The sequence below is a fragment of the Meriones unguiculatus genome, chromosome 4, assembly GCF_030254825.1.
Source record: "Meriones unguiculatus strain TT.TT164.6M chromosome 4, Bangor_MerUng_6.1, whole genome shotgun sequence".
Taxonomy (NCBI): Eukaryota; Metazoa; Chordata; class Mammalia; order Rodentia; family Muridae; genus Meriones; species Meriones unguiculatus.
The window spans coordinates 45,569,040-45,713,218 of NC_083352.1; the positions used below are offsets into that span (position 1 = coordinate 45,569,040).

General features: G+C 37.3%; 1 protein-coding gene across 1 annotated transcript; it reads left to right on the forward strand.

The window, feature by feature from the left end:
• The first annotated feature begins 15,533 nt into the window (after positions 1-15,533).
• On the forward strand, positions 15,534-119,452 carry Vegfc (vascular endothelial growth factor C). Its single transcript, XM_060381784.1, has 7 exons — positions 15,534-15,680; positions 87,652-87,853; positions 89,973-90,163; positions 100,668-100,819; positions 113,168-113,274; positions 113,552-113,885; positions 118,958-119,452. The coding sequence occupies exons 1-7, from the start codon at positions 15,534-15,536 to the stop codon at positions 119,070-119,072; spliced, it is 1,248 nt and encodes a 415-aa protein (XP_060237767.1). The 3' UTR covers positions 119,073-119,452.
• The last annotated feature ends 24,727 nt before the right edge of the window (positions 119,453-144,179 follow it).

Consider the following 144,179-nt stretch of genomic DNA (forward strand, 5'->3'; position numbering starts at 1 on the left):
TTTATCTCATTTATCTACTTTTAAAGCCTGTTTTTGTCATTGCCTAACATGCCTGTATTTTGAATCATATTATGATAAAATCCAACCTTCCAGGTATATTACTTCTCTCATCATTGACTCCACGACACCTTATAAGAAGCAACTTGAAGAAAGTCAGGCCATTTTCAGCACACCGTGAGAGGTACCGTGAGGTAGGTGGGGGAGGTCACATTGCCCCTGATGTCAGGGAGCAGGGAAAGATGATGTTGCTGGCCCGCTTGCTACCCCTTTTGTTTTTATCTAGTCTGGTAGTCCAGTCTACTAAAAGATGTCCCCACACTCTCCATATTTACTTTTGTTCTTCTCATCTCAATTAAGCCAAGATAGAAGTTTTCTACATTTGTCTTGTGGGTGATTCTATATCTTTTCAAGTGACAATGTTAGGCACCGCACAGACAGCCTTTAACTTGTCCCTTTGATGTGAAATCTAAATTGACTCTCAATCTGAAGTGTCTCTTCAATTTTAGCTGTCTTTTAACATCACACTTTTACTCTAAAATGCCATCTTAATAGTCCCCGACTTACATGTCTGTATTTTTACCCAGATCCAGCATATTTAATTTCTTTCTTCTTGTGTCTTTTCCTACAACCTTCACTTCAAGATGTTTCCCTAGAATGTATAAGATGCTCTTTCCCCACCTCTTGCTTTATAATTTTTCTCCCGCCACTTCAAAGTTAACTTCATTGGTCTCTTTAATTTTCTTCTCAATTACCTCTTACCTAGATTAATTCCTCCAAAATCACTAGTTTTTAGTAAGTCATTTAGTTATTTTTATACAGGTTAATAGTAATGAGCTTTTTTATATGATAACAATTTTACATACATTATTTTCTCGAGAGTTATTAATACATAATATGTACTATTTGTAAGAGAATAGTCTGAGATATGAGTAGTGCAAAAATGTCACCCTCAACTCTTATTTCCAAGAAATAAACTTCTAAAAATTTTGTTTTATTTATATAGTAAGTAAGTTGTGCAATTTAGGTGTATGGATTCATTGTGTGTCACTTGAATGCCAGAAGAAAGCTGCTTAATAAAGTGCTTGTTTCAAATGCCTTGCTCATCTTTAATGGTGTATCTGTGTGTGTGTGTGATATACGTATATGTGTACAAGTAGGTATTTATGTACATGAGTTCACACACCCCCCACACACACAGGTATCTTCCTCTATTGGAAACAGTATCTCACACTGTAACTCCAGCTTATCGTGTCAGCATGGTAGGGTGGCTAGAGACCTCTCAGGATTCCCCTGGCTCTGCCCCCTCACACAGGCATAATAACACATGCATTGCAGTATCTTTCATTTGTGTGAGTGCTGGGGATTCAAACTCAAATCCTCATGCTTGAGCAACAAGCACTTTAGCCCTTAAGCCATCTCCCCAGTCTCTTCTCTAACTAAATTTAACATATTGCTCTGCTGGACACTATGAGGATAATATTAATGAGTGACATCCAATCGCTGTACATCAGCTGTTTAGTGTTAAACATAAAGATTAAGAGGATTGACATTTTCATCAGATTTTTACTTGTGGAGGAAAAGGAGAGAACCATAAACTCTCTAGCCTAACATTTGCTAAGTGCTATGGTTTGGCTATGACTTCAAGGCTTCTTGCATTGAAAATCCATTCCTAGTGTGAGTTTTAAGAGTGGAAATTTAATCTATGATGTTCATTGAAAAGACCATTGAGAGGTAATTAAGCCTGGACAAGGGATTTAAGGTGGAGCCTCTGTGATTAATAAATTCTTGGCCTAAAGCCTTTATAAACAAATAATAAAAGACACAGATTCACATATAAAAATAAACATTTCTATTTCTTATCTCTTGCTGTACCCTGTATAATATGAGGTTCGGATTCTGTCAGCATCTGGGCCTCACCAGTTGTGCTTCTCAACCTTCAATCTCCAGAGTCAGGAGTCAAAAATAATTTCTTTTTTAAAAAACTAACCCAGTATGTGATTTCTGTATCCTTAACAACCACCCCAAATGAGCTAAAAATATCCTTAAGAACACATATTAATAAATAATTGTTAATAAATAATAATAAATAATAAATAAAAATATATATTAATAAATAAATTATTATGATAAATAAATAATAAAATAATAATTAACACTCAGCAAAAAGTTAATTGGGAGACTATTAAACCTTAAGCATTATTTGAGATGTTTTCCAGGATTAACTCATATATTTTTTTCATGAATCCCATGTGGCAAAGGTCACCAAAGTTCACATAGGAGAGCTCTGGTAGACAGTCAGTTACCTACATAGTAAGTCTCCTTTGTAAGGTTTGTAAACGTGAGGCAGGTCTCAAATTCAAACCATCTGTTTCTTGTTCCATTTCTGAGTCTTACTTCCATGAAAGTTTGTTTACAGATGTTATCTCTGACACAAGGGTCCATGAGCTGCTTTCATTGGGGGCAGAAACTTTCTTTCTGGAGAGTTTTGATTTTGGTTACCTGTCTTGTTATATTTTTTTTTTTTTTTTTTTTTTTGCTGGGGATGGAGGCAGTGAGAGAGGAAAGAGAGGAAGAGAGGGAAGGAGCAAGGGAGAGAGTGTGTCATTTAATGATTTAAAACAATTGTGAGGAAAACTGAGTATTTTATTATAGGGTCTGTTGGCTAGCACATGCAGGAAAATGTGTACAAATCAGACCTTGGACATTTGTGATGGTTAGAACCTCAGCGTTTGAGTCAGGCAATGACTGAAGATACAGAAGGCAATGCTGAAGATAGAGACTTAGAACTTGGGCTCACTAATAAAGCAAATTCACTGAGTAGCTATCCAGAGCCTTTGAGTCCACAGTGATAATATGTTTTAAGGGAGAAAGAAGGATGTAGGGGGAGGAAAGTTGACAGAGTAGAAGAATGAGCGTTGTGTGGAAGGCTCCCTGTCCTGCGGTGTCCCTCTAGAAACAGCATTGCCATTTCGGTAGAGGCTCTCTCCCTCTGCAGAGTGTCTGTTTCTGGAGAATTTTCAAGAACTCTAAACTTTAAATACCCCATCAACAATCCTGTTTCCAGTAGGTCAAATCTTGTGTCTTTAAAGCTGGGAAATCTTAGTCCCAGTGTTTATAGCCTTGAGTTTTACTACCGTTCTAGTCAAAATTTCCTTCTCTTTCTTTCCAGTGTGCTCAGCTTTGTTCCAGGGGCTTTTTCTACAGTCTTTGCTCAAGGACAAAAACTTTTTAATAAACATTTGTGGAGGCAACTTGAAAGAATACAGAGAAAATGCAACTCATAACTGTTGATGATAAGATGAAGCATTCATGAGTGTCTCGTGGTGCTCTGTCATATTTATACAAAGGAAGAAAGAACCCTCCATTATAATATTAATGGGTTTATAAGAGAAGAGAGAAGGAGAAACATGGGTCAGCCAGCTTGCTCAATCTAACATGTGTTGTTCTCTTCTGTTATGATCTTGAAGAAGTACCTTAAAAAATGGGTGTGCAATGCTCCTGGACTTCCCAGACTTCAAAACCATAACATAAACAAATCTATTTTCTTTATAAATTACCCAGTCTGTGGTCTTTAGACAAAGCAATAGAAAATAGACTAAGACGGACTTAGATTTCAAAATTTGAGCAGACATGAATATTCAATTTCAAAGTAACCACTGTTTGGTCTTGTGGTTAAAGTAAGGGAGTGACAACCTGAAGATTTTGTTGTTTTGTGTTTGTGTATGAATGTGTGTAGGGGGCAAAGTTGATACTGAGTCTTTTCCTCTATTATTCACTACTTTAATTTATTGTGGTAGAGTTTCTCATTGAACCTAAAGCTTACCAATTGCAGAGAGTCCATATAGACAGTATACACAGCAATCATTTGACTCTCTTTACCAACCAGTTGGGGTGGGGGTTACATGTGAGCATCACATCTATCAGGCATTTCTATGAGTCCTTTGGCTCCCAATTCTCTGGTCCTTATACTTGTAAAGCAAGTGCTTTAGCCATTGAGGCATCTCTTCAACCCCTGATTTTACTTTTAACATAATAATTGCTCTACTTTTACAGAGGATTGAAGGTGGCAGAAATAACATATTGCGGTTGCTAAGGTCTCTACTTGCTGAGCTAATGCTGGGGATACAGGCTTGAATCCTCCATGGCAAGGGTTCAAAATGAGGGAAGTTTTAACTTTTTATTAGTAAGAACTACAATATTCGAACAAACAAAAAATTCCATTCTACTTTGGAAAGTAGCAAATGTGGTCTATGTATTCAAATGTTATTTCAAAGAATGACTAAGTTAAGTGAAACCCATGTTAAGTGTGCAAAGTCCCCTGATATGCGGGCTTCCATTCATGGTACACCTATGCAGTTTACCAGAAGCTTGCTAATGCATATGAGGCTTGCCACGGCATACATTCTCATAGACCATTGAGTCTCAACCTTCCCAATGCAGCTTTAATACAGCCCTTATGTTGTGGTGACCTCCAACTGTAAAATTATTTTGGACGCTATTGCCATAACTGTAATTTTGCTACTGTTATGAATTGTAATGTAAAAATCTGTGTCTTCTGATGGTCTTAACAGTCATTCAACCCTCTCAAAGGGTTTGTAACCCACAGATGAGAACCATCACCAGACCTTTTTAAAAATTCACCATCTAAGTTTGGTAAAGTAGAGTGATTATTTTGTTCTCTTTTGGTGGATAGTGTCACATGAATGGTTTTGGGAGGTTCCAGCTGAGGGGTTCTGGTGGTAGAAAACAGCCCTTCTGAGTTCAGCACAGATGATCTACATCATTTTTGTTGTTACAATTATTACTTCATACGGGAAAATTGGTACAGTGCCACCAAAATTAGTCCCTACTGATGGTCTGAAGAGGGCAAGTCCTGAGTCAAACAAAGTGATAGTGTATGGATTACTATGAAAAGATTTGTTCTTTCGGAGGAGGAACAGTGGTGGGGCTTCTAGGTGAATTATAGCACCCAAATTGACAAAAATGTATAATGCCACCTTTTAATATTTCAAGACTCTCTGTGAAAGTTCAAGGGGAAATTACTTCAATTCACTCAAAGCAGGGACACTGATCTTTTCACTTAGCTCTTTTTCTGTTAGTTTCATTCACTGAGACTTTTCAGAGGTCTGGCATTATTAAACTTCTCCATTATAGTTTTTTTTTTTAATGTTTTATTTTATTTTATTTTTTTTCAATGCAGTTTATTCAGGAACATTGAACAATCCTCGGACCCCGGGGAAAGCCAGCCCACAGCTTAAATAGCCTCTGGGTAGCCAACCCAGGCGTGCCACGGGGGCAATGCAGATAGGTCCACATACATGGAAGCAAGCCAGATCCTCGGTCTTAGCCAAATGTGGAGTTGTTTGTGACAGAGAGCACTCACCATCGGGAAGATGGAAGGCGGAAACCAGCTCCATCTTTAAGGGATAGCATTCCGCAGCTCTCTACAGTTCCCCCTTTTTGTTTTAGATGCATCAGGCAAGAGTAGAGGTCTGATCTCTGATATTAGAAATAAATTGGGACTTTGTACAGATGTTCATTTAGGTGTCATCCACCCAAAGAGCATCAGACCCGTCCAATACCTTTTTCTCAGAGGCGGGACCTGGGGCATCAACCCGCATGCAATCAGACATGCTCTTCTCTGGGTCCAAAGCGGCTGACCCTGAGTGCAGTGCTTAGCCTCGCATCCTGAGCGTATCATTTTAGCTTTTTATGGTAGCCAACCATGCTTGGGGAGAATGTCCTGCTTCAATGGCTGTAAAGGCCTGAATGATCATGGCTGCATCACACTGTTGTGAGACTCTAATCTTGCATATATACCACAGGCAAACCAAGGAGACCAACACCAGAAGGCCTGCTAACGCTCCCATGCCTGCCCATTCCTTCAGATGATTCATGGCTGCAGCAATCCATGTTGATAATCCTGTGGCTAGTCCTGCGTCCACTCCGGTAGAATTTACTGTGACAATGGCCACTCTCAGCTGCTCCATTATAGTTTTTAATTGAATGTTTTTGATTGACTAATTTTGTTCTTTAAACAGGTGTATGTATTCTTATTTTCTCTTTCTTACCCATTACTCTCCTTGTCTCTTTTTCTTGTCATTCGGACCTCATATCTTGGCCAATGGATTCTAGTTTTCCTTGTATTTTAAACCTGCTATTTCTCTGATGCAAAGGCTCTTTAGGTAACATAGGGTGAGAGTCAAATGATTTTCTAATTCCACAGCTAAATGTTTCTAAAGGTGTGAGAGATACTCTCTTAAAAGTCTTCACTATAGCAATTATTAAGGTTCATGAATTCCAAAATTTTTATCTTAAATTTTATTGAATTTTTAATTCTTCTAGTTTTGCTCTGAAACTTAGGGGTCTCTTTTGTTGTTACTTTTTAAAAGTTATAATCATTGTTGACATTAAAAGCATTGCCTTTTCATATAATTTTATTACAATGATTAGTCAAAGAAAATTTTCTGGAGAACCGCATGCACTGGCTCTCCAGCAAATGGCTACAGAATCTGGGGGCATAACCAGTGAATCCAAAACTCTGAAAAGGGGCAAAAGTCTGGTGAGAAATCTTCAAAAATAAGTATCTCATAGGCAAAACAATTCTTCTAAAGTCTTGTAAACTTTTGATAAAGCCTTTGACAAAGTCTGACCAATAAATGTCAGTTTAAGACAATGTCTACTTGTCTGACCCTCAGGGCTGTCTCAAGGAATTGATTTAACAAGGTTTACACTTAATCTCTTTCTCATGAGCTTCCTGTTATTGACTCCCAAAGGAAAATAACAAAGAGAGCAGTGACAAAAGACAATGTTGTTAAAAATGCAACAGATTTCTACAAGGGATAAGTGTGATAAGTACAATCAAATAATCAAAGCATCCCTGAAAGGGACTCTTAGGAGATAAAAGTCACCACCATGTACTTGGCAGCTTGATAAAAAAGTAATTGTGAGTGAAATCTAGTGGGAGCTAGAAAAATCTCCAAGCAAGAATACTCAAGGCCACCAAGGGCTTGATTTATTTCTGAATTTAGGGTTTTTAGTTTGAGCAATGAAAGGTATTCTGATCTTTGTGGGACCTCCTGACTGCTGAGTTCGCCAAATAACAGTAGGCACTCTCTAGTAAAAAGTTGATCTTCTTCATGGTTTATTGCCAGCATGGAGAACAGCTTTAACAAATCTTATCAGTATCTTAGCTTCTCAGAGGTAAGAATACTGAAGAGGTTCAGAGTCAGTACTCAAGTAGTTTTAAGATAGATTTTTTTAAATTTAATTTTATTTTATTAATTACACTTTATTCTCTTTGTATTCTCCCATAAGCCTCTCCCTCCTAGTCTTACCCTCCCTCCCCCTTCTTCACCCATGCCCCTCCCCAGGTCCACTGATAAGGGAGGTCTTCCTTGCCTTCCTTCTTAGTCTATAAGATCACATCAGGAGTGGCTGCATTTTCATCTTCTGTGGTCTGGTAAGGCTGCTCCCCCCTCAGGGGGAGATGATCAAAGAGCAGGCCAATTAGATTATGTCAGAGGCAGTCACTCTTCCCATTATTGTGGAACTCACTTGGACACTAAACTGCCATGGGCTACATCTGTGCAGGGGTTCTAGGTTATTGTCCATTCCTGGTAGTTGGTTGGAGTATGAGTTTCTGGGAAGACCCTTGTGGTCAAATTTTCAGGTTCTGTTGCTCTCCTTGTGGAGTTCCTATCCTCTCCAGATCTTACTATTTCCCACTTCTTAAGTAAGATTCCATGAACTCTGCCCAACAGTTGGCCATAAGTCTCAGCATCTGCTTTGATAGTCTGCAGGGCAATCAATAAATGGGACCTCATCAAACTGAAAAGCTTCTGTAAAGCAAAAAATACCATTATCAAAACAAAACGACTGCCTACAGATTGGGAAAGAATCTTCACCAACCCTTTCTTTATCTGACAGAGAGCTAATATCCAGTATATATAAAGAACTAAAGAAGCTGAAAAATAGCAAACCAAGTAATCCAATTAAAAAATGGGGAACAGAGCTAAATATCGAATGGCAGAGAAACAAAGAAATGCTCAATGTCATTAGCCATTAGGGAATTGCAAATCAAAACGACCCTGAGATTTCACCTTACACCTATCAGGATGGCCAAGATGAAAAACTCAAGTGACAACACATGCTGGAGAGGTTGTGGAGAAAGGGGAACCTTCCTCCACTGCTGGTGGGAATATAAACTTGTACAACCACTGTGGAAATCAATCTGGCACTTTCTCAGACAACTAGGAATAGCGCTTCCCCAAGATCCAGCCATACCACTCCTAGGCATATATCCAAAAGAGGCTCAAGTACACAATAAGGACATTAACTCAACCATGTTTGTAGCAGTTTTATTTGTAATAGCCAGAAGCTGGAAAGAGCCCAGATGCCCCTCAACTGAAGAATGGATGCAAAAATTGTGGTACATCTACACAATGGAGTATTACTCTGCAATGAAAAATCGGGAAATCAGGAAATTTGCAGGTAAATGGTGGGGCTTGGAAAGAATCATCCTGAGTGAGTTGTCCCAGAAGCAGAAAGACACACACAGTATATCCTCACTCATATAGACATATAACATAGGATAAACCTACTAAAATCTGTACATCTAAAGAAACTAATCAAGAGAGAGGACCCTGAATAAATGCTCAATCCCCATCCCAAAAGGCAAAGAGGATGGACATCAGAAGAAGAAGAAAACAGGAAACAACTAGAAACCTGCCACAGAGGGCCTCTGAAAGATAGATCTTTTGAAGGGAAGAATTGTGTAAGATTGGGCAGACAGCTCATGATATAGCTCTTTACAATTGGCTGATAAAAATAAGGCTTTTGAACTATCAACTATTATTGATATATAGTCTGTCTGTCAGAGTGAGAATATTATTTTTTAATACAGTTATTTGTGGGCATTTCCTGAAGTTGACTGTAAACCTAAATTGTTTGCTTGAAGTCCTATCTTTTACAAACTAAAGATTTTTATGAGATAAATAAATCATGTGGACATGGTTACAATTTCATCACTTCAAATTCATACCTGTTGCCAATTCTCAGAGGCTATGATTTTAATGAGGAAAAAAAAGGTATTTCAAACTGGAAAATATATAATAGTAAAGAAAATTAGTAAAAACTACAGTCTGAAATAGAAATAAAGACCAGTATTATTGGAGTTTTAATATTTGTCCTTATGTATAATTTTAACAACACTGAAAAATCTCAAAAGTCACTCCTATCAAATACTACACACAAATAATTAGTTGTACCATTTGAATACTAAGAAAATACTCCTGTACTTCTAAAATGTACATCATTTATATAGCATAACTGCATATGCCAGAATTATAAAATATTAAAAATTATATTTGCAAACTGTAAAACAAATAATTTTTTAGTTAAAGACAAATATGTTTTAAAAAAGACTACTGTGGTGGATAATTTTGGTTGTCAACTTGACTGCATCTAGAATCAACTAAAACAGAAGGAGCTAGGCACTCCTGTGAGAGATTTTCTTGATCAGACCCACCTTAAATGTGGGCAGCACCTCCTGGTGGAAGCCCAGATAAAAAGACATGATGGAGGAATAAAACTGCTTTTTGCCTGCTTGCCTTTACTATCCCTGGCAAGTTCATCTCTCCTGTTGCTAGGATTCTTGTGACATTCATAGATGTTACAATGAAGTTCTTAAAGATTCCAGTGTAGCCTGAAAACCAGCAACTCTCCAGAACTCTTCCTTCTCCAGTGTCAGACAACCATTGTTGGACTCTTCAGACCACATATTGTAAGCCAATCTAATAAATCTATTAGTTCTGGACCTTTATAGAAGCCTTACTAAGGAAGGATATAGTACCAAGAGTGACATAACTACTGTCCTGGACCTGACCCTGTTACTCTTTTCAGGAGGATTGTGGAATAAATTTTGAGCTTTAGGCTACAGAAGGGTTATGAATGGTCAGAGATTAATGAACTGTTATAGGAACTTGGAAGATAGGAACATTAAGAGATGTGTCAATAATGGCGGCCTGGATTGCAAAGTTTCAGAAAGAAATAAAGAGCCATTTGTGTGATATTTTCGATTTAGGACCTGTGGAAGTAAAACCTTTGCTTTACTGAAGAATTAATGCAAGTTACTGGAGCTGAAGCAATAGCTATGATTAATAAAAGACCAGCACATTGTGGTGAAATCTTTTGGGGAATATTTCCTCAGGGCCACCTCAGAGCAACTGAGGCCCAAAGGGAGTCAGCACTTCATCTCAAGCTGGAAGTAGAAGTTGGTACTGTTATGTACATGGTGTTGACTTGAAAAGTATGAAGGATGTAAGAGTGAATGAGTTAAGAATTCTTCATCTTTAGTTTCAGAGGGCCACAGAGGCCAACCAACATGTGACAAGAGAGCCTATGTATGAAGGAGACTCTGAAAGGTCATTAGGTGAGGCTGTGAAAGTGAATCCTGGGTTTCAGTCCCAAAGATGTTGGAGATTCCAGAGCCTTGAGACATCTGCATACAGGAGTGGAACCAAACCAAGAAAGATGTATAATGCAAGTCTCAAACCTGGATGGGGCAGAGCCATCTAACCCTTGTTGACACTGGAGTGGAAGGTTTGGAGTCTGCCCTGCTAGTGTTTGTTCTTGCTTTGATTCAGGTTTTCCTCACTATTCCTCCATTCTTCCCTACGGCATGGTAACATTTCTCCTGTACCCCTTGTATGATGGAAGGATGTAATTTACAGGGTGCTACAGTTAAGAGACTGCTGGAGTCTCAGAAGACACATTGGACTTCTAAACAGTGTTGCAATTGTTAAAGACCATGGGTAGGGTTCTGAGGTAGGGTTAAATGCATTTTTGAAGTATTAAATGGTCATGAGCCAATGGGGCCAGGATTGGAATGAAGTAGTCTGAATAAGATTGCCTTCCATAGGCTCAGGTATTGAGCACTTGAATCCCAGTCAGTGGTGCAGACTGAGCAGCCTTCCTAGAAGAAGGGGAGAATCAGGGGTGGAGCAGCCTTGCAGCCAGAAGTACGTCATCATGGTAAGAGCTGGGTTTAAAGGTTCATTGCCTTTTCCTACTTCCGGTTTCCTTTTTCCACTTCATACTTCTGTTAAACATGTGACCTCTCAGCTTCCTGCTGCTGCAGCCATGATGAACTCTCATTGCTCTGGAACCGTAAACCAAAATAAATTCTTCCTTCTGGACACAGCCTTGGTCATGGGATTTTATCACAGCAAAAGAGTAACTAATACAAAGGTATTTAAAACTTCTTGATAAAAATAAAATAGGTCAAAATTGACAAATATAGGTTAAGCAGAATTCAGATCAAAACTTGTATTTTTAAGTTGTGTTCCTTAGAAAATAGAACTATGAAAAGAAAGTGATTTGACCATTCACTGAGAAAAGTCTGAATTGCAATCACTAAACAAAACCAAGGAAGCCAAAAAGCAACGGAAATCAGGTAGATTAAACTAAAGGAGAAGGACAGAATCTAACAGATGTTAGAGCATGCCCAGTGTATCTGAGGAAAATAAAGGTGGAATTTGCTGAAAGCACTGTTTTGCTTGGGACTGAAGCCACCCCTTGTGCTTGGATCATATTTTTGCTAAACTACTATGTAAAATGTTAACAACCTCTCACGAGGTGCCTGTATATAAACTGGCTACAAATGAGATTACTCTTAAATTTATCTTACTTCTTATCCATTTTCAAAAATAAAGGTACCAATAGTTTCAAGACCTCCCAAACAATTAAATCTTACAGGCCAGGCTGCTCAGTGATGGGAATAAACATTGACCCCACATGGGAACCATTGCCCCACGGAGGGGGCAACCTTATCTCCTCAACCTTAAATATGTGCAATCATCCCTGGACCAGACCCAATGCAAACGGAAGTGAATTCTCAAGCAGTACTGGTTTCTGCTTTGCCAACAAAGCTTGCAAGCCGAAACAAACTGAATAATAAAATGCACAGACCAGCCTGATTAACACTGCATGATTATACTTCCTGTCCCAGGTTTTCTTCTTCTTCTGTATTAGCTTAAAGCTCTTGTCAGTTCCCCAGTAAGGAGTCCATTATCTTCCCAGTAGAAAATTTCTTTCTTGAACCACTACTACTTGTTTCCAATTGACTTTCAAGGTGGTGAGTGATGGAATTTGGCCCAAGGGAGACTCACAACTCTGATAAAAAAGTGGACATAGACACATAGTTATTTGCCATCAAACACTATTTTCACAAAGATCAGAAACCCAATAGCTACAACAAACTGGTACTAATATCCAACTGTTACCCAATTCTCTCATCTCCGTTTCTCCTAACAAAGTAATATGTTCTGGAAAACAAAACAAAGCAAAACAAACAAACAAAAAGTAAAATGCTCCCCTCCACCCTACTTTAGAAACACTTTAAAAATAAGAGTAGCAGTGGATCTAAAAAGATCTTGCAGGAAGTCATTGACAGAAAAAAAAATACACAAAAAAAGATCTTTTTAAACTTCAAAATAAACTGTAACTAATATAAAAATAAAAATTTAATAAAAATAAGCTTCAAAATCTATTAATAATTTAATTTTTTTAGGTGTTAAGCAGGAGAAAATTCTCTAGCAATTCTTATGCCTTACCTTCTAAACCTTTTTATTCTTTAAAATGTATGCTTTTAATTAATGTTTTACTGTTATTATTATTAATTATTAGTTCTTTTTAACCCTAGGCTTCATGCATGGTTGATAAGCGTTCTAACACTGAGCTGTACTGCCAGCCCTGTTTTATTGTTTTTAAAAAATACTGATATTTCTTTACTTAAACACCTCTTGTCAGAAATTTTTTTTTTACACAAGACAATATCAGTAAGCAGATAACTATATTTAAGTGGAAAAAGTATATACTCATGAATTTTTCTGAAAATATCTTATCACTAATATATTTTTATATGTGTCAAATTTGTTGATTTTGTGATATTCATACTATGATACACACTTGAGGCTGTTGGAATTGTGTGACTTCCCAAAGTTTGTTGTCTGTATGAGGCATTCTGACATCCAAGCCTTTTCCCAGAATGCCTTGAATCCTGGTGGTGTGCCCAAGCATGTTTTTACAACACCTCTTTGTGACTCCAAGTCCAATAAAAGTTGAGAATCATTGCCCTGGGACAAGATTACAAAGACACTCCATTTCTACTGGAGTCAAAATCCAGCCCACACATAGTTTTTCTCTTCCTATAACTTTACTAATATATGAAGGTAAATGTGACAAGTTATTTAAATACATGTACAATAGGAACACAGAAAGAGGGGATCATGTTCGCAATGTCAAGATCCCAAATTACCTCAACACATTGTTATGGGCTGACAGCCGGCCAAGGCAAGGTGGAACTTACTCATGATAAGCAACTAAGCACAAATTAGGGTCAAGAAGGCAACTCCTGGCACAAACGCAGAGTAATGCAGAAATGGAGACATGACGAAACAGCAGTACACATGGAGATTTCTTGAGAAATCTGGTCAGCTTTAAAAGTTCTTTGCATCAACAGTATGATTTGGCTGCCAGAAAATAAACTTAGTCCAAGGTTAAGTCAACAAACGCTTATTCTCCGGACAAGGAAGACCTTTTTTTGCATGCTACATCGCAGTATTTTAAGCATGGAGTCATGTTCTGAATGGTGTACTTTATGACCATAAACTTAGCATGATGGATACGGATAATGGGAGCTGTCAGATTCAAATAAAAAGGAATCTTTCACTGGAAGGAAAATTTAGCTCTGGGAGAACGTGACAGATCTTTCCAAAATATCTGAGGGGACTACATGAGGAACTTAGATTAGATGAAGTGTGCAAAATGCCGAAGTCAAAAGTAATTTATTGAAGACCTTCGTCTTCCATAAAGGGAAGGCACAGCCACACTATGGAGCATTCCCTGTTTGCAAAGATACTGAAGCGTTTATGTAAATGCTGGACAAGCAGACCTCCAGAGGGTAAAGAAAAGCCTTTCCTCCATCCACAATTTTATAAATTTTTAACGTTAGTGCATTTAATACACTGAATAGACAAGAGCCTCCGTGCTTTACGTGCTGTTGAAACTGCTTACGCGGAAAGCCTGCAATCTGCTCACCTGCCCCAAAGGGAAAGCAGTTGGTATCACCACGAAGTCCCTAGGTGTTTTCCCAAAGATCAAACCCATCACAACCATTTGCTTTCAGCACAGAAATTGTCCCATTCACATCATCCTCTCCCTCTTGTAAACTGAAGGTGTATCTTGCAGAAACTTTTTTGGGCGTGTCTCTCTCAGTGCTCTTCAAGAGTCTGGCCCATTTCTCCCTCTGCTGGAAGTTTAGGTCTTCCTGAAGATCACTAACAGGGCATCTACCTCAACAGACTGTGTTATATCTTGAGATGTCCTGCATTCTTGCTTCATTTTACCCAGAAAACAGTGTTGGTAGTGGTGCTGGGAAGGACAATACTTAATTCTGTGGCCCCAGAATTCTCTGCCATAATGGTGACTTTCTTTTGGAAGTGTTTTAGGACTCTCAGGCTAGTCCCAAACTTCTCCGGACTCTAAGGACAAAGAAGGCATGGAGTAATACTTAACCCCAAGGGCTGCAAGGGCTGAAGCTTGCATTTCCTCCAACCCCACTATTCCTGCTTCCACCCCAACAGCCCTCCTGCCGACCCCTTTCTAGAAGCTGAGCTCGGTCATGTGGTCTCCAAAACTGGTCCTGCAGGGTGATCCAGTCCCCAGACTTAACTTGAGCCTCTGGTCGCCCCCTCCCAGCAGAGCCCTGGGCAAAGGGCAGAGAAAGGGAAAGCATGGGGAGGATGGAGGTGGGGCTGGAGGAAAAGCATGGGGCTGGAGGGAGCGAGCTTCCGAGGGAAAGAGGAGGGGAGGGCAGCCGGGGTTCTGGCACGCTCCCTCCCTCGGCCCCTTTCTCTCACATAAGCGCAGGCAGAGGGCGCATCAGTCATGCCCTGCCCCTGCGCCCGCTGCCGCCGCAACCGCTTGGTCCCGCGCGCACTGGAGGCTCGAGCGCCCGGGAGATCGCGGGCCTCGCCGCCGCCGGGCCCCGCCGCCCTCCTCCGGTCCCCCGCTCCGCAGCCACCACCACCGCCTCTCCCGCGGCTCGCGTGGCCCCGGCTCCTTCCACTTAGGGCGAGGGGAGGGAGGAGGGGGACGAGGGACCCGTGGGATCCGCGGGACGAGTGGAACATCGCGGAGTGACCGGGCTTAACCTCCCTTCTTTGCAAAACGCCAAAAACAAAACCGCGATCGGCCCCCCGGCGCCCTCGCTTCACCTCGCCGGCCGCCACCGAGGGCAGCTCGGATGTCCGGTTTCCTGTGAGGCTCGTACCTGACACCCGGAGCCTCTCCCCCCGAGCGGGCTGCCGTAGCGGAGGGCAAAAGTTGGGAGCTGCTGAACTCCGGGATCGGCTCGCCCAGGGGGGTCCCCGGGAGGAAACCACGGGACTGGGACGAGGACGGGACCTCAGCCTCGCGCCCCCGCCTGAGCCTGCTAGCGGACCGGCCTCCTCGCTCCCGGTCCTTCCACCATGCACTTGCTGGGCTTCTTGTCTCTGGCGTGTTCCCTGCTCGCCGCTGCGCTGATCCCGGGTCCGCGCGAGGCGCCCGCCACAGCCGCCGCCTTCGAGTCCGGACTGGGCTTCTCGGAATCAGAGCCCGACGGGGGCGAGGTTAAGGTAGGTGTGCAGACCCCGCCGCCGGGCTGAGTGGAGGATCCAAGGCGCCCAGCCCTGGACTGTGGGCTTGGCGTTCCTGGGTGTACAGAGAACCTGCCCTGGAGAGTGTGTGCATAATTATTTATTTAACCTTTGGATCCAAAGTTAGAGATTGGTGCATGCTTTCTTAGAGCAAAGTTTCTCTCTTTTTTTTCCCCCCTCCAGTGGAAAGCTGTTAGAAAGGAAAGCAGCTTACAGGAGGGAAGGGCCCAAGGAGGTGTTCAGTCACACAGATGGAGCATTCTCCTTCAGAGTGGTCTCCTGGTGCCAACAGGGGAACGTGTACCCTGTCCCGGTGGCGTGGCTCCAGAAAGATTTCATTGCTGTAGGAAATGCTCTTTTCTTCCCCTGGCTGGTTCCTTGGACTCCAAAGAGCTTCTGGGGTGTGTGACCAGACAACCAAGGTTTATGCTCCTGGAGTTTTTATAGCAGGAGCCTGGGGCTCTGTGAGCTAGTTTGGAAAAAAAAAAAAGTGTAAGTAAATCTAGTAACTGGATGCGAAGGTTTTAGATTTCAGAATTAACTTGAACTTGATCAAATCTACGATGTTACAGAGATTGGAATTTTTTGAATCATAATCAAGTGATACCTTCCCCCCCCCCCCCAATTATCAACTCCGTTCCTAAACCGTGGCTACGAGATACTGAGATACTGAAAATCGAAGCGTCAATTTGTTTGTTTATTTTGGTTTTAAGTAAAAAAAAAAAAAAAAAAAAAATCTTTTTTCTAAACACGTTAAGGTGCTTTTGAAGACATTCTGATTCTCCGAAGTTGTCATATCTTGTACTGGGGTAGTTCTCACTGGAGCCTTCTAAAGAATGCATTTGTATCATCTTAAAGTTTATACTTGACATAACAGTTGAGCTCTTGAACTCCTAAAAAAGTTTTGCATTTACAGCACTGTGAAGCCCCTCCTGGCTGGAAACAGATTGAAATGGCTTATTGTAGCTCACTGCAGAGTCAAAAAGGCAAAGGGGCGTGTTACTCCCAACTTTCAGGTGACTTTATTGGTGAGCGAACACTGAATGTACAGATCAAGTCACCTTCCCTGAGTTTTGTCTGAGATAAACTTTAATATGGATTAAGACTAATAATACTTTCTCAAATACCAAACTGCCTTTGTGTTCACATTTGGGGATAATACAGATAGCAGAATTTGCCCTCCGTTGTGAGAATTTATAACTTGCAGCACAAACATATTACTATAACTATAACAACGAGATATCATTGTCCCTAAATGCCGTAAAAGTGAAGCGCTGGACCCATTAGTACTTCCTGTAACTCGAGCCCTTGAAGTTTGCCAGACCTGTTCACTTTCTGCCTCTGCAAATTCAAACCCAATGCCGCATCCTCTCAATTGCCTCTGATAACTGAGCTTCGATTTACAGTAGGAAAGTGGGAAGCCTTGAGTAAAATGAGAAGCATTTCCTGATAAGCCAGTGGCTTTATACCAGAGTCAGTAACTACTGGATCAGTCCTGAATAAATGTGCCAGAGCTTGAATGTGTATAAGTGTGTCTAAGAGCTCAGGTTTGTTTTACGGGAAGGCAGAATGTTGGTTGTAATATTAACAAAAAAAAAAAAAAAAAAAAAAAAAAAATTCCTTCGTTTTTAATTTTTAAGGGTCCTGTCATTAGTTAATCATTAAATTTATCCTTTTTCTTTGGAATCAGTGCATTTTGTTTGCACAATGTCTCTTTTCCTATTAAATTCTGTATGTTGAACAAGATATTTGGTGTGTGATATGATTTTTTTAATCTTTCGGAGGAAACATTTTGTACCTTTGAATTTCATGAGGAGTGTACTTTTGCCAAGTGGGTAAGTAGGACCTTGACAACTACTTTTACAGATGCTTTCAGTGCATCTATGTCTTTGCTATGAAACTTGCATACAGTGACCCAAACACTGGTGTAAAGGCTCCATGTCTCTCCCTAGTGGTCTTTAAAAGTACCTCAATTAGTTGTAAGCACTGAGAACTGGAGGGAAAACAGTTGTTAATTTCCTATGGATGACATATACCCCAGGAAGTTATTTCACAAGATAAATAAAAGATGCCAATTATATATAATTAATTCATACAAAGTTTTGTTAATTAATACATACGTGTGAAGCTTTTTTAAAATTCACACGTGTGAAAAGCCAATAAGCTATGAAGCAAAGGTCATTATCCAGTCTTCTTTGTGGTACCCAAGGCCATCCAGATAATTGGAAGAGGATTTAGTAGATGGCCCTTTCTATTTTTTTTTTCATGGTTGTGTGAGTTAATGAATAGTCTAAAGTATTTCTGAAGGGTGTTAATGCTCACAGGTCAGTGTCAGAAAACTAAGGCTACTAGATACAGTAGGCATAGAAACAATTATTTGAAATGTGCTAGCAAACTACTGAAAACTTCTGAGCTGAGGAAAAGCACCTGATTGCTATCCCTAATGATTTGCAGTCCGAGTTTGGGTAGAGCATTGTCTGCATAGTTGGAGTTCAAGAATTTAATTTTAAGAAAGAGCCTGGTTTATGACAAAAAGTAAATCAGAAAGAAGGATGACATACTTCATACAAAATGTAACTATCAAACTTTTTTCTTTCATTGAAAATATTGTTTTCTCCTGTAATATATCCTAATTCCAGTTCCTCCACCCTCTACTTCTCCCAGCTCCTCTCATTTCCACTTTCGGTCTCTTGTTAGAAAACACAAGGCTTCTCTTGGATAATAATAAAATGAAATATAATAAAACAAAAACTAATACATTGGAATTGGAAAAAATACTGAAGGGAAAGAGCCCAAGAGAAAGCACAAGAAATAGATTAAAAAAAAAAAAAAAAAAAAAAACAAGGCCTGACAGGGCGTTGTGAGACAAGGAACCTCCTCACATGCCCCTGAGTTCATTTTCTGTCCCGATGGGCATTCAGCCTGCTCTTAAGAGTAGTTTGTTTCTTCTGGGTTAGGGATAGGTTCATCTGTCCATTTCTCCTTTCATCACGAGAACCTCATCCTGCATGGACCCATTCGGACCCTGTGCATGCTGCTTCAGTCTCTGTGAGTTCATATGTGTTTTGATTATGTTGAGTTAGAGGTCTTGTTTCCTTGGTGTCCTTCAGCTGACTCTCACACTCTTTCTACTTCCTCTGCAGGGTTCCCTGAACCCGAGGGGAGGGATTTGCTAGAGGTGTCCCTTTTAATGGCTGAGTGTTTCAAGGTCTCTTACTCTCCACTTAATGTCTGACTGTCAGTGTCTGTATTTGTTCTAGTCTGCTGCAGGAGAAGGCTTCTCTGGTGGTAGCTGAGCAAGGAAGGCACTGATCATCTTTGTCTTTCTGAGTAGCTATCAAGCTTTTGAAATACAGTATTTCTTCCTTTGAGAATTTTGTTCATGTATACAATGTATTTTTCACATATCCACTCTCCACTTGGCCTTTCCAGCACTTTCCAGAATCCCCCCTCCCCCGCCAATTTTATGTTTTCTTAATTTGTTTTAAAAAAAAAAAGTGTGTTGTCTTGGGTGTGTAAATACCTGGGTCTTTACGCATTTTGGTTTACAATAGGCCAGGTTTTCTTCATCTTTTCACAAGTCTCTGTGTGTTTTAGTTTGTTATTTATGGTGTCAGCTAAATCAGTGACAGTGTTCTTCAAAGCACTGTATGTGTGCGTGCATCAGGACATCCTGGGTAACCAGATACCAAGTAAATATCTGGGCTCTGGGTAAATTACACTTGAACTAATAGTCGTTTCCTTTCACAATAAAAGTTCTACATGGTGCATGTGAATGACTAAGCTCATCAGTTTTTAACGTGATCTTCCTGTAGTTGTTCAGTCTGTGAAATAATGTCAGGCAGAGGTCATCTTGAAAGGCATGCCATTTCTCTGCTTACCCTGAAGTGAAATAGTCAAGACAAATTATTATCTATTAATATGAAATTGACTTTAAACCATTTCGCGTGTTCTGAAATTTGGGAGAGACTCATCAGTGTGGCTGTTTGATCTGGGAGCTTTGATGTGAAGGAGGAGCTTGAGTAGTCATTGGTTGTGCATTTCTAATAGATGAATTCATCAAAACCAGAGCTAGACTTGCTCTCTAGGATAGGGTGGGGACATGAGAAGGCAAATAGGGCAGTTGGGACCTGAGGATGGCTATACAGACAACAGTGAATTCTCCTAAATTCAATATGTTTACATTGCTAGAGTTTGCTGGTTGTCTCACCAGCCAGCTTACAGGGTTTCAACTTAACACTGTGAGTCATAGAAGAAGGTTTATTTATGATCCGAAAAAACAACAACCAGACTCTTGAAATTAGTCGTAACATTGGATAGACATCATAAAGACTTTTACTTGGGGGGGAGGGGTGGTCTGATTAAGAATTATATTAGGTGGAGAGTCAGGCCTAGCCCCAGCAGGACAGAGACAGAAGGAAAAAATGAAGGAGCTGTCCCAGAGGATGGACCCATCTGTCTGGTGATTGATTACTGTGAAAGTCAGAGTAGGAGAAATTAACCCTGGCCTTGATGGCTTTGTCATGGGACAATATTGTTTATATTTGTAGAATCATGCTATTTCACAGAAGAGGATGGGTAGCAGTGTTACTTCATCGATCACGTACGCTGCTACCAGGAATAAGGCATATTTAGAAAAACAAAACAAACCTTCAAAGTAAGCCCTTAAAACAATAGTTCTCAACCTTCCTGATGCTGTGACTCTTTAATACAGTTCCTCGTGTTGTGGGGGTCCCAAATCATAAAGTTATTTCATTAATAATTCATAACTGAAATTTTGCTCCTGTTATGAATCATAATGTAAATATCTGATATACAGGATCTCTGGGAAGTAACCCCCAAGGAGGTCGTGACCCACATGTTGAGAACTTAAAGCGACATAATTGTCCAGTGTCAGTAGGGCTGAAGAGATATAATAAACTTCTGACGGTTGTTACTATACTTTCTATGAAGTATTCAACATACAAAAATGTAATTTTATTCAAGTAAAAGAGACTTGTGTATATAGCTGTAATGTGTCATCATTTAGTCGGCTGTGTATACAGCTGTAATGTGTCATCATTTAGTTGTAGCCATGTCTGGGTTTCTGTGTTCTACTATCTATGCTTCTTGATTGGAATCTCTCCCTCCACAATACCAGAATTCTAAGATTAGGGATAAGAGACTTTTAAAATCTCCTTACTTCATCCCAAATCAATTTCTGTTAGGAGCTTAGAGTTTGATTTCTAGGAGTCTACTCTTAGGAGGGCAGAGATTTGCCTAAGAGAAAGGTAGGATCCTTGTCACCCTCTCTCAGTTATCTGATAGCTAAGGCACACACTGTGAAGGCTTCCTTTTCCTCAAAGTATATTTAAGTGTTTTTCCCAATCTTCTCTCAGGTTTTGCCATTAGTCTGTATGATGCTGTGTTTTCATTTCTAAAGACGGTGGAACCTGGGAGAATGGAGCTAATAAGTGAGGTGGACTAAAGTCTCATGCAACGGCCAACTTTATTCAGAGCATCAGATAATTTATTCTCTGAGGATTAAGGGGGGGTTCACATGTGTAAAGTGTATACTGACAAGGGCAAGCCACATGTGGTAGACAAGCTGCACATGGCAAAAACATGTTTTTCCAGAGAGGCATATGAACAAATAACAATAGACAATTGTTAAGAATATCTGCTACACCTGGGAGGAGCACAAAAGACAAATCCCAAGAACAATTCCGTGGTTTTGAAGAAACCGACGTCAGTAGGACACTTGTGCGCTTTTCTACGAGCACTCAGAAACCTCCTCACAAGACTCTGTTCATGGACCATGTTCTGAAAATGCTGGATACATATGGATTCGAACACATAAAGCCATCTTTCATTGCCTTTCACCTCTTTCTATTTCTTCTCAGTTGTGATTTGCTGTTTGATAACTCTCTTTTTATCTCATACCATCAAATAAAATTCTTTTATTTATTTTTGTTTTTTATAAATTATTTACTTTATAAACTGATTGTAGCCCCCTCCCATGTCTCCTCCCTGTCCAACCTTCCATTCCTATTCCTCTCCCCCCTCCCTTAGTTCACAGAAAGGGGGAGGCTCCTCCCCTACCACCTAGCCTAATAAGTCTCATCAGGACTGCTAGGATTCTCTTCCACTGTGGCCTGGCAAGGCTGAGTCGCCAGGGGGAAGTGATCAAAGAGTGGACAACAAAGTCCATGTCAGAGACAGCCCCTGTTCCCTTTACTAGGAACTCACATAGAAACTGAGTTGCCTATAGGCTACATTTGAGCAGAAGGCCTAGGTTCTTTCCATGCATGGACCTTGGTTGGTGCATCAGTCTCTGAAGGACCCCCTTAGGCTCAATTTGTTGCCTCTATTGATCTCCTTGTGGAGCTCCTGTCCCCTCTGTGTTCTTTTGTCCCTGACTTTTCTATATGACTCCCTGCACTCTGCCCAAAGTTTGGCTATGAGTATCAGCATCTGCTTCAATACTCTGCTGGGTGAAGACTTTCAGAGGAAATCTATGTTAGGCTCCAGTCCTGTTTCCTCTCTTCAACCTCTTCTGGTGTCTATTCTATTTGCCTTCCTCAGTAAGAATTAAGTGCCCTCCCTAAGGTCCTTCTCATTATTTAACTTTTTATGTCTGTGAATGGTAGTGTGATTAACCTGTACTATACGGCTAATATCCACTTATAAGGAAGTATATACCACGTTGTGTCTTTCTGGCTCTGGGTTACCTCGTTCGGGATGCTCTTTTCTAGTTCTGTCTATTTGCTTACAAATTTCATGATTTCCTTATTTTTAATAGTAGTATTCCTTAGTGTTTTAAAAAGCAGTTAATTACTGATTTCAGTGTTTCTCCTTTAGGTCTACAGTCTTTATTCCTGTCCCACCCCGATTTGACTTCTCAAATCGACCATTTAGAATGGTCTGTTTCGGGGATTTAGCTTTTGAGAAGGAGATAAAGTCATTTTGTTTGCATGCGACCTGCCTGGTTGACTCAGTTTTAACTGGATGTTACAGGACATGGTTCCCGCGTGTGAGCATGCGAGCTTCTCGCACTGTCAGCTCGGGGCTTGCCTTAGCTGTTCCACATTACACCATCCTCCATATATGAACTCCTTAAATACTGAGAGGAAGAGTGAATAATACTGCTTTTCAGCATTTTGAGAACCTTGGTGGACCCGTTGTGCATTGTTCTGATCTCATAATTTGATGTCACTGTGTATTTCACTTCATCTCCACAGATAGCTGTCATATTACATTAAGGATGATAAACTTAAGGGCACAAATTACTTAACCAGGAGTGACAGCCATACTTTAACGTTGAAAAGAGGGTGGTGGTATTTTTTGTTTGTATGTTTGTTTTGTGTGTGTGTATGGGAGCTAAGATGTGTTTTTATCATGTTAATTTAGTGGTCTTTGTTTGGTTGGTGTCCTCCCACCCCTCAGGCTCTGACTCTCTTTTTACATCCTGTTTCCCAGGGTTCTATGAGCCCAGAGGGGAGGGATTTGATGGAGACATCCCATTTATGGATGAGTGTTCTCTCACTCTCTGCATACTGTATGGCTGTGGGGCTCTGTATTTGTTCCCATCTGTTGCAGAAGGAAGCTTCTCTGATGATGGCTGAGCATGCCTCTGATGATGATATGTGTCTTTCTGGGTTGCTATTAAACTTTTTAAATACAGTATCTGTCTTTTTTTTTCTTTAAGATTTTTATTCATGTATACAATGTATTCTGCTGATATTTTGATTTGTGCCTGTGTGCTTGCCGAACTGTGCCCATAGCAGGGGAGGCCAGATGTCTACCTTAGTGACTTCTTGACTCAATTATTTTGAAACAGTATTTCTTACTGAATTTGGAGCTCATCGATTTGAGTAGGGTATTTGTCTCAGAGTTCAGACCAGCTTTCCTGGATTTCAAGTTTACTTTGCTGTGCCTGGCTCTTTAAATGGGTATTCTGGTTCAAAATCAAATCCTTATGCCTGTACAGCAGACACTTTATTGTCAGCCACCTCCACATTTGTGAAATGAGTGTGGGCTCACGCTCTTATCTCCTTTCAGAATCTCAACTAACTCCTCTGTTCATTGCAGCATTGTGTAGAAGACAAAGAAAAACATACTACAGGCATTAGGGCCAAGAAGCTACATTTACTCACGAAGGAGCATGAAGTTTCTTCCAGTTGTCACCATTTGTTCTACCTTTGACTAAAAATAGATCATAGATGGCCAATGTCTGTTTATCTGTTTGCCTGCCTGCTTGCCAGCTGGCCAGCTTGTCTGTCTGCCTATCTGTCTGTCTGAGTCAAGGTTTCACCTAGCCTAGGTTATCCTGGAATTCTATGCATTCTGGGATGACCATGAACCCTCTTTCTTTTACCTCTTTTGTTATGGGATTGCAGGCTTTTGCCATAATGCCTGTTATATAATTTTCCTAGTCTACAGAAATATTGGAAGAACAACTGCTTAGCAAGGGCCCTTGAGAAAATTTCTAATAGATTTCAAAATGACATTTCTTCTTTCATGTAAAGTATATGGTCCTAAGTGGTGAAGGCTTCCTTTCTCCTATGAACGCAGAACTTCTGTACTTTGCTTCCAACTTCCAAGGTCAGTGTGCAGAAGTCATCATCATTGTTTGTAACTTGTTGCCATCATGTAACAGCCAACAGCAGAAAGGCCTGGACAGAGACTTAAGCAATGGAGATGAGTGTGGGCTCTGTTACTCTTCTGAATCTTTATCCTGGCTGCCGCATTCACTCCCTGTCAGTGCCTCATACTCCCAGTAGAACAGCCCAGGTTAGCTTCTTTACAAGTAAAGTGAAGATAATAACAAAGAGTCACACTATATCATTGGGGCTTAAAGAGTAGATAGATAAGTGAATGAAAGATGGATGGATTAGCATTATGCCTGGCATAAGGTTAACTTTCTAAGATGTAATGGTTTGGCTTCATAATTAGAGGGAAAAGCATAGATTATGTCATGAGCATTTTAAGAAATACTGATTGTCTAAAACACTAAAAACAAATTTATTGCTTATAATGTATTTTAAATGATCCTATTTTCTAAGAGGTTAAGTATGTAGAGAGTTAACTGTTTGTTTATAGCACATTTTCACCTGTGTTGGGTGCCTGGGTTTTTGTGTGTCCTTGGAAATGACAGCCCAGGCTATTAGAACACAAGACCAGGAAACCCAGAATGATAGGGTAAGTCTCACCTGAAGTGATTCTTATTTGGATCTTTTGGATAAAAATACATTGGTCCACACAAAAATTATATTATGCTACATAATTTCATATGAACTCATCTTGAATACAGTCAAAGCTTAAAAAACATAGAACTTGAATACACTTAGTAATAAAATCTGTATACTCAGGAGGGAAGGTGGGAAGAGGCCAAATGTGAGGCAAGTGTGAGATACAGTGTAGCCTTGTCTTAAGAACAAAACAAATAAAAAACACTCCCTAAGGAATTATGCTAATTCTGAATATGCTAATATGGTACTTCAATGTGTAATCATCTAAAATCCCAACAAAATTCTTATGAATGCTGATAAATGTGTAAACCTAAAGTTAAATCACTGTGCGTTGCCTGATTAAGGTGCATTTTCACCACAGGAAAAGTATGAAAAAAACTCAGTGGATATTACATGCAAAACTTCTATGGACTTGCTAAGAAAAGTGAGTTTTCATTGTTGCTTTGAGACTGTCTTCCTGAATGACAACTGGCACAGACTGTAGCTTCCTTGTTGAACTTTAGATGAATCATGGAATTGGAGTTTTTAGAGGAAGTCTGGTTTACCTGAAGGCTCTAAATGTACTCAAAATACCATACTTGGTTTTAGCTGATCATTTTATCAGGGAATCAGTCACCACTATGAATTCTCATGTGTCCAATGCTGTGTGCTGCTGGGCATTAAGGCATGTGAATGGACAGAAAAACGGATTAAAAAGAAAAGGTATCAGTTAGCTATCCGATGCCAAATGTTTGACCATAAAAGCATATACATACAAGTAACATTTTCCAGACTAAGCCGGTTATATTTATGTATTTAGGACTGTATATGTATACATACACACATATGTATGTAACAACAATCAAGAGAAAAAGAGGCCATAAAAAGTAAGGGTAATGTGTAGTTCTAAGCTCTAAATATGATCTGGAACCTAGTCATTTTATTAGATGCCAGTAAAGATGTTCATTGGAGTATTTTAGGTCTTTTAAATCAGGTATCAATCATACTTCTAAACAGAACTCAGTAGCTCCATGACATAAATGAATACATACACAGACTTTATATTATTTGTGTGTGTGTGACTGCATGTGCACTGGTATCATCTTTTAAAAAATAATTTTTATTTTTTCTAATTTACGTATTTTATTCAATTTACATCCTTCTAGCCCCTTCCCTCCTCCCCTCCCACTTCCACCCTCTTTCTCTCTCTCCCCTCTCCCCCATCCCCTTTTTCTCAGAAAAAAAAAAGGGGGAGCTCCCTTTCCCATCCACCCCAGCTCATCAAGTTGCATCAGGACTGAAGGTGTCCTTTTCCTTTGTAGCCTGCCAAGGCAGTCCTGCCAGAGGCAAGTGGTGTAAAAGCTAACAAGTGAGGCCCTTTCTGATGCAGTCCCTACTTTCCTTACTAGAGTACCCACCTGAAGCTTAAGCTGTCCATCTGTTATATCCTTATAGGGGGCCTAGGTCCAGTTCATGTGTCCATGTGTCCTTAGTTGATGCTTCAGTCTCAGCAAACCCCTCTGGGCTCTGGTTAGTTGGCCCTGTTGGTTTTCTTGTGGAGCTCCTGTCATCCCCATGTTCTTTTCTCTTTCCTCCCACTATTCCCCAAGACTCCATATGTGTTGGCCAATGCTTGGCTGTGAGTCTCAGCATCTGTTTTGAGGCACTGCTGGGTAGAGCCTCTCAGAGTACAACTCTGACAGGCTCCTGTCTGAAAGCTTAGCAGAGTATCATTCACAGTGTCAGGATGGGTGTTTGGTTGGGCCAGGCATTGGTTGGACATTCCTTCAGCCTCTGCTCTAACTGCTCTATCTTTATCCCTACACATCTTGTAGACAGGGTAAATTTGAAGTCAAAGTTTATTTTTAATTTCAAAATTAAAATTTCATCTAAGAATACAAATAAGCACTTATGTGGAAGATTCACAGCATTCAGATTCAGATTTTTATATAAAATATTTTTCATAGTGATTTTTTTATTTACATACTATTTTTACCTAAAATATTACTGATATTTTAATTTAATTTTACTTTTTGTCAAGTCAGGATTAACATTGCTCATTTAATATTCTTTTACTTTCAGAGAAAATATTCAAGACTTTGTTAATATTTTGGAGTCCAGCTTGCCAAAGAACTAGAAAAGGTTGAAAACAAAATGAAGTAAAACAGAAAAAAAATGTATATGTGTATGTAGTATGCAGAGACAAACAGCACATCACGCCTGTGGGATTTAGTAACCATACTGGAAGCTACTAATCTGCTTCTTCAAACAAGTAGTGTGAAATGTTTACAACCTTTTTAGAAATGGCAAACATAATTACCTCACTCAGAAAGATGAGTTGGTCGCAGCCTTATCTGTAACATTTCACCAAGAAAATGGCTCCTTTTCTTCTTGTTTCTCTGTTCACACTGTAGTCAAGTCTGTCTCCACTTCTGTGCCTCCATCCCCCACCAAAATGGAGTAGATACATTTGGCAGATTAAATCAGATTGGAGTATTAAATTAAATGTCTTGATTTTCTTTTAACTTAAGTGGCCACACAGCTGCCCTGTGTCCCGTAATTGAATTCCTATAATCTCTAAAATGCATTGCTATTTCCGCTCACTCAAAAAGTTTCTTGGAAGTAGCCAGTTAATATCAAATTCCAGATGTGGGACTGTTTGTAACCACCACAGTTTACTTTACTACAGTATCATTGCCTAAATTGAATATTTTTAATTCTTTTTTTTTATTTGTGTCTGTTTTATGTATTTAGTTACTTTATTCTTTTTAAAGTCCTCTTCCAAGTTTATGTTTTGAAAAATGGAACACTTACTTAGATTCATGTTTGCTTATGGGTCGTGACATTAATGACATCCCAGGAAAACACACTAATCCTTTTGTCTTGGAGCCAAAGGTTAGTTTTGAGAGGATAGTGATTCATTGTTTGCTCTCTTTGAGTCTCCTGACTTTCTTTTATTTTCTTGGTGTTTATTCATGCCAAACTAAAATTTTAGGCCAAAATTATTCATGAGTCATAACAATCACACTTAAAATGAGGGAATATGAAGTTGCTTTACATACACACGTTAAGCCAGTAATGAAGTAATAGATTTTGACTTAAGATTTTTCCTTCTCTACGTTACTAGTACTAATACCTGACATGTTAGAGACCAACTCTAATTTAGGAAAATACAACTTTGTGATGCACCTGCATGGGTTCATACTATCATTGTGTTATGACAGGCAGTGAAACATGACAATAAATTAGAGACAAGGAATTCAAGGTTAGTATGGACTGAGGAGTTCTAAGCTTATTTGACTGTTCAATTTCTTTTATAATTGTCTTAGGCACTATTCTGTTGTTATGGTTAACTCCATGACAAAAGCAGCTTATATAGGAAAGCATTTAATTTGATTTAAACTTTCAGAAGATTAGAATCCATGATGACAGAGTAAAGGCACATCTGAGAGCTCCTATCTTCATCCACAACCACTAGGCAGAGAGAGACACTGGGAATGGCAGGGCTTGTTGAAACCTCAAAGGTTACCAGAGGATCATGCTAACTCCATCAAGGCCATGCCTCATAATTCTTCCAGAAGAGTTCCACCGACTAGGAACCAATATTCAAATATCTGAGCCTATGGAGGCCATTCTCATTCAAGCCACCATCACAATCATAAAGGTTGAGTTATGTTTTTGTGACTGCCTCATTTTACACGGAAGTGACTCTGTTTTGACTCATCTGCCCTTTTTTCCTTCTTTCCTTCTCTTCCTATATACTTATGAGCTGTTTGCTGTCCTGTAGTGGGAAGTGGTGAAACCTTTCAGACTAGGGGCCTAATAAAAATGAATTAAGCTACTTTTCTGAGAATATTCCCTTGGAGGTGAGTCCCCCTCCCTGGCTTCCTGTTCTCCATGAAGTTAGTGTGCAGTACTACCCACCATTACCTTCTGTTTTACGGCAAGCTAAAATGACAGAGCCAGGTGATCATGCACTGAAACCTGAAAACCATGAGTTCAAATAAGTCTTTTCTATGTAAAATGAGTAGATTGAGTACTCAGTCAGAGTGATAGAAATATGACAAGGACATGCTTCAAAGGGTACTCAGTCCTCCTTTGGCTGACAATGTCTGAAATCCAATTTTGGCTCTCCTGTGCCATTTCTAATATTACTGTAGGCATTCATGATAGAGTTTTTATTAGACCACGGAGAAATGTGTGCACTGTGGTGAGTGTATGTCTAATGTACCTCAGTTAATAGCTATGCTACTGTGGGGTTGGACAGCTTCCTCTTTATAAGATTGTCTCAGAACAATACATATTTAAATTAAACAAAAAATATAATTTAATTTTCAATGCATCTTGAAATAACTTACCAACTAAAATTTTTTATGCAACTTTCATTTTTTTATATTGAATTCAGCTATACATTTTATTGTATCTTTTGCTTCTATTGTAAATAAAAATATATTTTTGCTTAGGTTGAGTTTTAACAGATAACTCAGTAAAATAACAAGTGCCTAGTTGCTATCAATCTGAATTTTAATGAGTTTCACATAATGCGGTATACATGGTTTAAAATCTTTAATTCCTTAATAAGAGGTCATCTATGTTTCTTAAGCATGGATTTGAATATGATGACTACGGATTTCATTCCAAATCAAGGGCTTACCTGAAGATGTATGGTTTTTACCTTAGAACATTGAAATATTGTTTTGCATAAAAGCTGAAGTTCAGTCTTTACAGAAGTGTTTGTCCAAGCCTAAGCTACTATAATTTTAATTGATTTTCCTTTGAGGACTTTGTTACTCTATAGGTCCTGTGTTTTTCTATGGACAGTAGTTTTTTTCTTATCTATCTATCTATCTATCTATCTATCTATCTATCTATCTATCTATCTATCTTCTATTTATTTATTTATTACAATTTGTTCACTTTGAATCTGGGATGTAGCCCTCTCCCTCATCTCCTACCAGTCCTACCCATCCTCCTTCTTCTCCCCCTATGATCCTTCCCTAGTCCACTGATAGGGGAGGACCTCCTCCCCTTCTATCTGCCCCTAACCTATCAGGTCTCATCAGGGATGGCTGCATCATCTTCCTCTATGGCCTGGTAAGGCTGAACACCCCAGGGCAAGGTGATCATAGAGGCAGCCACTGAATTAATATCAGACACAGCCCCTGCTACCCATATTAGGGTACCCACTTGGAAACCTAGCAGAGGACAATACATTTTTTTCTATGTGTAGTAGGAAAAAAATAAGTCCTAACACTAGGGTCATTGTATAAAGATCAAATTGACTTCTAATTTAAAACATATTGTTTGACCATAAACAAAGTATCTCATTGGACATTGTGCCCTGTGATACTCAAAGACATACCTGTTTAAAATCAAAATATCAGACACACAGTAGGAAGTTTTCTTTGTAGCAACTTCCAGTGTTTCTTTTTACATTAAGTATAATTCTGGTATACTAATTTTTGATTAAATATTTTAAGTAGGCTTCAAGTTATTTAAACTGAAGGGGTAGGGAAGATATTGCAGGTGCACATAAACCACTGTGTGTGTGTGGAGGTCACAGGACAAGCTACAGGAGTCAGTTCTTCTTTCACAACTCTGCTGAGGCCATCTATATGCTTGAGTCTACTGTGCAGCATAGTCCAGACTTTCATGCTGGTGAGCTTCAAGTCAGTTCTTCTGCCTTTACTTTCCATCTCACCAACAAGGGAACTCTGAAATTACAAATCCAAGTCAACAAGTCACCCTATCACCCCATCAAGTGGTTTTGTTCATTTTGATTTGTTTTTAGTGTGGCTTCTAGGGATTGAACTCAGTCGTGAGGTATACAGTTTGATGGTTTGAATGAGAATGGCCCTCATCAAATCACATATTTGAATGCAATGCTTACTAGTCTTCTATGTGGAGAACGGTTTGGGAAGGATTAGGAGGCGTGGCTTTGCTGGAGGAGGCGTGTTACTGTTCTTTGAGGTTTCAAAAGCCCGTGCCATTTCTAGTTAGTGCTCCTCCCCTTCCCGGTCTCCTGTGTGGATCAGATGTAAGCTCTCAACTTCCGCTCTAGCACTGTACTTGCCTGCCTACTGTTCCCTCCCATGACGGTTACAGACCCACCCTCCGAACCTGTAAGTGAATACCCTGTAGACAGTCTTCAGTAACTTGCCATGGTCATGGTATCTCTTTATAGCAATAGAAAGGAAGTAACTATAACACATTTTAAGGGCTTTTACCCACAAGCTATTTTCCTATTCCCAAACTGATTCTTCTAATGACAGAATAACTGCATCCATCACTGCCAGAGCATTTTTATTGCTTATACAGCTATCTATCTATCTATCTATCTATCTATCTATCTATCTATCTATCTATCTATATCTTCATAAAATACATGGAAGCATATATTGAAAAATGTTTAAATCAATTTAAGTTTGAACTTAAATTATTTTGGAAGATGGGTTTTTTTGTTGCATTTTCATCTCTGCATCTTATTATTTCATCTCTATGCATCTTATTAGTTTTGCTTGTAGTTGATAATTTACTTTGAGGTTGAATTTGATTTTATTATTAGCTGGTCTTATGACTTGAAATTCTTATTACATGTATAGTAACCATCAGTGAAGGACTATGTTTGAATAAATTATACATAAATGGTGTAAAGAATCATGCATTTTTACCTCTGACCCATTGTAGGGGAGGCAGTCTTTGATAATATGAGGTTTGTTAAAATTTTGTCAGACTAGTTCATTCAATTGTAGCAGTTAAAAATCTGTAAGTTTTAGAAATGTCTGAAATATAGAGAAGTATTTTCAGGAAACTAGGAGAGTTTAGTTCCTGTGCAAGTAGGTCAGATGGTGTCTTGTGTAGATCGGGTGGCATTTTGAATCTGAGCTGACGTTTTTTATGACAGGGGTTTGAAATGTGTTCTAGTATACTTGGGTTATGTTTAACTATTAAAATTGACTTACATTCAGTTATTCTAGCACTTATAAGATGAAGAGAATTGATAGTAGTTCAAATAAATAAGCCTCAGGCTTTAAACAAAACGGCTCTGAACAGAGCAGCCTCATCACTAAGTCAACAAGTTAGATTCAGTGATTCCTCATGCAGTGTTTGATGATGAGAGAGTACCAAATCTGATCTTCTGCCTGGTTGTTGGAAAAATAGTTTATTTAAGGCATATTATGGATCACTTTCCTCTCAAATAGTATTCTTTTTTAGAAGAGGTCCTACTTCTTTATTTGTTCTTTTTCTCAATGTGCTTTTTTAATTTTTTCTTTAGTTTATATGTGTGTATTCTGTCTTTATATATAACTTGTATGTGTTTGCTTCCCACGGAGCACAGAAGAGGGCTCAGTATTCCCTGGAATTGGGGTATCAGATAGTTGAGAGCACTCACGTGGGCCTTCTGGAATAGCAGACAGTGCTCTAACTGCTGAGCAAGCCCTAGAAATGTTTTTTTTTTCTTTACTTTAGGCAAATAACAACAGAAATTATTGCAACACAGTTGAGTCATAGAAGCTTTCAAGCAATGCGACCTGTAAGGAATCTGCATTTGTCTCAGCTAGACCATTCGCATGTCCAGTCACATTGTCCTCTCTTCTGCATATTTTTTCTAATTATATTTGTTTTGATTCAAATACAAAATATTTGTGACTGTAATTGTGAGTAAAATAAGACCTTATTTAAAAGTTGTCAAGTTCTTAAATTTTAGCCCTTTAAAAAACAACAATTCAATGTCAGTTAAAGTAAACACTGGAACGAGATATTTAAGTATACAGCAAGTAGATACTGTCTGTACACCTTTGAATAGCCTTCTGTTTTGTCAGTCACCCTATAACATTTTCAGTGTATTTAGTAAGCAGTTATTGCTCTTTCTGTTACAGTGTTTACATCTTAAATAAAATCTGGAGGAAGCAATAGAGATGATTCAAAAACGTTAAGTATTTTATTTATTAAATACTTTTAAGAGTTGAAACTATTCCCACCTGGACATGTGAAATAATAAGCATCAAAGTAATAGATACTAGAGAACATCTAACTAAGCTGTCTCTAACTTAAACTATTGATAAAGAATATATGCTTTACTAAATATAAATATTAATAAGAGGATTAAATTTTATTCTTGATATAGGTCTGTTATTCATTCTGATATATACAAAACACGGAAAGAAAAGAAACCTAACACTTGTATAATAAATTTTACAATTTTTCAAAAATCCTTGGGCTATAACATCTAGAAAAACGCTTTTGAGTTCAGGTCTAGCCTGGGGGCAGGGCAGGAGCAGGGAGTTTTGAATCTTCTCTGTCCTTCCCGCTTCTTCTTTTTTAATTCAGCTCTCTTATGAGGTTTCTCTGTGGGAAGCATTGATAATGCCTTTAAATATCCCAGGATGTTGGTGTGTTGGGGTTTTGGTTTCTCCTCACAGATTTGATCATATGCTGTATCTTATACCATAGCTCTGTTGGCTCTGATTCAATTTATTTGTGCAATTCAGATAATTGGAACTTTTCATAGCTGAAGCCTTTTTGCGGTCATAGAACTCTGCATAACTTGCAACTAGTACTGCCATTAGTTAGTTGTGGTTGGTAAAATGTATTAGGGGTTTATGGGAGAGCTTTCACTTTTCTGCTAAGGAAACTAATTTTCTCCATGTTCCTTTTTTTCTTACCTGTGAAGCAGAAACTGTTCTACAATTTCAAATTGTAGTTTTTCATGTCAAAAGAAAATATTTACATTCATTTGGACCAAGACTTTCATAAATGCTAACATAAACCCCTATGAAAAAGGAGTTTCTTTTTAGATTCACACTCCAGTGACTTGACTGTACTGACTCTTAAAGTTAGAATAATTTCTATCTTTGTAATTAAACTTCTGTACTTGTCTGGTGGATACTTAAAAATGGGATACTTTTGTTTTATGCATGTGTTAAGATGACTTAGTCAATACTGGCTTTCAAATAAATAAAGGTTGTATGTATTGGGAAAGCTATGCGCTTCGTCCATTCTAATTGTTAAAAGTGTTTGTGAACGAGGTTTCCTTGAAGAGGGATGAGGACTGCACTTATCTGTGGGTATAAGTACATGTTTACAGATTGTCATTAGGGATTATGCTGATGTAGTAAATTAGTGATTGTAGATTCTTCTACAATATTCCATGACTTGACTAGCTCTGAGTAATTGGCTAGGTTTCCAATACCATGCATGTTTTCCCTTTTGTTGAGCTGGTTATAAGTCCACTGGAGAACTGTTGGTAACTAATGAGGTGTACATGCCACTAATGCATACTTAGCATTGTTGTGCCATGCTGGTCATGGATGTGATGATTTACAAGAGTCATTCATTACTAGGTAGTACTGTTGTTCGTCTCCCTCCTTAAGAAGATTGCATGGTCAGGGAATCTTCTCTTTGCAGCAGATGGACACCACTACAGAAAACCACAACCAATCAAAATGCAGAGTTGTGGCTCTCACTCCCAGTGGATACATCTATAAAACATCCCCACATCTAAGACACAAGTAAAATTGTGGAAAAGGGGGATAGAAATATTGAAAGAGCCAGAAGATCAGGAAATTGGCTGTGAGAATGTGTTTTCTAGAAATGCCAGAAGATACAGCCAAAAAGTATCACCAACATGACTGTCCCAAAATGAGGTGAACTAGGCCCATACCAATTGACATGCTAAAGTAGACAAGGAAAATCCCATAGGGCCTCAACCCTACATAAAGAACTACAGGCAACTAAGGAATGCTGAGAGTAGAGAAGTAATCTTCCCCAGGGAAGAGCATACCAATTTGTTACTCATTACCAAATGAACAGTCCAGAAAACATACATAAATAACAGCATACTGACTAAGCAGCTCATATATAGGAATATATCATGCAATAATACACGTATTATTATCATGTATAATACATGCGTATATCATGCAATAATAATTAATGAAGAAAAGACCATGAATTTGAAAGAGAGCAAGGGCAGATATAGGGGAAGGTTTGCAAGGAAGAAATGGAAAGAAGAAATATCGAAATTATAAAATACAAAAGTTATAGAAAAAGAAAGTTGTAGACAAGAAAAAGTGTTTGTATGTAGCCCAAAGATGAATCTCTGCTAGCTCTGATTATTTTGAAAACTGAATCGTATCATGGCAGAAATTCTTTAGATTTTAGAGAGAAAAATTGGATTAGAAGTCTTCAAACTGACAAGGAATGAAGCTTGAAGAAAATATTTTCCTAAGTTTCTGTCAGATCAGTGAATAATTAAAACACCTGAACTATTCAGAACTGATTAATAATAGGACCTGGAAAGCCTGGATTTGTCATCACAGTCATCAAATGGGACATGAGGAAAGAATGCTCACAGAAATTTAAAACAGCTGAGTATACAGTATATAGTTTATAAGCTTACCTCATCCGTCAACAACAGCTTGCAGATGTCACTGGAGCTGTTTTAACCGCAACTCTAAAACTCAAAGGAATGTCTAGAGGTGATAAAAAAGAACGCAATTAGATGACACACAAAGCTCTTTTCTTTTCTTGTATGCTCTGTCCAGCATACAAGCAAATGAGTACAAACTGTTCAATGCTGACAATGTCGCAGGTTAATATTCTTAGAAAAATATTAAACAATAAGTGAAATGCAGTATATAGTAATATAATTTTCCTGGTAGTTACAAACTTATAAACTCTATTTATCTCAATTAAATTTTTTTCCTCATTCATATACTGAGGCTGGAGACTATAGGCCAGGTATCAATATGTCTATTGATGAGCCTTCTTCCTGCAATTAATTTATTTCCCTTTTGGGCCTAAGATTTTGTTCATTTTAACTCCAGAACATGTGTCTAAAATCACTTCTGCTAGATCATTTCCTGATTGTTCGATGTCAGCAGCATTTGTGGAGCATATTTCCTATGCTAAGGCACTTTGACTGTATCGGTTGTTTAACTCAAATCAACTGTCCTGTAGCTTGTCCTGGTCTGACGGAGGAACAATTGGATTTTAGGATATTCTTTCTTGGCTGTCCACAGGATGTGAATCAAGACATGTCAGTTATAGGAAACGCTGTTAATTAAAACATGTATCACTTCTAGACTTAATCTCTATCAACAAATGAAATGTTTACTGAGGTTGTGTAGGGAAATCAATATTTTATTTTCCTCCCTGGAGACATCTTTCTATGTAGCATTGGCTGACCTGGAACTTGATGTGTAGATCATTCTGATTTGCTGGCCTCTGCCTCCTGAGTGCTGGGATTAAAGGCCAGCGTGTACCATCATGCCTGGAGAAATCAAACATTTTAATTGCTAAAAGTGGTCATGTTTTTCTGATTCTTGATTATATTATTTAAATTTTAGTTACCTGTTCATTTTTATACGTTGTCTACATTTTGTTCGCCATGAATATTTGACAAACTTCATGACAGTGAACGGTTGTCCTAACGCTACACAGGCTGACAGGGTGCTTTTTCTCCGTCGGTGCTTAGGCTTCTGCAGTTACTAGCTACATCACACATTCCTTTCTCTCTATTACTTAAAAACTAATGCATAAAATTAATTTTTGAAATTATCTTTGAGTTCCATAAATAAAAACATCGACCAGAACTTTTATATTCAGTTGAAATCATTTGCTGTGATATAAATTAAGAGGTCCTAGAATGTAAATTGCTTATTAGGTACATAATATATGTGGCATAAATCCTCTGTATAATACATATCTTTGATGGTTATGGCTTCTACTTTTAACCCTTATAATTTTACTGAAGACATGTAAATTTCACAAGTGTAGAATATCATTGACTTGTCATTTATTGTTATTTAAAATGAAGTTGTCTTTATATGTCTGGGTTTCTGAAAATTAGCATTTTAAATGAATAATTTTTTATCAGGACTTCATCCTAATGAATCACCCAAAATCAAAGTAAGAATCAGTAATGATTCTCATTGGTCAACTGCTATCATTATTACTCTCCTATACTCCTGTTCTTTGATACTAGAAAGATTAACAGTTATAGCAAAACTGTAAAATACTTATATATCAGAGTCAAATGATTTAACTGAATAGTTTGAGATTAAATTGAGATTTGGGTATATGTAACAAAAAGTTGCACTTCAGTGGTTGAAGAAAACTGAAGTTTATTTTTATTCAATTTATTAAATAACCTCAGTGGATAGGCAAGATAGCACGTGCAGATGTCCTCTCTCACACATTGATGTTTGAACTTCAGTCTTTTTTTCCACTTGCTCATTTTAGCCTAAGTGTGGTTTTCTGTATTGTGTTTCTCCTCTTGCATTGGCTCTCATGCCTCTGTAACATTTTATCTGATTGGAAGGAAGGAAAAATGGAGCATCATAATGGGGAGTAGTACTATACCACAAAGAAACTTCTCAAAACACATGTCTTCACCAACCCTATATCTGACAGAGGGATAATATCCAGTATATATAAAGAACTCAAGAAGTTAAATAGCAACAAATCAAGTAATCCTATTAAAAAATCGGGTACAGAGCTAAACAGAGAATTCTCAATGGAGGAATATCGAATGGCAGAGAAACAAATAAATGTTCAGCGTCCTTAGTCATCAGAGAAATGCAAATCAAAATGACCCTGAGAGTTTACCTTATACCCATCAGAAATGGTTAAGATGAAAAATTCAAGTGACAACACATGCTGGAGAGGCTGTGGAGAAAGGGGAACCCCCTCCTCCATTGCTGGTGGGAATGTAAACTTTTACAACCACTTTGGAAGTCAATCTGGCACTTTCTCAGACAATTAGGAATAGTGCTTCTTCAGGATCCAGCTATACCACTCCTAGGCATATATCCAAAATTTGCTCAAGTATACAGCAAGGACATCTGCTCAGCCATGTTTGTAGCAGCTTAATTTATAATATCTAGAAGCTGGAAACACCACAGATGTCCCTCCGTTGAGGAATGGATACAGAAATTGTGGTACATCTACACAATGGAATATTACTTGGCAATAAAAAACAAGAAAATCATGAAATTTGCAGGTAAATGGTGAGAACTGGAAAAGATCATCCTGAGTGAGCTATCCCAGAAGCAGAAAGACACACAGGGTATATACTCACTCATAAGTGGATATTGGGCATATAATATAGGATAAACTTATTAAAATCTGTACACCGAAGGAAGCTAATTAAGAAGGAGTATCCTGGCTAAGATGCTCAATCCCCATTCAGAAAGGCAAAGAGGATGGACATCGGAGGAAAGAGAAAATGGAACAGGACAGGAGCCTACCACAGAGGGCCTCTGAAAGACTCTACCCTGCAGATTATCAAAGCAGATGCTGAGACTCATTGCCAAACTTTGGGCAGAGTGCAGGGAATCTTATGAAAGAATTGAGAAATAGTAAGACCTGGAGAGGACAGGAGCTCCACAAGGAGAGCAACAGATCCAAAAAGTCTGGGCACAAGGGTATTTTCTGAGACTGATACTCCAGCCAAGGACCACTCATGGAGATTGCCTGGAACCCCTGCACAGAGGTAGCCCATGGCAGTTCAGTGTCCAAGTGGGTTCATGGTAATGGGGATAGGGAGTATCTCTGACAGGAACTGATTGGCCTGCTCTGATCACCTCACCCTTGCTGTGGGAGCAGCCTTACCAGGCCACAGAGGAGGACAATACAGTCACTCTTGATGAGACCTGACAGACTAGAATCAGAGGGAAAGGGAGAGGGACCTGCCTTATCAGAGGACTGGGAGAGGGGCATAGGTGGGGAAGAGGGAGGGAGGGTCTGATTGGGAGGGGAGGTGGGATGGAGCTACAGGAGGGATACAAAGTGAATAAACTGTAATTAATAAAAATAAAAATAACTAAAAAATTAAAAAAAAACAGGCTTTTGCTCTCTTCAGCTTCAAGACAGGCTGAGAAGCATAACATGGTTTCAAAGATATTCAGTTCTTATAAAGAGGAAATGGAGAACAGAATGGAAGTAGAGTACTGGTAGTATTTGTTGCATTTTGTTGTTCTTTTTGTGGCTTGCAACATTGATGCATTCCTTTTAGAGTTACTTACAATGTTAATGTTCTTGAAACCCTGAGTTTTGAGTAAGATTAATATTATTATGCATGTCCAAAAGATTTAAGATCTAATTTGCAGAGAGCATTTTCCATGAAATATTCATAGAAATGAGGATCTGAACCCACTAATTTTAATATGCCAAAAGTAGATGTGCAATAGAGAAAGGAAAATCTAGGGAAGGCTATGGCTCTTAAAAAGTACTAAAATAATGTACTTTTCAGTCCAATAAAATAGAATTGGGTAAATATTACATTGTTTTCTGTAACAGAATGATATTCCATTTGCATTTCTTCTTCTCTGTGTGTGACCTTGAAAGTAGACAATTTTCCAATATTAATTCTCTCAGAGGATTTCCTTCCATTGCTTAATGCATAGACTAGGGACCTAGCTTTCTTACGTGTTCATGTGAAAAGTGGAGACAGCTAGTATTAGATCACAGGCACACACTATGACTATTGCAAAAGAAAGAAAAAAAAAAGAAAAAGTCTAGTTATCAAGATGAGTGTACGATTACATTTTTCACTACCGTAACATCCCAGCTACATGTGTAATGTAGTTTCTTTAGGGAAGGAAGTAATTTTTCCTTTTCTCAAGTGGAGCCCTATGTTGCTGGTTCCATTGTGGAACTCTTCATGTTCAGCAGTATGTGTGTCCCTCTTGAGTTTTATGATTTACTCACTAACAAAGGATAATAGTAAAAACAGAAGCTCAAAAATGTACCTAGAGAATTTCTGATATTAGTGGAAAAATCGATCACATTTCTCCAGTTGTTGTTATCCTTGATACTTTTTCCTATTGCTTTATTAATCTAATTCTTAAAATTTTGATTTATTTATTTTATGCATATGAATTTTTTGTCCACGTTCATGTATGTGTGTATATCACATGTCTGCCTGGTACCCGTGGAGGCCAGAATAAGGCATCAGATTGCTCGTCACCATGCGGGTCCTGAAAACTGAACCCAGAGCCTCTGCAAGAATAGCTCTTAACTATTAAGCCACCATCTCTTCAGCCCTATTCTAATTCCTAATCAAACTCTGTAAAAACCCATTTTCACTAAGTAGACCATGTATCAAACATAATGGTATTTGGGCATAGAAAAGCACTTAAAAGAGAGCTGAAAACATTTATTCCCTTAACATTTGAAATATGTATATTTTCCCCATTTAATTTCCATAGTAGGGTCTGACTAGTTTATCATAATTTTCACCTGCAATTGGATTATGTGCCCTTATTGTTTTGAACTGTTTTTCATGGTATAATTGTCAAATGTGCTGATATTTTCAGTGGAGTCCACATTAGAATTTACGTTGAACTTTAATTCCTATTTTAAATGCTATTTAAATAATCACTGTAAGAGAGGGAACATTTGCAGAATCATCAATCATTTGTGTTTTCACGTAGTACGAAATAAGAGGGTGCTTTGTGAGTCTCGTTAAATGAGAGGAACTTGTAAGTTCCAGGGAGAATGCGCACTCTGAACAAAAATTTGCTCATTACGTGCAAAATGAATCATGACGTGCCTCTGCGCAATGGTTACACTGCAGTTCTGTAATTTTTATTGAACTCTAAGCTCAGTATTTTCAACCACTGCACAATGTTTTGATTTCTAAAATAGTCAAATTATTCCTTTTAGAGGCAGGGCCCCAGAAGTAGATAATTTGAAAGTTGGAATGTGTTATGTGCTATTTTTGTTTTCTGTTCGGGATGTCTACCTTGGGTTTTTACTGTCTCAGGGCAATACCCTTTTGGTCACTGGAAAAACCATGTCACATTGTAAAAGAGACTGCATTACTAGTCAAATAAACCTACTATATATATTTTAAATCATTCTGGTGACTAATATCTTAAACTGTTTCCACAGTAACAGTTTTAGTAATATTAGAATTTACTGTTTTTCATTCTAAATGACTTTTCAGATTTGAAATGAAAGTCTCCAAGTTGCCAAATATAATTGCCAGATACATCTTAAAATACCTTTTTAATAAAAAAGTTTTTTTAGACATAGATTCCTACTTTGAAGCAATATTTACAGAGTCCACTCAGTTGCTTCACAGAGAAGTGGAGCTGGCTTTTGCTGGTATAACTCTTGTAAGTATTTTGAGATCAGTGGAATAAAAGTAAAGGAGCCGGCTAACAATTGAGCGACTGAACATTTACTCTAGTTAAATTTCATAATTGCTGTCCTACGTAATTGCCTGATATTTTATAAATTGCCTGAAGACTTATTTCTAATGAATAAATATTTTGTCCCTAACATTGTAAGAATATGCTTTATTGATTTTTTTTTACTATGGTTACTAGGCAATTAATATTTATTATTGAGTACAGCGACCTAGATTTGACTTCTAGATAATTCAAGTATATTATCTTTAATCATTATATTTTGAGCTATTAGTAGAGCACATAGGGTAGTTAAAATCATATGGACTTTGGAGTCAAACCTAGATTTGAATTGAGCACCTTAGGAAGTAGAGCCTTTTCTGTCCACTAACTCAGGCATCCCTGACTATAAACTGGGGGAAAAAAAAATGTGTCTTTTGTATGCATCTCTCACTGTTGTCAAAAAGAACCTGATGCCAACAATGTAAGGGAGGAAAGACCTATTTTTAGTTCAGGATTCAATACAGTCAGAATCTGATGTCTCCATGTTTCTGGATCGTTGGTGAAGAAGAGCGTCCTGGTAGTGGGAACATGTGGCTGGTACTATTATGCTTACCTCATGCCGAACAGGAAGCAGAGTCAGAGGGGCAGAAAGTCTAGGATCAAAATATCCCAAGGACACGCTCTTAGTGACCAACTACCTTCATATAGGGCCACCTCCTAAAGTTTGTAATACCTTCTAAAATAGTTCTACCAGTCGGAGACGGTGTGGGGGGACATTTTACTTAAACTATTGTTCCTCACAGCCTTGTAAGGGAGTCCATTTAGAACAATGTTTTTTATCTTCCTGTTCAGTTCCAATAAAGCAGAGGTTCATTCTCCAATGCCTCCAAGATTGTTAAGTTCATAAGTAAGGTTTACCCTCCTGTCCTGGCCCACAGGAGAAAATAAGACTCATGCAAGCTCCTATTAATGAATGTTATCTGTGTTTGTTAAGTGCACACTTGAGAGATATAAATAAAAATAACTCTCTTTAAAATACCAATGCCCTTCATGTTGCGGAAGCCATTAAAAGGCATCAATCAGACTATGTTTTTGTTAAGTCACTATCAGTCATAAGGACACCAGAAAGGACACAGAAAAGGAGCCAGACAAACTTGCTGTGCTCACAGGTCTAAGATAGCGTTTCTCAACCTGTGGGTCCTGATCCTTTCCCAGGGTCGCATATCAGATATCCAGCTGATCAGATATTTACATTACAAATCAAAACGATAGCAAAATTACTGTTATGAAATAGCAACAAACACGAGTTCATGGTTTGGGGTCATCACAACCTGAGGAACTATATTGAAAGGTCGCATCATTAGAAAGGTTGAAAGCCACTGGTCTAAGAGATGGAGTGGCTGATTATTCTGTCCATACAAGGTAACAGGGTATCTTATTCTGTTCAAGCTACTGTAACCAAATACCTTAGGACTGAGAGCTGCATACAAAAGGAATTCATTGTTCACAGTTCTAGAGGCTGGGAAGTATGTGATCAAGAACGTCATTCATCCTGCACACCACCTTTTGGCTGTGTCCTCACACAGAAAATGAGGGAGGGCAAGTTGTTGTCGTAAATCAATATGGTGTTGGGCTATAGAGTGCTCACTGCTCTTAGCCCTATAATTATAACAACACTATTACTTAACCCACGTTCACAATTAATAAGACACAGACACCTGTTAAATTTTATAATTGCCTTATTTACCTTGGGCTAAGCAGGTTTTTCAACTACACTGTCTCAATAACCTCCCTATCCACTTCCTAGCCCCCATATAATGCCATCTGCCTTAATCATCCTTATCTGGGCTCGCTTCTTAATTTTAATATTGAATAATTTTTCTCTCTTATTTCCTTGCTTTGAAAAAAATCTGTACCCAATGTCATGAAAACAGTTTTCTAGAGGCCTGATTATTTTTACTATCATATTTATATTCATAGTCCCTCTATAACTGGTCCTTGTCCAGGACAAAGGGAAGGGATTGAGATTAGTTTTTCATTTGCATATCTGATTGCCTCAAGCATCTTCTCTCCCCACTGTTCAGGCTGTCACTGTTGTTTTAAATGATACCACCTTATAGCTTCCATTTGGACTGTGTTTTGCTGTTATACTGATTATATCTTGAGTCAAGATGTGCTGCTTCCTTGAATTCTGTACTTTCATAGTTAATATGTATTTAGCAGATATATCCAGTGATTGTTTAATGGGAACTTGAGAGCATGCTTTTATGGGTTAAGCACTTATAATATGTGAAGTTTATGGTAATTCGTGAATCAAAAAGCCTATTGAGTTTTCTTGTTTTGGAAAATTCTAGACAGTTATTCTTCAAATACCCCTTCTGCGTAATAGTCTCACTTTTCTGCCTAACATCAATTAACCATTTTTATAGTTGCCTCTCTATCTCTCATCAGTTTTTCAAAGTATGGAAATTTGTTATGCTTTCCTTCTCATTTCCTCACCTTGGTTTTTTGTTTTGTTTTGTTTCAACCTACAGTTCACTAATACTCTCTTTAGCTACATGATTAGTAATTTTTTTTCTTTTATTATTATTATTAGTAGTAGTAGTAGTAATTACACTTTATTCATTTTGTATCCCCCAATAAGCCCCTCCCTCCTCCCCTCCTGATCCCACTCTATCTTCATGATTAGTAATTTAATCAGTTAATATCTGCTTTGGTTATTTAGTTGTACAAACCCTAAATTTAAGTGTGTGTGTGTGTGTGTGTATATGTATAATATATATAATATATTATATAACATATATATTATATATTATATATATTACATAAATATATGTTTATACATTCTATATATATGTTCCATTTCTCAACTCAATTTCTTTATCTCATTCTTAGTTTCCCTAAACATACATGTCACTGTGGCTTTCAAGGCTTATTTTTCTGTGGTGTGTGTGCGTGTGTGTGTGTGTGTGTATCTGAAGGTTTCCACGAGCAGTTACTTATACCTTTGTAAATCAGAAGCAAGATGTTGGTACTGGGTTTCTTCCTCAAATTGCTATCCACTTTATTTATTTTTTGATATAATTTTTTTTATTTTTTATTTTAATTACAGTTTGTTTACTTTGTGTCCCAGCTGTAGCCCCTCCCTCATTCCCTCCCAATCCTACCCTCCCTACCTCATCTCCTCCTTGCCCCTCTATAAGTCCACTTATGGGAGAGGTCCTCCTCCCCTTCCATCTGACCCTAGATTATCAGGTATCTCTAGGACTGGCTGCAATGTCCTTCTCTGTGGCCTAGATAGGCTGTTTCTCCCATGGGGTGGGAGGGGAGGGGTGAAGGAGCTAGCCATAGAATTCATGCCAGAGACAGTCCCTTACTAGGAACACCCTTACTAGGGAAGCCACTTGGATGCCGACCTGGACCTGCCTTGAGCTACAACCGAGCAGGGGTTCTAGGTTATATCAGAAAGACACACATGGTATACACTCACAGATAAGTGGATAATAGACCTATAAGATAAGACAGCATAAACATACTAAAATCTGTACACCTAAAGATGCGTTATTTTTTGAGACTGGATCTTTCACTGAACCAGGAGCTCGCTGGCTGGGATAGATTGAGTAGTCAGTAAGTGCCAAGGATCTTCCGTTCTCTGCCTTCTCTCCACTTGGATTACAGGCATGTTACATACCCAGATTTTCTTGCAGGTGCAGGAGAACAGAACTTGCATCCTCTTGATTTTGTACCAAGTGCTGAGCCATCTCCCGAGCACTTTGTTATTACTGGGCTTGTTCAGGATGAGATAAGCTTTGGAGTCTAGAGAAAAGCTGAACAAGTATTAATTGGGGACGGATAGTGGAATAAGCCCGGGTATGTTCTAAGAGTGATCATTTGAAAAGTGTAAAAAAGGCCTTGAGCTTGAGCATTTCAACAGAAAAATGTTTGCCAACACAGATAGCAATGCGGTCTGGTGTTTGAATACTGCACAAGTTAACAAGTAGCCATTATGGAAAGGGCTCAGACTTTACATATGAGATAGAAAGTATAGTCACTAACAACTAGATTTGGAAGAAATGTATTTCCTGGGAACAAGTTATCCAGCCAAGCAAAGTACCAAGTCCAGACTGGTGCTGACTAGGGAAACTACTGACAAATGTACCCCATATTCTTCTTGACACGGAACCAGATTGATAATCACATTTGACTTGGCTTTTGGCAGTATGGAAGTTTTCTAGTGCCAGCTGCCAAGATTGAAAGCGTACATGCCCTGATTCTCAGGACTTTCTGCTGTGATTGATGCTTGGTACTTGTTCAACTAATTACAAGTTTACTGCTGCGCAGTATGTTAAGACTCTAGATGGTCATCTGGTAACCAGCAAGGCAATGTACCAGAATTCAGGATGATTAAGAAAAGAAAAGTTTATTAAGAAAAGCACAGACAATTAACAGATTTGTTCTCGAAAATGGTCTTTCAAATATGTAATAGTGATTTATTAATTTCTATGTGTTAATGACACATTTCTATATATTTTAACTTTATATGAGTGAAAGTAATAAACAAAAATATGTTACTGGATGGATGTTTACAAGAGAAAATTTTGAGATATAGAATACATCATTTTAGATTATGAGACCCTGAAAACGTTAAGTGAAATTGTATATTCACCTATATGGAAAAAAAGAAAAGAAAAGACAGCATTTTACTAAAAGACGTTGACTCTGAAAGCTTTCTAAATGTAAGTTTTACTAACAAAGAGTACTAAAGTGCCAAATCATTAGGTTAATAATAGTTTCAGGTTGTTTAAAGAGGCCAATAAAATTTAGGAATAATTATGTAGTAAGGAAATGTGAAAAGAATTGGACCTCTGAGGAAGACTATGAAGACTATGAAGAAAGGCATCAGAATATATATTCAGTAGAAGGAGAAAATTTTAAAAATTGAACACAAGTTAATGAGAAATAGTAAGAAATGTTAGCAATGAACATGTGCTGTATGCATGTATGTGGATGAAAGCATCTGGGTTTTTCAATCTTCAAATGTATACTTTATTAATTGCCTATGATTGAACCAATAGTATTTTATTGGGAGTGTAAGCATTTCTTCCTATTGTACCTCTTTGTCATAGTTATTAGCAGATCAAACTGTTGGTTTTAATTGAATGCCTTGTGATATAAATACTAATCCAGGAATCTAGGTATTTTAACTTTCATGGTGGTTATTACCTATTTATTTGACTCCTAACATATGTTAGATTGAGGACAAGTATAATTTGTGTGACTTTTTATAGATTTAACATTAACAAACTAGTTAGATGGATCTTGATTATGGATAGTCCTCAGGGAGAAAAACCTTGTTAAGAAATAATTGTTTTGCCGATTAGCTTATTTTCCTACCTATTAACATATGCTCACCTTGTTTCAAAGTTTACTTGTTTGTATTTTAATTCTCCTTCTGTCCATGCTTGGCTACCATTTACTGGGTACTTCTTATGTGCCAGTCATTGAACATGTGCATATAACGAGCATAAATCTGAAAAAAAAAAATCTTTCCCTTTTCATTTAATATTATCGCCTAAACCGTTGACTAATCTATTAGTAAGTTAAGCTCCTGTCTTTCTCTAAAGTATGTCTCAATCTATGTATTCCATACAGTTCATGGTTGCTGTTCCTAGACTGGGTTTGAATTATTCCCTGCTTTCAAGATTGTAGTGAAACCTAATTGGTCCTTTTCTTTTTTCTTTTCCTTTGCATCTTCAAGTCGAATCTGTCTATGGAAGTCAGAAAGGTTTTCTAATTGCAAATTAGCATCATCCCTAGATATATCCTACAATGGAGGATAACACAACCCTTCCTGCTTGGGCCACTAAGAACTTCTGTGATTTTTGTTCCCACCATGTTGCCACATACACCATTTTCAGAAGAATGCAGCTTTTTCCTTCTGTCTGTTTTGTAATCGCATTCTTTTCTGAGAGCTTGGAATGTTCTTCCTTAGATGACCATGGTTGGATCTGCTTTTTGTTGAGGTTCCAGATTCAGTGCCAATTCTTTGAGGGGGGGTATACTTTATTTTTCTATTCCAAAGTAACCACCCGGTTCCTATCATGGTCTTCTGTTTGTTTTCAGAATCATTTTGATTATTTCTTTATTTATGTGAATAAATAAACTTTCTAATTGACTCCCTCAGTATGAAAAACTCCAAAACTTTGAAAGATTTTATTCATAGTTGTGTATAGCTGAATGCTCACAATTAAAAGTGAAATCTATTTTTCTTTCTTCCTTTTCTTTTTTCATTTCATTTCATTTTCTTTCTTTCTTTTTTCTTTTCTTTTCTTTTTTTTTTTTTTTACAAATTGTCTTACAATATAATTGAGCTTGCCTGAAACTTGTTATGTAGCCTATGCCGTTGAATTTGCAATCCCCCAAATCTTCTAAGATTACTAGGACATGCCACACAGTGACTAAAGTGATTTTAAACACTCGGAAATCTCTATCAACATTTAGTAGTTGTCACTCAATAGAAAACTATTATCTTATAAAGACCCTACTATACCATTAGAAGTTTAGTGACATTATAATGATTTAATAGATTTTAAAAGTCAAAAATTTGCCTGAGGTTATATAAAGTGTGTAAAGTCACGGTAAGAATTTGATCTCAGCACTGTTAAACACTGAGGTATGATTAGCTCAAGTGAGCATTGCTTCTGGAAGAGGCTGGTATGATACTCGAAGTTTCCACAAGAAGTGGCTGCACTAGAGCACAGCTAGCCCGTTTCTTTCTCTCTGCCCATTTGAACTGGCTGCCGTGTAGCTGCCATCTTCCACCTTGGGTGGGTTAGCCTGAAACAAGACACCCTTTGATACTGTCCTATCATTGACCTTTAAACTTTCAAAACTCTATGCCAAATAAATATCTATTCTTTATAGATTAGCCATAGTCAAGTTTTTTGTTCGGTAACATCAAAAAATGACTAAAACATGATGAATATCTGTGTGTGCATGGATCAATATGCTGTAATTACCAGACGTCTTCAAGGCTATGATTTCCAGCAGGAAGAGTAGCAGTAACGCTTGTTATCTGCTGGTAAAGACAATGATAGGTGTAGATGCCTGTAATCTCAGTAGTGGGAAGCTGAAAACCAAAAGGTCCTCAGACCAAAACTAGCCTGGTTTAAGTTGTCAGACTGTGTCTCCGAACAGAACAGACAAGCAAAGAAAAACATAAGTAAAGTAGAAAAGATATATGCATGTAATAGTTTAGAAATTGCGTAGCATATCAGATGCAGAGTTATCTATAAATATTTGTGATTGTCCGTCCTAGTTTAATTTTTGCTAGAAGTAAACCTTGAGACATATTTGAAGAGAGGATTTTCCGAGTAGCTTGCAAGAAGATGACAAAGTGGATAAGAATAAGAGATAATCACCACCGCTAAGAAAACCTGAAGCTTAATTCCATGGGGTATCTCTGGGCGCTGGTGTAGAACATGTCCCTCAGTGTAATCCCAACTGAAAGCCATGGGACTAAACTCTATACGTTTATTCACCAGCTCTTGTTAAACAGCCAAGGGCATGGGCTTTAATCCCCCAAATCTCCATCCTGCCTTACGTGGACTTCATGAGTTTTGATGGTAAGAGAGATACTCAAGCAACAACATTTAGATTCTGCGAGATGGAAGTTAAACTAGAATTTGGTGAAATGGGAAGACACAGACTTATTATGAAAGGCAGGTTTTTTAAATTTTTTAAACTACCCATATGTGAGGGTATATATGTGTATTGTGAGTGTTTACACCTGTATGGATTAGAAACTGCAGATGAGACTAGCTAAGTGGAAATTATCAAATATAGCACTTACTGAAATTCAATAGTAGCAGTTGGATATAGCAACAGTACTCTAAGTAAACTGTCTCTTCTGTGAGTGTTTGTATAAACAATAAGGCAGTCTGTATTAGAAATTTTAAATACAGTATAGAAAGTTAAACACACATACACAATGCTCATAGTCATCTGGCTTACTGAGTGGTTTGATGTTTAGGCATGTACCTCACACCTAAATAAAGAAAGCCATAACTGTCCTCTTTAGGATGTATCAGTAACCGAAGAAACTTTTCTCTATTCTGAAAACTGATTCACCCTCATACCACACCGACAGATTTTGTTTGATTGTTTGTCTTGAGACAGGGTCTATCTACATAGTCATGGCTGTCCTGGAATTCACCGTGTAGACCTGGTCTTGAACTCACAGAGATATGTCTGCCTCTGCCTCTACAATGCTGGGATTAGAGGTGTGTGCCACCATACCTGGCTTACTGAGAGATTTCTGATGATGCAAACCTATCTATAGTATACTGCATGATGGCCCTCATGATGAGCATGTCCTGTGACCTGGAAAATGATTAGTTTTCTACATGGAAAAATTTCCCTACATTAACAGAGGTTGTTCAGCAAAGAGTTCTTGAGATGGGAAAACTAATCTGTGTCATACATGAGTAATGGAGTCGAATAAGTATCCTTCGGTATTCCCCAGTTCTTGTGTCCTGGAACAAGAATTTGGATATATGGATAGTGGTGAAGAAAGACAAGTTATTAGGAAAGGAAGAATTCCCAAGGGAGGAAGTGGGTCAGAACTGGGAGAAAGATAAGAGGCTCAGTGGCCCCCAGCAGAGAGAGGTAGTAATATTTTATGGGTCATTTGCTTAGAGCTGGCTTTCCTCTCACAGGCTCTGTTCTATGAATGTTGGCTTAGTCATGGAGGTATCTAGTCTTTCTCCTTGACATTTTTTTTTAATCTGTTTATTTTGACCTTAGTGTCTGTCTTATTCTGCTACATCTGATTGGGCCCAGTGTAATAAGGTGAGTCCTTATAAGTGCAATAAAGAAGTTAGTGAGTCAGATTCTCCTCATGATTGGCCTTAGAAGCAACAAGGAGGCCATGAGGGTAGGGGTGTGGACAGAGTTTTTGATATGTGACCCCACTGTAGATCCTCAGCAGAGGCCCCACTGATATCTTGGCCCCAACAGTGTTACATAAACAACTCTCCTTGTGTAATTTAGTCAAGCAACAGCAGGAAACTATTATTTTTGTCAATCAAACAGAGATATAAACTCTTCTCTCCTTAAGTGAAAACAGTATAAAGAATTATAGTTTTTAAATTATGGCAACACTTAAATTTTCTGTATATATTCATGCAGTGATAAATTCTATAAGACATGAAGGGATTTGGGATGTGAGTAAGCAACATTGGATTGGAATACGTCCTGGTTACTCTCCATTAGATCTTAGACAGTTTTACAGTTCTCTTAGTTTTAACTTCACCATCAGGAATATGATTACAGCAATGCTTCTTTTAGAAGTTAGTTTTATTAATTTGCATAATTCAGATGAAATATGTTGCAGATGACAAGGCAGTGCATGCAAATCCCATTTGTGTCTCAGACAACGATAATTGAAGAAATCATCCGCAAATCAAATATTCAAAAGGTCGAGACTAAGCTATACAATTCTAATTTGAGTATTTGTAAACCAGACTGGCTGCATGTATTTTCAGTGTGCAAGCTTCCATAGTGTATGTGGGAATGAGGCAGTGATCCCAGATCCAGAACACTTTTTACTTTGGAGAGATTGGAAGATTGAATCTTAGCTTTGCTTAAAATGTTGATAAAATCATGGTGTGTGTTTTCTTCTCTTCTTCCTGTCTGTCTTAAAATGAACAAAGACTCCTTTGGGCCACAGAAAAAGAACCAACGGTCTCTGATAAAAGGGTCACCCTAGATTCCAGTGACCAAAAGACTTGCCTGCTGACAACTTTGTAGCAATACTCCAGGCTGCCACCGAGTCATGGCTGAGGAATCCATGCAGCTAATGAATTCCATAAGGTGTTTCTCTCTTCTTAAGCCCAAGGCATGCAGCATTGCTGCTCATTGTTTTATAGCTCAGACTCTAGCTCATTCTTGACACCCGCTGCCATTTCCTGTCCCTCCCCAAAGTAAGCCCCAAACAGAACAACAGTACACAACTTGCTGTTTAATTTCAAACAGAATTACCATCACTCAGCTGGTAGGAATGCCACTGCTGTAAGCCAGAAGTATTTCACTGGGGTCAGGCAAGAAGTACAAGAAACAGGGATGGGTGAGTATATCAGAGCTTCACCTTCTTAACAATTTCAGTTAATTGCTGGCAATTCTAACAAACCTTTTAAGACCTGTTTCGATGTATTTATTTCGATCAGTAAACTATAAGTAAGCACTTACAGAAAAAAAAAAAATGTGCCTTACATCATACTTTTGTCTTTAATATTAGGACAGGGACACTGTTGTAATTTTACATGTGTGGAAAGATTTCTAACAGTGATTTTTGTTTCTTTGTTGGTTTGTTTTGCCTTTTGTTTTTGTTTTGTTTCAAGTTCTAATTCTGTGGGCCAATGATGATTTCTGAGTTAAATGTGAGAAGAACCCTAGCAAGTCAGAGAAAATGTACACATTTATATCTTAAGTTGAGATTTGTATTAGAGGGAGAGCTCATCTTTGCAATACAGTTGATAAGTTTCCTTTTCATGGTGACTAGGGTACTCCTTGCCGCTCATTCTGCCACATCTAAGCAACATCCATGTCCTCTACAACAGTGAAGTGCAAGAGAAGACTCGTGCTGTTGACAGTCACGGGTGCCCTCACAGCAGGTCTTAGCTCTATTACATTCTGATTATGGAAAGAAGGCCAAGATGCTGTGTGGGTGAGTGCAGCCTTAGCTCCTCCACAAGCAGAGGCTTCTGTTTTTCATATGCACTGTGCCCTGTGATTCCTGACATGTCGCAGGGAACTGAGTATTCTTGCTTACATTTTCCTCTTGTTTAGATGTTTAAAATTTATAAACTTCACCAGTAACTATGTAATAGGAGGGTTATTTCTAGTACGAGAATAATGAAGTAACTATCTCAGAGTAACAATAGGTCAAGAATCCAAACACATTTTAATGTAAAATTTTAATCACATTAGTAATATTTTTCGTGATTTTCTATTATATATTATTTTATAAAAACAAATATATGAAGTGTGATATTTAGCCCATAAATTTGTTTTTCTTTTGTGACATATCTCAAATATAGAAGAAGAAGATTTAAAAAATCTTCATGGCCACTGAATTTCCTTATACTGTAATTTCATGTTACCCCCTTATTCCATCTACACACATAAATTCATATTCATGCATACACACATACATGTGTGTATATATGATAACATAAGGTCTAAACATAGATACGTGCACTTATTTTGTATGCCCATACAGGTGAACTTGAAAATATACATGCATACATGTCATACACATGCATGAAAAAAACAATTGTATATTGTATATCACACTCAGACTTGTACAGAAATTCTCATAACAGTTTTGTTCATCTATATTTGTCTCTCTGTCTGTCTATTTTTTAAGAAAAAAAATGACAGATAAAATTGCAGATGCTGATTCTCTTCCTGATTCTGCACCATCTTAAACCAGTATCCTTGTCCAAAGTTTGCACTCTAAAGATGTTCTTATACTCTATCACACATGTGCAGATCCTCCATCGTTCTGTATTTTCTCATATCACACATATACTCTTCAATTTGATGTGGTTGCGTGGTGTGTGTGTGTGTGTGTGTGTGCTGTGGAGGGTAGAGATTTACTTTGGAACCCAAACATTACTGATGCCAAGAACTTTTCTGAATGTATAGAAATCAGTTGTACAATCCATGATTGAATGTTCTCTGGTATAAAGATATTTGGGTTGATTCAGACATTTTGCTTATTCAATGATTTCTCCAGTGAACATTTTTGTTTCCTTATGAAACAGAACAGGAATTCTTTAATCACTTTATATACTTATAATTTGTACTTTATGTGTTGAAATATCTTAAATCTTATATAAATTTTCTTTTAAAAATCATTGACTATAAATATTTTTAAATTTATTTTATGAAAATACTTATAGTTTCATTACTTTATAATTTTCTACTATCCATTTAGATATAGTTACCTGTTTTCAATCCTAAAATTCTTTCTTTATATATTCTAATTCTGAATTAAAACTTTCTACTTTGTGGTTTATTAAACATAATGTTGTTTTGACCTTATATTATATTGTTCTGATTAAATAGCCTTTCTATTTAAATACATTTTCATCATTTTCCTAATTTTCAGGTAAATTTTGATTTGTTTCCTTCTCCTAGCTCTTATTTCCATCTTAAACTTCTTAAAAATTTGGATCACTGACACCTTCATTGTAAAACTATGATTTTATTCCATCTCCTCCTTCTCTCTTTTTTATTTCTATGCAGTTTTTTCTCTTTGACCCATGGCTAATTTTTTAAACATTTATCTTTTTTTTGTTTTGTTTTGTTTTGTAGTAGATTTTACTTAACTATCTCTGCCATAATTGTACCCTGATCAAATGACTTGTTCCACAAATTGCTGAATATTTGAAATAGCTTGATTGAGCTCAGATCCCCAGCATACAGGTATAAAACTGGGCATGGTGGATGGTTCTGTCCTAGCTTTGGGGCAGGCGAAGAAGGACCAGATGGATCTTCAGGCATTGTTGGCCAGCCAGTCTACAAGACTGGTGAGATCCTGTTCTATGAAAAACACACCTGTCTCAGAAAGCAAGGTGGAGAACAGCTGAGGAAGAACCCAGAGTTAACCTCTGGTCTCCACAGACAAATGCACCCATGTGCACGCACTCTCCCTTGCACTTGCATGCATAAAGTCATATCAGCATATGCACACACACACACACACACACACACAAACACACACAAGCACACCCCTAGTATTTTTAAATTTTCTGCCAATTATACATTGTTTTACAGTCTAAAATCTTTTGGAGTTTTGATCCACACACTAAATTTTCCTTTACATATTTTAAATGGCTTTGCTGATCTCACAACAGTGTTTGTGTACTTAAAATTATTAAAATTTTATTTGCTATATTGGTTTCTATTCATATTGCAGTCTTTTAAAATTATTAATCTAAAAGGAGTCCAACAGAGCCGTAACAACTGAACCCTGGGGCCCCTGACGAGAATGATACTCCAACCAAGGACAATGCATGGAGAGGACCTAAATCCCCTGCTCAGAAGAAGCCCATAGACTCAGTCTCCAAGTGGGTTCCCTAGTAAGGGGAGCAGGGAAATTCTCTGGCATGAACTCAGTGGCAAGCTCTCTGATCACCTTCCCCTGGGGAGTGCAGCCTTGCCAGGCTACAGAGGAAGACAATTCTGATGAGACCTGATAGGCTAAGGTCAGATGGAAGGGGAGGAGGATCTCCCTTATTAGTGGACTTGGGGAGGGGCATGGGAGGAGAAGAGGGAGAGAGAGTGGGATTGGGAGGGGACCAGGGGCAGGGGCTACAGCTGAGATACAAGTTGAATAAATTGTAATAAATTATAATAATAATAAAGGAAAAATTAATCTAGAGCTAGAGAGATGGTAAAGCAGTTAAGAGCATTTACTGCTCTCACAGAAGACCTGGGGTCATTTTGCGTGACCATCACTGGGCAGCTCACAACTGCATACAGTACTAGTTCCAGGAGATCTGATGCCCTATTCTTGCCTCTGTAGACACCCTCGCATATGTGGACTGCTAAATCCACCTAGGCATACAAATAAAAATATATTAAAATATTAGTCTAAATTTAAGATTTATCAAAGCAAATAACTATTGCTTGGCCCAAACAGTTTTTCTTCTAAAAGCTTGATTATTGGGTTTGTGTTGTACTTAAGGTATCTAACCATTGCTTCTGACACTGGATTTCATACCACTTTCTTCATATTTTTGAAAGAAGCCTGATTGTGATATTTCTTCAAAAAGAGAGTATCCATTTTCACCTCATTTACTTCTGCCATTATCATACTATTCTTAATTGTTCATGAGAAAAAACACAGACATTAGCACTTAGGTAAAAATAATTCTAATGAATTCATTTTTTTATACAAGGCCCTACTGAAGAAGACCATTTTCAGTTTGTAACTTCAATTTGCATCTGTCTTGATTTGCCTATAAGGGAATCTCATTCCCCTATGCTTCTGTCTTCAGTGCTTATATAAACCACATTGCTAAACCTTATGCATGATGTAACAGGATGCTATCCCATGATATATTTCCATGATGTCAAAGCTTTGAATTATGTAAATGGAAAAACAAAGCAAAAGCCTGCCACTTGTTCAATATGCACTATCATGCCACATGATGTATGGTCAAGTGAGGCTGTTTGTCTCCCTCTCTGCATTTTTGTAAAGTGCATATCTCTGTGGTATCAAAGCACTCGAGCAGTAAGTAAATTTCTGCATCTGGTTAATAAACTCAGCAAACAAGAGTTTATCAACATCTGGCATCTGCTTTCCTTTTGTGAGTTTCCATGAATAACTAATGCATGGTGACCTTTGATAATTTCTGTGATTGCTTAGAATTTCAATGGCAGTTCATGTTATCTCTCCGGTTTTGGGAATTTTAATATGACAATCAACTTTCCTGTGGTTGCTTGAATTATACTTGAATTCATAGGATTAACAACCCAAATCCTAGCCAGATTTTAGTCTTTTCACATATGTCGCAAATAACTGGCACAACTTTCCAAAAGTATAATGAACCCAAACAAGATAATATAAGATTTATGAAGAATAGGGTGACATTTTAAAGGTATTTGGTAAGGATTATTTTTTTTCTCTCATTAAAGTGTTGATACTGTTACAGTACAGACAACCAATGAAAAACATAAACAGTTCTGGAAGGTTTCTGGTGCCAAGACCTCAGCACAGAACCTCGCTTCTCTCTCTTTTCTCTGTCACTTTGTCCTTCTTCATCGTCCTATTTCTCCTCTTCCCTCTTTCCCTCCTTTTGCTTCTGGCATCCTGGCATTAATGAATCTTCTATTCTTCTTAGTTAATATAGGCTTTCCCAAGAGGTAGACATTAGCCTGCCATGGACTAATTTTCCCTCCTCCTAGAAAGAGAATAGGCAGAGAACTGACAACACAGGTGAACCTAGAAGATATTACTGTGTGCTCAGCGTGTCACGTTGATAGAAATTCACCTGCCAGATGCCTTTCTTAACACCCCACATGTTATGTAACTTCCATGTTATGTTTGCTCTCACCCTCCTCTGTTACATTCTTACAGACTCCTAGATTAGACAGTACTGCATCTCAGAAAAACATTTCTTACAGCAAACCAAAATTTTGCCTTTGTATGTTGTCTCTGATTGTATAAACTTAGCTAAAAACATCTTCTGCAGGACAACAAAATAAATACATGCAAAATGACGTTGACATATTAGGCAGCCCAACTGGTGGCTGTTGTCCACTTGTCTTTAAATACAGCAACTGTAATTGCAGTTGGACACCATATTGTTTGTCAAGTGCCTAGGACATACCCAGGTTAGCCATGACACAGCTTTAACAGGACCTCATACGTATAGCTTGTGATAAATCTGAAGTCTCTTCACTCTATTTCCCATGATTCCTTGATAAGCAGGGGTACTTAGGCTCTGTGCACATTTTTTTTTTTTTTTTTTTTTTTTAGAATATAGTTAACATAATTGGCCCTGGAATGAAATCTAAGATTTCCAAAGGCTAGCAGCAGAGGCCACAGATAACCCCATGGCTTTTGACAGATTTGCGTAAAGTGCAGTAAGTTGAGCTTGCTGCAGAGACTCATATCACATGGAATGCTTGCCCACCAGATCATAAAGGACTCATTAGCCAGAGTTACAGGAGATGGATGTGAATTTATTTATTTTAAACAACATGTGTCTGTGTGTGTTCATCTTCAACAAAGATTTTAGTGTCACTGTTACAGTGAAGGTGGTAGCAGCGATTATGCAGTCAAGTAAGTTGGCAACTGGGTGACTCATAACACATATTGATAAGATACCAGGATTCAAGGAGACGGTGGTATTCAGACATCAATAAGGATAAGTGACTGGCGTCTGACTCAGAGCCTCCTATCACGTCTTCGTCTGTACTTTGCTTCATCATGTGGGTGGTGGAATCTGATCATCAGAAACTGTCCACTCAGACAGAAGTTATCCAGAGGCACACTACAACCAGAGATTATAAGTTTATAAAAGGGCATTTCAGAATTGTACTCGTAGTGCAATAGTGTAGGCTCTAGAGGAAAAACATCATGGGGGAAACTTGTGTTTTTCTCTACAACTTAGTGACTCGTAACTCAACGTCTCTCCAATCTTCGGGTTCATCTTATATATTCTGATATTCTCTAGTCTGAAATAACATCTCTAAAGGTGAAAATCAAGTTTCTAATGTTAGGGTTACGGCTGATGATAGCTCAGCTGCTAAACACTGTATCATGTCCTGTGGCCACAAGGGCCCAAGGGGAGCACTGCTACTGAACTTTGCATGTAATCTATTATAAAGTCTCACATTTGGACCTAGAATTCCCCAAAAAATGGAGTCTTTTTTTTTTTTAAGAAAAGAACATTTTTATGTCATAAGAAAACTTAAGTCATGAGCATTGCAGGGTTTATAAGAAAATAATGTGTTTTCCTTCTAAGAATGTGTGCACGCTTCCTGGGTTTCTCCAGATGTTCTGAGCAATCTGTACATGCTGATACAAACTTCATTTTTCTGAAGTCACATTCGAAATAAATTATGTTTGTGAAGTGGAGGCTTATAAGCACAACAAAAAAACAACTGACTTTGTTATTTCTGCTTTGTCTTTTGGTACTGCCATTGAACCCAGAACACTGCACATGCTAATTAGCCACAATTGTCTTTATAAAAATAATGTGATGGCCAGTGACTTCATAGTCAATCAGTGGATTTCCAGGAATGGGTGTGAAAGATTAACCCCTGACAAATGTTGTCAACACAAAGAGATATTTTATTCTCAGAATGAAATTTTTCAATACATTTCAATGCATTTAAACATGAAAACTTTGAGTTTCATGTTAGTGAACTTGAGAATATGTGACTATTGCCTTTGAAGCACAGTAACAGACTGGAGTTATAGTTTAGACTTAGAATGTTTTTAGTATGAAACAAAGCCATGAGTTTGGTAGCTGGATAAAGAACTAAAGAAGTTAAAAAGCAACAAATCAAATAATCCAATTTAAAAAATGGGGTATGGAGCTAAACAGAGAATTCTCTGTAGAGGAATATAGAATGGCAGAGAAACACTTAAAGAAATGCTCAACATTCTTAGCTATCAGAGAGATGCAAATCAAAACAACCCTGAGATTTCATCTTACACCCATCAGAATGACTAAGACCAAAAAACTCAAGTGACAACACATGCTGGAGAGGACGTAGAGAAAGGGGAACCCTACTACATTGCTGGTGGGAATGTAAACTTGTACAACCACACTGGAAATCAAGCTGGTGCTTTCTCAGACAATTAAGAATATTGCTTCCTCAAGATCCAGCTTTACCACTCCTAAGCATATATCCAAAATATTCTCAAGTACACAACAAGGACATTTGTTCAACCATGTTTGTAGCAGCTTTATTTGTAATAGCTAGAACCTGAAAACAACCCAGATGTCCATCAACAGAGGAATGGACACAGAAATTGTGGTACTTTTATACAATGGAATACTACTCAGCAATTAAAAACAAGGAAATCATGAAATTTGCTGGCAAATGGTGGGATCTAGAAAAGATCATTCTGAGTCAGGTATCCCAGAAGGAGAAAGACACACACGGTATATACTCTTATGAGTGGGTACTAGACCTATAAGATAGGATAAACATACTGAAATCTGTACACCTAAAGAAGATAAATAAGAAAGAGGACCCTGGCTAAGATGATCAACCCTCACTTAGAAAGACAATTGGGATGGATATTGGATATATGAGAAAACAAGGAACATTACAGGAGCATACCACTGATAGCCTCTGAAATTCTCTACCTAGCAGTGTATCAAAGCAGATGCTGAGACTCATAACCAAACCTGCGGCAGAGTACAGGGAATCATATGAAAGAAGGAGAAGTTAGTAAGACCTGGAGAGGACAGGAGCTCCACAAGGACCGAATATATCTGGGCACAGGGGTCTTTTGTGAGACTGTTTCTCCACCAAGGACCATGTATGCATATAACCTAGAACCCCTGATTGGATGTAGCCCATGGCAGCTCAGTATCCAAGTGTGTACCCTAGTAAGAGGAACAGGGATTATTTCAGACATGAACTCAATGGCTGGCCATTGAGAGGTCCTCCCCTATCAGTGGACTTGGAAAGGGGTAGGAAGAAGATGAGGGAGGAAGGGTAGGAATATGAGGGAATGAAGGAGCGGGATACAGCTGCGATACAAAGTTAATAAACTGTAACTAATATTAAAAAAATAATTAAAAAATATTAAATCCCATATAGCTGAACCAAAACAAAGAGAACAGCACAGCTTCTCTTAGTTACAATCTCATACCTGTGTTTTCCGTTTTTAGAATGGTGACTAGAACTTTTGGAAATTAAAACTTTGATCTGTTTCTGTGAACTTAATTGTAAATAAAATTAAGTATAGAATGGAGATTGTTTTATTACCATAGGATAATTGGTATTTATTTCACATTTACTTTATTGGGGGGGTATTATGAAAACTTTAGAAAGATTATATTTCTTTAGCTTGTAGAAGAAATGCTTTTTGTTTTTGTTTTTCAAAACAGAGTTTCTCTGTGTAGCCTTGGCTGTTCTTGATTTGCTTTGTAGACCAGGCTGGCCTTGAACACACAGTGATCCACCTGCCTCTGCTTCCTTGAGTGCTGGGTTTAAAGGCTTGTGCCACCACCTTGAGCTGAATAAATTTTTTAATATTCAATAAATAACATATATTATAAAATGCCATTATGCATTCATCGTTCATATGCTTAAAAGTAGACAAAACTGGTTTGATTGTCACTGGACAAATTTGAGCCAGTTATTTACAATCTGTATAAGCGGATACTTTTATAGGTATCTATCTGTAAAATTATTATTATATGTAAAATAATACACACTCGTTTACAAATATAGCCAATTATAATAGGTTTTGTTTTTATGTGTAAAACATAGCTTTTACATTTTACATATTATTTAGGTATAACAATCATGTAATTGCACATGAAGAATCCTATCTTAAATCTCTTGTCATTACAAGGCTTTTAACCAGTTAGCCATATTTTATGATTCTATTCTACAATTTTTATTGGATATCAACACTTATTAATGGGCAAAACATCAATATGTAGCCACATACTTTATTAGTGATTTTCTTTTCCCAAATATTTTGACTGCTGTATATTATTAACATAAAAATAGATATTTCGAAACAAACTTCAGTTTTCTGCTTCATCCTCAGTCATTTGAAGGAGAACGGCATTCTCGGGGATAGCACACAGTGTGCAGAAGAATGGTCCATGTTGCTCAGCAGAGTGCCTCTGACTGCCTTTGAGGTTTCTTTCTTCCCTGGGTTGTTATTCTTTTGTTGGGTATATCTGGCTTTCACTGTCCAGTTCTTTCTGTTCCATTGGGCCCACACTCACCGAGTACCCATTTTTGAGTTTGGCTCACTTTGGTTGGTTGCTGTCATGGTAATTTAGTATTGTTGGTGTCTCAAATTAGGAGATGCTATGCATCTGTTCCCTCCAGGACCTGGATCAGTTGTAGCCAAGTAATTATTTCTTGATATAAACTTAATGTTTGACCTTTCCCATCTTTATGGGAAAATCTTAGAGAGATATGAACAGATTTGGAAGACAACTGATATTCATAATCCTGCAGTTTACAGATATTCCTAGGAAATGGGTGACATAGTGATTTGCTATTATGGATACCACATGGTTTAGTCTTTGGCATGGTCTCAAAAGTTTTTATGATGAGGCACATAAACTTGATAATGTTAAGCTTTAAAATGATTATTTGAAGATAAATTTAAGAAAGGTCAAAGAATTAGGATTTGAATTAAAATTAACGTAATCCCAAACTCTTGATATTCCTCCCAAGTCATGCACACAAGTACCATGTTAAAGGAAGGGGAAGAGAAAAAAGGAATAGAGATAATTGTTTTAATAGTGTACTATTCACACTGCTTCTTTCTAAACATGGGAAACACAAAAGCACTGCATAGCATGGGTAATTATAATTTGCTTTTTCTTCTTTTATGTAGATCTTGGTTTCAGTCCAGATTATTTTCTTTCTAATGAACAATCTATTCAGCAATACTCAAAACAAACATTTTAATTTATTACATCCATTAAATGCCTTTTCAAGCAAAGGTTACACTTCATCTTTTCTTTTTTTGTTAGCCACAACATAATATATTGTAGATTGAATAGAACACCATGTACTCTATGAGCTTTAAATTAGGAATGAAGGGTCTGAGGTATCACATACACAGCATATTTCAGTAGCTCCTGGCAGTTTCCCAATCGTTGTGATAGTAAAGATAACCATAGCAGATAAATCTAGACCCAAAGTGGACTCTCCAGCCCAGATTTTTGTAGTTTTAATGTGCCTGTACAATCTCCCAGTACAATCTTCATCACTGCTGATTACCCAGCTGCCACTGCCTTGGGCACTGCAGTGATTTACATAAGCTAAGTCATTATTCTAACAATTAAATCACTTGGAATTAACAAAAGCATTTTTTTTTCCTTGCTACAATATTAGGCTTTAAAGTCAATTGAACACAGCTCTCCATATGTTACATAATGTTACTAGAAAAAAAAATGGTTTAATAGAGAGGCCAACAAACAAATCAGAGCTCTTAGACAGAAAACAAGTCTGTGAACACTCACGAGACAAAGTAGAATGAGTGTATAGGAGACATTGGATAATGACATCGAAAATTTAGAATGTAAAATATCCTTTACCTTGACTTCCCTTTTTCATTATTATTATTTTTATTTTTCTTTCTTTAATCAGATTTGAACAGTTCCTTTCAACCTCATCAACTAATGGGATAATCACTTAATAAAGCAAGCATTTGTTGAGAACTTGCTATTCATCCTTGCTTGCTGAGTTACTTGTTTCAACCAATCAGTATCAACTCATGTCCTGTCACAAAAAAAGAACTTCTTAATATGCAATGAAACTACATACCTGATCTTATGACAAAGATGATTTACTTTTTCTTAGACAATTTTGCATATCTAATTTAAAATTTTTATTTGCCAGTTTTGTATTTTTTTTGAAAAATTTAAATGACACCATAATACAAATATCCAGAATCATTTATAAGTCTAACAAATATTTGTTGTATTAAGCAAGGCATATTTTTTATATAGAAGGGTTTTTTTCTTGATGTTTTTTTTCTTTTTTTCTTTTTTTTCTCCACAATTTTGAAATAGTCTTGAACTTATGGTTTGGACATATTCCCAAACTCACTTTTTGCTTCAGCTGCAAAACTTCCAAACAACCAAGCAGAGAATCTAGAGGACCTACTTTGCTTTCCCATAGTACATGAAATGAGCTTGAGGCTGGCTTCTTTGGAAACTAGCCTTTCTGTGTCAAGCTATAAATAAAGGATCAAGTGCCGGTAACACGTGGAGCCAGCAAAGTCACCTCTTGAATGATTTATGATGTATTTTATAAGGTGATGCTATGAGTGGCATTGTGTTTTATTTTTATTTTTCTGTTTTTGTGGTTCTAGAAATGAGACAGAGTCTCATGTTTACTGGTGTACTCAGTCTCCAGGCCTAACATTGAACTTTTGATACTTTTAGATTAGGTACTTGCATGAATTTTCACCAGCGAAGACTCTGTAAAGACACTGGCATGTCCTACTCATTCTGTCTACTTTTTCCAGACTTTCCAAGTAAAACCTTATATTAGACTGGCATTTAGAAAACATCACCTGATTTTTATCTTATTTCTTAAAGGACTATAAAACCTTCCTGATGAGAAGTTGTAGTTTATTGTTACCTGCTGTCTATTTATTGTATTAGTGTTTATTGTTATTTTTGTTCATTTACTCATTTTTAAGTTTTACTTCTTAGGGTCTGATATTTGATTCTTCAATTAAACATGCTTTTGTGAATTCTTTGGGGATTTTATGCATTGTATTTTGATCGTAGCCATTCATATCCTCCAACACCTCATAGAGCCACCAACTGTTCCAAACTCACTCAGCTTTGTGTCTTCATGTTTTACAACTCATCCAGTTTGATTAGTCCTGGCTGTGTACTCAGGTGTGTGGTCATCTATTGCAGTCTCCTCCTCGCCATACCAGAGGCCACGCCCTTAATGAAAAACAACTGTGTCCTGTAACAGCTATCCTTCACTCTCCAGCTAAGGGTAGACCTCATGACTGTCTCCTCTTTCTCTTCTGGGAGTTTATTTGATTTGAGCTTGCTGAGTGTGCAACTGCACTGTTGTTTCAAAGAAACAATGTGTCCTTGTTCCTCCTTCTGGCTTTTATAGGTATTTGGTGGTGATAGTGGTGGTGGTGTGTGTTGGGGGGAGGGTGTTCTTACGTACTCCTCTACAATGATTCCTTAGTTTTGGGTGGAGGAGATGTGAGATGGCTGTTTCATTTAGGGCTGACCACTTCCTGTTCTCTGCATCTTGATTAGAGGTGGATTTCTGTGTTAAATTCCATCTACTGAAAAGAGAAGCATTCCTGATGAAGTATGAAGGCTACACTAATCTAAGGTATAAAGAGAAGTCATTAGAAGTGGGCTTAATACTAGGTTCTATTAGGAGAGTAAGAGTAGTAGGTTCTGTCCTAACCACAGGTTCTTAGCCCCCAAATGGTGCCAGGTGTAGCTTTCATCTTGTGAAGTGGACTTAAGTATATAGTCAGGAAGTAGTCTGTTACACTCATGACTTCCGTCTTAGTTAAGGTTTTACTGCTGTGAAGAGACACCATGACCAAGGCAACTATTATAAACACAAACATTAATTGGGACTGGTTTACCATTTCAGAGATTCAGTCTATTATCCTTGTGGTGGAAAGCACAGAATCATGCAGGCAGACTGGAGGAGTCAAGAGTTTTACACCTTGATCCAAAGACAGAGACTGTATTTTCAACTGGGTGGACCTTGAATATATATATGAAACAGTAAAGCCCGCCTCCCCACTTCCTCCAAGAAAGGACACCTATTTCAACAAAGTCACACCCCTTTATAGTGTTACTCCCCACAGGCCAAGTATTCAAATACATGAATCTAAGGGGACCAACCCTATTCAAACCACCACAACATTCATGTCATTATTGTACAGTAGACCAAGCTTGCCAAGTGTGCCATTATTGCCACTCTCAGAGTTCACAGCTAGGTACTATTGATGATTACTTTCCTCTTCTGGTAGTGTGCATAACACTTACTAGCAATTTGAAAGCTACCAGTAGGGTTGAAGCTTCCAGATCAACAGAAACTGATTTGTCCAGGTTTTATCAGGTTCTATGACTTAAGTATGTAATATCTTCAGCAATAGGGTCTTACCATCAAATTGTGGAGTGTGAGGAAGGGCAATAACAAGAGTTTGTAATATTTGAGGATCTGTGGAACTTCATTAGCCAAAAACTTGAGTAAAGGTGCACATTTCCAGCAATGGGATTTTTTATTTTGTAGTCTGTGATGTCTAATAGGGCATGTTTACCCATCATAGGGTAAGTGAATTGAAACTTCTTTTCCATGTTTGTATGTTTATAATTCAGAAAACCTCTGTAGCAATAGTTTTTCATATGAACTTTTCTGAAACTCTTCAGTGTTATTTATCACTCCCTCTGTTCATTCCCTTCTCTACCAGGCCCTCTATCACTCATACCATCTAACTTTTCCCTTCCCATTATTCCCCTTTAATCATTTCATATTACTGTGTTCCATCTTGCCTACCTTGCCACCATTCCCCAGTGTCTCCAACAAGTCTCTTGATTGCTGTGAGTGGTGACTAGTGTTTTGTTTTTGAGACAGTCTTTCTACAAGGCCAAACTTAACATGAAAGTCACTGTGTAGAACAAGCTAGTTGCAAAGTAGTCTTTCCTGTCCTTTCACCTTTCAATTTCAGAGTGTTGGTCACCAGGCTTGGCTACATCCTAACCTTTCAAGTAGACAAAATGTTTATTTGATATTTGCTGTTATTGACATCATTGTAATAATAACAAAAAAAAAAAGCTTTTATTCAGCCACCGAAGAAAGTGGGACAATGCCTCTTAAGGTTAGTAGGACATAATTTTACTCACCTATTACTTTCTTCATTTGCAGCATGTAAATAGAAATATATGTCAAAGTAAATTTAGCAACCATATAAATGGAAATTGAAACCATCTATAATTCGTAAGTAATCACTTTAAGTAAGGATGAAACATAATAAATTTTAAAATGTTCACATGATTTTCTAATGAAGGTTTTATTTGACAAAAACTCCCCACAAGGTTATGCGACTAGATTATTTTTGTTAATTAGTTTGTTCAAAACATTAACCTATACTGAAATATACCCTCATTTTATTAAATATTTTTTTCAAATCTCCATGAAATTTTGTAGAAAAATTTGTGAAAATTTTATGTTAAAAGTCTTTATGCGAAATGAATACTTATAAGACATTTAAAATATTTGAACATTCTTATCTTATAAACTCTGCTCTTTCAATTAACTAATTTTCACAGTGGTTTACATTTCTTTTTCAGTGTTAATTTACATTTGACTTTAGAATGTTTACTACTTAATGTGACTAAGTGGGTGGTCTCATCAATTATTGTTAGCACTCATTTTTTGAGGAGAACTTGTTTTGCATAACCACTTTAAATTCACATACACTAATACATTAGATATTTTGTTTAAAATTCTTAAAATTGTGGAACCAGAAAATTATTATTTTAAATGGCATGCTTAAACATAAAATCAGATATGCTTGTCTGTATAAGTAGCTCATTGATAAATATTTATTTTACGGTTTTGTTTGTCTCTGTGTATTTGTTATTTGGTGAGCATATTTAGGAGTATGAAAAGCATCTGAGTGATTATCAAATAGTAATTTTATAAAACAGAAACATTTAAAATAATGTTTAAAATGAGTATAATAAACATTTCTATTGAAATGAATGATTATATGCACGTTTTTCATTCCTTATATGTGTATACATTTAAATTTTAAAGTTCTTGTCAGACATCTGGGAGAAAAATTATTTAATAATTTCCTGAGTATTATGTGTCCCAAGTATTACACTGAAATCTATCAAGAAATCCCTTTTTAATCATCACAGGGATTCTTGAGGCAGGTCTTTGTATTATAGTCTCTTTAGAACAGAAGTAATAGAGTCATAAACAAACTAAATAACTTACTCAGTTTCCACAGATGCCAGTGAAACAGATGAATTATATGCTCATGCCAGTTCAACACTCTTTGTTACCCAGACAGCCAAGAAGTAATAGCTGTATCTAAAGACTATTCTCTTTGCTTATATTTGGGTGCACAGAATAAATGTGAGTTTTAATTGTAAACCAATAGAAAACACCGTTACACTGAGCTGTAGATATTTGTGCCAAATACAGCGATTTATTACAAAAGTATGTTTAATTTGTGGGTAAACTCTTCAGGTTCAAAGTTATCATTGTCGGGAAGCATGCAAACGTTTACGTTTAATTTTGTATTCTTGTGTTAGATATAGTTCTTGTCTTCTCCAATAATATTCAACAAAACCATTTAGACTTAGGACCCTTAAATTTTTGTTGTGCTAATATGAATTAATATACATATCTCTACCGACAAAAGATGGTTTCTCTCTAGCAGTAAACAATGGTTATAAAACTATTTTTAGTCAACTGGTACCTCCATTCCAGTTAATGTGGATTAGAGTTCAAAGCCCTTGGTATTGTAGATTTCATAAAAGGATATGTAGATGTGACAATTAAATGAGACCCATTTTAAATATTTTTCTATACTGTACCAAAGTAATTTCAATATCTTTTTCAAAAGGTAAATTCTGAAAACACTCAAAAGGCAGGCATCTATTTATAGTAGTGTTTAAAATGCTGCTTGGTGTAATTTCTGATCACACTGGGAAGTCAATACTGAGTCCTCTTGAACCCAATGCAAACTTTGCGGTGTCCTGTAAGAGGGGGCCTGCGTTTCTAAACTATTAACCTAGTATTGCATGGATTCCTGTCTACACTGCTGTCTCCAATAATTCCAAAGAGAGGGAAAAAGAGGAAAGAAAACAAAAAGTAGGAATTAAATTTATCAAATTTCTTTCAAAAGCCTCTGTCCAAATACTACGTGCTGAAAGTAAAAAAAAAAAAAAAAAAAAAAAAAAAAGTTCAGGCAGCATTTGTAAATTTATATCTTTATCTTATTTTTTTGCTTTTAAAAAAAAGTGGATAAATGATAGTACAGTTAAATGGCCCATACTCAAAATGTGGCATATTTTTTCCCTGTTCCAAATAATGTTACTCACATGTTCCTCTTCAAAGTGTAATTTTTTTCTCTTTGACCAAATATAAGTTACTCAAAACTGCTGTTTTTTTAGTCATTGTGCTTATGTGTATCTAATATTAAAAAAATGTTACTTGTTAAAACTGGCAATACAATAACTAATACTCTGGTGTAATAATGAACAGTTTTTTGATGATAAAGATGTTGATAAAAGCAGTGAAAGAGGAATGATATTTTAAAAATCCTAGCCATATGATTGACTGTATTTATGGTTAAGAACTGGTTTAGATAAATAATCACAAGAGTTAGGTGTTAGAAGAGCATGTTTGGCTAACTTTGAGGCTTAGTAACACTTACAGAAAAAGCTACATGAGAAGAGAAAACAGTATACAGCAAGGGGGAAAACAAAACAATACAAAAACAAATTTCTCAACAGATTAGAAATAAGCAGATTCCAAAAATTAACAGGGTCCATTCAAACTACGTACTTACTTTAAAAAATGACAGAAAGGAGAATGTGGGAGAAAAGTAAAGAAATGCTGACCAAAAGCGAACAAAAATAAAATTATTATAATACAATGACGACTTTAAAAATGCAAGAGGGTTAAAGCCAGATGTATAAGGCTAACCAAATAAATAGTCAACTAAATAAATGAACACTTTAAAAGTAAAAGAAATGCCTTAAAAGGTAACTTTTCTTCAAAGCAAGAACTGATTTCAGCTATCAATGACTTTTAAAAATCAGATTGTTTGATTTTTCTAATCATTTTAAATAAAATGCATGGTTTAATACTTCAGAGTATATTTGCTTTATTGTTGCTTAACTGAAAAGTTATCATGGGATTTAATTATTGTTTAGCAATATTATTATAAAATTATGTAACTAGATATGCCTAGATATATATGCCTTAGGTGACCATTTCTCCACAGGCATTTTATAGATAAGATCCTCGACTTGAGATCTAGAATATAATATAATGAGTATGTCATACATTCTTACAAACACACATGATGCTCCAAACATCTTTACAGATACCTTTACACTTACTTAGGTGATTCCCATTGACTTTTGGTCTTTTGTCACTTTTCAAAACATAAAAATCAATTATTTACACATAATTTTGTTCAACTATCTGTTCAGTTATTCTATTTTCAAACAAGCTTATTTGGAAAATTTCATACATTCTACATAAAAATTCTTTATCAGAAACATGATGCACAATTATTGTATTGTATTGTATTTGTATAGTAAAAACCAAAGTGCCTGATTATAACTGTGGGCATGCAGTTTTTATCTCAGGCTTCATATAGTCATTCTCATCAATAGGCACATCTATTCAGTTTTCTCTCCTTATGTAAGCCTATTGATGTTCATCTTTTAAAAATGGACTCTCTTACATGTATCATGACATTTCTTTTCATTGTTATGATTATAACAGAGTCCTCCTGTTTTAATAGATTTTGTATGAAGCCAAGCTGTAAACCTGAATTCAACCTGCCATGGTTTATTAGACACACTGAAAGATTTGCTTTCTGGTTCTAAGGTTCTAAATATTTATTCATACACACTGTATCAGTAGCATATTGTACATATATGTTTGTGTACATATGTGCATATGTGCTTTTATACATGTGCATGTGTGTGAAGTCATTTGTAGGGAAAATGCCTTTTCTACTGCTTTCTGTCTTGCTACCTTGACAAAGGATCTCAGACTGAACTTAATTTTCCTGGCTCTCATCAATTTGCCTAGGCTGGCTGGCCAGAAAACCCCAGGGATCTTCCTGTTTCTACACACAAACCCCACCCTATTCCATTCCCCAAATTAAAAGCGCATGACTGCAGCCAGCATTTTACATAGTAGCTGGAAGTAAAAACTGGATGCTCACCTTGCAGAGCAATGCCCTTATTTCTCCCATGTCATTCATCTGGTCTTAGCTCTTAGTGAAACAAATACATTTAAGATAGTGACAAAGTCACAGAGAAGGATAAGATTTGAAGATGTTGCATGGCAGTATTTGTCAAGGCCTGTGACTGTCAACACTTATTAAGAGTTGTACAAGAGTCAACACATGAGAAAGTTATGTCCTTGATAGTGTACCTGAACAAGGCAAAAGATATGCAAATTATTCTTTACCAATACTGAGTTAAAAGCCTGTGCCTCCAATTCTACCTTTTGGTCTAATCATTTTAATTTGGTACCAGTGCATTGGGGGATATATTCATATGTGGCACATGCATATGACTGTACTATTCTGAGTGCTTGGGCATGCGCATGTGAAGAACGGGACCTAAGGTGCCTTTCTCTACTGCTCCCTGCCTTGACACAAGATCTCCGTATTTTTAACCTTCCAGAGCTGGGTGCAGGTTTACAAATACATACAACTTTGTCATGATTTTTATGTGAGTCCTGGGGATCAGAACTCAGGTCTTCAACCTTCATGCTTACAGAGCAAGTGTTCCTAACGCTGAGCTCTCATTTGGTAGACTTCTGTACTAGGATTAGGCAACCACCTTTAGCCTTACTTCTGTTTTGTCTTATTTTGTTATACTGGGACTGTGATTCAAATGAAGTGAGGTTAGATGTATATGAGTATTAACAGTGAGTGGAAGTCGTCAGCGCTAGTAGTTAATGGTAGTCATTAGCCAGTATGAGGCCTGGACCAGGCTCGAAATATAATTTAGTGTCAGCACTGGTACATCCCAGGTGATTCATCATCATCCCTGACCTTAGACTGAAAGAGTTTTGGATAAAGATGAAATCAATATTTCTTGCATTATATTAAATGGACCTCATAACACTTCTCCTGGCAGTCAACTGTTCATATTACACTTTTAGCTGAGCTTGAAAATGAGGAAAAATCAGATTAAAAACACATAAATTTTCTGTGTTTATTATCTTTCCTTTGGCTTAGCCTTGTTGGACAGTTACAGTGTTAACATGGTGAAAAACTTGGCTAAAATATAAATATTCTTCCAATCTTCCCTCTAAAAAGGAAAGTGTGTTTATTTTCTTCTTTCATGGTTCAGACTGAAAAGGGAAAACCTCAGAATATCATTATAAAAGTACTTACTTTTTGGCAACTTTAATGAAATTTAAATTCAATTACCTTTCGCTGCTTTTATACGGTTTTTGTGAAAGTTATCAGCAATGTTATTTTACGACTTGAAAAATGAAAAGAAACTGCTTACATGCACCCTGTTATACTGTGGATGTGCAGCAAAGAAGAGGTGCTTAGAAGCAACAAAGCAAGTGTGGAAGGGAGTAATTGAGAACAAATAAGGCAAAGAATAAGTGAGGTTGTTTCCACATGCCAGCGATGGCATGAAAGAAATTACAGGGGATAAAATAGAATTTGTGGCTCTGTATATCAAGTTACATCAGTTGGAAGTCTGTAACGACAATGTGACATTTAATTTGACTCTTTAGTGAAGAAAATATACCAGCCACTTGTAGCGCTAGGAGAATATAAATCCATGAAAGGAAAGAGATTTTGCCAATGTTGTTTGCTTCAAAGAAGCGTAAAGGTTGTAAGACACTAAAATTCTAAATCACTAGTTCTCAACCTTCCTAAGGCTGCAAGCCTTCAATACAGTTCCTCATGTTGTGTTGATCCCTACAACACAAGTGGCAAATTATTTTGTTGCCACTTAGTAACATAATTTTGCTATTGTTATGAGTCATAATGTAAATACTTTGGAGATCAACAGTTGCCAAAGGGATCTTATCCCATAGGTAGAGACCCTGGGTGGTAGAGGCAGTTGAGAAAAACTGAGACAGCAACAGGAGTCAGACAATCCAAAGACAGTGTTGGTGGTGGATTTTATAAACATTTTAAGTTGGTGAGCAACTTAAGATCAGCCTGGTAAATGGCTTCATTAAATAAGTAATGGTAAGAAGCCCTCTGATTTTTGTGTAGAGAATCAGTTGCATGGATTAAAAATGAGGGTGATGATATGATTAGGCAAAGGTGATGACTATATTGACCAAGGATATCATAGCAAACAGGATGGCACTGGTATAATTTAATAATAAAGTGCTTAACACTTGGTGATAGATTTTATTTAGGAATAAGAGAGAACTAGTAAGTCTACTTCTTAGGCTTTGGTATTAGATACAGGTTAGTAAGCTCTATGCATATGGGAAAGGAATTTCAAGGGGAAATCGGGGGATTCCAAGTTAGATACTAGGAGTGGTGTCTTGAGAAGTCTACATGTCAAACTTTTGAGAAAAGTTTGGGCTGAATGTACACATTTCTGTCTTCAGACACAGATCATTTGGAAAATATTAAGAATAGACGAAGTTACTCAGAAAGAGAAGTAAGATGATCAGAGCCAAAACCGTCCTGAACCTTTAGTACTCAAATTGGAGAGATTATGTATAAGAGAAATAAGCTAAGGTCACAGATAATAATAAGCCCTAATGGAGAGGAAATAGCAGAAAACTATGATCTTGAGAAGGCACAGATATACACATGGCTTTAATAGAAAAACAGCACAATGACCTATGGGATAGTTCCAGTGGATTGTTGGGGAGCAGAACCCAGATGGAATGCTGACTGTAGGCTGATGAGGAGCACAAGAGTCCTTTGAAACCATTAAGCTCTGAGAGAGGAGAATAAGAATACGGACTTAAAGAACCTTTTTATCTGTTTCATATTTTCTATGCTTCGAATGTATTTATTATGCTTATCAATTTTTTTTTTGTAATTCCTGAGAACAGCAGATTTGTATGCTGGAGTGAGAGTGGGAGAGAGAATGCTTAATATCAAGAACAGTTAAGTGTTGGTTCAGCCAGGACAGAAGTGACACACACATCTGTGTACTTCATGGCTTTGGGGAGAGTGAAAAGCATTTGATTGGTTTTCTTGAAAGGAGAAATAAAGATTGGGAAATGGAATTCTTGCTGAAGGTCAGCCAAGGTGATCAGATATAATCCAGTGGATGCTGGAAAATGTGAGATTTGATCAAATACCCAAGGTGATCACATATCAAAGGAGATAAAGTTCTCTGTAAACTGACTTAGTAGGAAAAGAAAATTGTGTTAGTCAGATTTTCATCACTGCATCAAAATAACTGGGATAATTAACTTACAAATGGAAAGGATTTATTTTGAGCTAACAATTATGATAGTTCCAATCCATGAACAGCTACTATGGGCCTGTGCTTAGGCAGCACATCATGATAGGAGTGTTTAGTGAAGCAAAAATCATCATGAGCCTGGAGGTAAAGAGAGCAAGAAGGGGTTGGGGTCACATAGCTGCATGAACCTCCCACTGAATGTTCTCTTATTTTTGTGGTTTCTTCTTGGGCCCAAATACCTTCCAGGGAACAGGTAACATCCAAACCATGACATTTAGGTTTCTCAAAGAAATGGTGGGAACACTCAGTGCTGAGGCCAATTAGACAGGGGCTCAATGGCCTATTAAAACTGACTGTAGGAAATGAGCTAGCTATAGAATATACTGTTAATCCACTTTATACATGCATATTGAAAAATATGAAAACACATTTTCAGAAGAGATGGAAGTGGTGACATAGTAGTTTTGTGAGTATGGCTTTAGTGCACATGCTCTAGTTTTTCTTCTATTATAGGAGTTTTCTGTTGGGGAATGTAGGTGTTCCAGAGTCACAAGGAGTTTCTTGCACCTAAATATCCAATAAGTATTCATTGTATTAATGAACTTGTGTAGAAAATATGTTTGAAAGTTTTTTCCTTTGGACAGATAAGCTGGTTTCTTCCTCCTTCCTCATCTTCCCCATGCTTCTTGTCCTCTTCCTCCTCCTCCTTGTCCTCTTCTTCCTCCTCCTGCTATCCTTCCTTCTTCAGCCAAAATGTTTTAGGAATACAGTTTTATGCACAAGAGGAATAAATAAAGGCTATTAAGTTCAGTCATCTTAAAATGAAATCCAGCTTGGTAAATACATTTTCATATAGAACTGTAACCTCGCATATATTAGCAAATATGTAGTATGGAATTTAACCAGCTAAATCTAGAGAGCTGAGCTCCATAATGCTTTGGTTGTATCTTAGGGTCAGGAAGCTAATAGCAGACAGGAGTAAAGAGAGTCAGATGTTTGAAATTTGTCAGTTCCGCTAAGTGGATAGTTTCCGCCAGTGAAACTTTAAACACGAATTCTAGCTATTAGCCCACAGCATTGTAAAATGTAAATATTTAATTCTAAATTTGACCTTCACAGGACACATTTTAAGATAGAAATAAAATGGAGCCTAGAATAATTCTTAAACTAAAATCTAAGCTAAGTATACTGGTTGCAAATATTATTTGCATAATAGTTTTCTTCTCTTACTAATGAGGACTTTGATGCATCTACTTAGGTCATCCTACAGAAATATGTCTGTTAAAAGTCACCTGGGTGTTAAGACCATATTCATTTATCTAAATCCTAGTTTGTTAGGATGAGGAAGGTTACAGCAAATATTTATTACTACAGTTGGCATCTGTTTCTAAATTTCCATTTTCTGTTAATAAGGAATGCGTCACTCCTTGATATTCCTGTACAAATAATAGTGCTTACAAAGACACACCTGCTAACAGTATTGTGAAATTCAAACTGTACCAAGCATAAAATAAAGAAATGTGTTGTGGTAAGACATTGCCCAAAGCAGCCTTGACACTGAGTCATGGAGGAATTGGTTTAGTGGTGCTCCAAAGTAAGCAGTTAGGGAGGCAGCAAATCCTGGCATGATATGGAAGTTTGTGTGGCTTCCCAAAGTTTGCCAGAGCTTACTAACAGGACTGACTTCAAGCAAACTTTCTAAATCCTTAATGATGAATTAGTGATAGTTTTTTCTCCAGCTTCCTTTAAAAGTACATAGCTTCAGCATAGTCTAACTGCCAACTAATGTACCATTCTTCCCTCTCACCTCCACCATTTCACCCTCCCACACATACAAAACACACACACACACACACACACACACACACACACACAGTCTAATAGCAAAGTGCAACTGTGAACCAAATTAGTATCAGCATTGTAAGACAGTGAGCTAATTGATTTTATTTGTTCATTCATTTGTTTATTCATTCATATTTGTGTGTGTTTGTGTGTGTGTATGTGCTATGTGAGTGTAGGTGCCAGCAGGGTTAGAGGAGAGTGTTGAAAGCCTTTGGGCTACAGTTACAGGCAGGTGTTTGCTGCCCTGTGTGGGGAGTGAGGAACTGAACATGGAAGGGAAGAAATCTTTCTTAATCACTAAGCCATCTCTCCAGATCTAGTAAATAGACTGAAAAAAATAAAAATAAAAAGTAATAGTTTGCCTCTCTGCAATAAATTTGTAAGTAGGTTTTAATCACAGAAAGTAATTTAACAACTCATATGTTGGTGAGTACAAACTGGAAGTTTTATGTTTTTAGAAGCAATACTTCTGGTTAAATAATTCAGCTTTGTTTTCCTCAACATTGTTTCATAGCAACAAATTCCTCTCCCTGACACTTTAGTAACTAATCTGGAATCCTTTAGACAAAAGCACACAAACTACAGAGAATTTGTCTGTAATTGATTGCCATATACAAAACAGGTATTTCTTAAGATATGTAAGTTCCTAGGAAAGAAGAAATTCGGGAAGCTGTTCTTTAGGATTCTTAGTTCTCAAAATAAACATACATAATATGTAGCTTATAAACTGCACTAAAGGAGAGACTTTGTTCTGGAATAACATGCCTAGAACATTCCTTGGCACACTGTAGTCATCCAATAGAAAATGCTAACTTCATAATCTTTTCTCTTTTGCCATTTATTTAAAATGCTTTATTTAGAGGTAGTGGCTTCCTACTTAGAGTGTCTCAGTCCTCTGCTCTTTACAAAGACATGTGTTAAGAACTGGAAACGGAAGCTGCCCACAGTATATCTTGTTATATATATATATTTATTTTTTGGACAAATATAATTATTTTTCTTGTTACTTAAACCTTAAAATGTATTAGGATTTCTAAAATGTTAGCTGAAGAGACATTATATTACACACACACACATACACACACACACACACACACACACTTATATGGCATTAAGTAACTGACCATAGTTCTGCGTCAGGATCTTCAATAGTATACATTTTGAAGAGAAACAGAATGAGAGAAAACAAATGTCTCCTTTAGTTTTAGAAAAGTAATTAGAGGGCCTCTGAAAGACTCTCCCTAGCAGTGTATAAAAGCAGATGCTGAGATTCATAACCAAACCTTGGGCAGAGTGCAGGGAATCATATGAAAGAAGGGGGAGTTAGTAAGACCTTGAGAGGACAGAAGTGCCACAAAGACCAAATATATCTGGGCACAGGGGTCTTTTCTGAGACTGATTCTCCAACCAAGGTCCATGCATGGATATAACCTAGAAACCCTGCTCAGATGTAGCCCATGGCATCCAAGTGGGTTTCCCTAGTAAGAGAAACAGGGACTGTCCCTGACATGAACTCAATGGCTGGTTCTTTGACGTCCCCCTTACCCCTACAAGGGAGGAGCAGCCTTGCTAGGCCACAGAGGAGGACATTACAGCCAGTCCTGATGAGACCTGCTAAACTAGGGTCAGATGGAAGGGGAGGAGGACCTCCCCTATCAGTGGACTTAGAGAGGGGCAGAGAGGAGAGGAGGGAGGAAAGGTGGGATTGGGAGGATAGAGGGAGGAGGCTATGGCTGGGATACAAGTTAAATAACCTGTAATTAATATAAACAAATAAATATTATGAAAAAAAAAGTAGCCGCAATAGTGCTGGACCAAAATGGATAGTTTCCAGTACCCCTTATTATTGTCATTACCTTAATTCTGAACATTTCTTTTCTTTTTCTCTTTCTTTCTTTCTTTCTTTCTTTCTTTCTTTCTTTCTTTTTTGCTTTTTTTGTTTGTTTTGTTTCTTTGAGACAGGGTTTCTTGGTGTAGCATTGGCTGTCTTGGACTCACTTTGTAGAACAGGATGGCAGAGAACTCAGAAAACCACCTGCCTCTGTCTCTCTGAGTGCTGAGATTACAGGCATGTGCTACCTTGCCCAGCAATTCTGGATATTTCTTATGTGAATTTTGCCTGCCTTTGAAGAGAATCTTTTTTTGTGTGTAAAATAATGTTTTCATATAAGCCCTAGTATGCTTTACGGTTGTTTTGAGAAATAAGCATGCAAATGCCTTGAATCCTCTGGATTGTATGATACTTAAGGATTTCTCAGCTGTTTACAGCTGGTTCTTTGCTAAAATAGAACAGATGGTGGAATTATGGAAACTGTTAAAATTTGATATTATCCCCCACACCTTTCTTAAGTGTGGACATCAAGTGACCATTTTCAAAACCACTAAGGATCTAGAGCTCCATTTCCAACCGCTAAAGACTTTTGAGCTGACCATTAATTCTCTGTAGCAGTGAGGTAAGCTCTTCTAGTCTGTGTTCTCACAGATAATTATCTCCTTTCCTCTCCCCCACCTTTCATTTGCATAAGAATAAATGGTCTGCAGTTTCCAACAGAGAAGCCCGTTTGTGGGGGTAATGACTTGCCTGAGCACTTCTTCAAGGAATTTCATCCTTTTGAGCACATTTTGTCTTTTGTGGGAAGGCTAAAATTGCTTTGCCACAGGGAGAAATAGGTGTTTCCAGCTCCTTTACATACAAGCCATGAGAGAAAAGAATCAAATACAAATAATTGGATGTTTCTTTGTGGATGAAAGCATCTAAAAAATGAAATCAATCATCAATATGAAATATATTGGCATAAGTTCAGTTCCAGCTTAATCATAAAGAGAACTTAATAAAACATCGTTAATCTGGAAGGGAACTTGAAAGAAACCAGGGAACCAATAAATAGTATCTAGCTGCTTACATACCTTATTTCACAGGATCACATTAAATTTTTGCAGCAGCCCTCATATTTCAGTTGAAGAAAAATGAACCTGAAACGTCATGCACACAGTAAATGTGGTGACTAAGATTCAAACACAAGTTCATCTATTTGTGCTGACTGCGTGTTCGTACTATTGTGTTATGCACGTATGCTTCCTCAAATCGTGATCTACGAGAAAATGAGATTTCAGATAGATACTGTATTAAACATGAGCCTTTAGGTACGCAATGTGTGCATTTAAGTAACATGCACCTATGATTGCTAAAGGTGAGATTTTACAGAGTATAGGTTATGAGAAAAACTTAAGAATGAATAGTGCTTTGAAGCTGAACTTGTGATATAGGAGTCAATATTCCTAGCATGGTTAGTGCGTCAATGTTTACTGTTGTCACCAACACCCTTAGTTATAATTGTCTTTAGCATATAACACATATAAAGCACTGAGCATTTCATTTGGCATGCTAATTCCTGCAGTAATGCATTTGAAGTTTTTTTTTTTCTTTTACAAAAAAATGTAACTAAGTTTTATTATAGAAGAAAAAAGCCATTAAAATAACAGTTGTTTTTTGTGTATCAATGCTATTGACAAAATTTGGGACATCATATGAACAACATAAACAGTATGTTTATTATCAAGCTTCACTGTCGGGGGTAGTGATAAAGCTCTGCAGTAGTACAAGGCCATGGGTTTGGTCCCCAGCATAGCACTTAATTAATTAAGTAAACAATTGTTTTGTGCTGGCATAAGGGTAGAGAATTAAATACACAGATGGAAAAGGGATTGGGATAGTCCTGTGCCAAAGGGATGGACTTTTGAATAAATGGTGTAGGATCAATTAGAAATGAGAGATAGGATTCTGACACCTACCTCACATTATACCAAACAAACAAATCCAAGTTCCCAGTTGTCCCAACATAATTAAATTTTTCAGAAAATAATGTAGAATGACATTTTCATGATTGAGTTAAATGTTTTTTAAAGCCTATACTAGTAACACTCATCTTGAAAAGAAAGCTCAGATATTATTAGTATAAATAAAACCTTTGTTCACCAGAAATCACTGGTGAATGAGTGAAACGATAGTTACACAAATGTCTGTGACCTGCATATCCAAAGGAACAAAATGCAACTAGCACATATCCAGAATACATTCATAATTCTCACAAGTAACAACACGAAAGATAGCTAACAGAAATGAATAAAAAGCTTTTAGTAGCTGCCTCTACAAACTGACAAACACATTAGACCACAATGAGATATCATTACATACATCTTAGAATGACTGAAAATCGAAAAAAAAAAAAAAAACAATATTTGTTGGCAAAGACACATAGCAAGGGGTTTCATATGCAGCCCTTAGAAGTGTAAATTGACAGGTTTATTTTGGCCTTATCTGGGCAGTTAATTATGTGCTTAATTCATGAGCGATCAATTCCTTTCCTTTTATGTACCATCTGAATGGGTCCTGCATTCACAGAGACTAGAGAACTTGCAGTAGTTTACAGAATGGAAAACCAGCACCTTTCACATGTGGTTCAGTTTTACAAATTAAGGTTGAGCAAAGAAACCCAAGAGAATGTATATGTACTGCAGCACATTGTCATGGTAAACTCAAAGCAAAGTGAAACGGAATTAAGAAAAAACTCAGAATGATGTTAGTTACATTGAGTGAATGGCTATAATTAAAAATTATAAAGCCTTGTAAGTTCTATTTAGTGTTCTCTGAGCTTATCTGTGTGGGGTTACAGAAGTTCAGTTTATAAAAGCCCCTCAAACTGTGTGATCATGATCTGTTCATGTTCTAATTGAATATTTCATGTTAATTAAAATTTAAACATTGTGCAATTAATATCACAATCAGTACTAAATGTTAGCATCAGTTGTTCTTTATGCTATTAAAGAAACTTTGCTAGAAGTAAATGTTTTTAAACCTCTGGCATGTTTTAATTTGAAGAGAAATTTCTAAGTATCCACCTGTGTAGTGTGCATATGCTCATGTGTGTGTCTTTGCATGTGTATGCGGACATGTGTGTGCAGCTGCTCAAGCTCATGAGTGTAGAGACGAGAATTGACACTGTTGCTGCCTGCCGTGTCTGCTGAGTCTCTCACTCTCTGTCTCCGAAGCACTGGGGTTACACGCTACTGCCGTACTTGCTCTGTGTTCGTTATCTGAATCCTCATGTTTGTTTTACCAGTGCTTCATCCATGAAGTCCGCTCCCAAGCACTTGAGTGCACATTTTCAAAGACACGAAGCTTGCTTTTGAATTAGGACCAATGAAAGGGAAACCATTCATAAACATGTGTGATTTACTTTGGAATACCATATATAAATAATTACATCTTGCTGTTGCAAGCCAAGAGAACACTTAAGAAACACGTAATGGCTGGGCAGACTGCTCAGACCCTGAATAATCATTTAGCCAATGTAGCTCATGCCTTAGTTGTACATAAAGGAATTAATGCTCAACTAAAAGGAAGCTTGATGGTGTTCAATCAGAGGATTGACCTCGTGCAGGAGCAAATTGATACCCTATGGCAAATCGCTCAACTTGGCTATCAATGAAAATATGCTGGACTTTGAGTCACTAGCATATAACATGAGAATTTTTCCTGTGCTGCAAATCTGTCTAAACAATTGTCGAGCTATATTTTAGGTAATTGGACTAGAGAATTCGATACTACGATGGAGCAGCTGAGAATGGCCATTGTCACAGTAAATTCTACCAGAGTGGACGCAGGACTAGCCACAGGATTATCATCATGGATTGCTGCAGCCATGAATCATCTGAAGGAATGGGCAGGCATGGGAGCGTTAGCAGGCCTTCTGGTGTTGGTCTCCTTGGTTTGCCTGTGGTATATATGCAAGATTAGAGTCTCACAACAGCGTAATGCAGCCATGACCATTCAGGCCTTTACAGCCATTGAAGCAGGACAGTCTCCCCAAGCATGGTTGGCTACCATAAAAAGCTAAAATGTTATGCTCAGGATGCGAGGCTAAGCACTGCACTCAGGGTCAGCCGCTTTGGACCCAGAGAAGAGCATGTCTGATTGCATGCGGGTTGATGCCCCAGGTCCCGCCTCTGAGAAAAAGGTATCGGACGGGTCTGATGCTCTTTGGGTGGATGACACCTAAATGAACATCGGTACAAAGTCCCAATTTATTTCTAATATCAGAGATCAGACCTCTACTCTTGCCTGATGCGTCTAAAACAAAAAGGGGGAACTGTAGAGAGCTGCGGAATGCTATGCCTTAAAGATGGAGCTGGTTTCCGCCTTCCACCTTCCCGATGGTGAGTGCTCTCTGTCACGAACAGTTCCACATTTGGCTAAGGCTGAGGATCTGGCTTGCTTCCATGTATGTGGACCTATCTGCATTGCCCACGTGGCACGCCTGGGTTGGCTACCCAGAGGCTATTTAAGCTGTGGGCTGGCTTTCCCCAGGGTCCGAGGATTGTTCAAGGTTCCTGAATAAACTGCATTGAAAAAAAAAAAAAGAAACACGTAATGGGAAAACAGAAATCATGCTCCTGTCACTGAGTAATAATCTAAGCAGATAGTGGTATTTAAACTTATTCATTCATTCCAAAGTTTTTAAGGGAATTTAGAGAGTGAAATCATAAAACTTTCCACTTCCTGTAAGAGAGTAATACATGACTTGTACATTACGACATCTGATGAAGTTAAATTACCCAAATTACTGCACCCCTCTACTGCCCCCTGCAGGGTTTCCCAGCAGTAGCTGAATTAAAAGCAAGATAGGATAGGTCTTCTTGACCTCTCCAGCTCCAACTAAACTGGGCCCGTTGGGGCTCAGAGAGACTGAACCACCAACCAGAGGACATGAATGGACTGCACCTAGGCCCCTACACATTTGAGGCTGCTGGGTTGCTTGGTCCTCAAGTGGGTCCCCTAAAAATTGGAGTGGGGACTTGGACTCTGTTGTTCCCGTCTGGATCCTGTTTCCCTAGCAGAGCTGCCTCTTTTTTTTTTTTTTTTCTGCCTCAGTGAAAGAAGAGGCACTTAGTCCTAATGTGACCTGATGTGCAGGTTGGTATGGAAGTGGGGCGGTATGCAGGAAATGGGTGGGAAGGTGGGACTAACAGGAGAGGAAGGAGTGGTATTGAGATTGTTATGTATGTCAGAGACTGTCTCTTCTCCCTTTACTAGGTGTGAACAAATAAATTAATGAAAATGAAAAGAAAGCAAGCTGAACCTACAAAAACAGCAACAAACACAAAACCATTACCCTAGACAATTCTTACGTAGGAGAGTGCCCTGTAATTGTAATGGTGGTGTTGGCCACTGTTCCCCACTCTCCTTAGAAAAACAGTCACCATTCCGAAAAACAGTGCTCTCTTTAGAGCAGAGACCCTTAAGGTTTCTAATGTTTCTAAGGACAGGAATCAAATCTGTTGTAAGCATGTTTTTCTGTATCTGCTTAAAGCTATGTTTGTACTCATAGCTGAGAAAAACAGAAGAATTAACATTTCTGTGGTCATTTTGCCATTGTTCAAGAAAGTAGAGTCAATGAGATTTTTAATTCTAGAGAAAAAAGGTCTCAAATACTTTCCATGGTACTGTGCATTTCAGGCATCTTGTTTCCCATTGGTGAAGTAGAAATTTGCCTTTGAAATAACATAATTTAAAATGCGTAAAGATTTTCTTAAATACTATATCACTTAAATTTTGATAGGAAAGTAATTTGATTTAATCCCAGCACTCAGGAGGCAGAGGCAGGCAGATCTCTGAGTTTGAGGCCAGCCTGGTTACAGAGTGAGTTCCAGGACAGCCAGGGCTACAAAGAGAAACCCTATGTTGATCAAGTAAATAAATAAAATAAAAACAGACAGAGAAGTGATCTATATGACAAATACTATGAAAAAATGTTTCCTATTAAGCAGTTTAGTCAAAATCTTTTCAAAGTATGTTTTGAACTGATACATTGACGATAGAATATAAGATTATTCTTATTACTTAAAATATATCATTAAAGATAAATGGCTAACTTAAATATATAAACATGTAATATTTAAGCCTACATATTGCTGTCTTATTCTTTACCCATTTCTAAAGTAGGGATATATTTGGTAAGCAACCATATTTACAAATGAATATTTGGAGCTGTTGTAAAATACAGTTATAAAAATACAATAAAGCTGATAAACCTCTTTTCATGAACTTTTGCCCATTCTATCACTTGTGATTATTATTATTTGATGACAATATATGATTTTAAAGAAATATGAAAGCTTTCATAATTGAAATATATGGATTTCCCCATGAGTTTCAAATGCAAGTCCTATTGATAATCTTCCAGTTTATATGTGCCTAGTATAACACTGTATAGTAGTTTTTAAAAATGCTTGGCATTTGTATATAGACTTTGAAAAACAAATTTTTAGTCATAGCAAGTTCAGCTTGTCTTTCATTCTCCGCATCTATTATTGATTCTCTGGGCTTTTTCTAGTGGAAATGCCTACATGCAATCATCTCTTCCCCAGCCCCCAAGCCTCTGTCAAACTTCAAATAAAGGCACATGAAGGAATACTAGTGTATGACACAAAATTATCACTTCCACCCGAGAGCCCACTTTTTTTCTGACTTTCTGGGTTTATGTTATGGCTTCTCACAACTGAGAAGAAACACAGAGTACAGGTGCAAAATTTCTTTCTCATCACATGACTCCAAGAAATAGTGATTGGCCTCATTGTTCTGCTAATATTGACGCTGTAGTGATTGATTTTTGTTTTGTTTGCTGATTTGTTGTTGTTCCATGCTCATCACTTATCTTTCATGCTAACTTATCTTTGACCATTTTTTCATCTTCAAATGTTTCATTCAGTATCTTTTAGGGTCATTCTTTGGTAATACAGAGCTGATAAAAATTATGCTAGGGCAAATGCTTGATCTACCCAAATTGACATACAAAATTAAATTCAGTTTCAGAATGCAAGAAGCATTATTTCAGTGTTGCTTTTAAACTGCACTGAATTTCTGGAAAACAAAAACCATGAATATTCAAGCAAATGAACTAAGTGCTCTAGAAAACAGTGGATATAAAGACTCAAGAATACATTACGACCAAACTTGACTTTGATATAAACAGCTCTTCGCTTTGAAGGATTTTGGTGTGTCTCTTGCTCAGTTGAGAACTCATTCTGGATTGCTGAGACCTCTTCATATCTTTAAAAGTAGGACATGAATTGAATGCTCCACAATTGGACGGACAAATGTAAAATTACGTTTTAGCTGTTCCGTACACTCTATCACTATTCCTTGAGATGCTGACTGAGCACCCTCCTAGTGCTGACCCAAGAGTGTTCAACTAGCTCAGCCTGAAAATGCATGCTACAGATCAGAAGACATTCTTCACCGCACACCTTGTGATCATAACAGTATGAAAGTTTTCATTAAACTAAAACAATTACATTAAACTGAAACAATTACATTATGTTGTTTTTATGTATCATATATCCATCTCTCTACCTATTTCTTAAATCACTTTATAGCCTGATCCCATCCTCTTTCCTCCTCTCCTCTCCAAGTCTTACTATCATTACTTCCTCTCTTCATTCCCTCCTCTCCTTCTTCTCAGAGAAGGGGAGGTCCCCAAGGGGAACTATCCCACATGGCACCTCAATTCTCAGCAGGACTAAGGACATGTTCTCACACTGAGGCCTGACAAGGCAGCCCAGCTAGAGAAAAAGGACAGAGAGGCAGACAACAGAGTCAAAGACAGCTCCTGCTCCCATTATTAGGGGACCCAAATCTTTACCAAGCTGAAAATCTATTATGTGTGCAGGGGGTCTAGGTCCAGCCCATCACGCCCTTTGGTTGGTGGTTCAGTCTCTGTGCCCTCATGGGCTTAGGCTAGTTTCCTCTGTAGATATTCCTGTGGTGTCCTTGACCCCTCTGGCTTTCTCCATCCTTCCTCCCACTCTTCCACAAATCTCCCCAAGCTCAGCCTATTGTTTGACTCTGGGTACCTTGCATCTCTTTCCATCAGCTGTTGGATGAAGCCTCTCAGAAGACAGTTAGGCTAGGCTTCTGTCTCCAAGCACAGCAGAGTATCATTAATACTGTCAGGGGTTGGTTTTCTCCCATGTAGTGATTCTCAAGTTGGGCCAGTCATTGATTTGCCATTTTCTCAATCTCTGCTCCATCTTAATCTCTACGCTTCTTATAGGCAAGACAGATTTTGGGTTGAATGTTTTATGGTTAAGTTGGCATTGGCTTTTTCCACTGGAAGTCCTGCCTGGCTACAGGAGGTAGGTTCCATATCCCCAGCTGCTAAGAGTCTCAGATAGGATCACCCCTATACAATCCTGGGAGCCTCTCCTGTCCCAGAGAGGCACCTACCATCACAATTTCCATTCTCGACCAGGCCCTCCCTGCTTTCCCCACACCTGACTCCCACCCCATTACCCTCTCCATTTCCTCTCCCACACAGCTCCCTCCCTCTTTCTACCTCATGTGTCTATTTTATTTCCTCTTTGAGTGAGACTCAAGCATCCTCCCTTGAGATGTCCTTGGCTTATTTGGGTATATGTATTGTAACATGGTTATCATACACTTTATGGCTGATAGTTACTTATAAGTGACTATATACCATGCATGTCTATCGGGGTCTGGGTGACCTCACTCAGGGTGGTCTTTTCTAGTTCTATTCATTTGCCTGCAAATTGATTGATGTCTTTTTGTTGTTGTTGTTTGTTTGTTTGTTTGTTCTTTTGTTTGTTTGGTTTTTGAGACATGGTTTCTCTGTGTAGCCTTGGCTGTCTTGAACTCACTTTGTAGATCAGCTTGCCTTCAAATTTACAGATTTGCCTCCATCTGTCTCCCAGAGTGCTGGGATTAAAGGTCTAAGCCATTGTGCCCATCTGTCTTTGTTTTAATAGCTGATTAGTATTCCATTGTATAAATGTACTACATTTTCTTTATCCATTCTTTGGTTGAGGGACATCTAGGTTGTTTCCAGTTTCTGGTCATTATGAATAAAGCTGCTTTTAACATAGTTGAACAACAGGCCTGTGATACAGTGAAGCATTTTTTGGGTATATGCCAAGGAATCGTATAGCTGGGGTCTTAAGGTAGATCTACTCTCAATTTTCTGAAAACCCTCCAGATTGCTTTCTGCAGTGGTTGTACAAGTTTGAACTCCTACCAGCAACAGAAGAGTGTTCCCCTTTCTCCACATTCTTATAAGTCGAGTTTCTCTTTGCATCATCACATATAAATCCAAAAATAAGACATTATTGCCATTTCACAAAGTAAAATAATGCTCAAAGTTGAAGTTTTAGATTATCCAATATAATATGCTCTTTCAATCCAAGATGAAGATCATCAGAGTCTTTCAGGCTACAGGCTGTCTTTGATAAAAATGTAATAAAAAAAAAGACCACCTAGTGGGGAAAAGGAAATGGGCAGCTCAGCCTGTAATTGACTTTTTTTTCCATTTGATTCTAATTACTTCTACTCTTTTCAGTGATTTTTATAATTTAAATGCTATACCAAAGGCACCTTCTATGACATTAATTTGATAGGTTGCAATGTGCTTACAGGTGATTACTGTGAAATTTTAATTCTGATTATTAAAAAAAGTTATATATGCACATTCCTTCAAACGTAAAATACAAAGTTTATAAAAATATAATTAAAACCTACAATTTTTTTACAACACAACTAGTTTTTACTGCATCTCTTTTACTCACGCTGGTATATATTTACTCAGTCTACTAATATGTAAATTTTGTTCTGGTTCTTGTGTGTATGAATGCACAAACATGTACCTTTTTATGTTTAAATCTTACAATTCTGCCATCACTGTGTAGTGTTGATTATATTATTTTCTGTGATAACTGTTGTTATTTTGCAACTTGTTTGTACAGTTCTGTATTTTTTAATATAACGCTCTTCATATCCATGTATGAACAGACTTACAATGAGTTTGCATGTATACCTGATAGAGCATCATCACTTATGCAAAGTGTAATTCCAAAGTGAATTTGCTGTGTACATGGAATTTGTGTAAAATCCCATCAGCTTGTAATACAGTCTTTTCCTTGAGTAACTACAATTGTATACTTCCGCTGGTACTCAAAGAATTATTTTTACTTTATATATACACATATCTATGATGAGGGCAAGAAAGAAGGAAAATAATTATATTTTAATTATATACATACACTTTCGGTGCATCTAATGTTCTGTGCATGTCTCTCTCATTGGGTGGCAAAAGTGTCCTCTTGATGCTCCTTTTGGTTCAGTGAGCACATGGCTTATTCTGCATTTCTCTATGATTGGGTAAAGGCAGAAGTTGACTGTATTCTTAGCGAAGTTTTCAGGAAGGAGTTCTAGCAATCTTCTTTTCACACATAGTCCCCACTGCTGCTTTTTGTGTGGCCTATTTAACAATCCAGTGCTAATAGAAGCATTATGACATTTTATTGCACATGGCAGTGACCCCGAATATATCTGATCACTGAGTTTACTCTCTAGCCTAATCAAGGATTGATTGGTAAACAATGTATTCCTACGTAGATGTAGAGTATATATGATATACATGAACATGCTGTTGAGAAATGCTCAAAAGATATTATAGCACACATCATCTCATATTATCAACATCCTTCAGCCACTTTGCCTTCATAACTGCTCTTCCCATCGGTAAATATTTTAGATTTGAAAACTTTTGATTCTTGAGTTTTGTGTTATATGTGAGATTTTTCTCCAGCAAATCTACCATGTATATAAATTGGAAAGTTATGACAGTATATTATTTTCGGTGATGTTATGATCTCCTCTAAAATTCAACTTCAAATCTTTATTTCATGCTGCCACAACTGGTCCAGCCTTTTTTTCCCTTTTCTCTTAGTGCTAAGAATGAAGACCAGAGTTTTGAGCAGTCCAGGAAAGTGCTCTATTACTGCAGTACACACACTGTCCTCAGCCCTACTTTAAAAATCTATTATGTGATTGTATTTTAATAACAATTAGTATGTATGCATTTTAAAAGGCTTTCGTTATATTGTATTCATAGTGGCACACACGTTAGAAGAAATTTGTGTCATTTTACTTATAAGTTGTTGGAGAGAAAATATACGTGGACAGGTTTTTAAGTCAACACATTTGTCAGTATGAAAAAGAGCTGTGACAACAGTAAAGAAATTTAAAACTCATGCCTCACAATTTTTTTTTTCTTAAGAACAAATACAGCTTAAGTGTGCTTATTCAAATACATTAAATATTAACATGAATTTAATTTTACCACGGCCATTTGAGCACGTAAAAATCTGTTAATAATGCCTTTTGTAGCAAATACAGTGCATATCACATTAAACCAGAAAGGGTTTGAGTTTATCTTCCTAAACCTGTAGTCTGGTCAAGTACTGATCTTGCACTTCCGTTTGACAGGCTTTCGTAGGCAAAGACCTGGAGGAGCAGTTGCGGTCAGTGTCCAGCGTAGATGAGCTCATGTCTGTCCTGTACCCAGACTACTGGAAAATGTACAAGTGCCAGCTGGGGAAAGGTGGCTGGCAGCAACCCACCCTCAACACAAGGACAGGGGACACTGTAAAATTTGCTGCTGCACACTACAACACAGAGATCTTGAAAAGTAAGTATGGGCAATAAAGAGCATGGAGAGCTTCTGTGTGTTCAGCAGTGGTGATGATCATTTGGGCCTTTGCTTCCAGCTTGAAAAATTTTCACTCCAAGAAATGTAAGGAAATAAAAGTTAACAGAATTACTTTGAATAAATCAACTTGGGAGTTCGTTTTAAGTGGTTAGATTATTTCTTGAAATCCACAGCTAGAATATTCACGCCTATCAACATACAATTGTTTTGGTAGTTGATGCAATAGTCTGTTGGAAACATTTGAGAGTACTTAAGTAAACTTTCCACAGTTTGTTAATTTATTTTAGTTACTTAGGTTGATTTAAATCAGTTGTTCTTACCTTTCTAAGGCTGTAACCCTTTAATACAACTCCTCATGTTGTGGTGACCCCTAACTACAAATTTTTTCATTGCTATTTCATAACTGTAAGTTTGCTACTGCTATGAACTGTAATATAATATCTGTTTTTTAATGGTCTTACACTACTTCTGTGAAAGGGTCATTTTATCATCAAAGGAGTTGCAACTCAGTCACAGTTTGAGAACCACTGGTTTAAACGGTTATACCTCAAGAAAATGAGAATTTTTAAGAAAAAAAACTGTGCATAAATTTTCTTTTTATTTACATTTTGATATAATTTAATTCCACTTATTGCTAGAAGATTTACATATTATGCACAAGATGTGCATAGACAGATTCACTTGTGTCTGCATGCACAGGCGCACAAGTGCACGCACACACATGTACTCACCCACAAACTTGAAAATAATGAAACAAATAAAAAAGAAAATGTTTACTAACCCAAAGCACTTTTCAAAGACTACCCGCTGTCTTGTTACCTCAGCGATAACTGGCTCAGAGTTGCCTTTTATGAAGCAGGTGAACATTAATTATGACTTGTAAAATGGCGTGAGTTTGTGGACCATTTCAGAAAAGGCTGTCTTTAGTTTTAAATATTACCGCAATTTTAAAGTTTACTATTGGGACCAGCGAGATGACTCAGTAGGTAAGAGAACTCACTGTGCAAGTATGAAGACGTGGGTTTGAACCCCCAGCTCCCATGTAAAGGTATGCACAGCAATGGGTACCTATTACACCAGCGTTGCAGAGAACAGAGAAATGAAGGTCCTGTGAGCTAGCTGGGCAACCGGCTTAGCCTATCGAGAGACTTCCTGGTCTCAAGACAATAAAAGTAGAGAGTGATGGAGAACCCAAATTATTCTCCTACCCTTTATGTGAACCCCCTCCCCACATCACACACATACACACAATTTGATATTGCAAAGTGTGTTTAAAGCAAAACCAAACAAACTATTAGATTTGTGGAGGAACAGCCCATAATGTATTGTCCTTAAAAAAAAAAAATGTTATTTTAGAGGAAATGTGGGAGAAATAAGCTACAACACTTAAGCTGCCTCATTGACAATATAGTAGAAAGGCAAAGGAGTGGCAGGTAAGCCTACAACCTATTGGTAGCAGACATCCAAAGGAAACTATGAAGGAGATGGAAAATTTGATTTTCTTACAAAGAGTCAGTTTAGGCTACCAGTTATAATACATGGAAAATACCCTTGCCTTGGACATAGCTACTGTCATGGCCTTATTTAAAATTATTGGATAGTTTGCCTGTAAATGAGTTTTGAATTGACACCAAAACCATAGTTTTCTTTTTATTTACATACCAGTTTAAAAAGAAAAGCAAAAACATGCTGTTTACATTTGATTCAAGACCACAAAAGCTGCACACGCCAGGCAAAGACTGTGGCTTTGTTTTTACAGTCCTTGTAAACATCCATATATTAGATTTCCCCCTTTTAATCAAGGAGAACCAAACATTTGTGGGATAGTGGTATAATTTTTGAAATCCTTAATTTCATTCATTGTTGTTACCTCCCTGTAGAAGTAATTTTAAAAAGAAGTTTCTTCAGCTGTTCTGCTAAACATTATATTATGTCCCCGTTCACAGGGAAATGTAGGATCCAGGCCATTGTTTCTCTCATTGTTTTACACAAAATCTTAAGATATGAAGTCAAATATGAGCAAGTGACAAATGCTGTAGGCTCTGTGTGTCCTTTGGTGGCTTCTGTGTAACTTATGGACTTCCCTGTGACTCGACAGGTATTGATAATGAGTGGAGAAAGACTCAATGCATGCCACGTGAGGTGTGTATAGATGTGGGGAAGGAGTTTGGAGCAGCCACAAACACCTTCTTTAAACCTCCATGTGTGTCCGTCTACAGATGTGGGGGTTGCTGCAACAGCGAGGGGCTGCAATGCATGAACACCAGCACAGGTTACCTCAGCAAAACGGTAGGTATCAGTCCTGCTCTATAGCCCTCTGAATGATCAGGGGAAGACTACCTTACACATCTGGTCCCACTAAAGGCACTTACTTCATGCAGTGGTTCTTGCATTTTATGTGGGGAATGAAGAAACTGTTTTGATGTTCTTGTGGTTTTTTTATGTTTCTTTTTTTTTCACATAAAAAAACCAACATTATAAACTGTAGGCTTATAGTTGGGTCAAAGCCTAGTGAAGAAAATTATAAATATGATATATATATATATATATATATTTGTACTATGAATAGACTCATTCATAGCTGCATTTTTGGTGATCCTCAAGAATAATCATCATTACAAACTAGAAAGACAACTCAGTTGCTTAATTTGCAACCACAAGGTTCTGAGTCCAGTCCCCAGCACGAATGGGCATCACAGTGATATGGGTTTATAATTCCTGTGTTAAAGAGTCAGACGCAGGCTCAACAGCCAGTCTAAACCAGTAGTCAGCCCAAGGTGTCAGTGAGAGAAACAAAGTAGACGGCTCCTGAGATATGATACCTGAAGCTCTGGCTTTCATAAGTACATGCACTCCCACACAGATGAACACACACACACACACACACACACACACACACACACACACATACACACACACACACAGACACTCACTCACTCACACACACACTCACATGCGCAGAGAGAGAGAGTGAGAATAACTATTTTCAGTTAGAAATAAAACCCTTACAAATGTTTAAACCTTCTTGTTATAGAAATGTAATGAAAATATGTACTCAAAATATAAAGTTAAATAATCTTGTTCTGTGTTGTAATGAGAAAAGAAAAATTGTAAGCTGTGATTTGATTTGCACAATGTAAAATTTTATCGAATCAACAGATTAGCTGACTGCACACTTTAACTGATCAACAATGTCAGCTCAACACCGTCTTATGTTAGTATAATGTCAATGACTGTGGAAATTACGACAATGCCCTCAATTAATATTGGTCTAGCCACTTAAAAATGAAACGTTAAGCCTAACTAAAAGGTTTGTGTGAAGGCACTGAAGCTGAACGGAGTTGGTAAGAATTGAAGGATTCAAGAAAACTGCACATAGAGAAAAGATCAGAAGATAGTATATTAGGGCATATTGCAGAGTAAGTTATAGGAAAATTCACGCGGCCTTGATGAATACTCTAACCTCATTCTAAAAGCAATGTGGCATCAATGAGCGCCCTTTAAGCTGGAGAATGACACTATTAGACAAGTGCTGTTTACAATACCATGCTGATGTAGCATGGAAACGGGACATTTGCAGAAGAGGGGAAGCTGAAGTACGGAAAGCAACAGGGTATCATCACGCTAACAGGGAAGAGAAGCAAAGGTATCTTGATTATTATGATGGTAGAAACATGGGGCTTCAGGAAAATTGAGGGGGCAGCTAATATTTGTCTGAAGCCCACCACCCACTTATCCAACTGCACACTCATGCTTTCTCAACTACTGTGTTGGTTTTTCATAGTGATTCATCCCATATCTCTCCTGATTTCCGTAATCCCTACGTACAGCTGTGAGTCAGCTTTCTCCTCAGAAGATAGGCCTACTACTGCCTGAGAAGCAACTTAGTGAATCTCATTCTCTCCCGTTCTCTTTTTTATTGTTACACTGTCATCAGTTTGGTAAAGCCAAACTTTAACTAAAAGTTAAAATTTAACTAAAAGTTCAATCAATAATTCCACTAAATAAACATAACTTCCAAATATCACTGGAACCCAGATAATGCCTTCACTCTAATGTAGCCGACATCTGTCTCTCTCCAGGAATCTAATAGCTGCTGTCCCACATCCATATGTAGCTCCTTCCAACATACTAGCAACATTTTTTAGTGACATAAACTCTTTTTGGTAGCATTCTGTTCTTCCTGAGTCTGGGCCTGCATTTATTATCCCATATAGTGATATATTTCTATTTGCCAGTTGGAATATCCAGAAAAGAGTGTCTTTGATTTGTACGAAGACACTAACTTGAATACTCTGCATTGTTCCCTTCTTTGAGACACAATTTCCCAAGTCCTGCATAATCCCTCACTCTCAACTCCCATCTGTTATTGCTTTTACCATCAAAAGCTGCTTTTTCCTGCTACTCAGATTCCTTTAACTCTTGGATTCAGTGGCTGTTCACCTGCCAGTGGTGAATGTGTAGTTCCCAAGTTTCCATTTATCCCGTGATGTTCTGCTCTTCCTCAGGGTTCCTCACAAAAGCCATTTCCACATTCCCCTGATATCGTGCTGCATTGTTCTGTAGCCTCTTTTGATACCTGTAATTTACCATCATCACACCATCTGTCAGGTTTTTATTATTTTTTTATTTATTTTTATTTTTTGGGCTCTAAATTCCATGAAAACAAAATTTGTTTGTTTATTAGCCTAGAGAATACTTAGTGTAATACTTGGCATGGGTTAAATACCTGGCAGTGAGTAGAACGAATATGTGAGTGAAAGGAAATGATTTCAAGATCAGAGGTCGAGTTTTGAGTACCCTTACTTTGTGAGTAAAAAGCAGTAAAATGGTGTAGATGCTAGAATGATATTAGACATAGAATTTTAGTGAAGTGGCTGTGTCTTTTCACTTTTAACTTGAGAGAAAGCATCATGTTGATAATTGTTATTTGTTTATTAATCATAAATTTATTCATCAGAAGAAAAAAACTAATGCCAAGGTAAAACCGCCACTCTTTATTTGTCTCAACCACTACTTCTTTTCATTTTGTAAAACCATGCTCTGCTCCTACCAAAAGGATCCTCTTGGATGCTTTGGTTTAAACAAAAAGAATAAATTTAACTTAAATTCTGTTAAATGAGTGACATCCCATAGTGTTTTGCATAAAATAGTGACACATACATCTTGTCCAAATACAATTTAGTATGTGGCAAGAGGATTAGTATTTGCAGATGCAGAGATAATTCAGAGCTTAAGGATGCTGATTTTGTACAGGACCAGAGTTCAATTCCCAGCACCAAAATCTGGTGGTTCACAAAGGCCTGTAACTTCAGCTCCAGGGGATCTAACTGCTCCAGTCTGCACAGGCACCCGAACTCAGTTTATGTACCCCGTGCACAATTGCTTACACACACATATACATAAACACATAATACATATACACACGTGATTAAATCCAAATGTGTAAAATTAAATCAATATTCATCAAGTTATTAAAAGTAGTGAAATGCTATTAAAGAGAACCTACAAATTTGTGGGAGTGAATTCAAGTAGTTTTCCATCCCAAGTTACTAAATCGTGAAACTCCCAAAGGTAGGAAGGAAGTGTTCAGTTGTGTTTCTCTTGCTGCTAATACAGTCTGTTAAATCTTCTGCTTTTTACTTTCTCCTAAGTCTATAAAAAAACTTTCTTACCAATGTAGAGTATGGGAATGTGTGAAGATATCTCTCCAGTAAAAAGATAAATGAATAAATTCCTTACTACTAAATTTCTTTAAAGTAAAAGGAAAAAATGAAAACCAAGCTTTTGTTTTGTTAATGTTTCAGACACATATTTTAGCCACCAAAGTCACCAGCCTGAGTCGTATAAACCTCAAGAGCACTAGAGTTTCAAGTGTTGCGCTACAATAGCTGATTTCTAAAATGGAAACTTGATGTTTTTTATGGGTCTCTGTGAAGGGCAGGTTATCAGAATGCGCGAGGAAGCCTGTTTCTAGTTGCAAAGTGAAGCCACATGGGCTGAGCATTCCAAACTGAAGTAATCAATAACAACTGCAGCAGAGGCTGCCCCCCTTGAACATCAGAAACTATAATATAGATTGGATACCATCTTAACCTCTTACACAAACGTGCCCCAAGTGTGTTTTCTTACGTGAAGTTGTGTATTTAGGAGATAAAAACCAAAGCTAATGGGAATCTTACAGAAAGTAAGCTATTTGGTGATGAAAGGAGAGGCAAAGAAAGACATCTGCTCTGAAGCCACGTGTGTGGAGGAGCAAGCTCTGCAAATGCTCCCGTTTTCCCTAAGTACCATCCCAAAGATGGGAACGAATGAAGAAACGTTATTAGGACCGTAGGTCTGATTGGGAGACCTGAGATTTGTTCTCAAGAAACTGAACCCCTTTTTACAGTTGTTAGTACCAGGCCAGAGCCGCTAGCCTAGCCTTTGTGAACTGCCTTTAAGCATTATTTAAAATTCTGTTTTCTCATCTCAAAAAGAAACAGTAATTTTCTGGGCATAGTAGCACGTGACTATAATCCCAGGGAGGCAGGAACAGGCAGATCTCTGTGAGTTGGAAGCTAGCCTGGTCTACAAAGCCAGGACAGCCAAGGATACACAGAGAAACCCTGTCTCAACCAAAAACAAACAAAAAAGAAACAGCAATTTATGCTTCATTGTTTTTACAGAAATCATATAAACATGTGCATTGCCAAATCATTCCTTTATATTTTATATTTAAATAGAATGTATCATATATATTTTTTTACAACACAGTGTATTTATGCCGCAATATAAAACAGGGCTTTATACTACAAGTAGGCACTATTATTTTGTACTGTAGTTAGAAATATTTCTTCCAGAATGTTGCAGTAGTGTGGAAGATTAATTTAGTCCACTCATATGTATTCATGTATTTTATAAGGAATTTAATTTGTGCTGTATCTTTAACAAATTACGTTTGGCAAATACACCCGTTAGAAAAGGTTTCATCTTGATGTGGACAAAGAACTCTCAACCAGGAAGAGTTTGCACAAAGTAATGGAGTAATGGCATTTGCCTGAAGAAAGTAATGAAAGAATCTTTGGGAAAACAGTACTTTTAGCCAAATAAGGATACTGAGGATGTTAATGATTTTATCGAGGACTCTGAAAACTCCTGATTTGAGGTTTTAGCCTACTTGTAACACTGTTTGGATTTCATGCATCACAGTATGCTAAAATTAGTTCAAGCTGGATGTCAAAACACTTCTACCTGCTTTTATTTTATTTTTGTTTTTCATTCTAGATCTAATCTGAGTTCTATAGGCTTTGAACAACTATGTTTGAGTGGCTAGAACATTAAGTTTAACCGCTAACACGAACTTTGAACTTTCACATTTTCGCATTTTTAGGTATTATTAGTTTAAATGTTTCATAGTTTTAAGTGTGATTTTACTATTGCTAGTATAAACTCCAGCCACAAGCTTTTATTTTTATGTATAATGTGCTCAAAGTTAGGATAATAAAACAAAAGGGAATTATATTTTAGATATGAAGATGTCTTAAAAGTCTCAATTTGGGGCTGTATTTGTATCCAAAATATTTCTGTTGAATTTGGTAATAAACTGTATCCCTGGTATTCCCAACGAAAAAGTTCTGCACTTTCTCTTGACCAGCCTATAAGGTGTATGGAGATGGAGACTGTTGGTCTGCAGCAGTTGCTATGCTGGGTAAACACTATTGTTTCAAAGTGTGCTCTGTTACAAGTCCATTCTTGGTGAAAATTGACCATTGAATATTCTTAAAAGGAATGCCAATAGATAACAACAGGAAACCTAAGGTCAGAAATATTTCCTATTTCCCCCTATTTAGCACACGTTCACAGAATATAAAATCAGATATTTTCCAATTCTCAGACTTTTAAAATGCCTTCTTTATGTCTGTGCCTTTCTAAAATCTGTTCCAAAGCCAAAACAAAGCATGTAGACATACATGACATCAGTGTTCATGAGCAATACTTTTACCATTTAAATAAGTACAAATTAATATTATGTATTGTTCTGGAAGTACTTTATACCAGTAAACCTGTTTTAGTAAATATCAGACTGTAATAGATTGCATTATTAAATAAATGTGCTGTCTCCTAGTACCACCCGAATAGACATGCTACATATAGACCATTATTTAATTCTGCACACCATCCCTGAATGTTGTAATTTGAATTTAAGTGGATAAAAAAATGCTACTGTGTACATATTAAAATGCAAATTAGCCTGGTGACAGAGTGAGAATAGTATTAAAGCATAATGGAATCCACTTACTGTTTCGCGCATCAATATGTTTATATAGATCGTGCCTCTACTGACAGAAGATTGTCATTAACCATATTGTTCAGGTTTGGCAAAATGGTCAGAGAAGATTTCATATGAAGGTTACACTGCTGTTACTTGTTTAATAAGAATATTTATTAGAAACTATCTGGCACCTTAAAAATCCTCCTATAGATCTGGCTTGCTTCCATGTATGTGGACCTATCTGCATTGCCCACGTGGCACGCTGGGGTTGGCTACCCAGAGGCTATTTAAGCTGTGGGCTGGCTTTCCCCAGGGTCAGATGATTGTTCAAGGTTCCTGAATAAACTGCATTGAAAAAAAAAAAAAAAAGAAAAAAAAGAAAAAAAAATCCTCCTATAGTATCTATTGCTGTTGTGTGTTAGGCTGTGTGCTCACAAGCCCATGTACATGTGTGTGTGAATCAGTGCATGCACACGTGTGTTACACTCCTTCTCGCTGATAATACTGTTACCCACGAGCTGCATATGAGCAAGCATCATTAGTGATGACTATCGGCCTGGAATTCCAGCAAGGACCTTAGCAGCTTGTATGTGCTCAATAAATCATTATTGAAGATCAGAAGAAGGAAAATAATTTAAGCAGAAATTTAAAAATATCAGAAACTGTTTAACAAAGATTTATGTTAATCTTGGATACCACTATTGTAATAAAAAATGACGAGTGCAGAAAAGGTAGACTCAAAACTCACCAATAATTATCACCATTATCATCGTTATTTTATAGATAATAGAGTGGAGGCTTAGGATTGATAAACCAGTTTCTAAGCCACAGTTATAAATAGCAATTCCAGGACTCTACCCAATTTCTCTTATTACTTAATACCAAGGTCTTGGTTATTATTTCATACTTGGGAATGACTTAAGACAAAAACAAGCAACTGTTTGGAGACTTTGTAGATTTAACTTGAAAGTGGCATATACGTTTCTAAAATGTACTTCTATTTATTGATTACCTACTTGTTTTTTAAAGTTTATATCTTGTAAGCATTTATCATCTGATTAGAAAAAGAAGCCTGCCGATTCATTCTATGTAATATACAGTTTAGCACAGCTATTGAAAACCACAAACTTGTTTGCAAACAAGAAAATTTATAGTAATTTGAAATATAAGACATATTTCCATCGACATAGAAATACGGGGCAATACAAAAAGAAATTGGAAACTAGAGAAGCCCCTTGAATATATGGCAAGAGCTAGCATAGGTACAGTCAGGCCTTTGAAGTTGGCAGATGGATAAAAATTATTAGGACTCTTTCTCTGGATCCCTCACCTTTCCCTACTCACATATTCAAATACAGAATGAAACAAACATTGAGTCAAAACTTGAGGATGGAGGATGTGTTTTAGAAGAAAAGCTTTAAGCGTGTTTATCCTATCGATCACATTAATTAACTCTAATCAGCTTCCCCATTGTCTACTTAGCACAGGGAAATATGACAATGTTAATTGTAATTTTGCTTTCCTTGAATTTGGTTAATTCTAACGTTTTTTTGTTTTTGTTTTTGTTTTTTCTCTGAAGCACCACTGTACTTGTAGTGTTCACAGAAGCCCAATTTACATCAAAAGCAGCTCTGTAAAGGGTAGTGTTTTTAACCTCTTCGCCCGTTACATCATCCCGTTACTTATATATTCATCCACACTTCTCTTTCTACTTTTGGAAGCTTATGGCCATGTTAATTTTTCTGGAAATATGCCTTATTAATACACAGTTTAGCTGTTCTCTGTCTGACCAAAACATTCTTCAAAGTCTTACTACTAAGTAAAGCTCATTCTTCTGTGAGACCCTGAGAGTGAATATTATCTACTAGGGTATGGGAATGGTTCCATGATCACTGAAGCTGCTTGTTGTGGCCTTCTGGTCCCTTTCCCCTTTGGATAACAGGGTAGATGGAACCTGGAGTGACAATAACATTGTGGGTAGAGACGCTCCTGCCAAGATTCGAGGGCAGAAACACTTGAGCCCTTATCCATAGTTATCTTCAAGGATGCCTTGTCCATCACTGTCGGAGTCAGTGCTGTGTTGTCATGTAAGACAATCTCAGAGCTGAAATCACAAATGCCCTAGTGGCCTACCACCTCTGAATTATTTTCCATTCATCGTGCTTTCTCTTCCTTTTCCTGATTCTTTGGCTGCTCCTCTCCTTTCCTTCTGCCCAGCCACATCCCACAGAGCGGCTTGTTGGGTTGCTAGTCTCTATCTAGTTCCTACCATATTTGTTTCCAGGAGAGATTTGCACAACACTTTACAAAAGCACCCTTTTCAAGTTCTCTCCTTCTTTTGCCCATTTCCAATGCTTACGGGTTTCCCCATTAGTAGTCTACCTTTTCACAAGATGTTTACAGGGTTATTTGCCTTCTCTATTAATGTTCCTCTCCCCCCGGTTTCTATTACAGCACACATTCTTTTTGCATTCTCAATGATCTCACTGAATAGCACATCAATGACCATGATTTTATTCATAGCTTTGATACTGACAGCTCGTACCTGGCTCTCCTACAGCTCTCGACACAGACATTTAACTGTTTGTTATATAATCACACTAGACCTTTAGTTACTGGCTTACATACCTTGCTATCATGTGCACCATCTTAGAATGTAAGATAGATTACTATGAAAGCAAAAATAATATATAAATATAAAGATTGAGAGCTAAAGCAAAACTCAGTGTTAGATCTGTTTAAGCTTTGTCCCCAATATCACAAAAAATAAGAAAAATTTATAAATATTTTAAATATCTCTTTTATGCAATCCCTGGAACTAAAATATCAGTTATTATCTTTAGTTAACTAGAGAAAAATATATACCTTGGGAAAACTTAACCACTTCTCCAAACCCGTACAGTTTTTAAACATGGGAGCTAAGAAAAATATTCTGCCCGGGTATATTCTTCTAGCCATCTTCTATGAGCATGTTATATTTTGCCAAAAAGTAGTTGAGCTATTTAATGTAGATGGAAGTATCCTTCAAAAAAAGAAAATGCGTATCATATAATTTAGATGGTCCTTTTCTAGCTATGTAAGTTTACTTTCATATATACATTGAAAACATAGAATTCATATCAATTGTATAGTATGTATCGCTTAAATATGCACACATTGTGTAATCACATTACATCTCTCCTCAAATATTTACAACTCGTTTATGCAAAAATATTGAAAATATGTCTGGCTTTTTGGGATATGCAATACACAAATGGTAACAGTCCATTCATTGTGAAATAGCACCCTAAAACTAATTACTGTGGTCTGACTGCAGCATCCCCCTCTGCTCCACTCTTCATTTCAGTGACATTTATTTTCCACTTCTATTTGAGATCACATGGTACCTGCACTTCTGTGCCTGGCTTATTTCACATAAAGTGATCTTCAGGTCCACCCATGTTGTTATAAATAATCATATTTCTTTCTTTTTAATTCAGTGAGATAGTCGTTCTATTGTGTGACCAAAATTTTCAGATTATTTTAGTTCCTTACACTGTCAGCAATTGTCAACTGATGGCATAAAATTACATCCAGGGAGCAGTTTTACTGCACTAAGGTATTTTGTCCATTGGAGCACTTTTCAGTTTGCCATGAAAATACAGAATAGCACAGGGTTCAACTGTCATTTCTTTACTATAAATAGATCTTACAAGCAAGCATTTAATTGGTAGGGTTTCATTTTTTTTCTAGTAATAAATTGGCTTATAAACCTTAGGAATTGAAATCCATTTACTCTGTGTTCTGGTTAAAACATTGCCTTTCCTTTGAGGACAGAAGTGTAACAGACAACTTAGCTAAACTGCATCTTCAGACTCTTAATTCAACACAGCATGTAAAATGTCCTACTTTATTTTTAGCTCATTTTATAAGGTCTGTCAAGATTTCAGTAACACAGCTTTGTTTGTTGAAATAATGGAGTAGTCGTTTTTATGTTAAATGTTGTGAATTCTTGAGATCTGAGATGTGTTAAACGTTCAAGGAGAAATTTCATTTGGAATAAAAAGTAATTTCATAACATAATTTGTGTCTGTGGATTCAGTTTACATAAAATAGGACTTAAGTAAGCATTCTTGGCTGTGTGGCCAGTAGCTTTGCTCATAAGTCGGAAGATATTTCCTTCAGATAATTTGTGTCTCATTTTAAAACCCTCGGGTTTAAGACCTTAACACTGAGGAATCCAGGACTCTGATTTTTTTTTTCTTGAATATACTGGTTTGTCACTGCTTTGTTACATATCATTAGTTGGTAGTCACACTTTTAATATGATTCATAACTAGCGATGTGATACAAACATCTGAGCTATTTATCATTCTTTTGGAAGATTCTGTTTGGGAGCAAACCACTCTTTGTTATTATTTGAAAAGTATCAATGCCCTACACTCCCCAATACCAAGTCATAGAAAGCTAATCTCATGCCCTCTTTTGGACTCCAACATGTCCCTTGAAAGTCCTCTGTAGCATGTATATAATATTTTTCTTCTTTTTGTCCCTTTGTAGTTGTTTGAGATTACAGTGCCACTCTCTCAAGGTCCCAAACCAGTCACAGTCAGTTTTGCCAATCACACTTCCTGCCGATGCATGTCTAAGCTGGATGTTTACAGACAAGTTCACTCAATTATTAGACGTTCTCTGCCAGCAACATTACCACAGTGAGTATGAATTAAGTCTATTTTTTTCCTACATATTCTCCTAAAATGAAATTATCTTCAAATAAACACAAGTTTTGTAAAGACTGTTGTGTTTCTCATGAAACACAAAACCTAAAATATTATACAATAAGAGTAAAATTGTGCTGAGCTACCCATTGTGCAGGCAGGGTAGTTCACAATATAAAAGGTTGTTCTATAGAGTGGGGAACATCCTACCACTGTTTATACAACTAATGAAGTAGCCACATGGATTTAACATCTGTGAAACTGAATATTCACTTACAAGTCATTCTAAAGCTTAAAATGTAAATCTGAATGAGTTAAATCTAAAACAAAAATTAACCATATGCTTTATGATTTTATATTAAGATATGGTTGAAATATAGTTACCTATTTCTTTTTTCATATTTTTGTGTTTATTTATTATTTATTACAATTTATTCAATTTGTATCTTGGCTGTAACCCCTCCCTCATCTCCTCCCAGTCTCACCCACCCTCCCTCTTCTCCCCCTATGCCCCTTCCCTATTCCAGTAATAGGGGAGGACCTTCTATCTGACCCTAGCCTATCAGGTCTCATTAGGACTGGCTGTATCATCTTCCTCTGTGGCCTGGCAAGGTTGTACCCCCCAGGGGGAGGTGATCAAAGAGCCTACCACTGAGTCTATGCCAGAGACAGCCCCTGCTCCCTTACTAGAGTTTGACTATTGAAATCTTGATTACTTGAATTTTCTCTTCATATTACTTTAATTAACATTCAGACTGTAGTTTCACATTCAAGTTTTTTTCCTGTCTTAATTTTAGTTTAGCAAAGAGTAGCATTTGATTACAGGGAATGACAGAAGATCAGTTCAAACATTGTGAATAAATTTTTAGAATAATTTTCATTGTTGTTTTGGGTCTTATGAACTTTGAACCCTGAAACAAAGATGCAGCTCAGTGGGTTTTTTTATTGTTTCTAGTGTATGTAATAGGTAATTAAGAGTGATCAAACATAATTCCAGCACTCATTACAATAGCATAAATAGATGGATGATATGTAAGATGAGAAATTAAGAAACGCTTTTACCTTCAGAGCCTCGACAATAAATGTACCCATGGATTCTCCTCATGCTGCTCAATTTAATTTGGCAGATTATTGGCCCTCTTCAGGACATTTTAGGGCAAACTCAATGATAGCTCGAATATTAACACAGAACTGTGCTTTCTATGAAGAAGAAAAGATCTCACAGATATCTATAAGGGAAACCATAGTAATATAAGAAAGAAAAACAACCATCTTAACATAGCAGGTCCTCTGTTTCATCTCATTCATGTGGTCCTTGGATTGCTGTTTATTTTCTAGACCCCATTTCCTTGGATAAAGCATCCATTCTGAAAACCTTCGGTATCATCTTTGTGTTCATGGTCCCTAAATTTCATTTGAAGATATGATCATATACTTGTCATGTAGTAATTTTTCCACACTTATATTTCCATATAATCATATTAGCTATATGTTAAATCCAACGATTAGTTCAATCCTTTTTATTTCTCCATTTTTCATAGCACAAAGTTCTCATATTCTTTTGAGACTTCGTAATTGCAGTTATTGCAAAATAATTCTTCTTTTATTCCACAAAAGCATGATTAATTATTTGGGAGAAGAGTGAGATATCTACTCTACCTTCATACAATTCTCATCACTTCCATTCATCTACTTTATTCTAGGTGTGTGGCTGATATGGCACATCACCCAGCTTCTTAGTATTAACTCTTTCTCCCATTCCTGTTCACAATTTTAAGTAAACTTTAAAAGACATCATTTGATTCATCAAACCAAGAACAGTGCCTATCAGTTAAAGAATTGAGGATCAATTTCTCACCATTATTTTTCTTTGCTATCTTACTTGGCATTATTCTCTACATCTGTGTTTTACAAAGTGTGATTCCCTGGTCACAAAACCATGTCCTGCTCTGTGTCTTATTCCTATTATGACTTTAGCTTGAGGTAAGCTCTCTCTCTCTCTCTCTCTCTCTCTCGGCCTTTCTAAGGCCATATGTATTTCTTAGACCTCAGATTAAAGTTTTTCCCCTGCATTTGTTATATCAAAATACCATAGCACTGCTTCTGTATTAAGATGACAGCATTGCTTTTTGCTCTGGACATTATGCTTTAGAGATGCAATTGGGTTATTACATTTACATCTAATTTTTTTACTTCATAACTACTAATATTCTATTAAATTAAAACTGATTACATTTTTATGCTTTTCCTATGGCAATCTACTACAGTAAATCAATGTACTACAAAGTAGAAAGAGAAGGGTATAATCAAGGAAGAGTAGAGGAAGAGATACACACACACACATACATATACACAGAGAACATAATAGTGGTAAATTTAGTGGTTGGTTAATTGTTTGATGACTACAATGTCCATGAAGATGTAAGAAAATTGAACAGTCTAATGGCAATGATTGGGATGATTTAATTAAATTTCAATTAATTCAATAAATAGAGGATTGTGTAATGAAATTACTAAGGCTGTGACTCTGAAGAAGTAAATAGCTGCCTAGAAAAATCCTTGTGCTTTTATAAAGGTATGCAGGTAGAATAAGAGGTTTTGTAGATCCACACAGTACTGATGAGACCTGATAGACTAGAGTTAGATAGTAGGAGAGAAGGACCTCCGCTAACAGTGGACAAGGGAAGGGTGATGGGGGGGAAAAAGGAGGGAGGGTAGGACCTGAAGGAAATGAGGAATGGGGCTACAGCTGGATACAAATTGAATAAATTGTAAATAATAATAAATTTCCTCTTTGCAAGTTTAAAATCCTTATGTACATGTCATAATTTTTTAAAATTTCAATGTATATCTCTGTTCATCATTTTCTTCAATGCTCTCTCTCTCATATATATGTTCATACATACACATGTAGATATAGAGTATATATACATGTTCATATATATCTACATATAAATATATATAATTATATAATTTAATTTATATTTTTATATACATACATTTAATATATACTTAAATATATAATAAATATATAATATATAACATATATTTAATATGTATTAATATGATATATATTTAATATATATTTAAACATATAGTAAACATATAATTTATGAATATAATTTATAATATATATATTATACATATTACATCATGTTCAGTTGAGGACCTGTTAGCATGAATGAACTTATCAGTGAAACTCAGTCAAGAGAAGCATTGTTTAAACCCTGAAACAGTGTACTTTAACAAGATATTTTGTAGTAGCTGGATTGTAAATTTTATTGAAGATTGCCTTTGATATCACAGCGTTTCTGTGGCTTTCTGGATGACTAGGAGATGGAACAACAAAGTGTAAATCATACCAGTTCATCTGCTTCGTTGACACTGTTCTGTGATTTTCCCCATTGGGTAGAAAAACTAGAGTGAGAAATCTAAAAGAAAAGCTAAGCTTTTAAAGCTTTCAACAGCAACCTCAAGAGGTCTTTGGTTTTTTGTTTTGTTTTGTTGTTGTTGTTTTTAGGTTTTGAGGTAGAGCACAAAGTTTGTTGTACAGAAAATGGGAAGACAAATTTTAGAATAACCAAAACATTTTGCATATTTTATGCTCAGAAAGTTTAAGACAATTATTGTTTCAACATGGTTGATATCATATGCTTGTCTTTATGGAGAGAAAGAGCCAAAGAAGTTGGGGCATATTTGCTTTCATCAGTTAGCTGGTATAATAAAACTAATTAACAAAATCCCATAGGCTACATAGCAGTTCTTCTTGCAGTACATTCTACAGAATTTGTCCAGTGACCAAAGTCATGGATCCACAATGATAATATCATACAAAAGAGTTTCATTGCCCTTGAAATCCCATGTTACACCTGTATATTTCTCCTACCCTTGTACTCCTGACATCATGCGTTATTATGAGGTCGGAGCAACTTTTTCTTGCCCTTTAATGATTTTTGTTGTTGTTGTCACCTGGTTGGGGTTTTAGTTTTCTGAGACTGAAGTATTGTTCGGCACGACAATAAGATCACAGGCATTCTTGAAGTACATTCTTACTTACATTCTTACTGAATTTCTGGTTGTTTAAACTTATGCATTCTCTAACTTAATTCAGTTAATTTGAATTAAATGTGGTAATAAAAATGTCAGTGATGTAACAATTTCTATTGCTTTATTTTATTAAAACTTCTGTAAACCGTCAAAACACAAATAAAGCAGAGGCCTTAATACCTCTCTGCACACATTATTCACCTGTGTTCCTCCTCTCTTAACCATACAGTTCAAAACTCAAGCACTCTGTACTTAAGTGAAGCACTCAGTGACCATACAACATTGAACTGCTAATTCATATCCATCGGTGGATATGATGTTACGCTTTCAAACAGTTTTTAGAATTATATAAAAAGAACAAATTTGATCTTTCCATTTCACTTTTTAAGCTAATGTACATATTCTCTTATTTTTTTTCAAATATTGCTTGCCAGATTTATTAAAAGCATAGAATTTTCCATCCATTAGACTTTATCTACTTTTTTTTTCTTTGACTACTAAACAAATCCTGGATCTGTCCCCCCTTCTTCCTGTCAGCAGACTAACAGAACACAGGCAAGCAACAACACAAACAGACAAGGCCATAAACTCATGTGAATTAACAAAATTCAGTTCCAGATAGATAAGCATATGCACATCAGTTAAATGTATGTATATTAAAAACATACAGGCCTTTATAATTTAAATGTAAGAATATTAACATGCATTATTTCTTACTGTATTAGATGAAGGAAGTTACATAATGACATTGACTACACGGGCACTTTGCATATGCATTTTTCTAAGAGTGTGTGTTAAGGAATTGAACCCATCGTCTCACATATAGTAACAAACATTCTACCATTCACCCACTCTTTCACCCAGAGTGAAAGGTTTTATTACTCTTTACTTATTGTTAGGCACTATGGAAAAGTTATAACTGAAAAATGTCTATGTAAACATAAAAATGTATCCCAGTGACGTGAATAATGAGATCAAGGTAAAAAATTATTTTAAAATATTTGGAAGATAACTAATGGAGGATTTTATCCAGATCTCTGAAGCCTTTACATCACCAAAATGAGGTTGTCCTTTCAGTTGTTATTCAGACAACTTTAAAAACTGTCAGGATCTATATTCTTCCATAATACAAAATTGAAGTTCAGATATCATCAACAGCAGGCACCTAAGAAATCAAATCTCTGTCTTGATAGTTATCAAAAGTGTTAAGATGGAAGGGGAGAAGGACCTCCCCTACCAATGGACTTGGAGAGGGGCATGGGAAGAGAAGAGGGACTGAGGGTGAGATTGGGACTGGATGAGGGAGGGGCTACCGCTGGGATACAAAGTGAATAAACTGTAATTAATATAAAAAGTTGTTAATGGAGCTGGGATTCTCTTAGGTTCTTGGCATATATAGTTTTAAGGTTTTTTTCATGTATCAAAACATCATTTTGTCGCTAAAGAATATAAAATTTTGTCAATTATACTACAAAAACTACACATTTGGGATTAATTTACAAAGTAAATATATTTCAAAATTATAGTTTTTTGAAAGAAGTGTAACATCTCAGCTCTTTTCTATCAATTCTGGAATAATAGTGTCAGTGTATTTTAGTACATTCACTGTGGATTTAAGAAGTCAGGGAATCTCTAAGAATATAAAATTCAGTGCCAAAATGTAGAGAAAACAAATCAAAAATATAAAATACATGAGATAGCATGCCATAATATTAAAAGTCTAAGCACTAAAGTTTATTACCCAGCATTTAGAATTTGCTCTACCCAGAATGCATACATCTTTCTAAAATTTCAGAAATGTTAATGGACTAAAAATGTTGACTTTATTATTGAATACATAATTTTCTATTTTTTTAATTTTATTTTATTAATTACACTTTATTCACTTTGTATCCCCCATAAGCCCCTCCCTCCTCCCCTCCTGGTCCCACCCTCCCTCCCGTTTCTTCACACATGCCCCTCCCCAAGTCCACTGATAGGGGAGGTCCTCCTCTCCTTCCTTCTGATCTTAGTCTATCAGATCACATGAGCAGTGGCTGCATTGTCATCTTCTGTGGCCTGGTAAGGCTGCTCCCCCCCCCTCAGGGGGAGGTGATCAAAGAGCAGGCCAATCAGATTATGTCAGAGGCAGTCCTATTCCCATTACTATGTAACCCACTAGGACACTAAACTGCCATGGACTACATCTGTGCAGGGGTTCAAGGTTATCTCCATGCCTGGTACTTGGTTGGAGTATGAGTCTCTGGGAAGACCCCTGTGTTCAAATTTTCTGGTTATGTTGCTCTCCTTGTGGGGTTCCTATCCTCTCCAGATCTTACTATTTCCCACTTCTTACATAAGAGTCCATGTACTCTGCCCAACAGTTGTCCATAAGTCTCAGCATCTGCTTTGATAGTCTTCAGGGCAGAGCCTTTCAGAGGCCCTCTGTTGCAGGTTCCTAGGTTGAAGAAAACAGGAATACATAATTTTCCTATCAAGCATGGTTGGCTACCATAAAAAGCTAAAATGTTATGCTCAGGATTCGAGGTTAAGCACTGCACTCAGGGTCAGCCGCTTTGGACCCAGAGAAGAGCATGTCTGATTGCATGCGGGTTGATGCCCCAGGTCCCGCCTCTGAGAAAAAGGTATCAGACGGGTCTGATGCTCTTTGGGTGGATGACACCTAAATGAACATCGGTACAAAGTCCCAATTTATTTCTAATATCAGAGATCAGACATCTACTCTTGCCTGATGCGTCTAAAACAAAAAGGGGGAACTGTAGAGAGCTGCGTAATGCCGCGCCTTAAAGATGGAGCTGGTTTCCGCCTTCCACCTTCCTGATGGTGAGTGCTCTCTGTCACAAACAACTCCACATTTGGCTAAGGCTGAGGATCTGGCTTGCTTCCATGTATGTGGACCTATCTGCATTGCCCACGAGGCACGCTGGGGTTGGCTACCCAGAGGCTATTTAAGCTGTGGGCTGGCTTTCCCCAGGGTCCGGTGATTGTTCAAGGTTCCTGAATAAACTGCATTGAAAAAAAAATGCATAGATTCATGAACTCATGACTTCTAATTTCAAAAAAACAAAATCTATGGCTAGCAGAACAGTCAAGTGAAGTTTTCAAATAATGAAATAATTGTTATAAAAGTAACTGTTATCTTTCAGAAAAATTAAAGTTCTCTTTGTAGAGAAAATTATTCTATGGGTTGTAGAATACATGTGCTTCAGATAATGGGCTTTGCCATAAAATCTCTCAATCATAAAAATCTCTGTATATGCACATTAATCATTAATTTTGAGTATCAGTGTCAAAATCATCAAAATTCTTTGAAAAGTAAAACATAAAGGCAATAAGCACATTGTGTTAATCCTTCTATATAACCTGTCAACACTTTTCTTTCAATATAATACAATAACATTTAAAAATTTCTTTCCATCTCAGTTTTAGAATGGTATTATATAAATCCTAAAATTTTGCTTCTTACATCTGAAGGAGGGAGCACCATTTAGGAATTATAAAAAACATTTATCCAAATATTGCTTTCTTTAATTCAATATGTCTAGCACAATTTCAGATTCAACATTAATATATTTTGTGATGAGTAATAATTGGTTATTTGTGTGAAACTTCTCATATATTTTAGAAACTTAAATTGTCTTTTAAGACTATTAGAACCCAAAATATTTAGTTTCCTTTAAGCAAACCATTAGTAACTACTACAAAGTTTGTGTTGTTGAGACTGTTGCAGATATAATTGAGAGTGCTTGCCAAACGAATTTTTTTTTTGTTCAACATCAACACAAAAGAGAAAAAGTGGTATTACAACTAGATTATCTGAGCTTTGTATTTACTGCTATAAAAATACATCTTTCACCTTCCCGATGGTGAGTGCTCTCTGTCACGAACAACTCCACATTTGGCTAAGGCCGAGGATCTGGCTTGCTTCCATGTATGTGGACCTATCTTCATTGCCCCCGTGGCACGCCTGGGTTGGCTACCCAGAGGCTATTTAAGCTGTGGGCTGGCTTTCCCCGGGGTCCGAGGATTGTTCAATGTTCCTGAATAAACTGCATTGAAAAAAAAAATACATCTTTATATGTATGTTTATCGAACATTTCCAAAATAAATTTGTGCAATTGTTTCTACACAAAAAGTTCACATATTTAATTTTGTATTTTTTAAAATGTCCCGTAAAAAAGAAAATTTTCTGACTCTGTAAAAGACAAAAAATTGTTTTATTTTCCTACTTATTTAAGATAGAGATCTGACATATACATACTTTAAACACAAAGCTTCCCAAGCTCACCTGAAGGGGACGATCCTCCATTTTTCAGTAGCAGGGGACATAGAAGTTGAGATGATTCCTGTCACTCTGCAATGTAAATAGCATAGATCTCTGTTTTGTCAACTTTTAAATTTTATTTATTTGTTTGTTTAATTTTTTATCAATTACAATCTATTCATTCTGTATTCCAGCTGTAGACCCTCACTAATTTTTTTAGACTGCAAAAAAAGGAAACTACAACCAAATATATGCACACCACAAGTGGAAAGGGGATTTGTGTCTGAGATTCAATGCACACCTCTCTCTCTCTCTCTCTCTCTCTCTCTCTCTCTCTCTCTCTCTCTCTCCCTGTTTGTGTGTGTGTCTGTGTGTGTGACTATAAGAAAGTTGTCAAAACCCATCCTTACCACATTCACTCTGATAGGCTATATTATTATTATATGTCATTCCATTCCATTACGAAATATATGGTTTTGGCTTTATTTTGTTCTTCTCTGTTCTTTCTTTGTTTTTTGAGACACTTTCTCATGTAGTGTAGGCTAGCATGAAACTTATTATATAGTCCAGGAAGATGAAGTTTGAAGACATTCTGTCTGAAAATCTTTTTTAATTGATTTCATTCTCCATATATGAGCTGTAACCAACAGCTAAAAAAGCATTGCATAATGCAAAGGTAGGATAAATTACACATTGCCAAAACAAAAGAGAAATGTACCCACCTATAACCAATATATAGAAGGATATTATAATTACATGTAGAAGGGTGTAAATATGCTTTATAGTAAGATATTAAAGTTTGGATAGAGTATACAAATAAATTTAATGATGTTGGTTTAGAAAATTGATAAATGTTATCTGAAGTTGTTATGAATAATATATCCATTGTTAAATTATAAAATAAAATAATGACTGTATTAGTTACTTTTCTACTGCTGTGATAAAATACCATAACCAAGACAACCTATAAAAGGAAGAATTGATTTGAGGCATATTGGGCCCAAGGGAAAACAGTCCATTGCAGTCACAGCAGGGATCATGGGAACAGGAGGGCAGGCATGGTGCTGGAACAGTAGCTGAGACCTTGATCCACATGCAAGAATCGGAAAGCCAGCTCAAAATGGCATCAGTATTTGGAAACTTCAAATCGCCCCCCCCAGCCTAGTAACACTTCTGCTAGCTAGCATGCCTTCTACTCTCCCCAAACATCCACCAGACGGAAACCAAGTATTCTGATATCTGTAACTTATAGGGAATCTCTCATTTGAACCACCACAATGACAAAATAATGTAGTGAGTAAAGATTTTCCTTCAGGGTTAACTGAAATTTTTAGGACGGCATGGCATGTTCCAGGAAATACTAACTGAACAAACAAGGTTTAAATATTGCACTCTTGTTGACTTTTGGTTTTGGCTGGTTTTTGTTTTTTGTTTTTTTTTTTTTAAAGGAAATACTGAAACATATAAGCAAAAATACTAAGAAGAGTAATAGCACAGTGGGGATAGGGACCAAAACGAACATCAGCGAATACATATTCCTCATAGTCTTAACTCATTATCACATAAGTAAATATGCTACATATTTAAGATTAAAAATAAATCCATGTAACATGCACATGATAAAGCAAGCACTTCTGTATATAAAGATTGTTGGATGCCAAATGTCTTATTGGAATTTGTGAGCATGAAGTCAAGCATATGGGCTGAAAGCCCTAGCTATCCTTTGTTGGTTTTGGACATAACTAATCTTCATTTTGCCTAAAAGTACATGCATGCTTATCCTGCTTAAGATCACTTATTTATTCCTGAAAAAAATATACTGTAAGCATGTTTATTTTAATATAAATGAAAAAATACACCAGATTGTAGTTAACCCTCAAGAATAGCTTATTCTAGATAAATTTCCATTATCTATCCTGTCTATACCAAAAAAAAAAAAAAAAAAAAAAACAAAACTATTTTGAAAGCATCTAAGTTGCTTTTATGATAATCACTCTTGCGATAATCAGCAAGTATTACTGCCATTCACACATAGTTGCTTTTAGGCAATCACCTGGACTGTTTGCATGCTCCGTGAAAAGCTTTAATTGACACGATATAGCAAGTAAGCAGGCAAGAAAAAAGTCAAACTTAAACGAAATTCAAAAACTGCCCTATAATAGACCCTTTCACCAACCCAAAGGGGCCATGACCCTTGGGAGAATTCAAGAAAAGGAGAACAAAGTTAAGTAAACAGTGCCATTTGCTGAAAGTGATGGTGTGGCTGAAGCATATGGGACATTTTAGACACACTGCCATGTTGAAAAAAATGAATAGAATGTGTCTTAGAACTGGTCGTGTAGATGGTTGGGAAGGAAAACACTGACAAATCACCAGAGGTGATGCCTAAACATGGTTATAAAATATGTATTTGTAAGATAGACATAGAGGTATGTTCCTATGATGACAGCACTGGGGAGGCCAAGACAGTAGGATCACACGTTCAAGGCCAGCTTACACTACATAGTGAGGGCCTGCTTTAAAACAAACACAATTCAGAATTGCTTGTTCTGTAATAGAAAACCCAAAAAATTTTTTGTATGATTTCATAATAGTTCTTAGGAGGTTTTTGAAAGAGAGTGATTTATCACTTTGAGTATGTATCTATGCAACTTTTCTTAGCAATGTCCAAATCACATACCCTACTTGTTTGCATTCAGTGAATTATTTAGGATGTTCACAGATTATTTCTATGTTGTAACAATTTGGAACTCATTCAGCATTCTTCCACTACATAATGTTGTTTACAATATTGTGTTAAAATGAATGATGTGTGATATCTAAGTGAATATGTCTCTGATGTTCACACCAATGTCTCTTAACAAGTCAAGTAGTAAAGGTTAATGCATGCTCAGTAAGTTAGAATATTAAATGCCAAGAAGCCTCCAGGATAGACATTAACTAGTAGAAAAGTCTGCAGAATATATCTTTATTTAGTTCCTAATAATATATAAGAGCTAACGGCACAGAACACAATTAGTTCCAAGTGATAGCTTCTGAATTCCATTTTCAAAATAGTAGTAGTAATAATAATAAATAATAACAATATTAATAACAGCTATGTGAAGAATGGACCACTCTTAGGTGTGGAGGCAGTCAATAAGATGAGCTAGTGAGGTCTGTCTTACTGACGTGCCTAATGTTGTAGCCATTAACATGAATGGGGTGCTGTCAGCCAAGGCCAAGACACTTCAAACATTCATGGAGGGGTTTAAGTGCCTGAGTGAAGACCATTTGTTTATTTTTTTTTTCTAAAACAAATAGGGAGGATGAAAAGGAGGTAGGGAGGAAGGAAGAAAAGGAGAGTAAGCAATAAGAAGACAAGGAATGAAAATAAAATTGCAATAAAACATGCTCTAGGATCTTTTTGATTTAAAGTGGAAATTATGCATTGATCAAAAGATATTAGAGCTATGGCGCCTGTGCTTCAAAAATAAGAAAGTAAAGGAGTTTGTTTGTGAATGTTACCAAACCTGCAATAGTATCTGAGAGGCAAAAGCTGAAAGCCACCTATGTAGTTATCATCAGAAACAGATCAGTTGCAGCTTCTCATGAAATTTTGTACAGCCACTACTAAAAGTCATGAAGAGAAACTTTGTTAAATGGCCTTTAGTGTTGCCCTGAAATGTATGTTATATTTGATAAATGAAATCACAAAGTAGTATAGAAGGCATCAAATTTTTAAGTAAGTTAAAACAATGTGCCATTATACAAAGAAACCTATTTGACTATAAAATAAATAAATAAATAAAAGTCTGCAGTCATCTAAGACCTTCTAACTTACAACGGTAAACTTTGAGATTAAAACCTGGCAGCAGGTGATGTGAGGATCACTGGGGAGGAAACAGTGATGGTTCATCTATGTTCTTATATATCTTAAAGCTTTCCTGAAAGCATGTTTTGACTTGTAGCACATACATGAAAAAGAAATGATTCTTCTATATGCCAGTTACACCGTTGCTTAGCCTCTGTTTAATCTGCCTCCTCAAAAGGTGTCAAGCTGCCAACAAGACTTGTCCAGCAAACTACGTGTGGAATCACTACATGTGCCGATGCCTAGCTCAGCAAGATTTTATATTCTATTCAAATGCTGAGGATGGTAAGTGAAAAATGTACTTCAGCCTATTATCTGATCTGTATTTTGATTAACATTTTCATATCAAATTATCACAATATTTCATTCATCACTCCTTGAAATGAATACAAAGTAGGATATTCACTCCTTCCTCTTGCTACTATTTTTAATCTCTATATAAAGGGGCGTAGTAGCATGTTCTTTACTGAAAAACTACAAAGAAAGATGTTTCGAATGTGTGTATGTGATGCCACGCCCTGAACCAAGTAAGATCCGGTAAATATGACCTGTGTTTGTCTAGACACAACCAGTGGATTCCATGATGTCTGTGGACCCAACAAGGAGCTGGATGAAGATACCTGCCAGTGTGTCTGCAAAGGGGGGCTTCGACCATCCAGCTGTGGACCCCACAAGGAACTAGACAGAAACTCATGCCAGTGTGTCTGCAAAAACAAACTTTTACCCAGCTCATGTGGAGCCAACAGGGAATTTGATGAAAACACATGCCAGTGTGTATGCAAAAGAACCTGTCCAAGAAATCAACCCCTGAACCCTGGAAAATGTACCTGTGAATGTACAGAAAACACACAGAAATGCTTCCTTAAAGGGAAGAAATTCCACCATCAAACATGCAGGTAAGGGGTCAGCATACACAGCACTAATTCCTTTCTAGAAAATGTTACGTTCTCGAAATTTCAAGTTACTTTTATTTCTTTTTTTTTTTCAATGCAGTTTATTCAGGAACCTTGAACAATCATCTGACCCTGGGGAAAGTCAGCCCACAGCTTAAATAGCTTCTGGGTAGCCAACCCCAGCGTGCCATGTGGGCAATGCAGATAGGTCCACATACATCAAAACAAAGACTCATGACCAAACCTTTGGCAGAGTACAGGGAATCATAAGAAAGAAGGGGAGTTAGTCTGATGGGGAAAGGATAGGAGCTCCACAAGGACCAAATATATCTGGGCACAGGGTCTTTTCTGAGACTGACATTCAACCAAGGACCATGTATGGATATAACCTAGAACCTCCACTCAGATGTAGCCTGTGGTAGCTCAGTAACCAATTGGTTTCCCAAAGTGAGAGGAACAAGGACTATTTCTAACAGGAACTCAATGACTGGCTCTTTGGTCTCCCCACCCCCGAAGGGAGGAGCAGTCCTGTTAGGCCACAGAGGAGGGCTTTGCAGCCAGTCCTGAAGATACCTGATAAAACAGGATCAGATGAATAGGGAGGAGGTCCCCCCCATCAGTGGACTTGGAAAGGGGCAGGGTGGAGATGAGGGAGGGAGGGAGGGAGGGACTGGGAGGGAATGAGGGATCGGGACACGGCTGGGATACAGAGTTAATAAAATGTAACTGATAAAAAAATAAAAAATAAAAAAAAGAGAATATAAAAAAAAAGAAAAGAAAATGTTACGTTCTCAACCAGGAACCCAAACCAGCAGCTAGTTATTAGACTGAAGCCAGTAAATCCCCTCAGAATAAATGTGATTACTTAAATCAATGCGATTATTGCTTGCATAGTCCTCTATGAATTATCCCAGGGTAAATATTATTATATTAGAAATTCATTCATCAGTCTCTGTCTGAAACCTCCAACAATTACACTTTTAGGTGTAAATTAGGACTAGATACTCTGGTGTATCATTTTAAAGCTTAAAATTAATACAAAGCTCCATTTCCTGCGAAATTTGATCTAAAAAAATGAAATATTTATACTAAATGCTTAGTGAGAGTTAAAAAATGTTCTAGCTTGCTTTCTAATGCTGTTATTAAAAACGCCATACCCAAAAGCAACTTTGGGAACTTTATTTAACTTACACGTTATAGTCTGTCATCAAGGAAACCAAAGCAGAAACTGGAGACAGGAACTGAAGGAAACCTAGAGGAATACTGGCTTGATTCCAGACCTTCTTGCGGGGCCATAGCCTACCTGTCTAGGGATTGGACCACCCACAGTGGGCAGATTTTACATGAATTAGAACTTGAGAAAATGTGTCATATACATGGGCATAGGCTAACCTGATCTAGTCAGTTCCTTAGATGAGGTTCATGCTTCTCAAATGACTCTAGATTTGTGTGATGACTCTAGATTTGATGGATGAAGCTAACTGTGACAATAAAGGAATATGCTGGTAAAGGGTTATTAAAACAACATGGTCCTCCTTCAGAAGACTTGAGTTTGGTTTGCAGCACATCATCTGGCAGCTGCCCTTAACTCCATCTTTAAAGGATCCAGCACCCTATTTTGGCATCAATAGCCACCTTTACTCACATGCACACACTCACAGACAAACACAGACATACACAAGCAATTAAAAATTAAAAGCAAAATCATTAAATGGAACTCAAGATTCATTTTTAAAGTGTTATTTTATTTTAAGTATATGGGTGTTTTTCTTGTATGTATGTCTGTGCATCACGTGTGTGCCTGGTGCCCATGGAAGCCAGAAGACGTTGCTGCATCCCCAGAACTGTAGTTAGAGAGATGTGAATCTTCTTTCTTTTCCCTCAGTTCATAAAAATTACTGATTTTTTTCTGCTTTATTATATCATTGTTTTTTTGTTTTTGTTTTTGTTTTTTTTCCAATTCTGAGAACACTTCAGCCATTGTGCTGTTTTTTTCAGAGTTGCTCCACTTCATGTGGATCTGGCTTTCTGTACTCTTCCATATGTCGTCTAAGCTGGGACTAGAGCCTGGCAGAGGCCTCTGTAATAAGCTGTGTCTAAGCCTCTTAGTTGCTAGGTCTAGTAAAGGTCTTCACATTCTTTAATGTTACCATTTTTCTAGTTCTAGTCTCTTCTTGTTGTACATTAGAGTCCTGATTCCAGTAAATTTTTTCTTAAATTGTATCTTTTCATTCATCTACCATTTAATTAATTTATTTATATATCTATTTTAATTTCATTTATATATATTTATTTATTACAATTCATTCATTTTGCATCCCTCCTTCAACTCCCTCCCTCATCTCCCCCCAGTCTCATCCATCCTCCCTCTTCTCTCACTATGCCTTTTCCCTAGTCCCCTGATAGGGAAGGACTTCCTCTTCTTCTATTTGACCCTATCTTATCAAGTCTCATTGAGATTGGCTGCAACATCTTACTCTGTGGCCTGGTAAGGCTGCACTCCTCCCCTCCCCCAGGAGAGATGATCAAAGAGCCAGCTGAGTTCATGTCAGAGACAGCGCCTGTACCCCTTACTAGGAAACCCACTTGGAAACTGAACAGCCAGTGGGCTTCCTTTGAACAGAGCATCTAGGTCCTCTCCATGCATGGTCCTTGGTTGGAGTATTGGTCTCTGCAGGTCCCCTGGGCCCAGGTATTTTGGCTCTGTTATTCTCCTTGGTGAATTCCTGTCCCCTCCAGGTCTTTCTATTTCCCTCTTCTTCCATAAGGATTCCGGCACCCTTTCAATATCTAAGAAGTCATATCTTTTCATTTTTGGCATAGTCTCTTCATTACTGTTTATCATTAATCTTGTACCTTTTGATTTGATCAAAAGTAAGTAGATTTGATCTTCTGATTCTCACAAGTATGTGTTCTCATTTTAATTTATAATTTTGAAGATCTGTCATTTGTAATTATTGTATGATGAGATGTCTCTAAATCCAGGTATTGTATTAAACGTTGCAGAATTGCTTATAGGAATCTTACTACTCATTTAAAAATATTTTAGATAATACACATTTTTTTATTTTACTCTACTTACCAAATGATGTTTTTTTTAAAAAAAATACATTATTATATCCAAAAGAACACAGCTATTACATTTCATCTAACATAAGTAAGCTATATTCTATTCACTGAAAAATTTTTCAGTGAATCTAGTACATATTGCCAAATTTAATTTTTTGGCACCTGCCTATAGACTAGCCAGACATCATTATTTTTCTACAGAGAATTGTCATATTAACTAAATAGACCCTATTTACTTCACTATATATATTGCTTAAAAAAGATAATGTGTTCCATAGAGTTCTTTCCTGTTTTTCTGGGATTGAAAGTTGAACCTGGCTTGTCTTGGGCAAGTGGTTATTGGAGCAATTTCCCCAGCCCTGAACTGCACTGCTAGACTAAGACTTTATACTCACTGCAACTCTCCTTGTGACCATTTTTCTAAGTGTTTGAACTTATTCCTGATTTTAAGGTGTCAATTAGATGGAGCAAAAGAGAAAATTATAAAATATACATATATTTTCTGTTAAAGTCGAGTGTGTTTTCTTTTTACTCTGCCATAATCATCATCAGGTGTTGTCAACCATTGAGAACTATAAGCCTAATAAAGAAATTGTATTTGCTATGTCATCGTTGATATATTTAAATTTCTTAAGATATTTATACCATCCTCCTCTAAGGCTCAGGGAACATTTCAGAAAAGAGGACTGAAAAAATGTAAGCGCTAAGAAGACAGAGAAAGAAAAGAACTGTCAACTGTCTTTTTGAGGGGCAAAACATGGCCATTGCAATCATAAACTCATTGTAGCAATAGATGTTCTTACCGAGTCTACAGAAAAACTGGCCTATGTGGGCCATGAATGGAGGAAGGGCTAAGAGGACAGGGATCCCTCATTGCTAAATTATTTGTTTCTGATAGATTCAGGGAGAGAGGACTCGTTGCCTTTAGTTGTTTATCTGCTCATGAGCACCACTCCACACCCCAAGTATCAGTGGATACTTCCGTGCCACTGATCACTCAGCTAGCCATGATTAAACTGAATTGCTCATAAACCAAAATTAAAAGACATGAATGTGTGAAAGGGGCTGGTGAAGAGGAGGAGTTGCTGAGGGATAGCAGGGAGATAAGAAGAGTAGAAGGTGGGAAAGTAATCCAGAGGCATTATATATTCATATGAAATTGTCAAAGGAAACAATAATAAAAAGTAACAATTTAAAAAAGTTAAAACATCATTGGCTATGCTTTCCTTTTTACATCAAATGAAATGAAATTTTAAATCTTTAACACTCTCTTCAGTGCACTTTAATTTTTTCCTTTCTAGCCCACTACACAATGAGGCAGACTTATCACCCAAGACACTCTTCAAAGCTAGTGTCAGTTTACTATAGCATTTTCAAAAATTATTGACTGGTAATTTGTTCTTTCACCACTACTAGCACTGGGAAGTAGGACGTGAATGAAGAAGGTCCCCAGCTGTGCCTGTTTTTCCTCACCATGCGGAGTACAGGTGGAGAAAAGGGAGTTATCCACCACCAGCCAGCCAGCTGCTGAGTAAAAACACAAAAGCGTGGATGGGGCTGCTCGCCAAAGACGACAGTCCTGCCAAGATGGCTGGGTTTAATCGCCTAGAAGTCTGGGTCCCATGCACATCCCAGACTTTCGTGAACGTTGCCATGCTTATGTGATCACAGGAAATCAGCAGACCTTAAATATTCACTTTCAAACTTTCTGTTCCATGTTACTTTCATCCACAAAGCAGAAAGCACTTCAAAGGAAATAATGCTTACAATAGCCCATCTTTCCATCTCTATGTCAGCAAATAAGCTATGTTTTTAAGGACTTACTCATTCCTTTACAATTCTGTAAACCTAAGCACATACTTAAACATTTATAAACTTATAAACACATTTATTATAGAGTTAGTATTTTTTCCTGGTTTAAACTTAAGAACACATAAAAGCTGGTTTGCAGCATCTTGACTTGCTACCTTGGTCTTCACCATATGTATTTCTCTCTGTTTTTCTAGTTGTTACAGAAGACCATGTACAAATCGACTGAAGAACTGTGACCCAGGACTGTCATTTAGTGAAGAAGTGTGTCGCTGTGTCCCATCATATTGGAAAAGACCACATATGAACTAAGATTATACCAATTTTCAGTCCACCCTTTTACTGTCTTGAAGAACTGTTGCCATGGTAGAACTTTCTGTGCCCAGAAAGTCTCCGCGGGACCCGAGTCTGTGTTTCTTGAACTATGTGGCTAACTGTGGAAGTGGACTGGCACTCATGTGCAAAAGACCTCTTCAAAGACTGGTTTTCTGCCAGTGAACAGACAGTTGAGGTTTTTCTCTTGTGATTTAAAAAAAAAGAAAAAGAAAAAAAGAATGACTATATAATTTATTTCCACTAAAAATATTGTTCTGCATTCATTTTTATAGCAATAACAATTGGTAAAGCTCACTGTGATCAGTATTTTTATAACATGCAAACTATGTTTAAAATAAATGAAAATTGTATTGTAAGCTGCGGAGTTCAGTCCATTGCCATCTTACATTGTATTCAGGTTTTAGAAAACAAAATGTCATCTCCCAAAGTTCTCTCATCACAGATTTATGAGTTGTCTTCCATTTTCTAATGAAAAGTATTCTGCAGACTCTAAGGTGATGTCATATGCAGTGTGCATTTATTTATGTTCTGGATAGATTAGATAAGGCCCACATTTTTAAATTTGAGGGAAAAAGGGATAGAGGGAAAGAAAAAACTAATTTGATAACAGCAGGATGTTTAATTTTTTAAGGTAAGTTCACAGAGGAAAATCAGAAAATCATAGTCATCCTCTTTGCATCCAACAGGACAGGAAGATCCATCTTCATCTAAAGTTCTCCATCTTTGAAATTTAAATATAAATAACTTTTTCAACTTGGTTGTTCTAGAAATGAAACAAAACTATGTATCAGTTACTGTCCATTTGGAAAATCACTTTTAGATTTCCTACATTTGGAATACAGTGATTATTTTAGTTATTTAAACAAACAAAATGAAATCTTAGCTTCATTTGGTAAGACTCCTGGGATTTGTAAAGGAGGTTGGAACCTGTTACAATGACTGTTAAGTATTAGCTTGAATGTCAATCTAAATCTTGTGTTTCTTAAAATATACTGGCAAAACAAACAATCAAAAAATCACTAAACTAAAAATTAAAACCAGAAGAATTTCAGAGACAAAGCATTTATTTGTCCCTGGAGATGTAATAATTTTGAATGAAGAACAAAAGTGGCAGAGACAATAATATATTGCCATAGAAGCTTTCAGACAACATTATGAGGACCATAAAAATACCACTTCAACACATTGTAATAAATACATTGATGTGTTTGTGTGTGTGTGTGTGTGTGTATCTGTGTGTGTGCCATTATTATAGAAGGTCTAGGACTGAAGGTGAACAGTTGTTTAGAATACCCACACATGTGATTTAGCAAAAAGCTAAAAAAAATAGAGTGAGACTGTTCTTCAACTCCGCAAGAATCCCAAGATACCATGGTTGATCCAAAAGATAAAGTTGAGAAAACACTAGAAGCTCACAGCAACAATTAATACATCCAAGAGTTGGAAAGTTTATAAACAGTGTTTCATGTCTAGAAATCTAATATTGTATACTCAGCCTAAAATGCTGAAGGCAAAAAAAAAAATGTTTTGCCAGGCAATTGTGTAAGATTTAGCTTCCAGATTGTTTTTTAAAGGAGGTTTTAATATTTACAAACTGCTTGAGTGAAACTGATTCCATTATTAGAACATCTAAAAATACCCTCTTTCCTCCAAATGGCACCTCTTAGAACAGAGCTGAATGGTGAGCATCAGATTAAATTTATCAGTATGAGATTTAAAGGATGGAGAAAGGGCCATGAACTTATGTGGGCTCTAGCCTTTTCCTGCTCACACCTGCTCCTGAAGGAATGTCACTCAGAGGCCGAAGAAGAGCAAACTCCACGTGAGAGAATGCACATAGAGGAATAGTTTTACCATAGTGCTACAGTTTTGAAAAACTGCAGTATGACCTAAGTTTCATCAACCTAGAGTTGCAGATAGGGAAAAATAAAATCTTCTGGTTCAAACTTCTGTGCATTAAACTCCTGTCTGCAAAGCATGGGTTTTCTTTTTTTATTAATTAATTTATTTTTATTAATTAAAATTAATTCATTTTGTATCCCAGGTGTAGCCCTCTCCCTCATCCCCTCCCAATCCCACTCTTCCTTCCTCTTTTCCCATGCCTCATCCCTGGTCCACTGATAGGGGAAGTGCTCCTCCCCATCTGGCCCTAGCCTATCAGGTCTCATCAGGACAGGCTGCATTGTCTTCCTCTGTGGCCCCATATGGCTGTTGCCTCAGCAAGAGGGGGTGATCAAAGAGCCAGTCACTGAGTTCATTTCAGAGAACGTTCCTATTCCCCTTATTAGGGAACCCAGTTGGATACTGATCTGTCATGAGCTACATCTGTTCAGGGGTTCTAACTTATCTCCATGCATTGTCCTTGGTTAGAGTATCAGTCTCAGAAAAGACTCCTGGGCTCAGATTTCTTAGTTTTGTTGTTCTCCTTGTGGAGCTCCTCCCCCCTCCAGGTCTTTTATCTCCTCTTTCTTTCATAAGGTTCCCTGCACTGCCCAAAGTCTGGCTATGAGTCTCAGTGTCTGCTTTAATACACTGCTGGGTAGAGTTTTTCAGAAGCCGTCTGTGGTATGATCCTGTCCTGTTCCCTGTTTTCTCCCTTTTCTGATGTCCACCCCATTTTGCCTTTCTGAATGGGGATTGAGCATCTTAGCTAGAGTCCTCCTTCTTGCTTATCTTCTTTAGGTGTACAGATTTTAGTATGTTTATTCTATATTATCAGCCTTGTATCCACTTATAAGTGAATATATACCGTGTGTATCTTTCTGCTTCTGTGTTATTTCACTCAGTCGATCTTTTCTAGTTCTATCCATTTGCCTGCCAATTTCATGATATCCTTATTTTTAGTAGCTGAAAAATATTCCATTGTGTAAATGTACCATAATTTATATGCGGGGGAAAAAACGAATAGCAAAAACAATTCTGTACAATAAAATATCTTCTGAGGTATCTCCATCCCTGATCTCAGCTGTACTACAGAGCAATGGTAATAAAAACTGCATGGTACTGGCATAGCAATAGATTGGTGGATCAAAGTAATTGACTAGAATGCCCAAAAATAAACCCACACATCTACTGATACTTGATTTTTGACAAAGAAGTTAAAACCATATAATGGAAAAATGATAGCATCTTCAACAAATGCTGTTGGTCTAACTGGATATCTACATATACAAAAATTGAAATAGATCCATATTTATCACCCTGCACAAAACTAAAGTCCAAGTGGATCGAAGACCTCAACATGAAACCAGACATACTAAATATGTTAGAAGAAAAAGTGGCACAGGATACAACTTCCTGAACAGAACACCAAGAGCACAGGCTCTAAGATCAACAATCAATAAATGGGACCTCATGAAACTGAAAAACTTCTGTAAAGGAAAGGACACTGTTATCAGAACAAAATGACCTTTCCTTTAGCATTGCTTTCATTGTGTCCCATAAATTTCAGTAAGTTGTGCCTTCATTTTCATCAAATTTTAGGAAATCTCTAATTTCTTTTTTCATTTCTTCCCTGACCAAGTTTTCATTGAGTAGAGTTCTTTAGTTTCCATGTGCATGTAATAATTTTGTTATTTCTGTTATTGATGTCTAGTTTTATACCACAGTGGTCTAATAGGATAAAATGGATTATTTCGATCTTCTTGTATCTGTTGAGGCTTGCTTTATGACCAACTATATGGTCTATTTTAAAGAAGGTTCTGTTAGGTGCTGAAAAGAATGTATACTCTTTTGAGTTAGGGTGAAGAGTTCTGCAGACATCTATTAGCTACATTTGATTTAGGACCTCTGTAAGTGTCATAATTTCCCTATTTAACTTCTGTCTAGATAATCTGTGCCTTGGTGAGACTGGAGTGTTGAAATCTCCCACTATTAAGGTGTTGGGATTGATGTGTGATTTAAGCTTTAATAATGTTTCATTTGCAAATATATATGCTCTTGTATTTGGGGCATAGATGTTCAAGATCCTCCTGGTGGATTTTTTCCTTTAATGAGAATGAAGAATCTCATTAAGGAATCATCTTTTTTGATTAATTTTGGTTGAAAGTCTATTATATTAAATATTAGTTAGCTACTCCAGCTTGTTTTCTTGTCGGTTTGCTTGAAAAACATTCTTCTAGCCCTTTACTCCAAGGTAATGTTTATCTTTGCTTTAGAGGTGTGTTTCTTGGAATGCAGCAGACTGTTGGATCCTGTTTCCACAACAATTCTGTTAGTCTATGTCTTTTTTTTTTTTTTTTTTTTTTTTGGAGAGTTGAATCCATTGATGTTGATAGATAATAGTGACCAATGAATGTTAGTTCCTTTTATTTTGGAATTGGTGGTGTTACTGTGTTTCTATGCTTTTTTTCTTTTAATTTTTTTTTGTTGTGAAGTTATCTATATCCTGTGTTTTCTTGGGTGTAGTTGATTTCATTAGATTGGAGTTTTCCTTCTAGTATATTCTGTACGGCTGGATTGCTGTGTAGATTTGCTTAGGTTTAGTTTTGTCATGGAATATTTTCTTTTCTCCATTTATGTTATTGAAAGCTTTGCTGGATATACAGTCTGGATCGGCATCTGTGGTTTCTTCAAATCTGTATGACATCTGCCCAGGCCCTTCTGGCTTTCATAGTTTCTGATGAGAAGTCTGGTGTGATTCTGATAGGTCTACCTTTATGTTACTCGGAAATTTCCCTTTGCTGCTTTTAATATTTTTCTTTGTTCTGTAGATTTAGTGTTTGGGCTATTATGTGATGTGAGGATTTTCTTTTCTTGTCTAGTCTATTGGTGATCTGTAGGCCTCTTGTTTGTTTGTGGACATCTCTTTCTTTAAGTTGGGAAAATTTTCTTCTATGATTTTTTTGAAAATATTTTTTGGATCTTCGAGCCTAGAATCTTCTTTTCATCTATTCTTATTATTCTTAGATTTTGTCATGGCCTCCTTGATATCTTGGATGTTTTGTGTTTGGAACTTTTCCAATTTTACTTTTTTCTATGAGAGATGTATCAATTTCTACAATTGTATCTTCAGTGCCTGAGATACTTTCTTCCATCTCTTGTATTCTATTGTGGTTCCTGATCTTTTTTTCTAAGTTCTCCAGCTCCAGGGTTTTCTCTGTTTGTGTTTTCTTTGTTGATTCTAATTCTGTTTTCATGTCTTGAACCATTTCCTTCATCTGTTTGAATGTGGATTCCTGTCTCTCCATGATGGTCTCTTTTTCTTGTTGTTCATATCCTCTCTATATGTCACTACTTGTGCCTCTGTTTGTTTGGCTGTATTTGCCTGTATTTCTTTGAAAGCTTTGTTCGTTTCCTCTTTATGTTCCTCTAATAACTGGATAAGCATAAATTTGAGATCATTTTCTTGTGTTTCTGATGAATTAAAATATCCATTGATTTTTGGGACTGCTGGTGAAGCCATGATGTCCTGATTTTTGTTGAATATGTTCTTATGCTGACATCTAGCCATCTATCTGTAACCTTTGTTGTTTGTTCCTGGAGTCTGTACTTCACACAGTCCCTCTGTCTCTGGTGTCTGGAGTATTCTTCAGGAAGATGAGAGAGGATCATTGGTTTGAGAGTTGTTGTTGGTGTTTCAGGTGTAGCTAAGGGAGGAAGGTCATAGACACATGTGTGCAAGTGCAGGAGTGTGTGTGGAAGTGTGCTTTGAAGGACAAGGTGCTAGAGCATATAGATGCTGGAAGGGTGAAATGGAAGTGCAGGTGGGGTGCTGGTGTCATTTGCAGGTGCAATGAGCATGTGCAGGTGCTTAGGATGCCTTAGTGGCCCACAGGCCTGTTGTACTGTCCTCCAGGTATTCAGATCTCTCTGGGTTGCACCATTTTGGTTCCAGGAATTGTTTGACTGGACTCCACTGGGAGACCCATAGAACAGGGGCTGCAATGTTGAGAATGCTATTCCAAGGATCCCTATGTTACCCACAGTAGGTGTGTGGGTGGAAGGATCTGATATCTGGCTGCTGTTGTAGATGGAGCCGGGATCTGGGGCTCTGCATGCACTCACCTGGGGCAGCTTGGGCTAGCCTTTGCCATCTCACCTGGTGCAGCTTTGGCTAGCCTTTGCCATCTCACCTGGGGCAGCTTGGGCTAGCCTTTGCCATCTGCAGCAGCAGATCTGGTAGGCCAGTACTTGGTGCAACTACTGTTGCCTCCTAAGAGCAGAGAGGTTTGGGGTAAGAAGAAGTACGGGGGAGGGGGTCAAATACTCGGCACTCTCAGGCCCTGGAGACATCAACAGGTGACCTGGATCCAAACTGGCCCAGCTCACGGGTTGTCCCCTCTTGTTCAGGAAGCCTCAGTGTTGATGTTCTGGCTTCAGCTGTCTCCCCACCCTCACTCACCAATTTTGGAGTTTCAGATCCTGTGCCCCTCAGATAAGGGGCGGGCTGGTCATTGCCATCTTGGACTCTCAGGAAGCAAGAGTTTTCAATAGAAGATATTCCAAAGATACTTCTTGAGTTTATGAGTTTTAGAATGTTTTGAATTGATACATTATTTTATCCTTAAAATAATGTAAGATGCCAGAATAACTATTTAAGAAAGTCAGTGATATATTTTAAACACTACTTATAATTACTACCTGACCTCTGTGCTTGAATGTTTGCTTTCTTGGTTATTTTTCAATTGGGATTGGCTGTTGCCAATTTACAGGAACTGGGGACTTTTTATTCCAAGATGACAACTCATTGTTTAAAGAGACATGCTTTGGTAGAGGATCTAATCTATTTGGGCACTGAATTCTAAATCATGAACTGGGTTAATTTCTGACCTCTATGTCTCTAAGCAGATCACCAAGCTCCGAGTCTCAGCATGTTAAGTTCTGAAGGGCTTTCTGAAGGGAAAAGAGTTGGATTAAAGTTGTGTTTAAAGCCCTGGCTCTAATGTTACAATTTGTCTTAACTACAGAAGGAAGTCAAAACCAGAACACCAAGAAGTTAATGTAAGCATCATGTCAGTGCTTTACATATGAAATTATTAACTAAAACTCTTGTCTCCCTTATGTTGTCCTTCTAATTTGCTTTTAAATCCTAGGTCATGTAGATAGCTCAGAAGCACTGTTGGTCCTGACTTCTTAATGCCAATGCTTGCCACATATTAGAAACAGATTTTTTGCAAATGTCTTAAAAGTCAAAACCATATAATTCTTGTAAAATTATGTTAAGATTTCTTGTACTCTCCCATCCAAACCTCAGTCAAATGTACTAGTACTTAATCTAAACAGAGGCTTTGAAACAGAAATTGACTTTGAACTATTGCTGCTGTCTGCATTCTGACCATTTCATATGGTTAGGCATTAAACAGGATATGACATGTACAAATTTATAAGTATAGGGACAAAAAAAATGCTCAGACTGTTTGTTGGGTTGACTCATCAGTGTTGAGCCTATACCAGGCCCTGAAGACATGGCTGTCTACAGTAGATAATGATTAACATTTGGTTTGATGAAAGTAGCTATGAAGACATTAAAAGCTTCTTTTTCAAAAATCTTAAGTTATAACTGATTGCCTGAGAAAGAATTTGTTCTATGTAGCTGTGTACACAATTTCATACCTAATTTTAGAGATAAGACAGAAACAGCTATCCAAATGTATGATTCCAGCACTTAGTGTGAGACAGAAGGGTTGACATTAGTTTTTACTCAATGGCACTACATAGCCAGTTCCAGGACAGTCTGATATATATTGTGAGACTTTCTCTAGAAAACAAAATAAATAAATAAACAAATAAATAAATAAGTAAATAAATAAAATAAAACACATTACTTTCATTTTCTTTAATTATTTCAATTATTTATTTAATTGTTTTCAAGACAGGATATCATGTAGTTGAGGTTGACCTTGACCTTCTGATCCTGCTGCTTTCACCTCCCATGTTCTGTGTCACCAGGCTTAGCTTTGCTACTACTAACAGGTAAGAACAGTTCCTGCAGGTTTCAACACGTAGGTTATGGAAGGTCTTTGCAGCAATGCTTTTGGCATACTAAGGCCATTCCGTATTTTTAAAAATCCTTTTGAAAATCAATCTTTGTTTGTTTGCTTGCTTGTCTTTTGAGACTGGGTTTCACTTTGTAGCTCTGGCTGTCCTGGAACGCACTCTGTAGCCCACGCTAGCCTTAACGTCACAGTGTTCTACCTGCCCCTGCCTCCCAAGGGCTGGAACTAAAGGCATAAGCCCCCACTGTCCAGCTCAGTCTTATACATACCTTCAGTAGAATTTTCTTGATACTGTTACTAAGCCTACAAACTACAGTGGTATTATAAGGGCATCTATCTCAACCCAGTAGCATTGTTCTAAACAACACTGAGATGACAGAAGGGATGAGTGTCTTGATTCACTTCCTTGTCCATGTTTCGAATTTCCTTACTATTATAACTTTCAAAGTTTCAGTGTGTTTGTCCACATGATTGCATGTGTGCATGCGTGGGTAACACTACATACATGCAGGTATCTGCATAGGACCGATAATGGTGTTGTATTGAGGTACTAGGGGTTAGACAAAGCCCTTGCAAACACACAGCTAGGCAAAGGGAACAGACACAGACAAAGAATAAAGATGCCACAATTCCAGCTCCTTCCTCACCTTTCAGACCTACTGACAAAAGCCTAGAAACTGGGGACATGATCTGGGAAGCTATTCTTCCCATTAGAGGCTTACCACCCACTCTTACTACTCCTTACCAACATGGTCAGATAAGTTTAAATCCAGATCAGGACATGTTTACCCAAAGTTGTTGGCCCATCAGCTTTCCTTTCTTTAAGGTTGCTAAATCTAATTTGGGAACGAAGACTTCCAAATACCACTAAAACCCTCAGCCCTCCAGGAGAGGCCAACCCAGTCTGCTTTACAAGGGATCATTTCTTCTTCCTCCTCTTCCTTTTCCTTTTCCTTCTCTTCCGACTTTTCCTCCCCACTCCTCTTTTCTTCCTCCTGCCCTGTAACTGGCCCACCTAGCACTTCTTCACTTTGAAATTTAAAGTATCTTTCATCTGTTTGTTCTGCTGTGTCTGAGGTTTTTTTGTTTTGTTTTTGTTTGTTTGTTTGTTTACTCCTCTGCTGCTAACAATTGTTTCTGAGTTTGGCTTTCCTTATTTTTTTTTTATTTTACTAGCAAAGAAAACAAACTGAGCCTAGATACCTTCCATGGTAAGAAGAACCCTTAAAATTAGAATTACTGGCAGTTGTGAGCCACCCACAAGGGCTTCTGGGAATTGCACCCAGCTCTTCTGCAGAAGCATCAAGTGATCTAACAACTGAGTCTCCCAACCCTCATTACAGTGTCAGGGAACTATTTTATTTCTTTTTGTAGTCACTCATCTTTAAGCAGTAACCTTTAGACCTGATGTGTGTGTGTGTGTGTTGTTGTTGTTGTTGTTTTATTTCCTTTTGTCCATGCTCTGATGCTTCTAATCTTTAATATGTTAGCAAAAACTGTTCTAAGGAAGCAGAAGGAATTCTGGGAATCAGATGGGATTTTAGGTATCCAAGATCAAACACTCCCAGCTTGCTCAGATTCTATTCTAGACTTTGCTCCAACAGCCTGGGATTCATTTTAAAATAGTTGCTGTTTAACCTCCTGAGTTCTTTATATATACTAGATATTAACACTCTGTCAAATATAGGGTTGGTGAAGATCCTTTCCCAATCTGTAGGCAGTCGTTTTGTTTTGATGACAGTGTTTTATGCTTTACAGAAGCTTTTCAGTTTTATGAGGTCCCATTTATTGATTGTTGTTCTTACAATCTGTGCTGTTGGCATTCTGTTCAGGAAGTTGTCTCCTGTGCCAATGAGTTCAAGGCTCTTCCCCACTTTTTCTTCTAACAGGTTTAGTGTGTCTGGTTTTATATTGAGGTCTTTGATCCACTTGGACTTTAGTTTTGCTCAGGGTGATAAGTATGGATCTTTTTGCATTTTTCTACATATAGACATCCAGTTAGACCAGCACCATTTGTTGAAGTGCTGTCTTTTTTCCATTGTATGATTTTAGCATCTTTGTCAAAAATCAGGTGTCCATAAGTGTGTGGGTTTATTTCTGGGTCTTGTATTCACTTCCATTGATCCACCATTCTGTTTCTGTGCCAGTACCACGCAGTTTTTATTACTGTTGGTCTATAGTACAGCTTGAGATTAGGAGTGGAGATACCTCGAGAATCTTTTATTGTAGAGGATTGTTTTAGCAATTCTGGGTTTCCTGTTATTCCATTTGACGTTGAGAATTTTTCTTTCAAGGTCTGTAAAAAATTGTGTTGGTATTGAATGGCAGAGAAACACTTAAAGGAATGTTCAAAGTCCTTAGTCATCAAGGAAATGCAAATAAAAGGACCCTGAGATTTCACCTTACATCTATCAGAATGGCTAAGATGAATAACTCAAGTGACAACACATGCTGGAGAGGATTTCGAGAAAAGGAAACCCTCCTCCACTGCTTGTGGGAATGTAAGCTTATACAACCACTTTGGAAATCAACTGGCTCTTTCTCAGACAATTAGGAATAGTGCTTCCTCAAGATCCAGCTATACCACTCCTAGGCATATATCCAAAAGATGCTCAAGTATACAACAAGGACATCTCCTCAACCATGTTTGTAGCACCTTTATTTGTAATAGCCAGAAGCTGGAAACAGCCCAGATGCCCCTCAGTTGAGTAATGGACACAGAAACAGTACATTTACACAATGGAATATTACTCAGCAAGAAAAATCAAGGAAATCATGACATTTGCAGGTAAGTGGTAACTGGACCCTTAGTGAGGTATCCCAGAAGCAGAAAGACACACAGGGTATATACTCACTCATAAGTGGATATTAGACACATAATATAAGATAAACATACTAGTATCTGTTCACCTAGGGAAGCTAATCAGGAAGGAGGATTCTGGCTAAGATGTTCAATCTCCATTCAGTAAGGCAAAGAAGCTGGACATCAGAGGGGGGAAAAATAAGGAACAGGACATGAGCCTACCACAGAGAGCCTCTGAAAGGCTTTACCCTGCAGGGTATCAAAGCAGATGCTGAGACTCATAGCCAAACTTTGGGCAGAGTGCAGGGAATCTTATAAAAGAAGTGGGAGATAAGACCTGGAGAAGACAGGAGCTCCACAAGGATAGCAACAGATCCAAAAGGTCTGGGCACAGGGGTCTTTTCTGAAACTGATACTCTAGCCAAGGACCACTCATGGAGATGGCCTGAAATCCCTGCATAGAGGTAGCCTATGGCAGTTCATTATCCAAGTGGGCTCCATAGTAATGGGGACAGGAACTGTCTCTGACAGGAACTGATTAGCCTACTCTTTGATCACCTTCCCCTGATGGGGGGAGCAGCCTTATTAGGCCACAGAGGAAGACAATGCAACCACTCCTGATGAGACCTGATAGACTAGGATCAGAGGGAAGGGGAGGAGGTCCTCCCTTACCAGTGGACTGGGAGAGGGACACGGTGGGGTAGAGAGGGAGGGTGGAATTGGAAGGGGAGGGGATAGGGAGCTACAGGGGGAATACAAAGTGAATAAACTGTAATTAATAAAAATTAAAAAAAAATACTTAATAAAAAAGAACATTAAAAAACAGTCTATCTAGATTGTTTAAAATTTACGTACAAAATAATAGATACCATTATGGCATTTTTACCTCTACCCTGATGACCTTTGCCTCCCACTCTCCACCTGATCCCTGCCTCCCTAATACCCTTAGTTATTCCACACCAGTTCCTAACATTGATATGATGGAAGTTCATACCCTGCACAGGACATACAATCAGTAAAAAACATAGACCCGAAGTTGGATTTCTTAGTAAGATAGACAAAGGAGAGAGGAAATAAGGAAAGAAAAAAACCAGGCTTAAAGGAGAAAAATAAGATAAGACAAAGACAAACAAGATAAGAAAAAGCAGAACTAATAAAGTAAAACATTGAAGACATCTACCATGTTAGATGGAGATTGAGAAGATGTACAAACTTTTGAAATGCATGGAAATATTCCAGCAATTTATGAACAACAATGACAAAATGAAATATATGTTTTTTATTGCAACAAAAAAGAGGTGTTTCTTGTAGGTTGTAAAGGTTATTTGGATACTCAGTCCAGTTAATTTCTGCTCCTAAAACCATTTCAGAAGTTCGTGTTAATCCTATAAGGTTTTTTTTTAAGTAATTATAGAAGATTTCCTCTCATTTTTAGAATAAAATACCTATAACTGGGAAGTATTAAAAGCCTTTCACTGCACCACACAGCTCCTAAGTGGCACAAGAGCATAAAAAAACAGAAAAGGCAGTCTTTAGTAATTTTTTTCTGACCCTACAGAGATACTTGTATGTGCCTCACTAAGTCCCATTACACGATGAGAACCAGACTATGACTCCTTGATTTAACCAATGCAATATTATTATTTTTATCGTCATCATCATCATCATCATTATTATTATTATATTACTACTACTACAATGATAACGACTGCTGCTGCTATTAATCCATTTTATGTCAAATAAAATATTGGGAAAGTTGGTTTTAAAAGCCCTTTGCTAATCATTCTGATTTTCTATATGTTGCATTTTTCTTCTATGTTAGTCTGAGATGCCATAAGACAATACCTAATATTTGGACAAAGGACTGGAATGATATGGTTTTTATTTTTTATTTGTTGTTGTTTTGTTTTTTTACAGTTCTAGATGGTATAAATCCAAGATCAAGAAGTCATAAAGTTGCGCTCTAGCCACTTTCTTGTAGCATGCTGTGGACGTGTTTCTCTCACGTAAGAGAGATCTCCACTGTCCCTCTGTGAGTGAGTCATACTATAACTTTTCTTCTCTATTTAGACTGGCTGCTTCGTTTTAGAAGGTAAAACTCTGGGTCCACCACCATTATTTACTAAATATGACTGTCTCAACCCCATGGAATTTTATAAATTCCTCCAGATGCTGCCTAACATCTGTCTGTTATTAATGTTTTTAATAACAGTCTCAGACATACAAAAAACTGAGAGATTTCTAACCAGTCAGGTCTGATTCCTGTCCCCACACCCCCTTACAGTTTTAGAACATCACAAATTATACTGTGCTTTGTCAGCCTGCAGAAAGGAATGTTGAAGTGTCCTTCACAGCTCACACTCTGTTCAAAAGAGGCCTCCAAGAATTACAGTTTATACCAGGATTCAAGAGTCACCAACCAGGAAATTAAAAAAAAAAAACCCACGTATGATGAATTTGACTGAAGAAAATATGTATTTACTTCTTTGTATTTTGATGATATTTTTATTGTTACTAATTAAGTATAAGATAAACGATCTCTATCAAAGTGAAAAAGAATATTTTGAAGTTGAAAGTCAGTTGAGAGGGGGAATGTCTGTTTCTAAAAGGAAGGGTTCATCGCATCCTGACTAAGGTTTTGTGCCCAACAACAAATGCTCCTTTGGCATTAATTTGATAACTGGCAATAGAATATATGTATTGTTGAATTATTCTCCATACTTAAAGACATTAAAGTAACTATTTTTAGACTACAAAATGCCGGGTGGCTTAAAATAAAATCTATTAAGATGGAGGAGGTTTAAATTCTAAATATTTGTCCTTATACTCACTGGTAAGTGTAGTTTTCATCCCTCATCATGCAGACATCTCTTTTCAATAGAGATGTCTAAATTCTTTAGAGAAAACTTCAAGCTATCAAAATGCAGACTGCTAGAACACACTCCTAACAAAAACCTCTACAAAACAATTCCTACACCTAAGGCTGCACGACCATTGCAGAAAAGGGCGCTGACAGACTGTAAGAAGCAAAGAGTCAGGGACTTTGCAAGGATATTGTGTATCCTAGGAGGTTCAGAAGGCACACCCATATGGTCTCACCACCATGGCTCCCTAAACATGAGCTAAAATAAAAAATCAGCAATAGACATGCTAATATGAATGGGGGGGGGGGTGGTACCAGAGCCCTAGTCTTCCACAAAGAGCAACTAAGAAATGCTGAGATCAGGAGAGAAACAGTCTTCCCAGAGAGGAAAACACCAATTGTTTATCCAACAATTGTTTATCTGGTGTCAAATGGTCATCTCTAGACTAAACAAATTGTATTTATGTATTTAGTAATATGTGTTTGTATACACACATATGTGTGTACCTCTCTGTGTGTATAATAAAAATATACATATACATATATACATGTATATACATATATATGCATATATACTTACATAAATATATATGCACATATATATGCATATATATGTATATATACATAAATCATACATATCATACATATATATACATATATCATACAAAGCAATTATATCTTTTTTTAATTTAATTTTTTTTAGTTACATTTTGTTAACTCTGTGTCCCAGCTGTATCCCACTCCCTCATTCTCTCCCCAACCCCACACTCCCTCCCTGGTCTCTTCCCTGCCCCTTTCCACACCCACTGATAGGGGAGGACCTCCTCCTTTTTCATTTGACCCTGTTTTATCAGGTATCTTCAGGGCTGCCTGCAAAGTCCTCCTCTGTGGCCCAGCAGGACTGCTCCTCCCCTGGTGGGGGGGGGGAGGTCAAAGAGCCTGGACTTGAGATCCTGTTAGAAATAGTCCTTGTTTCCCTTTACATTGAAAAACTACTTGGTTACTGAGCTACCGCAGGCCACATCCTAGCAGAAGTTCTAAGTTATATCCATAGATGGTCCTTGGTTGAGTGTCAGTCTCAGAAAAGACCCTATGCCCAGATATATTTCGTCCTTGTAGAGCTCCTATCCTTTCCATATCATACTAACTCCCCTTCTTTCATATGATTCCCTGCACTCTGCTGAGGGTTTGGTTATGAGTCTTAGTGTCTGCTTTGAAACACTGCTAGTTACAGTCTTTCAGATGACTTTTGCGATAGACTCCTGTCATACGTTCAATACACATCCCATTTGTCTTTCTAAATGAGGATTGATCATCTTTGCCCTTGTCTACTTTCTTGATTATCTTCTTTGGTGTGTAGATTTCGTTATGTTTATCATATCTTGGAGGTCTATATAAGCGAGTATATTCCATGTTTGTCTTTCTCCTTCTGGGATACTTCACTCAGAATGATCTTTTCTAGATCGCACCATTTGCCTGCAAATTTCATGATTTCCTCCTTTCTGATTGCTGAGTAGTATTCCATTGTGTAAAAATACCACAATTTCTGTATTCATTCCTTCGTTGATGGACATCTGGGTTGTTTCCAATTTCTGGCTATTACAAATAAAGCTGCTTCAAGCACGGTTGAACAAATGTCTTTGTTGTGTACTTGAGCAAATTTTGGGTATATACCTAGGAGTGGTATAGCTGGGTCTTGAGGTAGCACTATTCCTAATTGTCTGAGAAAGCACCAAATTGACTTCCAAAGTGGTTGTACCGGTTTACATTCCCACCAGCAATGGAGGAGGGTTCCCCTTTCACCACAACCTCTCCAGCATGTGTTGTCACTTGAGTTTTTGATCTTGACCATTCTGATGGGTGTAAGGTGAAATCTCAGGGTCGTTCTGATTTGCATTTCCCTAATGGCTAATGAGGTTAAGCATTTCAAGTGTTCTCTGCCATTCGATGTTCCTCTTTTGAGAATTCTCTGTTTAGCTCCGCACCCCATTTTTTAATTGTATTACTTGTTTGTTGCTTTTCTGCTTCTTTAGTTCTTTATATATACTGGATATTAGCCCTCTGTCAGATAAAGGGTTGGTGAAGATTCTTTCCCAATCTGTAGGCAGTCGTTTTGTTTTGATGACAGTGTCTTTTGCTTTACAGAAGCTTTTCAGTTTCATGAGGTCCCATTTATTGATTCATGAGGTCCCATTTATTTATTGATACAACCTGTGCTGTTGGTATTCTGTTCAGGAAGTTGTCTCCTGTGCCAATGAGTTCTAGGCTCTTCCCTACTTTTTCTTCTAACAGGTTTAGTGTGTCTGGTTTTATATTGAGGTCTTTGATCCACTTGGACTTTAGTTTTGTGCAGGGTGATAAGCATGGATCTATGAATCTATATGGATCTACATGTATCATACCAAAGCAATTATATTTGTATATACATATATTATATACACATATATACATATATTTTATATGTATAAATTGATGAAAAAGGAGACTATGAATTTGAATAAAATGGGGTATATGGAAGGATTTGGAAGCAGGAAATAGAGGGGTAATAAAAAATTATAATTTCAAAATAATAAAATAAGTAAAAATTATAGCAACCTTAAAAACTAGAAGAGTTTTGGTATAAGTAGTTGTAACTCATTTTTTTGTGGCAGATTAAAAGTTAATAAACTGAGGATCACTAAATATGACAGATTCGTGCTTTAACTATAATTCTTTCTTAATGTATATGCACTCATACACTGCTAAGTAGGACAAATCCTGATTTATGAAATTGAATTCTGGATTTCTTGCAGGTGATAATGCTTTCTATGATTTCCAAACAGAAGTCAAGTAAGTTGCCAGTGACAAAGGAAATTTAGGATATTAACCTGTCAGCCTTCTATATAATGTAAACAACAGCCATATTTAAAAGGACCAAGGTAAACATTCTCAAATTTAATTTTTCTTGCTTTTTCTGTTGCCCCCTTTTTTTGTATATAAATCATGTATTAGTCTGCTTAACGTCACAATAATAAAACACCCAGATAAGCATGAGGTGGCATGTCTTTAACCCAGGCACTTGGAAGACAGAGATAGACACAATCTCTGTGAATTCTTGAAATGTCTGGTTGACATAATAGGCTTAATGACAGCCAGTATTACCTAGTGAGGCCCTTTCTATAAGCAATGAGACCATTTCTGAACAAATAAACAAACAAATGCAATAAGATGACTGATGTAATTAACCTACAGAAAGAAATTGTTTGATTTGGTTCAACTTTGAAAGCTCAAGTGGATGATGGGTTGGTACATGTTGCTCAGGGTCTATACTGTTTCAACCAGGACAGGAGACCAGGCCCAGGCAAAGCCCACTAGAGCTCTCAAAGCAAAAACTGAAAAGGAATAGTGTCAGCTTCCACAGTCTCTGGCAGAGGCTCAGGACAGGCTGCCCTTCCCAGACTCAGGAGGCCCCCAATCTCTCCTAAAATCAACATCTTTAGAGCCAAGCTTTTAGGACCTTTAATACCCAAAATTTAAGAAACTTTGAATTTTGAGACAACTTTTGACAGAATCACCCCTCAAATTGCACCCACTAGCTCTAAAAATACATACTTGAAATAGTCTGCAACTATTGAGTTTGACCTTTAGATAAGTTCCTAATAAATTTCTAACAAGCATTTCCTTTTTCTTGTGTGTTGCCCTTAGATATATGAAGACTATCAATGCTGGGCCAGCAAGGTCATCAGTGGGAAATGATGCTCACTGCTCACAAACAGATTTTAGTCTCTGAGACCCACACAGTAACATGAACAAGTAAAGAAACAAATGAATTTTAATATTTCTTTAACTATGTGTGATTGTGTGTGTATATAGTACATAAGTGTGTGTATATGTACAAGGACGCAAGTGCACACGTGTGTGGATGCACACAGGGTCCAGAAGATCTTTTGAGGCAGCCTTTACACACAGTTGTGAGCTTAGATGCACAAACTTTGCAATGTCTGGTCTTCCGCAAGAACACCAAGTGACATCTCCCTCCAAGGGTCGCTGCTGAGGTCTCTGGAACATTCTGGCCCAGAAGCATGGTGGCCATCCCTTCAGGAGAATTAGGCTTCTCACGCCCCCACCAGCCTCCTGAAGCATTATCATTGGTCACCTGGCTCCCCAAACCATGAAAAACAGCTAGCCATTCATCCTGAGCAGGACAACACCAAGGTCCTGTTCTGAACCAGCAGAACCACCAGCCAGGCCAAGCTTTACATTTGTTAGCCAGGAGCCCCATCAGCCTGCACACTCCTCCATCTAATCTATGAACATGGCAGCAAGCAGCAGTCACCAGAAACAGCTGGAGAGAGTCCCCACTTCTTTCACAGCAGTGACCTTCAGAACTTTAGACTGCAGCTTTCTCATCACAGTTGTGTCAAGCCCTGCAATGACAGTAAGCGCACAATTTTGATCCTTCAAGTTTCTCTCTGGCTTATCTTGTCTCATATGTGCAGCCTGTGACCTCAGCTTTTTTCAGAACAAGATGATTTTCAATCTCTCAGAGCCTCCTGAATTTCTGTGACAGCTAGTTATATTTATATGTAGCAAGACTATTTCAAATTCTCTGAACTATTTTCTTTGTAGCTACATGCATTCAACTAGACAACACTTGAGATCATATCTAAAAAGAAAATCTTAGTTGCCTCAGACCAAAGGACTGAGTTTCATTGTAATGTTTCCTGCCTTCAGTGCAGTGCCTGATAGAACTATTATGTGTTACACAAAGCTTAACTCAATCAGACATTAAATGGGCACAACTGAATGCCAGCTTAACTTGTATAAAAACACAAGAAAACTTACTCTGAAGGTTCCATTTTGTGATGATTTATGTGACCTTTGTCTCTAGACTGATGAATGAGTGTAAGGCACATACAAACAATGGAAAAATTAACAAGTTGGTTATATTTTCTGTTTTATTCATTAAAAAGTTTGTTGCACTTGCAGTTTTCTTCATTGTATCAGTTTAAATCTTCATTGTAGATAATGGTCTATTCTCCTTTGGAAACAATACACCCAGGGCCATCTACCAAGATGAAAGACATTATACAGGAATAGTTGACTGCTCTGAATCAGAGCATCTCCTAGAGTATGTATACCATCCCAACAACTGCGTCTAGCATCATTTTGTACCCAAAATTAGATGCATGTTCATGACAAACTTTGATGAGTTGATTAAAGTTTCAGTCAACTGGGGTAACCCAATTAAAGTCAACCCAGAAAGGAAATACTCTACATGATTCCCCCCTCATTGGATTCAGTGTTTTCAAAGTAAAAGGCCTGAATTCTATTACTTGAAGTTCTCTTTTATTTTCTGTGTTTTACTTTAGAGCTCTCTTGTACTCAGTTGAAGGTTGAGTAATAGATCATAGACAATGCCCTGTAAATGGGAGTCATGTGGGTCATTTTCAGGGTGAAGCAAGGGAAAAAGCCTGTGTGCAACTATAAAAGTTCTATCCTCTTTTTATCTAAGAAGCCACTCCAAGAAACTATTGTCTAAAATGGGACAATCAAAAATTTAACTTATTTAAAATATAAGATGCTTCATGAAGGACCATTTATATGAAAGAGCTGCTAAATGTAAGGAAGATTACTATGAACAAGTGAGAGGGAAGTTTTTTTATAGAGAACCAGAGACACATGGATTGGAGTTATTTGTTACAAATACTGAGCCTTATAATTTCCTTTCTGTAGTTATCTTTCTTTTAAAAAAGTTAATATCATTTGTATTATGTATTATCATAAATATACATGGTACAGGGCTAGCAATGTCTATTTCTTATATTCCAGGTAAGTTTCTGAGTAACTTTTACATAGTTGGCTAATATCTTTTCTCAATTGTTTTCACAAAGAGAAACTGAATTATATATATTCCAACCTTCTACTGATATTATGTTTAGGTTTATGCTCTCAGCTTGTCCTAGAATTTCTGACAGGTATCCTTTAGTTTCATTAGCCTTTAGACATAATTCCACCCTCTCCTAGGCTACAATTGTATTACTTTTTTATCTTTTGAGATTATATAAAATAATTGCATCATTCCATCCTTTCCTCACTCTAAGCACTCCCATACACCCATCTGTTCTGTCTTTTAAATTCTTGGCCTCTCTTTTCATTAATTGTCATTACATGTGTATATATGTATATTTCAAAGCTAAGTCTGTCTCTAGGTTGGAATTTGACTATTTATAGTGATACTACATACTTCGCTTTCTGATAGCCACACCACTGAAGTCTGTACCAAATTAGTCTACTGAATTGCACAGAGAAGTGATTAGATGTCTTTGCTGAAAGTGGATTATGTGGCTTTGGGTTCTTTCTTGAGAATGCCTATGCACAATTTTATTTTTTTTCCCTTGGATTCCTTGCTCAAGGGAAGGTTGTGCTGTGAGCACCTCAGTGGAGAACATCTGTATGGTAAGAGACTGAAGCTTCTCGCCAGCAATCACAAAGCTTGACTTAGGGTGCTCTAGGAACACTCAAGTTAAAGGAGCATAGCCTCCGCAAGCATTTTGGCTCCAATCTCATAAAATAACTTGTGAGAACCAGGCTTTCTGACACATAGCAATTATAAGATAACTAAAGTTAAGTATCTTAAGTTAAGTATCAAGTATCTTGGTTTTAGGGTAATTTGTAACATGGAAATAGATATTTAGTACAATGCCACTTTGTATTCATTACCTCTGTCATTGTAAATTCTTCTAGAATTTCTGTTTGTGACATTTACCTTCTTAAATACATCATACAAAATTTGTTGTTTTTGTCTTTTAATTATTAACCTTTTCATATTTCTTTCTCAGGGTTTTGAGCTACTTTTCTCATTGAGAGTCAATATCATTCAAGTTTCCATGGAGTGTTCTTTTGTGGTTGTTTCTTAATTGTTTAATTGGGAAATTAATTTAATTTAATGTGTAATTGTTTGAATTCTCATGAGTCATTGCTGACATGTATAAACTTACGCGCTTCTGTAGAATTACCTATAGGAATTGGAATTGAATCTTTCCAAGTTAGAGGAAATTCAATCTGCACTTGGAATGTTCTCCAATTTGAGAAAACAGTTTATTAGTGCAAGATGGACAAGGACATTCTTCCAAATGTCTTCAAATCTGAATAAGCCAGGCCTTTCCAAGAGACCCTATTTTACAGTATTTGTGTTGCAATTCAGATGTTACTGTATGCCTGCCTTCTTTCCTTCTTTCCTTCTTTCCTTCTTTCCTTCTTTCCTTCCTTCCTTCCTTCCTTCCTTCCTTCCTTCCTTCTTTCACTCATTCATTCATCCCTCCCTTTACTAAAGGTCTTAGAGATTAAACCCAGAGCCCCAGGAATGTTCAGTAAATGATTTTCCACTAAGTTACAGAACCAACCTGTACAGTTTCTTGTGTAGCCAGCATGTAAAAAAAAAAAAACTTAATCTTGAACAGCAGACACCTCAAAAACACCAAACCAACTTTTATTATATTTCATATACAAAACCGTTTTTTTTTTTAAAGCATTAGCAACAAACAGGCAAAAAGGAACTGATCTGATCATCATTTTACCAAATATTAAAGAAAAAGTACATGGAGCCAACTTTTAAAGATAATAAAATTATCTTTTGTCTATCAAGTCTTGAAAGAAGAAAGCCATCATCTGTGAAAAACAATGCTTGGTTGAAAAAAAAAAAAACCAACAACAACAACTGGATCTTTGGTCGCATAGGAGCAGATTGGAGAAAATAATGGGCTATTATCACTGCTAAAAATAACTTGGAGCTAGGATGCAGCCCAAAATGTTGTTGGCTTTTCAGAACTTAACATGTTGGAAAAAAAAAAGAAAACATTTATCATAGCATATTTATCTACACAGTTCAAGGAACTTTTCGCTTTTATGAAAAGATTTTCTTTGAGGTATTTTTTAATCAAGTACTCTTGATAGGATAAAAATTATGCTGTGCATTTATAGCAATTTTCTTTAACCCTTCAAAATTCGTCCTGAATTTTGAAATTTCCTATCATTTCCTGAATTTGAAATTTGAAAATACTGATTATTTAATCTTGATTCTGAGTTCTATTATAAGTAAGATGGGAGCTCCAATATTGTGTATCCCTGGAATTTTAGAAAATTTCAAAGAGAACAAAACAAAACAAAGCTTCCTTGAAAAGCAACAAACCAAGTAATCCAATTCAAAAATGAGGAACAGAGCTAGACAGAGAATTCTCTGTAGAGGAATATAGAATGGCAGAGAAACACTTAAAGAAATGTTCAACGTCATTAGCCATTAGGGAAATGCAAATCAAAACGACCCTGAGATTTCACCTTACACCCATCAGAATGGCCAAGATCAAAAACTCAAGTGACAACACATGCTGGAGAGGTTGTGGTGAAAGGGGAACCCTCCTCCATTGCTGGTGGGAATGTAAACTGGTACAACCACTTTGAAAGTCAATCTGGCGCTTTCTCAGACAATTAGGAATAGTGCTTCCTCAAGACCCAGCTATACCACTGCTAAGCATATACCCAAAATTTGCTCAAGTACACAATAAGGACATTTGCTCAACCATGTTTATAGCAGATTTATTTGTAATAGCCAGAACTTGGAAACAACCCAGATGTCCATCAATGGAGGAATGGGTACAGAAATTGTGGTATTTTTACACAATGGAATACTACTCAGCAATCAAAAAAGAGGAAATCATGAAATTTGCAGGCAAATGGTGGGATCTAGAAAAGATCATTCTCAGTGAAATATCCCAGAAGGAGACAGACAAACATGGAATATACTCGCTTATATAGACCTAAAAGATATGATAAACATAATGAAATCTACACACCTAAAGAAGATAATCAAGAAAGCAGACACGGGGTATGATGATCAGTCCTCATTTAGAAAGACAAATGGGATATGCATTGAACATATGACAGGAGTCTACCACAGAAAGCATCTGAAAGACTCTACCTAGCAGTGTTCCAAAGTAGATACTAAGACTCATAACCAAACCTTCGGCAGAGTGCAGGGAATCATATGAAAGAAGGGGAGTTTGATGTGGAAAGGATAGGAGCTCCACAAGGACCAAATATATCTGGGCACAGGGTCTTTTCTGAGATGGACACTCAACCAAAGACCATGAGAGGATAAAACCTAGAACCTCTGCTCGGATGTGACCTGTGATAGCTCAGTAATCAATTGGTTTCCCATAGTAAGGGGAACAAGGACTTTTTCTAACATGAACTCAATGACTGGCTCTTTGACCTCCCCACCTCCCAAGGGAGGAGCAGTACTGTTACGCCACAGAGGAGGACTTTGCAGCCAGTGCTGAAAATACCTGGCAAAACGGAGTCATATGAAAGAGGAGGAGGTCCTCCCCTATCAGTGGACTTGGAAAGGGGCAGGGAGGAGACCAGAGAGGGAGGGTGGGATTGGGGAGGGAATGAGGGATACAGCTGGGATACAGAATTAACAAAATGTAACTAATGAGAAAAATAAAATTAAAAAAAAAGCTTCCTGAAGTGATGAGGAGTGATAAGGCAGTAGGCATAATTTTTTCTAATTTCTAATAAAATAATTTAGTTAGTGAGGTCTTTCTCATGCCACATCCAACCTTTTTAATCATGCCAGCTCTCCCATGACTGTCACTAGTGTCTAGCCCTGTTAGTCTGCCTGACCATCCCCTCCACACAATCTCTCTTGCCAGATCTAGCCAGCATCCCACATCCAGTGCCCAGGTCGTTTTTGTGCACCCTTGACAACAATACAACCAATCTCTAGGCTTCTGCTTAGGCTCTTCCTGCTTACTTCCCAACCCACAAGCCTCTGGAATGGTACACCCAACTTCTCTTAGCTCTGTCAGACACTCTAGACTTGGACCAGGAAGTACATCCTGTACACCTACCCATACCCTTTACTACCTAACTACATTTCCCAAGTTCATATAAAACATCTAGGCACAATCTTCCCATACACTATCTCTTTTTCTCCAACCTGATTTTTCCATATCAGATTTTGAACTGACAAAGGAAGTCCACATGCCCAGATTTCATCAAGAAAATGGAAACAATGTGAAAGAGCAAAGCAGACATTTAGGTCTGTGTATAATTATACATAATTTGTTTAAATGAAATTGCCCCATCTGGGCTGACAATGTTTCCTCCAAGAAGTAAAGACCATCTAATAAAAAAAACCTCAAAACTATGTATAAAAACTTTCTTTTGAATTGTTGATTAGAGTTGTCCAGAAGGTACCATATCATATAGATTAGAGTTGTCCAGAAGGTACTATATCATATAGTTTCTGAAGGAGAAAAGAAACCAACAGTCCTGTGCAAGTATGAACCTGTGCAAGTCTATGAATCTCAACAATTACCTTGATGACATGATAACCCTAGGGGTAAAGTATTGAAAGACATAGGTTGCTGGTAACCAACAGTACTCTAATTGGTATTAGGACATGCTCAACTAGAGAAAAAACAATGCTTAACATCCTAGCTAACTATCCAGGTCTAGAGAAGTGATGAATCTTTGATAAGAAACTAAAGCTACAACTTTACTAAACCAGTATAATTCCTAACTACATTCTAAATATTTGTTCTCAGACTCATGGATAAGAATAGTTCTTACCCCTCATCAAGGAAACTTGTCTTTTCAGCAAATGGGAACACCAAAAACCAAAACCAAACAACAATAAGACAAACAAAACCCATGATTAATCAAAATGTAGAGATGTGGAGCCCAGGCCCTATGAATACACATACAAATAAAGCAAAAGCAAAAACAAACAAACAAAAAGCAATTATTAAACATAAGGCTCTGGGAATAAATTGTAATAGTGGGCAGTAAGATTTTAAGAGCCAGAACACTGACAAGTTTGCAGTGATACTGTGTCTCCTACTGTTAAAGCATATATCCATAAGACCCACCAACATGACTGCCTAAACAAGAGGAACAATAGACATGACAAAGTAGACAGGGAAAAGACCAGGAGGCCTGAATAGTACACAAAAAGCTACAGGCAACTAAGAAATGCTGAGAGCAGGAGAAATATTCTTCCCCTGAGAAGAGTAAACCACTTGGTCTCTAAATACTAAATGGTCAGCCCTGAAAACACACATACAAATAACATTGTACAAGTTGAGTTATGTGTAGAAATGCATGTGTGTGTGTGTGTATATATGCATCCAACAACAATTAAGTTTTTTAAAATGGAGGCCAGAAAGAGAGCAAAGAGGGACATTAAAAGGATGTAGAGGAAGAAAAAGGGAAGGGAAAATGATGTGATTATATTATAATCTCAAAAATTAAAAAACTTTCAAAAAATAAAGTTATCAGAGTGTTAAGTTTCCTTATAACTTTTTATACATATAATGATATTATACTTTTTAAGCTATCCTCATTCCATCACCATCCCTCTTTTGTTGGTCCCCTTTCTCCTCCTCTCAAATTGTCCCTCTGTCTGCTTTCATGTCATATATATATACTATTAGCTG

Bases quoted from the DNA above. Each gene is read 5' to 3' on its own strand.
- Vegfc (XM_060381784.1), top strand. From the start codon at position 15,534: ATGCACTTGCTGGGCTTCTTGTCTCTGGCGTGTTCCCTGCTCGCCGCT. The intron at 90,164-100,667 runs GTAGGTATCAGT...GTCCCTTTGTAG, and splicing joins CAGGTTACCTCAGCAAAACG to TTGTTTGAGATTACAGTGCC. The intron at 100,820-113,167 runs GTGAGTATGAAT...CCTCCTCAAAAG, and splicing joins CTGCCAGCAACATTACCACA to GTGTCAAGCTGCCAACAAGA.